The sequence below is a fragment of the Eucalyptus grandis genome, chromosome 3 (genome assembly GCF_016545825.1).
Source record: "Eucalyptus grandis isolate ANBG69807.140 chromosome 3, ASM1654582v1, whole genome shotgun sequence".
Taxonomy (NCBI): domain Eukaryota; kingdom Viridiplantae; phylum Streptophyta; class Magnoliopsida; order Myrtales; family Myrtaceae; genus Eucalyptus; species Eucalyptus grandis.
Window position 1 is genome coordinate 65,073,991 of NC_052614.1, and position 141,902 is coordinate 65,215,892.

The 141,902-nt window shown below is 39.7% G+C and overlaps 9 protein-coding genes, 3 long non-coding RNA genes, 1 other non-coding gene and 1 pseudogene across 43 annotated transcripts in view; 6 read left to right on the forward strand and 8 right to left on the reverse strand.

Moving 5' to 3' along the window:
* The window catches only part of LOC104438269 (protein sym-1), a 3,896-nt gene extending 212 nt beyond the window's left edge, over positions 1 to 3,684 (forward strand). Inside the window, exons 1-3 of the mRNA XM_010051370.3 lie at positions 1 to 3; positions 2,133 to 2,224; positions 2,929 to 3,684. The exon at positions 1 to 3 is cut by the window's left edge and continues 212 nt beyond it. Coding sequence (XP_010049672.2) covers positions 1 to 3; positions 2,133 to 2,224; positions 2,929 to 3,337 — 504 coding nt within the window. The 3' untranslated portion in view covers positions 3,338 to 3,684. The remainder of the gene's footprint in view (positions 4 to 2,132; positions 2,225 to 2,928) is intronic.
* Positions 3,685 to 4,443: 759 nt separating this feature from the next.
* Positions 4,444 to 8,241, forward strand: LOC120285968. The gene is made up of 5 exons (XM_018866877.2): positions 4,444 to 5,026; positions 5,721 to 5,901; positions 6,573 to 7,006; positions 7,635 to 7,703; positions 8,125 to 8,241. Exons 1-5 carry the CDS (start codon positions 4,967 to 4,969, stop codon positions 8,239 to 8,241), a joined length of 861 nt encoding a protein of 286 aa, XP_018722422.2. The 5' UTR covers positions 4,444 to 4,966.
* A 2,978-nt stretch (positions 8,242 to 11,219) lies between these two features.
* On the forward strand, positions 11,220 to 18,177 carry LOC104438271 (subtilisin-like protease SBT6.1). Of its 2 annotated transcripts, XM_010051372.3 has the most exons (10): positions 11,220 to 12,008; positions 12,549 to 12,677; positions 12,831 to 12,983; positions 13,239 to 13,355; positions 13,813 to 13,997; positions 15,093 to 15,356; positions 15,471 to 16,542; positions 17,068 to 17,565; positions 17,678 to 17,738; positions 17,830 to 18,177. In XM_010051372.3, exons 1-10 carry the CDS (start codon positions 11,460 to 11,462, stop codon positions 17,919 to 17,921), a joined length of 3,120 nt encoding a protein of 1,039 aa, XP_010049674.2. In that variant the 5' UTR covers positions 11,220 to 11,459; the 3' UTR covers positions 17,922 to 18,177. The 2 variants fall into 2 exon arrangements, with proteins under 2 accessions (XP_010049674.2, XP_039164127.1); XM_039308193.1 differs by lacking the exon at positions 11,220 to 12,008 and having other exon boundaries at positions 13,229 to 13,355.
* Positions 18,178 to 18,651: 474 nt separating this feature from the next.
* On the reverse strand, positions 18,652 to 22,576 carry LOC104438272 (ras-related protein Rab7). The gene is made up of 7 exons (XM_010051373.3): positions 22,247 to 22,576; positions 21,608 to 21,634; positions 21,404 to 21,503; positions 20,104 to 20,250; positions 19,947 to 20,027; positions 19,506 to 19,651; positions 18,652 to 19,020 (listed from the first exon to the last, which is right to left on the reverse strand). Exons 1-7 carry the CDS (start codon positions 22,297 to 22,299, stop codon positions 18,954 to 18,956), a joined length of 621 nt encoding a protein of 206 aa, XP_010049675.1. The 5' UTR covers positions 22,300 to 22,576; the 3' UTR covers positions 18,652 to 18,953.
* A 2,420-nt stretch (positions 22,577 to 24,996) lies between these two features.
* LOC104440339 (proline-rich receptor-like protein kinase PERK1) lies at positions 24,997 to 29,322 on the reverse strand. The gene is given in 10 exon segments (XM_039310033.1): positions 24,997 to 25,678; positions 25,851 to 26,012; positions 26,164 to 26,311; positions 26,565 to 26,641; positions 26,762 to 26,832; positions 26,944 to 27,030; positions 27,218 to 27,787; positions 28,373 to 28,557; positions 28,559 to 28,852; positions 28,854 to 29,322. Coding segments are annotated over 10 exon segments (1,989 nt in total). The 5' UTR covers positions 28,934 to 29,322; the 3' UTR covers positions 24,997 to 25,363.
* A 7,690-nt stretch (positions 29,323 to 37,012) lies between these two features.
* Positions 37,013 to 39,446, reverse strand: LOC104440340. Its single transcript, XR_001986201.2, has 2 exons — positions 39,296 to 39,446; positions 37,013 to 37,507 (listed from the first exon to the last, which is right to left on the reverse strand). It is a non-coding gene; the product is annotated as an uncharacterized LOC104440340 (transcript).
* Positions 39,447 to 41,067: 1,621 nt separating this feature from the next.
* Positions 41,068 to 42,127, reverse strand: LOC104440344. The gene is made up of 4 exons (XR_005549998.1): positions 41,738 to 42,127; positions 41,461 to 41,547; positions 41,278 to 41,348; positions 41,068 to 41,147 (listed from the first exon to the last, which is right to left on the reverse strand). It is a non-coding gene; the product is annotated as an uncharacterized LOC104440344 (long non-coding RNA).
* Positions 42,128 to 45,978: 3,851 nt separating this feature from the next.
* Positions 45,979 to 49,713, forward strand: LOC104433483 (protein RFT1 homolog). 11 transcript variants are annotated; one of them, XM_039308211.1, is made up of 6 exons: positions 46,522 to 46,816; positions 47,241 to 47,314; positions 48,103 to 48,476; positions 48,650 to 48,801; positions 49,239 to 49,357; positions 49,488 to 49,700. In XM_039308211.1, the coding sequence occupies exons 3-6, from the start codon at positions 48,425 to 48,427 to the stop codon at positions 49,615 to 49,617; spliced, it is 453 nt and encodes a 150-aa protein (XP_039164145.1). In that variant the 5' UTR covers positions 46,522 to 46,816; positions 47,241 to 47,314; positions 48,103 to 48,424; the 3' UTR covers positions 49,618 to 49,700. The 11 variants fall into 11 exon arrangements, 3 of the variants coding, with proteins under 3 accessions (XP_039164145.1, XP_039164143.1, XP_039164144.1); XR_005549071.1 differs by lacking the exons at positions 48,103 to 48,476; positions 48,650 to 48,801 and adding an exon at positions 45,979 to 46,263 and having other exon boundaries at positions 46,654 to 46,816; positions 49,488 to 49,706; XR_005549067.1 differs by lacking the exons at positions 48,103 to 48,476; positions 48,650 to 48,801 and adding an exon at positions 45,979 to 46,268 and having other exon boundaries at positions 46,654 to 46,816; positions 49,488 to 49,701.
* A 331-nt stretch (positions 49,714 to 50,044) lies between these two features.
* LOC120291178 lies at positions 50,045 to 51,177 on the forward strand. Its single transcript, XM_039308212.1, has 2 exons — positions 50,045 to 50,591; positions 50,670 to 51,177. The coding sequence occupies exons 1-2, from the start codon at positions 50,531 to 50,533 to the stop codon at positions 51,119 to 51,121; spliced, it is 513 nt and encodes a 170-aa protein (XP_039164146.1). The 5' UTR covers positions 50,045 to 50,530; the 3' UTR covers positions 51,122 to 51,177.
* A 1,135-nt stretch (positions 51,178 to 52,312) lies between these two features.
* Positions 52,313 to 56,052, reverse strand: LOC104440146 (annotated as a pseudogene).
* Positions 56,053 to 56,074: 22 nt separating this feature from the next.
* LOC108958348 lies at positions 56,075 to 57,395 on the reverse strand. The gene is made up of 3 exons (XR_005549036.1): positions 57,298 to 57,395; positions 56,561 to 56,902; positions 56,075 to 56,274 (listed from the first exon to the last, which is right to left on the reverse strand). It is a non-coding gene; the product is annotated as an uncharacterized LOC108958348 (long non-coding RNA).
* A 12,801-nt stretch (positions 57,396 to 70,196) lies between these two features.
* Positions 70,197 to 80,150, reverse strand: LOC104438273 (proline-rich receptor-like protein kinase PERK1). 16 transcript variants are annotated; one of them, XM_039308715.1, is made up of 14 exons: positions 79,504 to 79,518; positions 78,350 to 78,406; positions 78,181 to 78,235; positions 77,835 to 78,002; positions 77,565 to 77,736; positions 74,422 to 74,994; positions 73,953 to 74,027; positions 73,028 to 73,114; positions 72,854 to 72,924; positions 72,656 to 72,732; positions 72,300 to 72,432; positions 71,980 to 72,138; positions 71,654 to 71,803; positions 70,197 to 70,612 (listed from the first exon to the last, which is right to left on the reverse strand). In XM_039308715.1, exons 5-14 carry the CDS (start codon positions 77,662 to 77,664, stop codon positions 70,544 to 70,546), a joined length of 1,494 nt encoding a protein of 497 aa, XP_039164649.1. In that variant the 5' UTR covers positions 77,665 to 77,736; positions 77,835 to 78,002; positions 78,181 to 78,235; positions 78,350 to 78,406; positions 79,504 to 79,518; the 3' UTR covers positions 70,197 to 70,543. The 16 variants fall into 16 exon arrangements, with proteins under 16 accessions (XP_039164649.1, XP_039164645.1, XP_039164644.1 ...); XM_039308711.1 differs by having other exon boundaries at positions 77,814 to 78,002; XM_039308710.1 differs by lacking the exon at positions 79,504 to 79,518 and adding an exon at positions 78,605 to 78,724 and having other exon boundaries at positions 77,814 to 78,002.
* A 31,666-nt stretch (positions 80,151 to 111,816) lies between these two features.
* LOC104438281 (proline-rich receptor-like protein kinase PERK1) lies at positions 111,817 to 122,420 on the reverse strand. 5 transcript variants are annotated; one of them, XM_039310307.1, is made up of 10 exons: positions 121,855 to 122,420; positions 121,688 to 121,772; positions 121,519 to 121,566; positions 114,003 to 116,009; positions 113,832 to 113,918; positions 113,653 to 113,723; positions 113,458 to 113,534; positions 113,088 to 113,253; positions 112,767 to 112,928; positions 111,817 to 112,605 (listed from the first exon to the last, which is right to left on the reverse strand). In XM_039310307.1, exons 4-10 carry the CDS (start codon positions 114,598 to 114,600, stop codon positions 112,276 to 112,278), a joined length of 1,491 nt encoding a protein of 496 aa, XP_039166241.1. In that variant the 5' UTR covers positions 114,601 to 116,009; positions 121,519 to 121,566; positions 121,688 to 121,772; positions 121,855 to 122,420; the 3' UTR covers positions 111,817 to 112,275. The 5 variants fall into 5 exon arrangements, with proteins under 5 accessions (XP_039166241.1, XP_039166244.1, XP_039166240.1 ...); XM_039310310.1 differs by having other exon boundaries at positions 113,106 to 113,253; positions 114,003 to 116,072; XM_039310306.1 differs by having other exon boundaries at positions 114,003 to 116,072.
* Positions 122,421 to 137,929: 15,509 nt separating this feature from the next.
* On the forward strand, positions 137,930 to 139,835 carry LOC104438280. Its single transcript, XR_005548977.1, has 2 exons — positions 137,930 to 138,212; positions 138,409 to 139,835. It is a non-coding gene; the product is annotated as an uncharacterized LOC104438280 (long non-coding RNA).
* Positions 139,836 to 141,902: the final 2,067 nt, after the last annotated feature.

Sequence of the window (141,902 nt, forward strand, 5' to 3'; positions counted from 1 at the left end):
TCCGTGAGTCTCCCGCCGTCGCCGCTGCCGCCGCCGCCTCCTCCGCCGTCGCGGCGGTCTTCTTCTTCCTTCTTCTTCCTCTTGTTCCGTGTCTTGTTTTCGCTCTCCGATGATGTCGTTATCCTCTCTGTTCGCGTCGTCTCTCCGGCTGGATTTTCGTTCGATTGCGCCTCCGGTGCTTGTCCGCATGCGTTTGCTCTGGTTGGATTTGCCTGGCGCGCGCTCTCCGAGTGCCGCTTCGCCGGAGCGACGGTTCCGCGACTGGTGTCGCGCGGTGCGAAGCGTTGTTTTAGCGGACGTTAGGTCAATGAGATTTGAGCCTGCCGAATCGGCGGATAGGAGCTGTTGAAGAGGTTTTTCTCCGTTCGATGTTCGATGTCCGTTTCTGAATCGCATCTGCTGATTAGAGCTTTTCCGATTATCGTCTGTTTGTGGTGTTGGCAGTGGAGGATTAGTTAGTTAATTTGGCGTCGGCGTGCGTTTTTGTGCAATGGATAGGATGATTTGACTCCAGGGAAATTTTAATCCGTGACTAGTTTTTCTTTCAATGCTGAAACGGACTTTTCCTCTGGATTGTGGCACTGTCTCGACGGATTATTGGAGAAGTCTAAGTTAATATATGGATAATATCAGGTTCCTTTCGGTGTTGGATGTATTCAATTTGAGACGTCAAATTTGCAACCCTATTGAAAGGAACATGTGGGGACGCCTAAGTTTCAGGAGTGGGTTTCGACTCCCACGCCCTACAAGAGCTTGTGGTCTCTCAAATTGAAATAGTAATTGTACTCTTTAAAGTTAAATCTAGGAATCACTGAGAAACTCGAGGATCAGAAGTGTATTAGACCATTTTGGTTCTTTCTTCTATTAAAGAGTTTACCTGCTATAGATGCATGAAAGTGGGAGCTTTCCTTCCCTCCAATGAAGTTCATCCTTACACGACATGATGTAGATGCTACACGAACCTGCTAAGGTAGTTCACTGTGGCAAATGTAGCTTCAGTAGCAGCTAAAAGAATGCAAAATTGGGCTGTAACTGAGAGATGGCATCTTCCATGCCTTATTATGTATAGATCAAGTTCTGACTTTATTTGTTGAACTTTCTTTATCCGATTTGGTTCAGGTAAATCTGGACGTAGAGATATTGTACTTTTTGTTTGGGACCATACTCTTGTCAGACACTATACTGCTGATAAAAATTTTTAGGTCAAGAGATAGTGTTTTTGTTGCTGCGGTATTCTCCTGTTGTTTTGGTCATCAACGACAGCAACCTGGATGTTAAATGACAAATGCAAATTTGACTTGAGATCCTGCAACCTAAAGTTCCAATTAAATCATTTGATCACCCCGTTTCTAGTTTGCTTGGTAGTGAAGAGACTACTGTCTTGTGCTGGAATTAAAAAAAAATAGTTTCAGTGTCTTAACATTCACCGCAAATCTTAACCCATACAATCAAAGTAGATCTTTTCTAGATCCTTTTATTTTCTTTATTATCCCCTTTTAGGAAAGTTTCTTTTAATCACAACCCTGACATGGAGTCAATAAATTTGACCATATAAAGATGTCTAATTAGATGCAGTTATTTCTGAAGGCTGGAGCATCTACTTCTCCATGCACATGGTCCTCCACATGCAGTTTCAGGTTGATGTAATTTCATAAGGCTATTAAGTCAGCTCCAATGCTTGAGATTGTTTGCATTTTACCCCTCCATATGACTGGTAAGCTCAAGCTGCACTTGCAAATCAAAGAAGATCGTCCATTAAAAAAGGAAAAAGAAAAAACTCAACAATTTATCAAATCTCTAGCATTATAGGATAATTAATAAAAGTCCTTCTTGAGCCATCATTTACCAAAATAGATAAGATGTGTTTCTTTTTCTTCCATTTTTGTTGCCTTGCAATCTTTTGCAATGCCAAGGTTATGAATTAATTGGATATCGCTGTTTTAATTACTGATTGAGCACTTCAAGATTTTTGGGGTTCCACAATTGTCTCCTTAGTCTTTGCTGTATACTCTTTCGCTGCTTCTAATGGGCTTAGTTTCAAAGTCTATCTTATGATTATTGTAGCCCCGCTTAGTTTGTTCTGACATATCTTTGTTTGCTGGGAAGACCATAACTGTTGTGTAAATTTACAGGAAGCAGATTCTAAATTCAAAGTTAACTGGAAACGCACAGCTATTACAAGTTTGTTTGGGTTCGGCTTTGTAGGCCCTCTAGGCCATTTTTGGTTAGTCTTTATCATGTCGCTTCTTCTATTAAGCTATTTACCATCCTGTCATTTGCGTTTCCACTTATTGTCTAGGGTTTGGCCTATTTCTATACTGAATACCTGAATCTTCAAACAAATGGACATATGGACATTTTAGGCTGTTTAAACTCGTGGAATTTTGTCATTATGTTCTAAAATCATTTTTTTCTTCCATTTGCCCATAAAGTCAAATAAGTAATTTTTGTTTAACAAAAGACAGGTGAAAATTGCCCTTAGCTTTGTGATACTACCACAGTGTAAGTCTGGAACTTGCAAATTAAGCGTGATGGTCTCGAGAGCAATTGTTCCAAACAAAATGTGGTTCAGGGGGAATTTTGACTCTGTGTTGGGTAGTACTGGATTTGCCATTTATGTATGAAAGATTAATAAGCCATTCAAAGCAGGGAAAAATATTGGTGTGAGGTCATTGCAGATATGGAAGATTACGATTCTCACAGGAGACAAAACTGGACTGTGGTATTCATTAATGGTTGACTTTTTGCGATGAAAGCTAGCTTATCATCACATTTTAATTGCTGTATGATACCTGTGTTTGTTCTTCCAATGGGGGTGGAGATGAACTGAGATGACCAATGAGTCCGTGCATCCACAAAGAAGAATTTTGTACATTATTAAGCAAAGAGGTGGTAATGCCTGCATTTGACAATCTTATTCTCTTCTAGGTATGATGGGCTTGACAAATTTATAAGACTCAGGTTGCAATTTCCACCGAAGTCTGCCAAGTTTGTTGCTGCTAAAGTGGCAATGGATGGGATCATCTTCGGGCCCTTTGACTTGTTTGTTTTCTTCAGTTACATGGGATTTGCCGCTGGTAAAAACGTTGCTCAAGTGAAGGAAGACGTGAAGAGGGACTTTCTCCCGGCCTTGATTTTGGAGGGTGGAGTTTGGCCACTTGTTCAAATCGCCAACTTCCGATACGTCCCGGTCAGATATCAGCTCCTCTATGTCAATATGTTCTGCTTGCTAGATAGCGCTTTCTTGTCATGGCTCGAGCAACAAAAGGACGCTCCTTGGAAGCAGTGGTTCACATCTTTTCACTCCTTGAAGGAAGGAGGAGGTCAGGGCAGATGACGAAAATTCTTCTTCGACTCTTCGGCTGTGCCCGAGTGGGCGATGCAGGTGACTTATACATTTCGCGAGAAAAATAGATCCAGGTTTGTGCATTAGAAAGCTGTCGATGGAGGCGCCATCAATTCAATCTCTCTAGTTCATAGATGCTAATTGGATCTTTGCTTCAGATGCAATATGGAAAAAAAAAAATGGTTTGATTTCCTCCCTCTACAGTTAACGGAATGAAATCATGAATTTTCCATAAGAGCAGGGACTCAGATGAACAATGTTGTATTCATCACTGTAGATCTGCCAAGTGCGGCAGGCGTCCCGGCAATAGCTGCTTTTTCTCCTCCATTTTTTCCCTCCTTTTTATGTTTTTAATTATTTTGTAGGTAATTTACATAAAAAGCTCGTTTTGATGCTCTATAATGAACGCGGCCCGGAGGAATCAGCAGAGATTAAAACGAATATAAGATTTTTTCTTAAATCCACATGATTCGAATTGATTCAAATATGTCCGACGGACAATGTCCGTCGGACATATTGGAATGTTTTGATCTCGCGTTGGGGTTTGTGTTTATCATCTTCTTCGTTCTTCCTTCTTTCTGAACATTCCAATATGTCCTTTCCATAAAGGAAAAACAAACGAACAAAATGCATGGGGTTGTTAAAAAACCCGAAAAGAAAAAGAGAGCACCTAATGCAACTGCAAGCACCTTACTTCATCACCAAGAGAAAGAGATGCCTTCTTCAAATGGAAATTCCTTTTTTTGGTTAACTTCAAATAGAATTTATCTTCTTCAAGCTTGGTCCATCGCCGGCGCTCACGACCACCGCGACCAATTCGCTCACTCGCATCACGTTTTACCGGTCCAGGTCACTACTAGAAGTTCTGACCAAGTTGTGTTAGTTCACGTCCCGTGCTCATCTTGCTAGAGCCATCAACTTGAGAAAATATGACGTGGCGCGCACGAACCACTCAGGTACCGAAACCTGTCCCGAGCGGGACCCCCTGGAAAATGAGAAAAGGGCTGGTATTCGGCTGGCTCGGCTCGGCTCCACCTGCAGAAAAGAAAGGACGGTCAGCGTATTCCCCCCGCTCAAAATTTCTCTCTCTCTCCTCACTTGAATAGGCCGGTTCTCTCTCTCTCCTCGTAAAAGAACCGAGAACGCTCAGAGCCTTCCTCTGTTTCCTTCTCCGCGCATCCCACCTCCTCCGGCTACAGCTACGGCTCCGTCTCCGCCTCCGTCTCCGCCTCCGCCTCCGCCTGCCCAAAAGCCTCGCTGGTCATCTCAGTCTCGTTCCCGAGCGGCACCAGGCTCCCCGCCGCTGACCGGGCGCTGTCCCTGACGCTAGCCCGCTCGGTCGCGAGGGAGATCTCGGCGGACTTGGGAGGGGTCGACGGCGCGGCGAAGAAGGAGAGGCCTGCTGCATTTTCTCTCTCTTCTTTTCAACGGAGCGCGCGCTATTTCTTCCCGCTTCTGCCTCTCTTTCCTCAAGCACTCCTCTCCTCTCTGTCCCGAGTCCTCTCACTCACCCCAAGCGCCCCCCTCCTCTCTGTCTCGAGCCCTCTCACTCACCCTAAGCGCTTCCCTCCTCGCCTCGTTCTTGGTCGATGATGGCGGAGCTCTGCTTGATGGCTTCGCATGGTTGTCCGCCGAGCCTCGTTCTTGGTCAGGAGCAAGGGCGCGAGCAGAGTCGTCAGGGTGAGTCTCGACTTCTCTCGGTTCCTCTCGATTCTGTCCGTCGCGGATTCGAATCGGAACGAACTGGGTTTCGTGCCTAGGGATTGCCGAAGCGCTTTGGATAGCTTCCGTCGGTTGATTCTTGTGCGGTGTTGTCGATTTTGTTCTATTGTCGTGGCAGCTCCGTGCTTGCTGCTTGGCGTTCAGTCTTTGATTGGGTCGTGTGGTGTTTTAGCTCTGTAGCTCGTCGTTAGCTGCGGCTTTTGTGAGTTTCGATGCTGCACTGTGCACGTCGTTGACTGGGCCTCTGATGTGTTGCAGAACTCTGGTTCTCTAGGAGATTCATCTATGTAAGATCTCTTGATCACGAGTTTTTTGTTTTTCACCACTCTTTGTCTAAAAGATTGAAATTTTACAACTCCATCTTGACCTCCGTGGCTTGATGCTCCAAGCTTGGTGATTTCGGGTTTAAAGAGTGCTGCGAAGTTGCAATTAAATTTTGCTTTTCATTGGTGCTTGCACGTTGCGAAGCTTTGTCTTTGTTGATTCTGACCTCCTCAATTGTTTAGGGTGGTTTAGATCTATGTGCAGTGATGTTTGCTAGGGATTTTCTTTTGTTCTATGTTAGATTATAGAAATGGCTAATGTTGGTCAGGTGTCGGTTCCTTGTTATTTTGCATCCTGCATTCTAGAAATCTAATTATGGAAAGTGCAGGATCTTCAGCCAATTTTGCCTGCTGCTAGGACAAGACAAGACATTATAAGATTGGGATCCATGACCCTCAGTCCTAATCAATTCAAGGAGGCAGTGGAACCCCTATATGTACTGTTAGCAGCAAAGCGGTGTGTGCAGATTGATTCTGTGGAGAAAGATCCCGTGATTCTAGATTTGCAAGGTATGCACGTAATACTCAGTTGAAGATATCTCTCTCTTTTATTTTTTATTTTTTTTTAAATCAATTCACGTTATATGTCAGCTTGTCCAAAAGGAGAGACCTTGAAATAAAGTGCTCGCGTTCCTTTTGGGTATAATTTATTTCTCATGTAAATTTGTTAATTACAAGCTTCAAGTCATTGATTTCATTTGATGAAAATCTCACCCTTCATGCCACAGAGATAATGAAATTTTTGGGGCCATTATTATTTATCACCCTTACAGTTTTAAATCATCTTACCACAAAACTACTTAAGAATATGAATTTGTATCCTTTTTTTGCAAGTGCTTGATGGTATAAGCAATTATATTAGGCCACACGAATTTGTAGAATCATACGCTTAATGGAAACTGAAACTAGCAATTTATTCATGGCACTTGCATTTGTATGGTCAGAAAATTCATGGAAACTAAATTTCAACAACAAATGGGGGATTACTGTTGAGGTTGGTAGAACTGGCTAAAGTGCTGAACCATCTATATAGGTTTAGGAGATCACTGAAACCAAGATCTGCTTCTAAAGAAAACAATATAGCTTTTGTAGGGCATGTGTTGCAGTGCTCTTTGCAGTTAAACAGGTTACTTGTCGTGAGAGGGGATGGTCAAGTAGTGGTTTATTTATTATGATTGCAGATGTCCACTCAACTACTGGGCCCCTAGGCACCGGAATTGCCGAACAATCCACCATGCAGAGAGAAGTCCTTGAGTTTAGCATGTCTGGATTGAGTTGTGCTGAAAAGGTTGGACTAGATATGTCTCTAGTATCTGATTTAACGGGTCTTCACTCAGTGGAAACTGACATGCATCGCCTGCCCATCATTCCTTCTCTCGTCTACCCTAACTTTCGATTTTCCACTCAGAGCGCTCTCTCAGATTTTATGGGAGATTTGGTCCGAAATTCAAAAATAACCATTAACTCCGATGGTAGAGTCTTGATCGCAGCTAGTGGGGCTGAGATGAAGGATCTCCTCTCAGTTGTAGCGGAGTTTTACCTATTGAGGAACTTAACTCAAGGGAGAAAGCTTTTGATGCCAGTTCCTTATGACAACAACCACCTCATATGCTTAGTGGGTCATCGCCTTAAACCGTTGTTAAATTGAGTGTATCTGTTTGTAGATGAACACGCAATTGAGAAATGCCGAATTGTTGCCCTGTTATATTTGTGTATGCGCTAGGCCAGTCTTTAGCACTTTATGGAACTGTATATCTACCTCAATAAACTTATTCGCGTCTTAACAGATCTAACTGAGTGAGAACCTTAGTTGTAAGTATAACATGTGGGAAGTAAACACAAAACCACCCCATGTGCATCAACTTAGTTGCTTGACATTAGAGAAGCATGACCCTTGGAAGGAAATTAAGCTTAAAGGCTACAATAAGCAGGTGGGTTGAGCTGACATCTGGCATTTCGCCATACTGCTAGGGATGTTTGTGCTCAGAAATTTGCATGCTTTTGATGAACTTCAAATAGTGTTATTACATGGCTTCTGCCTTATGTATGTGAGAGCCTCTGACCCAAGCGTTATAGAATCTTCGTTCAACAGTATATTAAGTCAATTGTTTCGTTTTATATGTTCCTGTTTATATTCTTCTTCTTATTTATATTACTGCTGCAAATGTGTACTTTTGGAAATAGACTGCTCATATCCTTATGTCACACTAATTTTCTGCATTATGGTTCTTGATCATTTCCAGGAAACTGCAAAAGAGGAGGTAGACAAAATTGTGGTTACTGATGCACCACTTCTCTTTCCTCCTGGACAGATACTTCTTGCATTTTCCTTTTCTTACAGTTCTACTTTTACTTGGTTCATGAGCAAATTTTTAGGCCCGGCAACTTGCTTTCAATTTTTGGATAATTTCCCATTAGGTTTATATACTCTATATGAGGAGTATAGATTTGTTCGAATAAAAAGGAGTTGAACTCATGTCAGATGCTTCAACGTGTTAAATGGGTATCTGGGCAACAGAGAAATATGGTGCAGGAGCAATTTTGTAACCTTTAGAAATGTTGGCTGCAATACCGGTAATAGTGGATGTGTTTGGAAATTATAACTCTTGAGCGCTTCCAAGATCTTGGTCTCTACCTCACTGAATAAATCCTTTAGAATTTCTCCTTAGTTTGATGGTGTAGCTGAACTCCCATGTTATATTCTTAAAGGCTTTTTTATGATTTCTGGTGCAGCTGGCATTGGCGGCTTTGCGTCATGCTAATGAGGTGCATAGAGTTCTGGACTATGAAAGGTTAAAAGCAACTCAATTGTTTTTTTATGAAACCAACAATAAGAATTACTTGCCATAGACATCTCTACATTGGTTTACTTGCCATAAACCAAAAATTAATACCGGCAAATGTTCTGATGGAGCTTGTCTTGAAGATCAATGAAGCTGTTATAACTGGCTTCATCAAATGTTATCCCTCTTAAGACAGCAGAAACAACGTATGGACGGATTTGTGAGGTCTGCAACACATAAATGGTCACTCAAGTAATAAATGATTCCAGCATAGATCAATCTAGACAGATCAATCGTCACATATCGTACCTCTGGTTTTACATGCATCTTAAGCATTGATCCCCTGCTGATGTTACGAAGACTGTATTGAGGTGTCCTCCTCGCTTATTGAATACACGTAGGGCCTGAGCAAGCCCTTCGAGGCAAAGCAAGTCGTATCTATGCATTTCTTAGAGGATACCTTATTATTATAATAGTATAGTCATTTCTACACTACATGCAGGAATTTATCAAGAAGAATAATCATTAATTACCAATACAGACTAAATGATGATAAACCCATCATCTCTTTGAAAAACTTGACTTATAACTAAATAATGAAGTTTCTAGATGACATGATTCAAAATAAAGCCAACAGCATTAAGGAGTCAATATCGCAACCTGCTGACCAAATCTAAAAAGGCTTGTTACGTTTTTTGCCGACGATAATACCTATAAAATTTGGGGATTGACCCATCTAGCATGACAAAATGTTGAACATAAACTAAATTCAAGATCAACCCTTTTAGGACCATTATCATGAACCGGGAATCCCAAGGGTTAGAGTATCAACCCGCTTCCCCATACAACTAGAATTCTTCACAAAGTGGTGAAAAGATGTCCTAACTTGTACCAATCTTTCAAGACTATTAAAAGAAACTATTAACACATAAGTAAGAAAAGCCTCGACGCAACATCACATGGACTACTCAAAAGCTTAGCCTTTTTCAGGTGGTAATGTGTTTATGAAGTCTCTAATTACATGCAATTAGTCCTTCACATTGATCGACCGAAAAGATAACAAAAAACCTTCGGCAACATCATAACATCAAAGAAAAGATCGAACCACACAGCATCTCGATAGCCATTACGAGCAACATGGTCCGCGAAAGACTTTAACCCATCCGAAGTCGGACACTAGCATCTTAAACCCCCGAACCAAAATTTACCCACGACCCGCGAAACAGCTCCAAACCCATCCGAAACACACAACATCTAACCGAATGCCGAATCAACTTTGCAGTCACCTGTTTGCCGGAACTTCGATTTTGTGTAGATGACTTCCTCGTTCTCATCAGTCTCCTCTTCCAGGTGCTTCTCCTTTCTGATGATCGCCTTCTCCGTCGTCTGGCCAGCACAAACAAAGAAGCCCAACCCCTCAGCCTTTAAAAAAGAAAAATCCCCCCCCAAAAAAAAAAAAAAAAAAAAAAAAAAAACCCAGGTCTGATTTGCTCGCGGTGGTTCGCCGGTAGGAAAGAGGGACGGCAGAGAGAGAGGGAGGTCGCGGTCCTCTCGCCAGTCCCGTGCAGTGGTTCGTCGATTGCTCGCGGTCCTCTCGCCGGTCCCGTGCGGTGGTTCGCCGGTCGGAAAGAGGGAGGGCAGAGAGAGAGAGAGAGGGAGGTCGCGGTCCTCTCGCCGGTCCGGTGCGGTAGTTCGTCGGTTGCTGGCGGTGGTTCGCCGGTCGGAAAGAGGGAGGGCACAGAGTGACTGGGAGGTCGCGTCTGTTCGTCGGAGAGAGAAAGAGAGGGAGGGAAGAGTGAGAGAGGAGAGAGAAAAACCCAGCAAATTCGAGTGAAGAGAGAGAAAAAACCCAGCAAATTCGAGTGAAGAGAGAGAAAAAATTTGAGCGGGAGGAATACAATGACCGTCCTTTCTTCGCGGTGGAGCCGAGCCGAGCCGACCAAAATCAGCGCCTTCCTTTTCTAGCGGGTCCCACTCGGGGACACGTGCCGGTATTCATTGGTTCGTGCGCACCAGGTCAGCGGATGACCTGGCGCGCACGAACCACTGAATATTTTCTTCATCAACTTAGCCTCGCTAGTCATCTCACCGCGCCATCGTCACCATCTGCTGTTCAGGTCATTCTCCACCATTCACGCCGCCGCCAGATTTGACGAGGAGCCATCGCCATATCTTGGCTCTAGATCTGAAGGCATGAGCTTGACCTCGTTGTCAGGGCTTGGGGCCCATCAAGCTTCCGGCCATGGGTATGCAGCCGTCCTCGAATCTAGAGGTGAGCTTGAAGACCTACAACTGCGCATATGCACTTGCGGCTTGAGCGCGCTTGGCATGGTGCGGAAGAAAAGAAGAAAAGAAGGTGATGAATAATAAAAATGAAAAGAAAATGAAAAAAAATGCTTTTTAACGAAAAGTCCCTGACAATATGTCGCCCAAATCAGCACGCACGATCCAAGTACTCAGTACTCACTGGCCGAAGAAGATTTGGCCCGTCGGTGAACTAAGCCCTTATTTGTAATTAGATAAATCATTTCAGAATCTTTTTTAAAATACAATCGACTTTGAATCATTTTATGAAAAAATAACGACATTTTGGATGTTTATTTAGAATTTTTAATATTCAACATAATATTTACATATTATAAAGAAATTACATTTAAATAATGGATAAACACACACAAATCAAGTTTGGATTCTAGTCACCGGAAAGATCGTAGGAAAAATGACAATTTCGAGAACACGACACCTAAATCGACATTTTTCTATAAAAAAAAAGGAAAATCGAATTTCTTGTAGAAGATAATAATATTCAAACTCCTCTTCTAATCCTTTTACCGTACGCCTATACAGTGAAATTGCGAATTCAAACTTTCCGTACGTCGATTTGTGGTATATTTTCAACACTCGATGGATTATAGTTCAAAATTCAGTATTTAAAAAAAAAAATACTTGCGTTTAATTATTTATATATTTTTCGTCCCCCCTTGATCGCGATTTCACGAAAAAAAGTTGGAAAAACAGGCTCCCGCCTGTATAATAATAAGCCGTTCGTGGGCAAACCGGATCTCTGCAGAGCGTTCACTATCGGATCGAGAAAAGACGAAACGAAAGTACGACCGGCGGCCGTTTCGGGCGCTAAACCCAACGCGAGCGCAACCGCCTCCGCCGATCGCCGCCGTTTGCCGGAGCTCGAGGAGCCTCCTCCCGATGTCGCGAGCTCCCCGCCGGGCCGATCAGCCTCCGGTGACCCCACCGTCCCCCTGACAACCGCCGCCGCCGCCGCCCGCCATGACCGCTCGTCGAGTCTCTCTACCGCTCGCTCTCCTCGCCGCCCTCCTCGCCGCCTCTCTCCTCCGCTACGTCCCCTCCCCCCGGCCCCCCGAAACCCTAGGCCCGGCCCCGGCCCCGGCCGCGGCCCCGAACCGCACGGGCGCCAACTACATCGTCCGGTTCACCCGCTACGAGCGCGCCGAGGATCACCGATCCTACCTCGAGGCGAGGGTGCGGTCCCCGGGCTGGCGATGGATCGCGAGGCGGAACCCGGCGTCCGCGTACCCGACCGACTTCGGGCTGGTGTCGATCGAGGAAGGGCCGGCGAGGGAGGGTCTGATCGGGGAGATTGGGAGGCTAGGGCTGGTGAAGGACGTGAGCCTGGATTTGAGCTACGGGAGGGGGTTGCTCCGAGAGAGCGGCGAGAGGGTCGGGGCGTTCGTTGACGGGATGAAGCGGCCGGGCAAGATTTTCACGTCCATGTCGTTTAGCGAAGGCGAGGGGGAGTACTACACCACTGCGATTAGCAACTCTTCGATAAGCTGGAGACGGCATCTGTTGACGCCGGTGAGATGCATCAAAACTGCGTTATCGAGGTTTCCGGTTTGCTTAAATCTAATTAAGCGAATGTGGGAGCAAGCGTGGTGTGACGATTATGTGTTTAGCTAACTAAATGCTGTCATTTTAACGACTGATGTCTGCATGTTCGGATTGAATTGTTCACTGGATCTGATAAATATAACTGACGCCGTTGAGATTATGAAGATACTCTATCCTTTTTCCTTCGCTTATTTGGTGTTGACCTGCAGAATTTGGCGTTTGACCATATAGTATCAAAGATTTCTTGTGTGTTTCGGATTGAAAATGGGGAATTTTATGCCTCCATCATTGACAGAATCTTTGTTAATCCCAGTACATTTGCTATCTTATACTTTGTTTCCGGTTTCCATAAATCTATGTTCTGACTTTGGGATATCTGGATTTTTTCTGTTGTGTTTTCAGAGCAGAATATGCATGATAGTTATTCCTGGATGTTCTTTTTGCTTATTCACGTGGCCTTATACCTGTTTTTCTTTTTCTTTCTATTTTAAATTTCTTCTTGTTTAGAGATCTCAAGTCACATCCATGTTTGGAGCCGGCACACTTTGGGAAAAAGGTTATACTGGTAGAAAAGTAAAAATGGCAATATTTGACACCGGTATACGGGCTGGTCATCCACATTTCCGCAATATAAAGGTACTCATTTTGATGGAACTTGTTTTTGGTTGCTAAGCATTAGTTTGTAGAGGTGAAGCGAATGGAACTTTGCAGTGTGCTGAGTGTAAATGTTCGATTTCTTCAGCTCCATCTCTGGTATTGCCACTAACATCAAATTTGGCTGACTATCAGGAGCGCACAAATTGGACCAACGAGGATACCTTGAATGATAATCTTGGACATGGGACATTTGTTGCCGGTGTCATTGCTGGTGTAGATGCAGAGTGCTTAGGATTTGCACCTGATACTGAAATTTATGCTTTTCGTGTGTTCACAGATGCACAGGTAATTCCTTCTTTTGGATCATCCACTGCTAAAATTTTAAGTAAGTTGGTGCACCCATAAATGCTTTGTGGATTACAGCAAAGTGCCAACTTAATAGCATAGCGTTTGGGAACATTAAAGAATTTGATGTCTGGTTTGGCTAGTTGTGGACCACTTTGTTTTATCTGCCCTCACATAGGTATATTGCGGCGTATGTAGTGTACATTTATATGTTATTTGCAAGATGATGATAATTGTGTATTCAGCCTACTGCAGGTATCATACACATCATGGTTTCTGGACGCATTTAACTATGCTATTGCAACAAAAATGGATGTGCTGAATTTGAGCATTGGTGGACCAGATTACCTGGATCTCCCATTTGTGGAGAAGGTAGGCTCTTATTATATGTTGAAAACATTTAATTACTTCGACAGACTGGCAAGATCACTTTTTATGTGGGTTTTTAGAAATTAGAGTAGCCTGGCTAGTCAATATCCTTTGTCTGGATCAACTTGATATTTTTGTTAATAATATTTAGGACTTTTTAGGACTGCTGCTGAAAAAGTTTATTCACTTGTTCTTTGCATGTCCAAACTGCCCTCCCATTTACTTTTTCATGTTTCAAAGGTTGATCAGTCTTGCTTAATTGTTTAGATTTAATTTTCAGAATTCTTTGTAAACCATAAGAGGGTGGATCTCGTCCTATTTCTGCTTTGCAAACATTTCTGCTGTCACGAAAATGAGTTTCTCAGTAGTGTACTCTGTTTAAATTTATTGTCAGATTTCAGCATACTTCCTTGTATATATGGGGTGTAGAATTGGTTATTGACTTAATTCTGTTTTCCAGGTTTGGGAAATAACAGCAAACAACATAATAATGGTTTCAGCAATAGGAAATGATGGACCACTTTATGGCACTTTAAATAACCCAGCTGATCAGAGTGATGTTATTGGTGTTGGTGGTATTGATTACAGCGACCATATAGCCTCATTTTCCTCACGTGGCATGAGTACTTGGGAGATTCCCCATGGGTAATTGATGTTGCTTACTTCAAATTACTTAAGAATTGGTCTACTGTGTTTTTCTATTTGGTTTTGCTTGGACAACTTGATGGGATTAACGAAGGAAAGAATCATGGGAATTGCAATTGGTTACAAAAACTGTTTTGTTTCTCTATTCTTGAGCTGAGTTTGGCATTAGGTCTTTAGTGAGCATAGTTTTCATCATATTTTTCTGTACTGTACTTAACATCTCAAGTCAAATCCTTGTTTGTATGAGTAGTAATCCAACTGTTGCTGCACATGGTTCATGTCATATGCCAGTGATGACATTAATTCATTGAATACCTGTCTGTTAGCTGACTCTTTCTAATATGCTTCTGCCTAAAGAGCTGTTTGGTGACTGAAGAATGATAGGAAGGAAATAAGCTTGTTTTCTTGAGCTCACTGAAACCAATTGTTCTTCTGTTGCATGGCATTATGAGAAACGCTATTAGTGGGGGTTTCTTAACTACTAAGGCAATTTTGATTATCTTGTTGGTGAGTAGGACTCTTTTAGCTTGCGCCTTTTGGTTTTGATTTTTTTTTTTTTTTTTTTTTGTAATCTCTGCAGAAAGCAAGAATTAAAATGTTTTCCATTCCCATATACTTTTTCTTGAAATGTGTTTGGTATGTGAAAATAAAAGTTCTGTACCTGAATGAGAGTTATGAAAATATGTTTAGTTTTGTCCTTTTGTTCATCAGCTCTCCGTTGCAAAATTATGAATTTGATCCTAAAGAGAAGAAAGAGAAGAAACTCTATCAAACTTTGTAGAAGTACAAGCAGATTTGGTTGTCTTTCAGTCAAAACGCTTTCCAAATTTTCACCATTTCATGTCCTGCTCTCACAAAAAAGGAAATAGAAATTCAAAATTCCTATTGGGCTTCATTGTTCATTAGGACTTCTGGGCCTAACAGCAGTTGATGGGAGGCAAAATTGATGAATGTATTGCTTGATTTAGTGCTCCTTTGCAATTAATTGAACGGTTGAAAGTGAAGTTCTGTCCATACTTTCTCAAGAGGTTATATCTCTCTTATACCTTGGCCTTGGCTTGTTCTAGATTTTTAAATGGTTTCATGATTGTGCAGTTATGGTCGAGTAAAGCCTGATGTCGTTGCCTACGGAAGGGAGATCATGGGGTCCAAGATCAGTACTGGCTGTAAAAGCTTATCAGGAACTAGCGTGGCAAGTCCTGTAGTTGCTGGCGTGGTATGCTTACTTGTTAGTGTTATTCCTGAAAGCAAGAGAAGGGAGATTTTAAATCCAGCGAGCATGAAACAAGCACTTGTGGAAGGAGCTGCAAAGCTTTCTGGTCCTAATATGTATGAACAGGGTGCTGGAAGAGTCGCTTTGTAAGTTTTTATAAATACCCAGTATGGCTGTTGAATTTCTTGTGTTAGCTAGAGAATTCCTCTAGCAGTCCTTGTTGCTCTTTACATTATTAGCTCTAATTTGGAGTTTCTCAGGTTAGAATCATATGAAATACTGAAGAGCTACCAACCTCGGGCAAGCATCTTCCCCAGCGTTCTTGATTTTTCAGATTGTCCTTATTCCTGGCCCTTTTGTTGTCAACCTCTCTATGCAGGGGCAATGCCTGTAATTTTTAATGCTACCATTCTAAATGGTATGGGTGTAATTGGCTATGTTGATGGACCACCAACTTGGCATCCTTCAAATGAGGAAGGGAATCTTTTAAGTATTCATTTTTCATATTCCGATGTCATATGGCCTTGGACTGGGTATCTGGCTTTGCACATGCAGATCAAGGAAGAAGGAGCCCAGTATTCTGGAGAGATAGAGGGGAATGTAACCATTAGGGTGTACAGTCCTCCTTCTCAAGATGAGAAGAGTCCTCGAAGTAGCACCTGTGTTCTTCAATTAAGACTGAAAGTGGTTCCAACTCCACCAAGGTCAAAACGTATTCTCTGGGATCAGTTTCATAGTATAAAGTATCCTCCAGGTTACATTCCTAGAGACTCTTTGGATGTTCGCAACGACATTCTCGACTGGCATGGGGATCACCTTCATACAAATTTCCACCTGGTGTTCAACATGTTGCGTGATTCTGGGTACTATGTAGAAACACTTGGCTCACCTCTTACCTGCTTTGACGCTCTCCAGTATGGAACACTTCTGTTGGTGGATCTTGAAGATGAATACTTTGAAGAAGAAATCGAGAAGCTGAGGGGTGATGTAATTAACTCTGGATTGGGGGTGGCTGTGTTTGCAGACTGGTATAATGTGGACACAATGGTGAAGATGAGGTTTTTTGATGATAACACGAGGAGCTGGTGGACGCCAGTAACCGGAGGTGCTAATGTTCCAGCGCTGAATGATCTTTTAGCTCCATTTGGAATTGCTTTTGGAGATAAGATATTGAATGGTGATTTTTCTATGGATGGCGAACAGAGCCGTTATGCATCTGGAACTGATATAGTTAAGTTCCCCAGAGGTGGCTATGTTCACAGCTTTCCTTTCCAAGATAGTTCCGAGAGTGGAGCTACTCAAAATGTACTGTTGTCTGCTGGGATGAGCAAGGTAACGATTGAGCTTTTATTCTTATTCTGTATGTGATATGTATGCCAAGGTTTAGTTTACCTAGTGGAAAGTACCATCAGATGTTCTATATGTCTGTTTACTCTTCCATTGTCATAGACAGTAATCTAATCATTGCAATATTTTCATTAAATGACATTCTACTGCAAAATGTTTTTGTGCTCCTCCGAGTGCTTTTCTTCTTGCCATGTGAAGGAGGAAGTTTTCTATATACAAAATCTTTTTCTGGTTTTGTTCTTGCAAGGAGGAGTAGGAAGTGTTCTGAAACTGAGGCCGTTACTGGAATCCTTAACTTTCATATATAGTTGACTTAGCAAGTGCTCGATGATAATCAGCTTTAACATCTTTCTGTGATGACAATCAGAATGATATTAAATAGTGACCAGCTGTAAGAATAGGTTGAGTTATTATGTGCTTCAAGTTAAAACTGTACTGTATCTCGGAGTTTAAACCTTGGGACATACATGATATGTTTAATCTTATGGAACTTCTGTTAATATATACCAGGCAGACTCCCCAATTCTTGGCCTTGTTGAGGTTGGAGAAGGTCGGGTTGCAGTTTATGGAGACTCCAACTGCTTGGATAGTAGTCACATGGTTACCAATTGCTACTGGCTTTTGAGGAAAATACTGGATTTCACCAGTGGGAACATCAGAGATCCTATGCTTTTCTCACCATCGGTGAAACAGAATAATCCTTTGTACATAGATGACAACCAACTACCTTCTCGCAGAACCGATGTTAATTTTTCAATGTATTCTTCTGTCGTGGAGAAGGAGTTAATCTGCAGGAGTGACTCCAGATTTGAAGTTTGGGGTACAAAGGGCTACAATTTACAGGTTAGAGGAAGAAATAGAAAACTTCCGGGTTATCCAGTTATTGACTTAGGAAGGGGTCTCAATTCCACAGCTGAGGTTTTCCCCAAGACTCATCCCAAGTCGAGAGATAAGAGAAAGGGCGACTCCAGTGGGAATGGGTACTTGGGCCTATTCTATAGAGATGAGGTGAGAAACTTAATTTGTCCTTATATTTCTTTCATCATCATGTTGGTGACTTGGAAAGGTGCTTCAACCATAATCTATTGATGCATCTGATGTCATTATTCGCCCAATGCAGCTTGATATGCCCGTGCTAGTTGCTAGTCATTGGCTTGCTCCTGCAGTGATTGCAGTTGCGGGTGAGTGCAATTAGCTTTGTACATCTAAGTACTGAAAAAAGTACATTATCATACAGTTCTATGTTTAATTGGCTTGTTTCCTGTTTCCCAGGAATCCTCTTATTTTTTAGTTTCTGGAGAATTCGCCAGAAGCGACGTCGACGAAGAAAGGGATCTGGCTCCGTTCGGATGGCAAATCCGTGATAGAAGGATAAAAGTTTTGATAGGATTTCTCTTTGTAGACGCATAAACGAGATCCTTCAGTGTAACAATCATTCATCCCAGAGGAGAGTTCTCTCATAGTAGGAATTAGTTTCTTGAGAAGTACATAGATTTTTTCTTCCGTGCTGTGCGAGGATGCTGATGCTCTTTTGGCAGCACAAATTTTCAGGCAGTAATGAAATATTTGATGCAATTGGAGGTTTGCTCTACTATTGATATGATAGGTTGGTTCTGTGTCGCCAGGGATCCGTGGTGTCGGCCAATTTCTTCTTTCTCCCCCTGCTAATTGTTAATGGCGACGTCAATGTTTGAGTCATTTGGACTCGTCCATAGTTGGTATGTCTGAGAGCGTATATAGGCTCATCTCAAGGTCTCAGTGATCTGAGCTACGTCATGACCTGTGAACAGGTGCGCGCTATCCCGGCTGCAGGAGTCGATAGGTGGGACGGTGATCTAATCCATGTTGTGACCTTGTTTTCTTGTTTTAGTTGTACAAAAAGCAACCAGAACCTGGTATCACGAACCTTTGGCATCAGCTAGGGTCGAGATTTCAGGATCAGAAAATCGGTCAATTCTTCGGCCTGTAACTCATATGTAAACCTTACAACATTTTGCAGGGTCAAAATCACAAAATTGAACGAGGCTTATGTGAGTTTTTAAGTGGGCATAATGCCGGAGGAGAAAGGTAGATTGGAAAAGGAATGATCGCCAGTGAGAGCAAATTTAGTGTACAGCTTGGACATCTGAGTAATCTGAGTAATCAAATTAGAAAGGATTGCATGACCCGTAAGCCTTTGGATTCTAGAGATTATACACAACCAATTTCACAACGCACGATTTTGAAACGATGAAACCACAAATATTGTGCTGAACTGATGAACATTGCTAATGATATACATGGCACTCTCAACAACCGGTAGTGCACTGGCGATTCACAGTCGGCAGAAGTAAAATGATGGCCGTCTTTTGCAAGTCTTTTCTCGAGGGACCAGCAAATTTAAAGTCATATACTCTTCAACATTCACAGCCCGAAGAACGCTGCTGCTGTCCACCAGCCACATCAATAGTATCGGGAAGGTAGCTGCGTCAAAAAGAGAATTCAGGAATAAGCATTATAATTTTGGGAAGGTAGCTGTGTATGTCATGGAACTTCAATGGATGTATGGAATTACGCCATAGAACAGCACATCACGTCTCCAGTAATTTAATCACGCATTATTAATTTGCAAACATATTCTAATGCTCTAGCTGATTTCATATGTTCGCCATCAAATTCATAACGAAAAGGCACTGGCTAATCAAAACATTAAATAAAAATAAAAAAAAATAAATCAAAACCAAGCTGATTCTAAAAGTAACAATGGTGAGAAACTACTCGTTCAGCAGCAATCTGATTCTGGAGATCAACCTCATGAAAAGAGAGACCAGAAAGCATGATAGCTGATTTGACATGCAGCATTCGCTGGATTTTAATAGTCTAGGGTGTCATTTAAGTAAATTGGTTCATTTACAAGAAACTAAATGCGGAAAAAAAGAGACATGGGGACATTTTAGCAATGTACTCACAGTTCTTCTTCAGGCTCATTCTTAAGGGCATTCTTGGCTATACATTGGAAAGCTGCTTCGACATTAAAACCTTCTTTTGCAGAAGTTTCGAAGTAAGAAATGTTTCCCTTTGAGGCACACCATGCTTTCGCTTTCTTCTCAGATACCTGGTTGGTGGAAAGATTGATTCATGGTAAGCGCTAGTTCAAAACAAGTAAAGCTACCACATGAAAGAGGCGGGAAGGTACGCGTGAGACTTTATCTTGCCCCCCCAAAAAAAAAAAAATGAACATGCACGAGGATGTGAATACAAATGACAAATTAAATCTCATAATTTGTTCATTAGTCACCCCAGCAAAAATGTAAATAATCTGCAAGTCACATTTCCTAAGACCTAATTGCATTTTTCTGTCATATCAAATTACATCCATAGACTGTTGGATTAATGAATAGACATCTCACCACTCGACTGTTGCCACCATCAATGTCAATCTTGTTTCCCAACACAACAAATGGGAAGTTCTCAGGGTCAGAAGGGCTGGCCTGGAAACACCAACAGAAGTTATATTATCATATCTTGTACTGCAAACACACAGATGTGGATGTGTTTGATAGGTACCTGAATGAGAAACTCCTCTCTCCAGTGGTTAAGGTTGTCGAACGATTTCATCACGTTCACATCATATACAAGAACACAACAGTCAGCTCCACGGTAAAAGGCAACACCGAGACTTTGGAACCGTTCCTGCCCCGCTGTATCCCATATCTGAATGTATTAACACCATGAGTATCACAAAGAAATGTCCCGCTATACGAGTTGTTATCTTGCCAAACTTTCTATGTAATGAATTTCACTAAAGAATGTGGCTTCCTTAAAACGATTTTTCATATCCACTATATGTTGCCTATCTGCGGAGCTTGCAAAGGTCATCTGACAAGGTACAAACACTATAGATAGGACATGGCAATCAGAGAATTAAAAGTTGGACACTCTCCCTAGTCCTGACTACTCCATGACTACTCCAACTATCAACAAAAAGGTTTTAGAGTCCTGAGAGCCCTCCCCAGTCCTCCAACTTTCATCAAACCAGCTTTAAACAATCGAGAGAGGAATGAGGATACAACAATCACAGAAAGAAAATAGACAAAGCTTTTCCAAGTTCTTGATTATTATACTTATCCAAATTCCACAACTCTCAGAATTCCAACACAGAAACAAATGGCAGGCTTGCAACCACACACTCTAAAAACATGATATTTCCCAAAAGCAGATGATTGTTTCCATTGATAATGGGCATCTATCTACTCGATGGCCAGACTGGCAAATATAAGCCCAACCGCAGGACTAGTTATAATTCATGATTCTAGACATCAAGTTCTCCCAAGAGAATGCCGGTCAGGGCAAACAAATATCATCCTAACAATTCACCTGGCTGAATGGCTTACACAGCTTAGGTTTAGCTTATTTTCAAGACACGTCCTAGGAAACTAAAGCAGGAAAAAGTAAATTTTCAACACCAAGGAATCATTCGACAGACTTACACATGGTCTAGCCAATATCAAAATCAAAGAAAATACAATTATGTCTTTGTCTGTCTGGCGAGTGTAGAAGACATTGAAACTCAGATATACAGTTGCTACAAGTTAAAGAATACATATATTACAGTGCATGATGAATGACACAAATTTGCAAGTACGTATCTGTCAAATAAGAAACTACAAGCCCCAGTGAAACTATGAAACTACATGTCAACATATAGATACAAAGAGAAAGAAATCCATAATTTGATACTATATTTGCAAGTAACCATCGGTCAAATAAGAAACTACAAGCCCTGGTCAAACTATGAAACTATATGTCAACATCTAGATGCAAAGAGAGAGAAATTCCTAATTTGATACTCCACGTCATGGCTCACCTGCAATGTGAAAAGTCTATCCTCAAACTGGACTTCCTTGGTAAGGAAATCTGCCCCGATGGTTGCTTTGTACTGATTACTGAACTTTCGGTTCACATATCTAGAAGTGGAGTGAAAGGGTAACAAAAAGGATTTCAAAAAAACACATGTAAGTACAAGCTGAGATTGAAATAACAAACTGAACCAATCAAAATTCGAGGATACTGATTCATCAAAGATGTCTTTCCAACCCTGCAAAACCAAAACAGACCAAAATTTAAAGAAGTAAAACAAATTAAGAACGATGGATTTGCATGTAACAATGCAACAAGAAACACAGAACAAGCTCTCATCGCTTGCAATGAGTGCAACAATTTTAAGATTCAATAGTTGCCAAGGTTGCAAGTGAAGTATCACAAAACCTAGCAGCGTAAAATCCAATTCTATTCTGATTTGGCATTTGCCCATCTAATCATCTCGCCACTCAAACGCCCTGCAACATCATATTCATCTAGAACAATAACAATAGCTTCAAATGAGGTTCCATTCGCAACAAATCTTTTAGACGGGAATTTAACCTTGTCAAGAGAACAGAATTAGACACGAATTCTCATTAACCTCAAAATTCCAGCAAAATATTTAGTACAAACAAGTTGAGCCCGACAAGTTCAAAACTTTCTAATTTCCCTTTTCCCGATCTTCCTTCTCAAGAATCAGAGCTACATGAACAGGATTTCACATCCCCTCAACCTTCAGATTATCATATCATTAAACCTCCAATTTTCTCGGGTTTCAAACAGAAAACACATAAACACCAACAACAAAAGAAGAAACAAAGAATAAGGGGGTTGATCACCAACATACCCGCTGTCACCAAGGATTATGACCTTGAGAAGCATGCGTCTCCGAGAAGCCATTCTTGCGAATTCGGAGAATCCGTAAGCAACCCTCTCTCTCTTTCTCCCTGGTGATCAATGGGTGCTGCCTCTTTTTTCGGCCAGGGATCAACGGATGTTCAGAGGGCTTCCTTTGGGATTGCGCATGTACAGAAGCTTTTCCAGAAATCTGATTGTCGTTGGACAAAGTTCTATTTTTTATTTAAGGAATCGAAAAATAGGATAGAATGTGCAGCTCAGAGATTCGCTGTTTTCCGGAGCTGTACTCAAATGTTTTCTCAATGGGGACAACATTACGAATTTTCATTATCAATGAGGAAAAAAAACCGACCACAAAGACCAGAAAGAAATGATTGGGCATCAGGCAACTACCGGTCTGTCCATGTACAGGCCAACAGCGAGAAAACAATGGCAAAGGGCCTCAGGGTTCAAAAAAAAAAAAAACTAAAATTGAACAAAATATTTAAAAATATACGACCCTTTAATCTCTTATGCAACTTTATGTTACCTCTAAGTGAAATCCTACATTGAAAAGATCGAAAGGCTCCTCCTTGCAACCTCGTTTTAGTATCAGGCAACTACCGGTCTGGTCCATGTACAGGTCAGCAGCGAGAAAACAATGGCAATGGCAAGGACCTCAGGGTTCAAAAAAAAAAAAAAAACGCCAAAAATGAACAAAACATTTAAAAACATATGACCCCCTTTAATCTCTTACGCAACTTTATGTTATCTCTAAGTGAAATCCTACATTGAAAAGATTGAAAGGCTCCTCCTTGCAATCTTATTTTAGCATCAGGCAACTACTAGTCTAATCCATAAAAATATAGGTCAGCAGCAAGAAAACAATAGCAATGGCAAGGACCTTAGGGTTCAAAAAAAAAAAACAATAGCAATGGCAAGGACCTTAGGGTTCAAAAAAAAAAAAAACCGCCAAAAATGAACAAAACATTTAAAAACATATGACCCTTTAATCTCTTACGCAACTTTATGTTACCTCTAAGTGAAATCCTACATTGAAAAGATCGAAAGGCTCCTCCTTGCAACCTCGTTTTAGCATCTTGTTTAGCGTTTAGGTGATTTAGGCTTCAATTGACTTTAGGGTTTTGGAGATGGACATTTTTTTAGAAAGAAAATGATGTTTTCATAAATTAGAAATATAAGGATAAATGGTGTGAAGAAGCAAATGGATCTCTGAAGTTTAAACTCGAATACGTTATTGGTATTATCAAATGTAAAGATACATAATAGCTCATTGGTAAAACATGAGATATGTGAATTGTATTTTCCCCCTAATACTATCGATTCAATGGCTAACTTAGTATAATCAATGAACTATATTGGCCGTTTAACATGCATCTCGATCAACATAAAATTCGAATCCTAAAACTCTAGTTTTTTACGGGCCAAACTTCCTCACGTCTCTGTGCAAAGTAACAGAGTCGTTACAAAAGTCGATGTTTTCTTCCTTCTAAAAGTGTTAATTAACGACTTTATTATTATATGTATAATTGATTACTTTATTACCTGCATCACTTTTGACTTATACATCACGCGTTGAAAAATGCCGCATTTTTCGGAAGGAAAGAAGAGACAACATCATAAATCTCCTTAGCAAAGTCGCTATTCTAGAGAGGGCTCTGCATATATAAGTCACTGTCATTGCTGCATTGTCTAAATTTGATCTTTCCTTGGAGTCATGAATATCATAATGCCTTCACACCCGTTTCATACCCACCGATAACTGCTCAATTTATCAAGAGGATAGGAGCGTAATTTCACCTCCTCTAAAACAAGAAACACAAGATGTGAACTTTTCTTAGGCCAACGGCTATATTTTCTTCTTTTTCCTTATTTTAAGGTTTTCTTCGTGTCCTTCATTTGTCTCTTTCCTTGTAAATCAAAGAAGACCTGGCCCAAGATTTTGGACAAAAGGTAGTGAGGTCTAACAAGCCACCAAATGCCAATCTACAAATCATTATCATAGATTTGTTTTTCTCTTGAGCCATGTGCATGGACATTATAAAAAGAATAGTGAGCTGGCCATCTTCTCCTCCAGCCAATGAAGCCTACCATTTTGTACCCTTCAAATGATTCCAAATCATCTTGCACAGAACCACCCTTTTGACCCTAACGGATAGGGTGCTTGCTTTTTCTCTATGGCATATTTGGGTTTGTGGGTCACTTGCCCGTTAAAAAACTCAATTCCAAAAGGAAAAATTTTGTTCAGCTCCTGATGTTCACTCTTGATTTGAAAGGAACCTCCGAATACAGTCCTAATCACAAACGAAGGAACAATTATATCAACAAACAATTATATCAACATCGAAGTCCAGGAAGCAACAGAAGCCATCACTCCAGGAAGCAACAGAAGCCATCACCATCACGACGCGTTAATCGAAAATGCTGAAAATTTCCAAACCCGATGCTACCAAACCACAACTCATTTTAGTGCTTCATCACCATGAATCACTTCAACCAACCACAAGCAAAAAGGGCAACATGGATATAAAACCAATTACAACAGATATGGTGGCAAGTCTTTCATAATGGTGAAAGCTTGTCAACTCCAAATAGCACCTGCCCATCTACCCCAACAACCAATTCTACATAAGTTTCTTTTTCTGTTGGCACAAGACAGAGAAAGCAAAGAAACAACTTTGGTTATCGATCAATGACAGCTATGGCACCATCATTCCCACTCAGAAGACAACCCCAAGGAAAAAAATTCTGACAGCTTGGTGTACATTTATTTAAATCCCCTCACAAGACCAGATTCTTAAAAACTTCAAAAACAATGCAAGCAACTTCTGTTTCACTCTAGCATAAAATAATACAAAACGATAACACTTCGACCCAAAAGGAATCATCGATTACTTACACGGAAAAATCAAAGAATCAGCCAGCCAATCTGTCATTCTTTTATATTCTCGATTGCTAGTTACATTGTAAAAGCTGTCAAATTCAAATTGAGAAGACGGGAAAAAACTATGTCAATACTTGAAAATCACATGCCTGTCTTGCAATCCCGGGTGGAGCATTAAAAAAATTGAGTGGTAGAAACTATACAAGGCTGCGAAACATGAGCTCAAGGGCCTCCCCTGAAACCTCGACTGTCTTTCTTCATCCTTCCCATCTCCATTTCTCTGGTTGTTTGGCGGCTAGGATTCTCGCTGCTCGAGCCAGAAGGGTACACGCCATATTCGCTAGTAGGTTCGCTGTACTCACTGCTGCCATATTCTTGGCTAGCTAATGCCATCTTCCTGAACTTTTTGAGGTCTTCGTTGTATTGGCTGGTGTCGTAGTCTGAGCTCCCGTAGGAACTATAGAGGCCACTGTGCCCTGGTCTGATTCCTTCATTAAGGTCAGAGAGAGATACATCCCCTTCGAGGGCTCGAACAATCTGCTCAATTTTTCACAAGCCGATTGATTGTCAGAATTCCTATTTCAATATACCATTACAGATCTTATATGAGCTTGATATGAGTCCATGACAAAAAGAATTGTCATTAGCCATGAATGTAGCAACTGGAATCTATGAAAGAAAGATTAGGCTCCGGGTACTGAAATATTACCTGACTCATTCTTGGTCGACGCCGTGCTGAATGACGCACACAAGCAGCAGCGCAGGCCACCATTCGAGCCATCTCATTGTGGTTATAATTGTTCTGCAGACTAGGATCAACAAGAGAGTCGAAGTTTCCATCTTCCAGAGCTCGTGTGAGCTGAGGCCTTGCCTGTAAATCGTAACAATGATTCTATTTCAATCTTGCAATGTCGATGACTAAAAACATAAGATTTCGAATACGATCCGAGACCCCGGAAAAAAGTGAGGGTTTTGTAGGTAGCGTGGGATATGGTTGTGAACATGAGAATTGCATGACTTACCCAATCAACCAGACTATCATCCATAAAAGTATGTGTCTGGTCCACGGGTTTGCGACCAGTAATCAATTCTAGGAGCATGACCCCATAGGAGAAAACGTCTGATTTTTCTGTTAGTTTCCCACTCGAGGCGTATTCCGGAGCAAGATACCTACAAGTAAGAAGCATGTGAGCAGTGACAAAGATGATAAATATACGCACACTTTAATGCATTGCAAGCCATTAACATATTTCAACTAGAGACAAGCTATAGAAGTAACTAGAAAACTGTGCTTCAATGAAGCAAAAGATGAATTACCAAGCAATTGGTCATTTTACAAACATGCTGAGACATCTAAGACAGACCAAGCAATTAGCTCATATCCCAATCCTTTGAATCAAAATATGAACAGCGCAAATCTTACCCAAAAGTGCCCATCACCCTAGTAGACACATGAGTATTTGTTTCAGAAGTAAATTTTGCAAGTCCAAAATCTGCAACCTGAGAGCAAAAAAGCATTCAAAATCCAAAAGGGTTCAATCTACTTGCTCTGAAATTTAATCAATTGTGTACAGAACTATCAACGCCAACTCTAAATTTATCGAATAAGTTTGTTTTTACCTTTGCCTCAAACTTGAAATCCAGAAGTATGTTGGCTGCCTTGATATCACGATGTATGATCTTAGGATGACCTGCACAACAAATTTTTCACATGTATATAAGAGTAAATCCCTAGCATTCACAGTTTTAAACAACTATTGATTCAATGAGGATAAAAAGGCAAAAGTTTATCTAAAACTTACAATCCTCATGAATATATGCCAGTCCTTTGGCAGACCCCAAAGCAATTCTCAGTCTAGTTGGCCAATCCATGGTCGGCCGTCCCTTTCCTGCAACAACCATTGTCCATCAGAATCCTTTCCATTAAAAGAACAAAGCACCAAGTTCTCTAGTTAAATTTTCCCCTTCTTTTTTCACATAAACCCCAAATGCTAACTCAAATACCGAAAGAAACAATAAAGAAAGAGGGTGCGACATATGCTCACAACATAAATTGGATTAAAAATCCAAACTCACCATGTAAGTGGAACTCCAAGGTGTTGTTAGGCACAAACTCATACACAAGCATGCGCTGGGCTCCGACCATGCAGTATCCAACCAAAGACACGAGATGCTTGTGATGAACTCGGCTGATTATTTCAACTTCAGCCTGAAACTCACGCTCTCCCTGTCCACTTCCAGCCTTCAGTTGCTTCACCGCTACTTCTTTCCCGTTGGGAAGGACCCCGCGGTGCACATACCCAAAACCACCTTGTCCGAGTAGATTTGCATCTGAGAAGCCATTAGTCGCCATAGCTAGTTCCTCATAAGTAAACGTGCTTTTGGAGAAACCAAGAGACATGCCAGGGGATGGAGGAGGATATGCCTGATCCGGCCCTGAATAGTTGGAGCCAGAGCCTCCACTGCTGTTCATAAGCGGAGGTGGAGGCGGCGGAGGTGTCGGACTAGGACCACGACCAGGTGAATGAGGCGGGCGTGAAAAGACTGCTGGAGGAGGAGTAGGCTTCGGCATCATGGTGACGACATGGTCAGCAGGTGGTGGAGCATTTTGTTGCCAATTTCTCGGCGGGCCGCCATAAGGATCAACTGGTGATTGGCAAAAATAACTACAGATTCAGCCAATGCACTAAAACTCCCACTTCATGCGACGCTAGACTTGAATGCCATCCAACAGATCGCATCGCCACATCCTTACTTAATATTTCGACGACATCGCTCAGGGGCAATCAAATTCACACAGGGGCCTCTTCTACTTGATGGTTTTGTTCTTCGATACAAGACAAAAACATCACATGCAAGGAAGATAGAGATCGAACCTAATGGTAAAGACAAACATTTTCCGTCCGTCGATCAGTCGGCTACCTCAATAAAAATCAACCAAGCATTCGACGAGGAATATGCATTCTAAGCAGTCACATTGATCGAATACCGCATTCGAATGCCTAAGTCAAACATCGGGTGACCTCTCTTGAGTTCTGGTGAATAAATCCTAGCTGAACTGAGAATAATGACATTCTCAAGCGAAATTTCACAGATCTGGGTCCAATCCACAGCCACCAAATTACTAAAATGCTCAATATCTAACGCATAGTAACGAATTTCGTTAAGGGAAAAAGGAGTCTGAACACCTCCACCCCTTAAAGAAGGCGGATAAAGGAAAAAAGATGTCACCTTTGGGACCATGCGGAGGTGGAGGGGGCACATAATACTCATCGTCACGGTCTCTTCTCCTCTTCTTCTTGCAGCATATAAACAGCAAGGTCAGCACCGCCAGCAACGCCACTCCACCAATGGCGATCCCCACCACGAGCCCCGTCGATATGGAGGACCCGGACGGAGGGGAGGGCGAGCCAGGGGGAGGACGGCGGGGGCGGGCTCTTGGTCGTCGTCGTCGGCGGCGGAGGACTCTTAGCAGTCGGAGGGGAGGGCGTGCCCGGGGAGGACGGCGGGGGCGGGGGGGACGCGGAGGCGCCGGGCGGGGGGGGACCCGGTAGTGGCCGGCGGGGGAGACGGAGTGGTGGTGGGGGCGAGGTGGAGGGCGTGGTCGGCGGCGGGGGGGGCGTCGCCGGGGGCGGCGAGGAGGGGGTCACCGGGGGCGGCGGGGAGGGGGTCGCCGGCGGCGGGGCGGCGGGCGGCGGGGTCGCGGGGTCGCGGGGGAGGGGCGGAGGGGGTCGCTGGCGGGGGCGCGGTGGTCGGCGGGGGCGGAGGGGATGCCGGAGCCGGGGCCGACATCGCTCGGCCGAATGGGTATGGGAATGCCGACAAGAGAAAGGAAGGCCAGAAAGAGAAGAGAGGGATGAGGAGCTGCTTTCTGAGGGAAAACGCAAAGTGGGTTTCGCTTGCTTCGCTCCCCCAACCTTCGCTTTATCTCTCTCTCTCTGTGTCCCTCTCTGTCTTCCCCTGTCTCCGTCCCGCACGGTTCAATCAAAGCCTGCTCTTTTTCAAAGACCCAGAGAGAGAAACTAGAGAGAGAGAGAGACTCTGGAGAGAGGAATTAGAGAGAGAAAGTGGAGAGAGAGAGAGAGGAGGGCAGTGGTGGTGGTGGCTTTTGAATGGATTCTTGCTGCATTCACATACATCGCCCCATGCGAGAACAGAGAGATGAGGAAGGAGAAGACGACAAGAGAGAGAGAGAGAGAATGAGGAGTGATGTCCAGTGGGGACATTTGAAGTGGTGGTTGGGGGGCCCCACCGGGGGGCCGACCCCCCCCGCGTAATTACCCACGATTTACGCGTCGTACGCGCTCCTCCCAAATTCATTAATTAATTTCATTTCCTTTTTCTTTTCTTCTTTTTTTTGGGCCTTTGATTTGTTTCCTTTCGATGCCTCCTTCCCTTCCGCCTCCTCCTCCTCCTCCTCCTCGATTTGTGTGTGAACCGGGCCGGCTTGTTCTTCCCCCAAAAAACATAAAAAAATTAATAAATTTAAGGTATGACGATGTCGCAACGCTAGAAGCTGGCGACCAGATGAATCCGCACCTCCGACCCATTTCCGTAATTTCACATCGGTCGGGATATTTTTCCTTTTTTTCCTACCAAAGAGACCTTCAATAATTCGATGCAAACGCGAGTGGTAAAGGTAGTGATTTTGAGATATTTCTTGCGAAGGGATGGAAATCGTGCTTGCTCATTCGGAAGGCTCCGATTGTGAACGTACCCAAAAAAGGTAGAGAATGGCGGAGAGATCGCGAGAGGGATAACCGAAATTTCGTTCCCAAATAAAAAAGCTACCCATTTCTGTAATTTTACACCGGTCGGGAAATTTCTTTCTCTACCAAAGAGGCATTCAATTCGATGCGGACGTGCAATAAAGATACCGATTTGAGATTTTTTTTTTTTTGCGAGGGGGACAGAAATTGTGCTTCGTCGTGCGGAGTCCGATTATGAAAGTACCCAAAAAAAAAAAAAAAAAAAAGGGAGAATGGCGGATAGATTTGAGGAGATTTGACATTTCGTTCCCAAATGGAAAAGCTGGCAATGCTTCCTTAATTAGTTGGCTGGAGGAATTGACCGGAGATCCTTTCCATATTCACTGCGCCACCCTCCTAATTATCGATAATACCCGAAATGGCCCTGGGAAATTAAGAGAAGAGTGAAATGGACGACGGGCGACTTCGGTTCGGTGCTGCAATTCGGCAATCGCTTTCTTCCCAACTCGACACGCCTTTCGGTTGGTGGGGGGCTTTTGGGCTAATTTTTCTTGCCCGAAATTGGAGAGATTCCAGTCTCTCTCTCTCTCTCTTTCGATCTTCAATCACGCCAACCGATTTCGGCATGTGATCCGTGCGATCAGAGCTATTCCTCCGGGAAATCCGCAAGAATAAAGCACGACCCATTTGGCGATATTTTCTTCCTTTCTCGGTCTTTTATTTTACCTCGTTCCCAACACGTCAGGACATTTTGGGCGTGCTCCGTGCCGGCTCCGGCGGGGACCGGTTCGGTTCTCCGACGAGGAATTTGGAGAACCCAGAATTGACCGGCCTTGTATCGGTTCCGAAGGGGTAGAGCCTGTTCATAATCAAACCCGGCAAGTCTCTTGATTGGTAACTTTTGCTGAGAACATGGATGTCGAGCATTCCAACCCAAAAGCAAGCCATCATGGCGTCGCATTTGATAACTTTGCAACATAGCGCATATGATAGAGCAATAAAAAGTAGTCCGGTTCCATGATCAACCCTAATTACTACGCTCTCGTGGGGTAAAATGTAGATTCCGGATCAGATCACACCTAATTACAAGCAATTACAATCCAAAATCAGGAAACGGAAGTACCTCGGGGACCTGAATTCTATAGCCTGCAAATTAAGTAAAGATCAGCAGGTACCCTAAATCTCTAATTAATTCGGGTTCTGATGCAGCAGCAGGTCAGATTAGGTGGTTCTCTGATTTTTTTAATTTTTTTCTTTCCTCCAATCTTATTCAATGTTGACGATAGCGGTTACTCCAAGTAAAAGGCAAAAACAGCTGGAAACAAACGAGTGACAATATGTCCACAAAAGATGCGGCCGCTTTCCTCCCCTAAATTATGGCAAAGTCCTCCAACTTGCTTATTATTTTATTAGAAAACTAAATAACATGCAAAGTATATTAATATTATCCAAATTAGATGTGTTAATTTTTTTTTACCAAGAAATTTTTTTGACGGTGTCATGCAAGCACCGAATTCGTTAGGAGAGATAATCTTACTTTAGTTCTCTTGCGTGTGAACAAGGGTCTAATTGAAATATTTTAAGATAATTAAGTATTAGTTTGAGAAAGATGCCGTCTTTATAGATATGATTGGGTATTTGGTTACCTAAGATATTTTTTTAGAGATATTTAAGTATTAGTTAATAACCTGTTTCGAGTCAACTCCATTGTTTAGCGCGTAATCCTTTGTGTAGATATCAAAACACACTACTTTGCATGAAATTTACAATTTGGAATATTGTTTTAATTTGCGTGGCATGTTGACCATCTAAAAATATTTAAAAGAAATGTATCTACTTTTTCAAACCAAAACATTCACTTTTTGTTAAAACACAATTGTAATCTTCATTCTATCAGCATGTTACGTATCAAAATGTGTATATGTTGGGATGCAATAGAGCCTTTTTAGATAGCAACGTTTCAAAAGTATTACAAAATTCAATTGGCATCTTCCTAAAAATATTGTGCTATCATGTCTTATTCCAATTACAAGATGTTTAGAACCTCTTATGTTGTAAATTAATAGTCGACAAAAGTTAACCTCAACCTACTTTTTATTTCCCTCTTACGAAGCAGTTAAACATGACAATTCCAGATGTGCTTTGCAAGGAAGAAGGCTTTGATCAAAAGAAAAAACAGCAGGAGACAAAATAAACCCTTTTTTCTTAAATAAAAGAAAAAGCTATCGAAATTCTCCAATTTATTTATTTTCCGGGCAGTTCTGCCATAGTAAATTATCAAAAGACAAGAATGCCCTCTGGTCTATTTCCCAGCATCCTGAGAAGACTGCTTCAACCGTAACCAGTGCAGGCACATTCTTTTTGAAGTCAAACTTCCCTCCTTGGTCAACCGGCTGGCCGATATTAATTATCTAAATTTCAGTGGAAAACAACTTTTTTCTCAGTTAATAGGAAAAGGGGGATTTTTTTTTTTGGTAACCAGAAAACGTCTGCATTATTTTTGCATGTCGCCGCATGGAAATTATAATAACTATAAAGACAGTATTGCCCATGTTGGCAAAATATATATATTAACGTTAAAAAAATAGAGAGAGAATAAATAGAAATGAGAAAATGAGAAAAGAAAAAACGGGGAAAGCATTATTCAAACGTGTGGAAAAGCTGCAGGCTGGTCTGACTTTGGCTGAGGTGGGGACCGCGGGAAGCTTGCACATGGCCATTGCTATTCTTATATTCTCTCTCGTAATTAGAGGCATGACATTCGCTGTTTTGGCTGAATATTTTTTTTTAAAAGGCAAAAGAATAATAATATTTAAAAAAGGAAAAAAATCGATTCTAGATTAGTTCAATCCAGCGATATGTTTCAGCGTATTAGCAAAGAGAAGAGGCCCCCGGAAAACGCCAAAAGCAAAAGGTGAAATTAATTTTGATATATTTTATCAAAATGACATTAGCAATTCAATATTTTTGAAGTTATCCTTTGACCGTTCTGTTAACATGCATTGATGGATACCATAAGCCATCCCCCTAAACTCTTTTCCAAAATCACTTTCAAGATTAAGGTTTTTGTCGCCTAGGTGTTTCGCCTTTTCAGGTGCTTGGTGAACCGTGGACAAAGCCAATCGCACATACGTCAATACTTGTTTTTGAATTATGAATTAGTGTCACTAACCAGTAACCATATACTTTTAATCCATCTCGCGGACATTTACAACTCTTATTTCCGATGTTGGACCGATCCGCTCCTTCGTATATCATTCATGAAAAAGAGAATGCATCGGGATCGCTTAGTGCCATCCTCTCCTTCGCCTTTTGAATTTATAATCTTATGAATATGTACTCAAAGCCTGCCGATTGGTAGCTTAATTTCAAGCTACCGTTTCACAGATTAAGAAGTAGTTAATTACCCCCATTGCTCTTTGAGCTAATATCTTGCCATTTCAAATCCCAAAACTCAAAGCAGCTACCCAAATTGCTTTACGAAATCCAAACATACCTGTGTTGTCTTCCAATGAGATGACTCGATTTCCACGAGCGAAAGCCCCGGTCCGTTCTTCGCCAGTCACATATACCGATTTGGGTAATCAAGACACATGGGCTTTTGAGCAAAAAGAGCAGTTCGTTCTGACCAGCAGATGGGCTCAAGCCCAATTTTACTTTTTTGCGATTTAAAGCTCAAATTTGGGCGGTTTATTGCGATACTAGGGGCTAGAAAAAAGGACAAAAAACAAGGCCCATATAACTGGCTTTAGCCACGTAGTAATTAGTCCAAGACATGTCTTGTTAGGATGTCATGGAGAGTTATGGCTTAGATAGTATTGGAACGAGGCTCGTTATGCCATGTTCGCTCGCTATAACCATGTTCGTCTCCCGTCGTAACTCTCTCGTTGTATGTACTCCTTCGATTCATTTGAGGACTTTGGGGAGTGATTTCACCATAGAGAGCCCTAAGCTTGCATATTGCTTATGAATACACGTCTTGTCGTCCAACTGATTTTGGTAGCAGAACACTCCTCACTTGCGATTTCGAATTGAGCATGCTAGAGACCGCTGCCCGTCCTATCATAGTCTCTCTACTTTGTTCTGCTTATACTTATTGTTCACGCGCAATACTAATAACCTTCTATTAGTATGAGTCTTAGTATGAGAAACTACATGTGAATCCACCAAGGGGTTTGTTTGGTTTGTCTTTTCCTATAAATTTTGGGCTTTCTAAAGTCCTTTGACAAAAAAATTAGGACAATTGGTTAATTGCTTTTGTATCACTTTGGGAAAATGTCAATATTTGCAAAGCTAAAAGCTTAAGACAAGTCCCAACCAAAAACTACAACTCCAAAATGCAGCGTTTTTGGAAAATATTTTTCAAAAGTCATTTTCCAGAAAAATGTCATTATTTTCTTGTGTTCGTTTGAAACCTAAAAATAAAGTGGAAAATATCTTTTGTTGTTTGGTAAGGAAAATATTTTCCTTTACTTATTTTTTTGAATAATTTTATTTTTTTAAATCCAATTTTAAATATATTTTAAAAATCGATTTTCTTTTTTAAATCGATTTTTTAATTATTTTTTATTTTATTTTTTTTATCTTCTTATTCTCTTTGGCTATTCGTTGGCCACGTGACGGCCAGCGATCGGCCGAAAGGCCAACTTTTGCTAGCTCGCCGATCCGGCGAGCGACGAGCGATCGGCAAGCCCGAGCTCGCCGGCCTTGGCCTTGCTAAAGGCTCACGCTTGCTAGAGATCGACGAGTGCTAGGGTTTGAGTGCAAGTGCGAGGACCTCAAGCTCGAGGCCGAGGCTCGCATTCGCCGTTGGTTCGCTAATCAGTGAGCAACAAGCTCGAGCTTGCCTCAACGAGCCCTAAGCTTACCACTCGCTAGAGATTGGTGAGCCACACAAGACCCGTGAGGCAACACCGCCGCAAGCCTCAAGCTCGCTTGTGGCCGGTCCAATCGTGGCTATGTCGATGACCAGCCAAGAAGAAGGTGGAAAAAAAAAGAAAAAAGAAAAAGAATTTAAAATTCAAATTATTAAAAAAGAAAACAAGAAAGAATGGGGCTAATAGGTTATGAGAGGAGAGAGTGAGTAAGGAAAATGTTTTCCCCAATTTAAAAAGTGAAAATATTTTCTCTTCTTTTATAAGACTTTTTTTTTCTTTTGTGGAAAACGATTTTCCACACCTAGTTCATTTTCCATGAAACGAACACAAAATCCAAAAATATTTTCCCATAAATTATTTTTCACAAAACGAGTAGACCCTAATATTCAACATTTTTGGAAGACAACTTCAAGGTTAATGAACTTTTTTTCTTCCAATATTGCCCCAATAATATTTTTATATTCTAGTCTTGCCCTCACTCACGACTATTCGTGTTATCCAACCACTGAAGTTTCGGTTGTTGGACGTAATCTTTATTTTTATTTGTATGCTACGTATCAAATTGCGTTTACCTTGTTATGAAAAGGAATTTTTAAGTAACTAAGTTCTAGACATATTATGAATTTATTGGTCGTAGGAAATATTGTACAATCATATTTTATCTCAATTACAAGAAGCTAAGATTTGCGATCGACAAATTAATGAAGCAGTCGAACAAGACATTTACATACGTGCTTTTGCAAGGAGGAAGGCTTTTGATCATAAGAACCAAGAAAAGGAGAAAAAGCGAAAACCTATTTATCCTTTTCAAAGCAAAGAAAAAAAAAAAAGCTATTGAAATTCTTAAATGACATATATTTTCCCTGTACTTCTACTACAGTAATTATTAAAAAACAAGAATGCCCTCTATTCTATTTCCAAGCATCTTGTGAGGACTGCTTCAACGACATACCTAAGTCTTAGTGTAGGGCACATTCGGCAATCAAATGAAGGCAGGTAACTTCTTTAGAAGTCAAATTTCTCCTCCTTGGAATGGTTTATTGGTCAATTTTGCAAGGCCGAAATTAATTAATTAAAATTTAGGGCGAAATGATTTTTTTCACCATTAACAAAGCAAATTGTAGGGAACATGGAGCACTTCAATTGATTGTAAGGGGTTCTAAAAGAATGCAATGTGAGCATATGTTACTCACGATCAAATGTTGAATTTGAACAAACAAATAACTTACTAATACTATGTGCAGCTCAAGAAGTTACATTATATCCACCGTGTCCTATCATCCAATAATGGTTATCTATAAGAAGTAACAAATCTGCAAATATCAACTCCACTACATGACGGTTCCATGCCGGTGTCAAGGACTCTGTCGATTGGTGAAGATTTCTTGTTGATAACGTATGACTAATGATAACTCTACTGATAAATTGTTAATTCTCTTCCAATTGTCAATTAATTTATTCAATGACGTTCCCGTTTTCACCAAATTTGATCCTCAATGATTTAGTCCATCACCTGTCTATAATAACATTACCATTGAATTCCACCGCCCCTCACGCTTTGCCTGAAAGAATCCAAGGAATTTGCCCCCGTCCGACCCAAATTTCACATTATTCACCGTTCAACGGAAGTAGGGCCACAAAGAAGAGGCACATTGAAGGACACAATGAGACCGTAAAAGTAAATGCGAGGTAAAAGAAATTACATGGTTCGCATTTCATTTTTTCGGGGTGGACACCTCTACATTCGGAGATCGATCGACATAAACGAAGCGAAAGTATTTCGGCGTCCTTAATTCGACTGTGCTTTATTTCTCCTTGCATATTACCTTAGAGTCTAGACCAACCTTTTTTGTATATTGATTATCTCAAGTGAGGGTGGAGATTTATGTCATTTGGCAGAGTAGTAATGAAACGTACTACGATGAAAAAGAATTCCGCCGTCCGAATGTCCGAAGAGAGAACGAATTTCACTTGCCTTCTTGACCCCCATCTAATTTTATAAAGAGGCTAACTCTAAAAGTACCAGAAAGAGGCAGATTTCGAAATTTCATTACCAAATAAAGCTTGCAATGATACCTAATAAGGTTGGCAAACCCATTTATGGACTCATGTTTGCTTAAATGGGTCGTTAATAGGCCATGCAAATTGACCAGAGATCCTTCATTTATCCATAAAAATGCCGTCTAGTCTAGAATAAGGTTGTCCCTCCTAATCATCAAAGAATATTATCACCCTTCAATTTAACTGAACTTCAAAAGATAATATTTTGTCAAACGCTCTTGGTGTTTAGTCTTGACTTCAAAAAAACCTTCACGTGCAATCGCCATCACAAAATCGACCAACATCAAACATCTAAGATCAGCACACGACCAAAGACGTCAGCGCATTGATCGACTACGATTTCACCCGATGCTACCAAACTTTAAAAATAATCTTTGGGTCCTGACATGAATCACTTCAACCTACCGCAAACAATAGTAGCATCTGTCCATCCACTCCAAATAAACTTAAATCCCAAATAACCAAATTATCGAAGTCAATGCTTGAAAATCAAATGCCTGTCTTGCCATACACGGTGAAGCGTTAAAACAAGGAGGTTCAAGAGCATCCGCAGAAACTTGACTGTCTCTTAAATCCTTCCCACCTCCAGATCTTGGGTTGTAGGGCGGCTAGGACCCGCGCTTCTAGGCTGGCGCCGAAGTGGAGGCTACACGGCCAGGGTCTCTTCCCGCCTTACGGATGAGACAATCTTCGACAATATCTTCGAGGTCTCGAACAATCTGCTCAATTTTTTCAAAAGTTGATCTTCAGAGTTCTTATATTCCATGAAGCACCAACACTCTTGTAGAACCTTTATATTGTGTTGAGTAAATGTTCGACATTTTCCGACACTTTTCGACACACGATCAACACATGTCGAAAATCTAACATCCAGTTAATTCTCTCAATATTCTCTAACACTTGAGTCTGGAATTCCGACGTACGAGCTTGAAATTTCGACACATAATTTTGATACGCACGAGAACAATTATAAATTTTTTCAGTAAATGATGGGTCAATATATATATATATATAGGTAAAAATAATAAAAAGAGGAAAAAAACTAGTCTTTCTCTTCTCTACCGACTCTCACTTTTCATGACACACAATTCATCCCTAAGTCTATTTTTTTACCTCTTCTCTTCTGGTATGCTTTGACACACAATTCTAAAAATGTGGATTGCTTTTTTTTTCTCTCTTCTAAGTTTTATGGATTATCGGAATGGAGTTTAATGAATGATATTAGCAAATGGTGGATTAATATTTTTATTATAAATTCATGCTATAGTTTTTTTAGAGAAAATTCTAAAAAAATGCCCTAAGTGCCTTCATTTTTCAAATAAGGGTTGAAGTAATTATACTTGTTTTAAATAAGGACCTAATCAAGAATATTTTTGTCATTTTCCTTTTTTTCTTTCCTTTTTTTTTGTTCTTCTTTGTTTGAGGTCGACTCGCAAAGGTTGGGCGAGGTCACCTCTTTTGATTCGGCGAGGCCACCATCACAGCCGTTAGTGAGGTCGGCCCTTGCCGGCTGTAGGTAAAGGCCGACGAGGGCTTGTGAGCCCTTGCTCGTAGCCAGCGAGGGCTCAACAGCCCTCGCCAGATTTGGTAAGGTTTGGCTTGAAAACCTTTGCTCGCAGCTAGCGAGGGCTTGACAACCCTCGTTTGGCGTCGGCGATGGGTGTCGAACCCTCGCCCACAGCAAGCGAGGCCGTTGATCCCTAGTTGGTTGCGGGTGCCCTCATCGGCCACGAGCGAGGCCACCCTCCCTCACCAAATTTGGTAAGGGTCGGCCTTGCACGGGGCCGACGACGGCCGACCTTGCTGATGGCCGCGAGGGGTGACTTGGCCTCTCCCCCAAGGCGAGGGTTGTCTCGCCCAAGTGAGCCTGTCCCTCACCTATGCCTAACAAGCAACCTCACCCAACCCTCTGTGGGCATCCCAGCCACCAGCGAAGAAGGAAGAAGAACCAAAAAAAAAGAAAGAAAAAAGGAAAATGACGAAAATGTCCACCCTTATTCAAAACAAGTATAACCATTTCATGCTCTTATTTGAGAAAATAATAGTGCTTGGAGTTCTGTTTGGGAATTTTTCCATTTATTATTATTTATTTATTTGTTGATTTGATTAATTAATTATAAAAATGATAATTTATCATGTATATAAAAAATATACATATAATATACAACGTGACGGAATTCTCTATTTTTTTAGAAATGACGTGTCAATGTGTCGTGTCATAGCACACATCGAGTGTCACGTGTCAGCACTATTTAACGCTATTTCCAAATAACCTCAACAGATGTTAAATGAACTAGACATGAGTCAGTGAACAAAAAGAACCGTCATTAGTCATGAATGTAGCAACCGGCCTGCATCTATTTAACACTATTTCCAAATAACCTCAACCGATGTTAAATGAACTAGACATGAGTCAGTGAACAAAAAGAACCGTCATTAGTCATGAATGTAGCAACTGGCCTGCATCTATTAAAGAAAAGTTAAGCTCCGGGTACTAAAAATATTACCTTACTCATCTTCGGTCGGTTCTCCTTCTTTTCATCCACACAAGCCAAAGCCAACTTCACCACGCGATCTATCTCAGGAAGCTCCTGTTTCCGCAGCTCGTCATCGGCAAGAGTTTCGAAGTTTTGATCTTTCTCACATTTTCCGAACTTAGACCTCACCTGTAATGACCATATAACAATGACTCTATCTCAATATTGCACTTGGATTATAAAAAAACCACCTATAAATTCGAATGCCCTCCAGGACCCAAGAAAAAAATGCGGGTGTAATAGGTAGCTTGGACTATAATTGTGAACATGACAATTGCATGACTTGCGCATCTACCCATCCAAGCAGACCCATTAGATGCGCTTTATTATCCGTAGGTTCGCGACCAGTGATCAACTCCCAGAGCACCACCCCGAAAGAATAAGGGTGCGCATGGATTTATTTCTGTGCTTTTTTTGTTCACGGGAACGAAACAAAAAAAAAAGTGTTTTTCCTTCGGGAACAATTTTTGAACAAAAGAACGCGTTTGGTAACGTTTGGTCCGGAATAAAAAATGAACGAAACACGTTTGGTTAAATTTTATTATTTTTTTGTTTCTTTTAATTTTTAAACATTTTTTATTATTTTTATTTTTTCCTTTCTTTTTATTTTTCTTTTTTTTCGGCTTGGTCACCGCCTCCGCGACCGGCCGACGGGGCTGGCAGCCTCGCCCACCACGGCGAGGCTCGCCGCCCACGGCGAGGCCGAGCCTGCCGTGGTTGGCGAGGCTCGGCCTCGCCTTGGCCGGGCGAGCTCGGGCTCGCCCCATCCGGCGAGGCCGAGCGTCGCCCGGCCCCTGGCGAGGCTCGGGCTCGCCGGATCTGGCGAGCTCGAGCTCGCCCGCCATGGCGAGGCTCGGGCTCGCCGGATCTGGCGAGCCCGAGCTCGCCCGGCCCAAGGCGAGCTCGGCCTCGCCGGCGCGGGCAACGCCGAGCCTCGCCTTGGGCCCCAGCGGGCGAGCTCGGGCTCGCCCGGATCCGGCGAGCCCGAGCCCGCCATGGTCAGGCGAGCTCGAGCTCGCCAGATCCGGCGAGCCCGAGCCTCGCGGGGCAGCGGCCGCCAGCGTCGCCCGGCCAAGGCGAGGCTCGGCCTCGCCCGCGCCCAGCGACGCCGAGCTCGGCCGGGGCCGGCGACGCTCGGCCTCGCCGGATGCAGGCGAGGCCGAGCCTCGGCGGCGGTCGCCGGCCATGGCCGAGGCCGGCGACCGGCCAAAGAAAAAAATAAGAAAAAAAGAAGAAAAGAAGAAGAGAAGAAGAAGAGAGAGAAGAGTCGTTTTTGTTCTTTTGTTTCTTCGAAGTGTTTCTTTTCCGAAGAAACAACTTTTTTGTTTCTTTTTCTGTTCCTAATTCGTTCCGAAACAAAAAAACAAAAGAAACAAAACGCAACCAAACGCGTTTACTGTTCCTTTTTTTGTTCCCTAGCACACTTTCCGTACAAAAGTGTGCCGGAAACGTTCTTAAACGTTTCCATGCACGCCCTAACTGTCTGATTTTTCTGATAGTTGCCCACCCGAGACGTACTCGGCGCAAAATACCTACAAGGAAAAACGTAATTTGAATTTCAACAAACTTGAACAGTAACATATTTGAACTAGTCAAGCTACACAAGTACCTAAAAGGCTGTGCTTTAACAAATGAAGCACAAGATGAACTAGCGAACAATGGCTCATTTTACAAATATTTGGAAACATCTAAGACATATTAATAGCCAGCTCACATCTCAGTCCTCCAAATGGAGCAAATCTTACCCAAAGGTGCCCCACGGCTGGGTAGTCACATGACTCCTTGATTCAGGAATACATTTTGCAAGTCCAAAATCCGCAATCTGAGAGAGAAAAGCATTCAGAATTCAGAATTCAGAAGGGGTATTAATCTACTTGCTCCAAGAGTTAAACCAATTGAAGTTGGAAATATCAATGCAGACTCATAAATTTATCCAATAAGTTTGTTTTTACCTTTGCCTCGAAATTACCGTCCAAAAGTATGTTAGTTGCCTTGATATCGCGATGTATGATCTGAGGATGACCTGCACAAGGAATGTTTTTCCCATGTATACAAGAGCGAGGCTCAAGGATTCACAGTTTTAATCAACTATTGATTAAATAAATAGAAAAGGCAAAAGTACATCGGAAACCTACAACCCTCGTGAAGATACGCTAGTCCTTTGGCAGATCCCAAAGCAATTTTCAGTCTTTCTGGCCAATTTAGGTCCCGTCGTCCGGCTCCTGAAACGATCACTTTCCATGAGAATCCTTTCCATTAAACGCACAAAGCACCAAGTTCCCCGATTAGTCGTCCCTTACTTTTTTCACATACCCCAAATGCAAGTCGGATACCCAAATAAGACTGATAGAGAAAGAGAGGGGGCAACATATAAGCGCGCAGCATAAATTGGTACTGAAAATTCGAACTCACCATGACCATGTAAGTGGAATTTCAAGGTGTTGTTGGGCACATACTCATACACCACGATTTGCTGGCCCCCTCTATGCAGTATCCAACCAAAGACACGACATGCTTGTGATGGGCTCGGCTTAATTTTTCAACCTCAGTCTCGAACTCCTGTCCGCCACCCCTCGTCAGTTGCTTCACTGCCACCTCTTCCCCGGTGGGAAGGGTACCCTTGTACACATTCGCAGAACCACCTTCTCCGAGTGGACTCGAGAAGTCTTTAGTGAAACTTTTTACTTCTTGAAAAGTGAAAATGCGCTTGCCGGCACTCCGAGGAGCGCTGGCCGTTGAAGCGTTAGGCGGCGCTGTTTCACGCTGCCTGTTCTGAGACGGCGCTGTTTCACGCTGCCTGTTCTGAGACGGCGCTGTTTCACGCTGCCTGCTCTGAGTCGGAGCGCCGGCGGTTGAAGCGTTAGGCGGCGGTGTTTCACGCTGCCTGTTCTGAGACGGCGGTGTTTCACGCTGCCTGTTCTGAGTCGGCGGTGTTTCACGCTGCCTGTTTTTATTCCCGCAAAATATGAACAGCACCACCGCCGCGACCGCACCAACGCATAAACCCCCCATGAGCCCGCTCAACAAGGTGGAACGACACGAAGGAGATGCCGGCGAAGGGGGCATAGGGGACCTGGAAGAAGCTGGCGGCACAGGAGATGCCATGGTGGTGGTGGGCGTCAGCGCGGCAGTGTTGTTGGTCGCTGCTGTCGGAGAGGACGGTCAGGAGCCCGGGCTGGGAATTAGAAAGCCTAATGGACGGAGATATCGTACGTTTGGGGAGAGCGCGTTGCCTAAAGACCCGGCAGTCGAGCAATTTCCTAGTTTCTTCAATTTCTTGAATTATGGATTTAATCATCTTGGCATGCAGTACGTCCTCAATATTCAGATTATACGCATGATTTACATGTTATTTGTTTGTTTCTTTCTTTCTTTATAGATGGTAAGATACAAATCAGCGACGAAATGGGGAGTGATCGGCATGCAGAGTGAGAGAGAGAAGTGGGGTCGAGCTAATGAGATAATCACAAAATTAGGGCCTGTTTGGCAAATTTTGTTTCTGTTACCCGGAACAAAAATTTCGTTCTTTTATTCCGGGGAACAAAAAGAAGAAAAAACGCATTTGGTAAAAATTTTGTTCTGGGAACAAAAAAATCTATTTTTTGTTCTCATGATTTTTGTTCTCGAAAACAGATTTGGAACGGAAACAAGAAATAGAAAAAAAGTTGTTTCTTGTTTTTGGAAATAATTCTGATAAACACACCACCGCCTATGGTGGCGTTGCTGGCTCGGGCTCTCTCCCTCTCACGAAAAGGAGGAATTTGAATCTCAGAGGCGTCGTTAGGGATTCTTACACGTGATGTCGAGGTGGTGGGTCCTCCACTAGCTTCACTCCAAGGTTTGCTCGTCAGTCGGTTGTATGGCGTTCCTTGGATTACCAAAAAAAAAAACAAAACAAAAATAGTTTCGATAAACAATTTTTCTTTCTCCTCTTTTTTCTTCTATTTCTTTTCTTCTTCTTCTTCTTCTTCCTTTTGCTAGTCGCCGGCCTTGGCCATGGCCGCCGTGGCCGACGACCGGCCACAAAGAGAAAGAAGGAAAAAAAAAAAGAAATAAGAAATAAGAAAAAAAGGAAAAATATAATAAAAATATTGAAAAATTAAAAGAAACAACGAAATTATACGAGTTTACAAACGCATTTCTATTCTTGGAATAGAAATTTTTTTTTTGCAATCGCGTGTTCTTATATGTAGAAATTGTTTTCGAGAACAGAAACAAAGAAAAACTATTTTTGTTCAAAAATTGTTCCCCAAATAAAACGTTACAAACGCGCCCTTACTTTCTTCAGTCGGCACCGGGTTGGATTCAAGGTAGCAACGGTGATCCTCGATGCTCATCCGGTCCGAGGAAAGCTCTAGGATTCACAGTTTTAATCAACTACCGATTCAATAAAGATGAGAGGCAGATCCTAGAGTAATTTTCAGTCTAGATGGCCAGTCTAGGGTCGGTCCTCCCTCATTTTCCATCAGAATCCTTTCCATTAGAAGGACAAAGCGCCTAGTTCTCTAATTAAATTTTTTTTTTTCTGTTTTCACATAACCCCAAATGCTAATTTGGATACCGAAATAAGACGTCAAAGGAAAGCAACTTTGATTTGATTTAAAAGACGTATGAAAAAATCACACTTGTAAAGAAGATTTGCTATTTTTGTTAGGGAAAAAAGGGCCGAAATCCTTCGCCATCGAGACAGATGTAAACCCAAATTCTCATGAAGAAATGTTCGATTTATATTTTCATTCCGAGGAATGTGATGGGAGCTGGTCATGCAAAAGATGAGGCTCGTCCAGATCTACCATTTTGGCAGGCCTCTATGTACGGTCTACGTAGACTTATTTACAAGATTACTGATTCAAATTTCTTACTATTTTATTATTTTATTGTTAACCTACTCAAGAATTATCTAATAAATAACTTAATTCGAAATTAAGGAATGGATAAACATTACAAATGATTAATTGATCTCTTTTTCCACATCTCTCACTCTATGCTTTTGTTAATATCGTCTATAATGATTGATGAATTAATAACTATCGATTGAACTTATTCTTTCATTTGACTCGATATTTTTACTTATCTTCGTATATTGGACATAAACAATATGGATTGAGATTTAAATCCTTCCCATTAGGGGTAAATCGGCATCTTTAACTTAAATTTCTCTATGTAGATCATACCTTTTTTTTTATTATTTATTTAATCATAGCTAGTTGTCTCCCCCTCTATCACTAGTGGGGTTGCGCAACCTTAACAACAGATTTGGCTCACTGGCAATTGAATCTATCGAGAAAGTGGTTGCCCAAGGCAGCCAAAAGAAGAGGGGGCGACATAAAAAGTCATATTGAAAATTCAAAAGTGGTTGACAAAGGCAGCCAAAAGAAGAGGAGGCGACATAAAAAGTCGTATTGAAAATTCAAAAGTGGTTGCCAAAGGCAGCCAAAAGAGGTAGGAGTGGGGAAAAGGTGAAGAGACTCTAGTTAACGGAAGAGCTAAATTATATCTTTATATAGTAGATTAGGACTTTGCTAGTGTTTCTTGAAAAGTAAATTTTCAAATAATTTATAATTATTTATTATTTAATTTTTTTTATAATTTAAAATAGATTAATATTATCATAATACATTAGAGGATATAATCCAATCATTTTTTAGTTGTTTATATTTTTAGATGAGCCGAGAGTGGTGTCGCGAAATTTCACAAATCAATACACTATTAAATGAAAAGCCCGTGAATTGAACTAGTGGTCGGAGTTTGGGCTTTGTGTGGACCACAATTGAGCTGTAGACCCCACTATTCGTGGTTTGGTGAGAAAATATTGGGTGGTCCGGGACCTCCACGTCAGCGTGGTCCCCGGCCACTCACGAGGTGCCATGTGGAGGGGTGGGCCCCACTTGGTGTCCTCTTCGATTTTCTCTTGCTCCTCGACGCAGCACTCCTCTCTCTCTCCCAAATAACTCTCAGCGGCTGGTGGCTCGGCTCGGCTGGCAAAAGAAAGCACGGGTCAATGGATAATAATTGCGCAACACTCCCGCTTAAAATTTCTCTCTCCTCACTTGAATATTTTCTGGGCGCTTTCTCTCTCTCTCCTCGCGGACGAGCTGCACTTCCTCTGTTTCCTTCTCAACGCATCCCACCCCCTCCGCCTCCGCCTCCCCAAAAAGCCTCGTCGGTCCGTCGCCTCCTCCAAGAGCCCCGCCAGTCGCAGCTAGTTCCCAACCCCCTTCGCTACTTCGCCTCGGACTGTTTCCAACGCCGAGATCGAGCGTAAGGTTTGTGCTCGCGTTGGTCTCTAGGCAACTTCTGGGCCTCCGTCCGATTGCCTCCCTCCGACGAACTAGTCATCAACTCCGACTCCGAGCCGCCGTCGCCGCCACCAATGGCGTCCTCCGTCTCTGGCATCTACTCGTCCAACCCCCTCCCTTAGGCCGAAGACGCCGCCGGCCTCCGCCGCGAAGCCATCGGCCTTCGGCAGGAGGGAGGCGGCCTCGGTCTCGTTCCCGAGCGACGCCAGGCTCCCCCGCCGTCGACCTGGTGTTGTCCCCGTCGCTGGCCCGATCGGTTGCGAGGGAGATCTCGGTGGACACAGGCGGGGGGCGACGGCGCGGCGAAGAAGGAAAGGCGTGGGCTAGAGGGTTGGAGAAGGATTCCTGCTCGCTGTGGACGAGGTACGTGGACTGGCGAGCTAGGGCTTTTCCTTGGATGTGAGCCGAATCGGGTTCACGGACGAGTTCGTGGAGAAGATGGAGCTTCGGTTCCAGGCCGCGTTCAAGGCGATGGAGGAGCTGGAGAAGGGCGCGATTGCGAACCCGGCCTGGGCGAGGGCCACATGGTCGGGCACTACTGGTTGAGGAAGTCGGAACTCGCGCCGGTCCGGTTCCTGAAGGCGCAGATTGAGAGCACGCTCGACGCCGTCTGCAATTTCACTGCCGACGTGGTTAGCGGTGAGGTCAGTTCGTGAATTCCGGTCGTTGTTGCTCTCCATGTGGTATAAGAGTCTGTAGTTCCCTGTTTTTTTTTTTTTCTGGGAATCTGCTGTCGTAGATGCCTGTGTCAGTTTTCTGGTAAATGCCAGCATTGTCTTAGTAGCTCGAGGAAAGGGATAAATTGAATTGGTTTCTGGTTGAAGAGATGGAGAGATCGTTTACGTATGACCATGTATGGAAATTTCCGACTCTGAGACGCTGTAATTTCAAAATTTTCTTCAGGTTTTCCGATTAATGTCAGCATGAAATTCGGTTTTTGATCGTTGGTTTTCTTTTAGTGTGCTTAGCTGATTGCATCGGACACGGACGGATTGATTGACTTGATTATGTTTGATGCTTAATTTGCAGATTAAGCCCCCTCCTACTTCTCCCGTGGATCGCTTTACTCAAGTACTTTCAGTTGTTCAGCTCTTGGGCCACGGTTTGTTGCAGAGGCATTGGCTCCCGATAATCCTCCATTGAATTGTTAAAGACCGGAGTGTCCATCCTCCTCTCGCAATCTACCCTTTAGGTATTTAGCTTCATGGAATCTGCTGCTCTTTTAACGTTGTATACCTTCATCGATCTATCCATTTAAGTTGTCGGTCGATGCACATTACACCATTGATAGTGGAGGTGAGCACGGCCCTTTTTCATTCAGTTGGGCACCGAACCAAACAAACTGCATTAATACGGTTTACCAAACCAAACCACACTATGTTCTTTTTGGTAACTTTTACTCCATCCTATTTTTCAATGCAAGCTGAGCTGCTCACTTCCTTCGGTTTTATTGGCAAATTGTGCAGCAAGCCAGACTCTGTTTTTCTGCTTAGCGCATTCCTTCCCCCTCAACAAAAAAGAGTCCCTCTAAAATCTATGGCATGGAAAAATATGTGCACTATTTGGTGGTTTAAATCAGCACCTAACCTAGCTTTTCACCGTATGTCATTTTTTAGTCTTTATTAGGAAGCAGCCTTGCAGGAGTTGGTATTGCTCTATGCTGAAGAAGTGGACGAAACTGATGTTCAAGGTGAATCTGAGTTCAAATCATTGGATGTATCTAAATCCCTATTTGAGCTTTGCTGTAAAATTCTTTTTGATATCTGACATTACCATGTTTTTCGATTATTTAATTTTTCCACATGAATCGATGAGCTCTAAACTTCTAGAATTGAATTCACTGCATTTTTTTTGCAATTGATTAAGATATCTTTCCTCACAAAGTATCATTTCGTATCATGGACACGGCATGTAGAAGATCTACTCTCATCATGTCTATGCTCTCAGCATGTTCTGAAGGAACTTCTTTTATACTTCTCTGATTTATTTCTTCCTTCAATGAAGTAGTTTAGAGTTTAATAAAGAAAGTGATCTATCTAATTTACTTCCATTCACATCATCTACAGCTTCATGGTTAATTGCCAGAATCAAAATTTGCTACTTGTTTTATCGTATTTCAAGTAACTTCAATGGTTAATTGTAATAATAATAGAAAAACTTTCATGGTTAATCACATTTTAAATAAAGCGAGGTACAGAGGATGTATATCCACTGGATAAGAAGACCTTAAATCCCAGTACTCATTTCAAATCGTTAAGTTGCTCAACATTTGACGCTCATAATAATCTTTTAGTATCAGGGAAAGGTGTTGAGAGATGAGAATATGAGCCCCAAATCTAATATTTGATACTCCTGATAATTGCTTAGTTGTAGGTGGCTTATGGACACATAAAAGAGTTACATATTGCTCTACGACTTCAATACTGGCTTCTTGTTGACTACATATTATTTTTTGTCATCTAATATTCGTGAAATTAGTTGGAGAGCTTGGATTAGCGGTGCACAGCAAGTCCAGTTCAAGCCAAGAACCGGGTAGAGCCATCCTGATGAAGTCCGGTTCCAGGTCAATTATAAAAAAAAAAATTGGTCCACTTCTTAATAATGAAATCGTAGAGTCGGCCTTTTTCTGGTTTGGCTCCCGGTTCTTATACTAAAACCATCTATTGGACCTTGAAACCGACCAACCAAGGTGGTTCTAGGCTCGAACCAATCCAGAACCCATTTCACCTTATTTTAAAAAAATGTAATAGCAAGTTGCAACTGAGAGGGATTGGAAGCCGAGACCTCAAGTATCCGGTGTATGCATAACACCACTAAGCTCACAAGAGTTTGCTTGACGACAGCTATAAATGGTAATTTGTTGTCCTTATCAGACTTTTGGCTCCACATGATTTGTTCCAATCAGATCATATCAGCGAGATGCTTTTTCAGAAGTATTTGTTCTAATCTTCAGTTTTCTTTTCGTCTTATGTACTTTTCTGACGCTTTAAACAATTCTTGCCATGACAATAGCATTGCCATGCAGGTTTTGGATGTATGTTGGAACTCTTGGCTGAGCCTTTCTATATCCTCTCCCAGAACCTGCTTCTGCTTAAATTACGGCTATTGGTGGAGACAGCAGCAACATTCTTACGTTGCTTAACAATGTGTATACTCATAGTTAAGCAAACTAACATGATAATTGGCTACTGGTTATGAAAACTCTTGTGCAAATAAAAGATATCTAACTTGCTGTTGGGCTGGTTGCTTCTGCTTGTTATGCTATTTAGTATACTTCAGTTTGTGAATTCGTGTGTCTTCTGCCTATCCTACATCTACATTGGGGATAGTTGGTCCAAACCATTAAATTTTGAGATGCTTTGTTGTCGAAATACTTCATCCGATCAATAACTTTAATGAGCAGTTATTTATGTATCACATTCTGGTTTGATCAACTCTGCAATATAGGAATCAAATAGGGAGGTTGATCCAAATTTAAGTTCTGCCTTTTTCCTTTGGGTTTAGCAAATGGTAATGTGGATTTCAGAATGTGAACATAACTGTGGATTCTCAGTATATCACAATAATTGTTGCTCGTCCTTTACTCAAAGGAGCTCTTTTAATTGATTCTGCAGGAAAAGGGGATTGTATTTGCATTGTCACAAGTTGCATATGGAGCTTGCTTCTTCTTTGGTTACTGGGGTTTTTACCTTTTCTCAAGTTCATTCAAGAGTTCTGATCTTTTTCCTTTCAGGTATCAATCTATTTATGTCCATGTTACTCTCATATCGGATGCAACTTTTTGCCTTCATATATCCTGCTTTGCTCCTCTTCTGTGTTCTTATGCTGTGAGGATGATTTAGCTGGTAGTTATGCTTATGCAGAGTAGGCGGTAAGGCACACCTTGATGGCCAGCTTGCCAATACGTCCATGATATTCACTTTTCAGTCCTTCCGCAAGTTGATTCTTCAAGAAGGAGAAAAGATGGTTCGTGTATGGTTTGATACACCATAGAATCAAGCTGTATATGGGCTAGTAGACAAACTAGGTAAGGCCTTTAGTACAATGTTCTTGTGTATAGTTAGTAACCTTTCTATGCACTTGGATGTTATGTAAATGGTCGTTCTCTAATTGCATGAATTGGTCGTTCTCTAATTGCATGAATTGGTCATTGAACTTGCTTTTTCCTGTGCTTTATATTTGAGAATACTTTAGTTGTTGATTTGAATGACTACCAGGGAGCCTTGTGGTGAGGTTGGTGTTCCTTCCCTTTGAAGGCTGGTGTTCCTTCCCTTTGAAGAAAGTTCGTATACAGCATTCGCAAGGTCTGCATCAGGTTTATTTCTCTTTTCACTTTGTTTGTCCTTTTTCATTAGATGTAAAGATATCTATCTTATGTTGGTTCCATTTTTCTTTGTATAGCCATGACACCTTTTATTTTATCTAAATTGCCTTCTCTTATGCTGTTAGGGCTGGAAACTTTAGAATAAGAGTGCACCTGATGGTGTTAAATATTGACCAAGGGATTATGATGGTGATCTAATGGTTATTTCTTTGATATGCTGAAGAACTCTGTTGTGCTGAAGAGCAACTTCATGGATCCACTTTTAACCATGCTCCTTTAATGGAAAGGCCAACTAAATAAATCCCTTTATGTTTTTCTTCTCAGTGTAAGTTTTTTGCTGCTAATTCAATTGATGAAAGGGATGCCAATGCTAATTCAGTTGATGAAAGAGAAGTTGTGACTGCTCCTCCGCCCCCACCAGATCCTGAGCTGCCGCCCACTGTATCTGCAATAGCTCAATCAGTGAGACTGTTATATGGGGAAGATAAGCCTACCATTCCTCCTTTTGTGATAGTAGGCCCTCCTCCTTCTCGACCTAAGGATGCAAGACTCATTCTTAAAAAGAGAAAGAAGTCAGAGCAAATGCGGCCCATCCAGGCAAAAGTCCAGGAGAACAGGCAACTCCCTCCGCGGAATTTCTTAGGTGATGATGCTGCTTCAAGTTCTATCCCTCTGGTCCCTAAGCTTAATGCATTTCCACCATTAGTGGCCACAATGCCAGGTCCTGCTCAGAAAGAGGCTCCACTTAACACATCAACTTCAGCGATGCGTCAACCTTCTTGGGAGAAAATGAATGCAGAACTGTCCCCATCATCTGAAGTACTTCAGTTGGTTGCGTCGAGCATTGGTCCGGGTCAGCAGCTTGCCCTTTTTCTGCCCGCGAAAAGCTTAGATGTCCCTAGAAGTGATGTATCCTCAATGAAACACAGTCTTGACCTTACACGCAATTCTGAACTAAATCATGCTGGAGGCAAGGAGCAATCACATCCTGTTGATGGGCTTGCAGCATATCCCCAGAAGTTAGCCAGCCTGAAAATGGGAATTCTTTCAGTAAGACTTGGTCGGTTGTTTCTTGGACTGATCATCTTGATGCAGAAAAAGTCTCGTCTGAGGAGACTGTTTTGGGTCATCCCGAGAGTGAAACTGATCTGTAAATTCAAGGCAGGGGAGTGACAATCTATGGAAATCACAATTCTTTCATAGGATTGGAAGCGTTAGGGTACTTTGCAGATGGTGGCATAAATTCTTTTCTTGTAGACTTCGAGCAGTGATGGTGAGCAATGAATCCGCAAAGATAGGGACGATTAGCCAAATTAGGACACCCTTGTGTAAAGCTTTTGTTATAGAAAATGAGATTATAGTGTTAGTCAATGTACATTCGTCTTACTCAAATGTTGTAGGTGCTAGATTAGCATAAAGATGAGTAAGTGCAGGCAATTAACCAAAGTAAGGTTGTTGAGTGGCTCTGTCCAATACATCACCCTTAGATCAAGTCTAACTGGTGCATATACCTTTCTTTCTTCACTCGCCTTGTTCTATCTCCCCAAGCTTTTAGAAGGTTCTTATGTATGAGACTAAAAGCTTGTATCATATATATTGTATCGTCAAAATGTCACAAATTTTCTATGTCGATAAGGGTTTGTTTTCAAGTTGTAGTGTGATGAATTTTTTGCATAATGAGCAGTATTAGCAACCATGAAAAGCCATTGTTAAAACTCTGCCAAGCTTTCAGGAGGACAAAGGGGAAACGCGCATATAGTTTAACTGATTTGTGCATCATTTCTTATAGATTCATATTAATCAAAATCAGGACTATGAGACTGTAGAGTGTAGAGTTTTATCTCTTCAGGCATAGAAACATACTTGGTGAAATTGAGTTTTACTATGATGACCAATCAAAGGAAGGAATGGGTATGAAAACTACTAATGAGATTGCTGAATTGAGAGCTTAAAGGACCAAAGTGAATGGACTTATAACTTATTAAACCAACATCTTGTTAGAGTGTAACAATGCTGCGTCTTCTCACCCACATCATCATGCGAAATCGAAGCAGTGTATTTTGTATGATATTGGTATTCTGTAGTCAAGGACCAAAAAGAACTCGAACATAGCATTTCGATGTTTGAATAACAAAGTTTTCAAGATATCTTCCAACAATATAAAGAGTGAGAATTAAGAACCACCATATTCTTTATAACAAGAATTAAAAATTCAAGATTGTTTTGATTTCCAAAACTAACGGAAATTTCCAAACAACAAAGTTGGTCATAGGTAGATTTACCCGGTGAAAATGGCGCGACAAGCACCAGCATGTTAGGCATGAGAAAAATAAGGACTAGGGGAGAGAGGGAGTAGCATTTATACCGGCTACTATAACTATCTCATATTCATGTGGTCCAATTCTCTCTACACTTAATATGCACAGCTCAGTACATCCTCCCATAGGATGGCACACCCCTCAAGCATATAGTATCTTCTCTTATACAGAATATGCATCCCACTAGCTAACTCAGGTTATATGCCTCTCACTAGCTTAGTCACATAACTGAGACCTACTTCACAACCGAGCAGCACAGCATCTAGTTTCTCTGGACACAGAAAATCCATGAAAACAGCAAGGTTGTGTATGGATTTAGCCAGCTTTCTTCTGAATCACACGTGCTATAACGTTCGAGACTCCACCGGCCTTCTTTTTTCTTGTTTTCTTCTCAAACGACAGTTCCATCTTTGATTGTTGCGTTTTTCAGTATGACTGTTATCCCTGACCTGATGTAGAATCCTTCTTCTAGTCTATCTGCTTCTTGAACATCCTGTAAATCGAAGGATCACATCCAGTCATAAATTCGGATGGAATTGAAGTATCAGGATTGCAAAAGGCAATACTTACATCGGTGTTGTGAATAACCACATTTTTTCCTATCCGGGCATTCTTGTCAATTATGCAGTTCCTTGCGAAAGGAAAAGCAAGGGAATTTGTCAGTGGAAGGATTGCGAACTATTCTATTAACAAGTCATCGATTCAGAATTTCCTGTAGACATGCCTATTCAAAGAATGAATAATTACCTGATTTTAGCATTTTGTCCGACCCCAATAGGAACCTTCCCTTGTGCCAGAAGAGATGCGATTTCAGCTTCAGTCTGATAGTAATTTGCACCCATCATGACGGTATCCTGCAAATTCAAACGTGTCCCAAAAATCAGCACCCATTAAAGTATGTTGCCATTGCTACAGAAATTGGCACACGAACTAACCCCAGTATTGTGAACTTTTAGCAAATTTGGAATGTCTACTGATGACTTGCTTACTACATTAGCTTGACAAAGGAAATTAGTGTCTATAAAAAACGACACATAAAAAGACCATCAAATAATCAAAAGACTTGTATTAGAAGCATCCTGACTTGTTCTAAGTCCACTATACCTTCATCTTGAGGAAATACAACCAATAGATAAAGATATAGCAATTCAAAAATATCACTGTACACCAGAGTTATATGAACAAATTGAATGGCATCATTTGCCCCTGTTAAATCTGGTCCACCACCTCAAAATGTTCTGATGGGATCTATTAACCCAAAAAGTTGAAAGCTGAAAATGTCAACATTCCAACCAAATCATCCAAGAATCTGAAAATTAATTTTCTCAAGCAATCACCATTATGATCTTCAAAAGGTCAAAGAATGTATACGAAAGCAGCACACCTTAAACTCAACATCATAGTCTAGACGCAAGCGCACACCAACAATGGAGTGTTCAATGCTACATTCTTACAAGAAGCAACCGTGAGAGATTATTGCATCTACAATCTGCAGAAACAGTTCAAATAAGAGATTGTTTAGACCATTACAAAAACAGAGACTTATTGTGTTGACAAGCTTACCCTGCATTTATCAACTTTACTGGGGGGTAAGAATCTTGGAGACGTGTAGAAAGGTGTTTGCGGATCATAAAATTCGAACTTTGGAGGCTGCATTACAGGAAATTAACCCACTATTAGAAAAGCCACTGTCTCCTCAAAGGACAAACAGTATCGCTTTATGAAAGCCAAAGTTTGAACTCGAAGCTTCTATGATTTTTCTGAGAACGTGATTGAGATGAGGCCACAGATTGACAAAGAAATTGTAGCCAAAAAGATCTAAAGAGTAAGTATTTTTCCAGCCCTAAGGTTAAGCCATCATATCAAGTGATTAACGACTATAGAAGGTGATGACTGAATTAGCAGATGACATTGACATCTCCAATTTTGAGTTATCGAGCAGAAGATGCAATACCACACACACCTGCTCTGTTAGGGCCAAATTAGTGTCAAAGAATGACTTGATTGTTCCAATGTCCTCCCAGTAGTCATTAAATAGATATGCCTGACAAATCAATGCATCCAGATAAGTCAGCATTTCTGTTAAGGTAGCTTGCAAGTACAAGTTACATATAAACACACATCTCTAATGAAGGGGAGAGAGAGACAGAGAGAGACAGAGAGAAAGCCCGCAGCTTAGTCTATGTTAAAGAAAAGGTCCTGACCTGGACATTATGCTTTGCAACAGCGGGCGGAATTATTTCAGAGCGAAAATCATTGCATGAGGGGTAGCTCCATCTCAGAAGCTTTAGTAACACGACAGTTTTAAATACATAAATGCCCATTGAGGCAATGTATGGCAAGTTCACTGCATCTTGCTTTGATAGCCCAAGAAGAGTACTGTCGACTTGCTGTGGGCAGAGGTTTGTGCAGGAGACGAGAATCCAAATAAGATTAGTAACTAGTTGATGTATTACATGATGTGCAGAGATGATGTCTGCTAAGGAAACAACCAAAGCAGTCATGTCAAATGATAGGAAGTGTTTATTGCATTAATGATACCATTGCTTTCAGCTCATTGCCCTTCGGTTTTCCAGCAAATTGGATAATCTGTCCAGTTCTGTCAATCTTCATCAGTCCATAACCCGAAGCATGACTGCAGCAACAAAAACCAGAAAGGGTTAGTTGCAAAACTCATCAATGGCTCTAAATTTAGTGCAACTGAAAACGGACGTAAGAAACAATATAATCACAAAAATTTGGTTCTTCCCAACCATAAGTGGAATGTCAAGGAGAACTGAGCTTTATATGCTCTTAAATCTTTTAAGGCAATATATTTAACCACAATAAGAACCTGTCATCCATTGGGACACATGAAACCGTGATATCGGCATTTGTATCAATATGCTTATGCAATCAAGCCACAACTGGTCAGTTTAAACTCACAAACATATTAGATGAAAGAGTTTACGATGAAATCTTCGAAGTACCTGCACAAAATTCATGTAATTCATCCGGTACAAGTGGTCACCAGACAAAATCGAGATATTCTCCACATTCTTGTTCTTGGCATCCTACGGAAATAATTTGAAACCAACATTCAACTTCCAGAGAAACTCCAAAAAACTTTGCACAAGTAATTGCCAAAACCCTAAGCACTCGCCTCAAAGACCCATATGAATTGCCTAACAGTATCAGCAGTCCCCTGGAACACCTTTTTCCAGCTTCACCTGGAGTTTGAGTTGCTGCAAGGACCTATATGTGTTACCAAATTTTTTTCATATTAACTTCAGTCGTTTCTTGAGTTAAGTCATCAGGAATCCAAAATAATAAATCGGAAAAAATTATACCTCCACAAATCCATCACCAAAACTAACGCCATTATCAAAGTTGTATGTCCCGGAAAGGTGGCGATTGAGGGAAAAGGAATTAAACTGCGTTAAGATGAATATTTTTCTGATACTACCGTTAATGCAATTGCTCATTGGGATATCAATCAACCGGTAGCATCCTCCTATAGGAACCTGCAGATTTTAAAAAAACCACATAATTGATTATATAGTTGAGAGAGTGCTATGTGGGTAAACAATGGGCATATACAAATAATCACTGACCGCTGGCTTGGCCCTTCTGCTAGTAAGTGGAAACAATCATGTTCCAGCACCTGGGTCTGCTCTTGGAGTTTCCAACATTGGAGCTTGAAGAGTTTGAAATCACAGTTCAAGAAAGTAACAAGTAACCCACATTAGGGAACAGCATATTGGGATCAAAAGTAAATCTCAGATAAGAGGATAGAGGGGAGAGCATCTTCAACTGAGAACTTCCCCATTTTTAGACAACTAAATTATCTCAATCAAGTACGATAAGACAAATGACAGCAATTAACACATCGAACTCAAGGCAAGACCCCTCAAATAGCTATGAACTACCTTGAGAGGAGGATCAAGGCACTCAATATGAAAGGTCTGGGGAGCTATCACAACATAACAAGTTGCCTCCAAGATCACAAATAATGCCTTCATAGTAATACTGCAAGACAAAATGTTACAAAAACCACCAGTCAAAGAACAATAGATGGTCCTCAAAAAGTCCTCAACATCGAAATGATACGAATCCTCAAGACATCTAATTGACACAAAAGATGATAAAATTTTATCCTGTAGACAAAATTTTGCCTATGGTCACTGTTATGATTCAACAAGGATTTTGTGTAAAAATAAAGGAAAACTAGAAGGTGCCTCACAACTTAAGAAACAGCATAGTTACGAATAAACAGAAGTGGCTTGTGATGCCAAAGCAATTAACAATATATTACCCCATCAATTCCTTTCTTCTTCGATGAATACCAATCCGAAGAAATTTCAGATTTTAGCTTGATCCTGGCAGAAGTCGTAGTCTCTGGGACCTCCAAGGCTACTGAATTCTATTCTTTATCATATTTCTGAGTGTTAGGACTGTTCTTAAGTACTCGGGACAAAAGCCTCGAGCTACAGCTTGCCATGTAAGCTCGAGACTGAAAAACTTCTACGAACTCCATAATTTAACAGCTGATTCATCTCAATCCAAGAGCAAATAATACAAGGGATATCTATGAGCTCAAGACAAGGGATGAGCGAGAGAGAAAGTGATCCACGGGAGAAGTAGGAGGGGGCTTAATCTGCAAATTAAGCATCAAACATAATCAAGTCAATCAATCCGTCCGTGTCCGATGCAATCAGCTAAGCACACTAAAAGAAAACCAACGATCAAAAACCGAATTTCATGCTAACATTAATCGGAAAACCTGAAGAAAATTTTGAAATTACCGCGTCTCAGAGTCAGAAATTTCCATACATGGTCATACGTAAACGAGCTCTCCATCTCTTCAACCAGAAACCAATTCAATTTATCCCTTTCCTCAAGCTACTAAGACAATGCTGGCATTTACCAGAAAACTGACACAGGCATCTACAACAGCAGATTCCCAGGAAACAAAAAAAAAAAAAGAACGCAGGGAACTACAGACTCTTATACCACATGGAGAGCAACAACGATCGGAATTCACGAACTGACCTCACCGCTAACCACGTCGGCAGTGAAATTGCAGACGGCGTCGAGCGTGCTCTCAATCTGCGCCTTCAGGAACCGGACCGGCGCGAGTTCCGACTTCCTTAACCAGTAGTGCCCGACCATGCGGCCCTCGCCTAGGCTGGGTTCGCGATCGCGCCCTTCTCCAACTCCTCCATCGCCTTGAACGCGGCCTGGAACCGAAGCTCCATCTTCTCCACGAACTCGTCCGTGAACCCGATTCGGCTCACATCCAAGGAAAAGCCCTAGCTCGCCAGTCCACGTACCTCGTCCACAGCGAGCGGGAATCCTTCTCCAGCCCTCTAGCCCGCGCCTCTCCTTCTTCGCCGCGCCGTCGGCCCTGCCCAGGTCCACCGAGATCTCCCTCGCAACCGATCGGGCCAGCGACAGGGACAGCACCCGGTCGACGGCGGGGGAGCCTGGCGTCGCTCGGGAACGAGACCGAGGCCACCTCCCTCCTGCCGGAGGCCGACGGCTTCGCGGCGGAGGCCGGCGGCGTCTTCGGCCTGAGGGAGGGGGAGGACGAGTAGATGCCAGAGACGGAGGACGCCATCGGCGGCGGCGACGGCGGCTCGGAGTCGGAGTTGATGACGAGTTCGTCGGAGGGAGGCAATCGGACGGAGGCCCAGAAGTTGCCTAGAGACGAACGCGAGCACAAACCTTACGCTCGATCTCGGCGTTGGAAACAGTCCGAGGCGAAGTAGCGAAGGGGGTCGGGAACCAGCTGCGACTGGCGGGGCTCTTGGAGGAGGCGACGGACCGGCGAGGCTTTTTGGGGAGGCGGAGGCGGAGGGGGTGGGATGCGCTGAGAAGGAAACAGAGGAAGTGCAGCTCGTCTGCGAGGAGAGAGAGAGAGAGTCCCAGAAAATATTCAAGTGAGGAGAGAGAAATTTTAAGCGGGAGTGTTGCGCATTTATTATCCATTGACCCGTCCTTTCTTCTGCCAGCCGAGCCGAGCCACCAGCCGCCGAGAGTTATTTGGGAGAGAGAGAGGAGCGCTGCGTCGAGGAGCAAGAGAAAATCGAAGAGGACACCAAGTGGGGCCCATCTCTCCACATGGCACCTCGTGAGTGGCCGGGGACCACGCTGACGTGGTGGTCCCGGACCACCCAATATTTTCTCGTGGTTTAGTATTGTGATCTAACATTCTCTCAGAGAATATAGAATAATTTGGCCCATTCAGTGGACGACACGTGGCGCTCCTTTCTCTCCATTCAAACTCCTTTGCATCCCCTTTCTCGCTCTTTTTCTCGACGATCCCCGATCGTTTGACCCACACGCACGAGAAAAGAGCCGACGTAATTTTTTTCTTTTTCCTCGACAGGATTGGTCTTCCCTGTGACCTTTTCGTTCGTTCACTTAAAATAAAAAGGCAGATCGGCAAGGCCCTAAAAAAGGGTATTTGTGATTTGATTTGATCTTGATCGATTGATGAATTAATGAAGGGACGGACCGACCGAAGGAGAGATTTTTACGGATTGATTGAGCCCTATTTGGTCAAGGGAGAACATGTACAAATCAGTGGGGATGGAGGCGGCGAAGAAGAGTTGTTGTCACAGCAGAAAGTAGAAGGCGACGCCGCAATAATTGGAGAGAGAGAGAGAGAGAGGGGGGGGGCCTATGGGACCCATACAACGTGCTTAGTCATTTGAAGTTGTGCATGATAAAATTTCTGGAACTGTAACCTGAATGGCCCGACCTTTGCTGTTTTGACTGAATAAAAGAAAAGCAAAAGATAATAATAATAACAAATAATAATAAAAGAAAATTTTGATTCTAGATTAGCTCAACCCTCAGCGTCTCAATGAAGGGCCCCAGGAAAAAAGCCAAAAGCAAGAGGAAAAATAATTTTGATATTCAAACAATTCAATATTTTAGAGAGCAAAAATCACTGAAAACTCTAGGTCATATTTACCTCATTTTTTTTTTTTGTTTATCCCTGATACATTTACATCAACAAATTCTATGACACGAAAAACCTTAAATTTATATTCGTATGACATATTTACCTCAAAATTTAAGTTAATAATCTAAGGAAAATATGTCATACAAGTATAAATTTTGGGATATTTTGTCTCACAATTAAAATTTAAGGTAAATGTGTTGTAATTGGTATCATAATGAGACATGAAGAAAACAAGAAAAAATAATAAAAAGAAGGAAAATATGATGTCACGTCACCCACAAAAGCCTTAGAAAGTGGATGCAAATTGGGAATTCTGTGATTTATTTCCCAATTTTACGCAAAAAGATAAGCAATTTCCTTATGTTAGGAGTCTTGGATATTATCCTATTTTGAGAGCTCGGGAGGACGGCTAGGTTTTAGTTTTAGATTTTTTTTTTCTTGTTCTTGGAGTTTTTCAAATATTTTGAAAAAAAAAACCTAAAAGTAGTGACAATTTTTTTGTTATTTAATTCAAGATGCTAAGTTTAATTCATATCTCTTTTTTTCTTCTATTATATTCTATTTTTCTTTTGTTAGAGCTTAGTGTAACCTAATTATAATGATATGAATTTCATGCTTTCATGTTCTGCAAGTAATTTCATTTACGTGAGTTATATATTATTGTATTTAATGCTTTTAAGCAAGTAATCACCATATGAATAATCTGACATGTATTTTTAAGATCGAAAAGCGATAATACGCAATTACTCATTATAATAGATAACTCCAAATTAAATGTGGATAGAAGTATATAATATTATTTGCTTGGCTTTTAATGATAAGGTGGTCCAAAATATCCATTGTAAATTGGGAATACTAACATATTTTAATGCACTTACATTTATTTAAATTCATGTAGATATATTATGGATTAATAAACCGAATAGGTTTGATGTAGTTAGAGATATGATAGTAAATATATTAGGAAATTTTGCTATCACATGTTTGATAATGTTCGCGTATGCTTAATGATTTGAAATTCATATCTAGTAGTTATAACAAAATCGGATTTTTAACATATTTGTTTGATTGTTTAACTATATTTAGTTTTGAAATTTTGCTTCTAAGATTGTCAATTTTAATACATTCTCAATTCTATTTTGATTAACCACTGGGGTTTACTCAATGGCCACCCTTCCAACATGGGTTGGGGTGGGGATGAATTAATTTCAGGAGTGGACTTCAACTCCCACGCCTTGCAAGGAGGCAGGGCAAAGGCAGGACAAAAGTCTGAGAGTGAGAGTTAGAATGGGAATAGTTTAGGACCGACCAAAAAAAAAAATCTATTTTGATTAATCAAATATATTTTAGGATAAGTCCATTTTTAATATTTAACTAGTTTGTTAATCATTAATCTCTATGGGACGATATCAATTTCTCATCATTTTATTTGTTCAACAAGCGAATTGACATGTTCATTTACATTTAGAATTTAACAAAAATAAAGCCATTCGACGAATTAATTTCAGGAGTGGGTTTTGACTCCCACGCCTTGCAATGAGGTAGGGCAAAAGCTTGAAAGTGAGAGTTAGAATAAGAATAGTTTATGACCGACCAAAAAAATAAATTATTTTGATTAATAAGATATATTTTAGGATAAGTCCATTTTTAATATTTAACTAGTTTGTTAATCATTAATCTCTATGGGACGATATCATTTCTCATCATTTATTTGTTCGACAAGCGAATTGACATGTTCATTTACATTTAGAATTTAATAAAAATAAAGTCATTCGACAAATTAATTTCAGGAGTGGGTTTTGACTTCCACGCCTTGCAAGGAGGTATGGCAAAAGCCTGAAAGTGAGAGTTAGAATAGGAATAGTTTATGACCGACTAAAAAAAAAAAAAAAAAATCTATTTTGATTAATCGATATATTTTAGGATAAGTCCATTTTTAATATTTAACTAGTTTGTTAATCATTAATCTCCGTGGGACGATATCATTTCTCATCATTTTATTTGTTCAACAAGCAAATTGACATGTTCATTTACATTTAGAATTTAACAAAAATAAAGCCATTCGACGAATTAATTTCGGGAGTGGGTTTCGACTTCCACACCGCAGGAGGCAGGGCAAAAGCCTGAAAGTGAGAGTTAGAATAGGAATAGTTTATGACCGACCAAAAAAAAATTAGATATATTTTAGGATAAGTCCATTTTTAATATTTAATTAGTTTGTAATCATTAATCTCTATGGGACGATATCATTTCTCATCATTTTATTTGTTCGACAAGCAAATTGACATGTTCATTTACATTTAGAATTTAACAAAAATAAAGCCATTCCCCTAAAATGCTTTTCATCAAGGGGTTTTGCCATTTTGCGCGTTTTGTGCATTGTGTTGCTGGGAGCACGCAAAGAAACGTCGCCAATCGTACTTGCACGAAATACTTTCACGAGCAAATACTTTATAATGGATCGGTCTCTCCAATGGCATGCCTTAAAATAAGGGAAAAAGTCACTACAATTCTCAAACTTTATCTATTGTAATACATTTATTCTGAACTTTATCTGTAACATAAAAAATCACAAATTATACCAATTGTGAGATATTTATCATAAATTTTTTTGTTACATAAAAAAATTTTCAACAAAAATAACATCAATCTTTATATCACTAAGTTATTTGAATATCATGTCAATACTATTTGCTTTCCAATGTCTAAGTAGGCTAATTTTTAACGGAGCTTATTGATAGCAAGGTCAAGTTCATTGCCCATTATTAACTCTCTAGTTGTACATCCTACCTTGATTCATTTCAGGACTTTTGGGAGCGATTTTGCTACCATCGAGAACTCTAAGCTTGCATATTGCCTCCAAATACCACCCGTCCTCCAATTGCTGCCAACAACAGAGCATTGACCTGAGACATGGTATCAAGTATGCTGAATACGGTTGCTTGTCCCATCATACCCTCTCAGCTTCATTCTGCCTTATTCCTCATGGACAACACTAATAACCTTCCCTTCGTACGATAAATCACATGTGAACCCACCAAGGAGAGCATTTGGTTTATCTTTCCTCATGTACAACACTAATAACCTTTCCTTGATACGAGAAATCACATGTGAACCCACTAAGGAGTGCATTTGGTTTATGTTTCCTTAGGGACTTTGGACCCTCAATGTCTCTTGAGAAAAAGTAATAACATTTGGTTAACTATTTATTTTTTATTTTGGGGATCATTTTAAAGAAATGCAAGTACTAAGCTGAAAGCCTAAGGAAAATCTCCACTAGCCACCTTCGGGCACTTTCAGAAGGCAGCTTTTAAGGTTACTGATTTTTTTCTTCCAAAATTGCTCCCCACTAACACTTATATATTCTAGTCCCGCCCTAGCTTGTGACTAGTCATCTTGTCCGACTGTTGAAGTTCTACTACGCTTAGGTCTCTACTGAAGGCCACTGTGCTTGGGTCTTCGCCCAGTTCATCTCGGCAATCACGCTTGCTCTTGACTATTCGGTGAGATCTCGAGGTCACGCATCGCTCATGGTCGAGAGTCGATTGTTGCCGATGGTCAAGCGTTCATGCGACCCCGGCATAGCTGCACCTAGGTTGCTTGATCTCAAAGCCCTCTCTTGGGCTCGCAACAGCCCTTTGAGCCTTTGATCGAGCCCTTGGATATGATGAACAGTAGTTCCTTTTATTTTTCCCTTTTCTTTAAGAAAAAAACTTTTAAGTTATTTTGCCAAAAACTACACCAAAAATCACTAACCAAAGAAAATACAGCTTCGGCCAAAGATCTTTGAAGAAATGAAGGTCAATCAAAGCAGCTTAGCTCCTTTAGACCTATCACATGGCATGGGCGCCGGAGTTTGCAGGGACTGCTCTCTTATCTTCACGCTTCCTTTCCGACTCATTCCAATTGAGCTTATTCACTGTATGCAACCTTCCAAATTCGCTTTTTATTTCCAAATCCATTAATGTCATTCCATAACAGTCTCGTCTAGTTTTTTCTGTTTTTTAATAATTTCCCGTAATTTGTGCTTGGGAGAAGGCGGAAAGAGTCTTTGACGTTTAATAACAGAGCTTAGATCTGATTAGTACCTAAACTTCCTCCTTCCAAGACCCTTTGCCCCAATTTTTTTTTTTTATCATGAACACAGAAACAAATCTCTGTCGATGGCTACTCCCCCATCAATCAAATCTTGAAACTTTGAAAAACTTCCTTCTTTTACTCCACGCAACTGTGAACTTGCCAAGATTCCTCCCTCAAGTAATCATAAGATAATAGCTATACGAAGCATCTAGACGGCCTCTTGCGCAGCTTTGAGGAACCCTATTTGCATGCAGCTGTCGCCATCCATGGCGACTCCCCTACCCGTTCCCTTGTCCATGTTGGCGTCTCGAGAGGAGAAAGAATATTTGAAAAATCGACAAAATGAGGAGTTTGCTGTCGTGTTCGATAACTTTTTGTGTTGGGTCGGCATCGCAATCCAGTGCTGATGACCATCAAACCACCTTCCCCGCTATTTCATAGGCAAAGTGTGTTGGTCCACATCACAGTTAAGTTATTGACTAGGGTCGCTAACGACATGCTTTTAAGTAGGGGTGAGTAGCGGTCTAGGGTCAACCCTGAACGGACCCTGGACCGGCCCAACCTTGCCGGTCCTAGTCCAGTTCCCAAGGGGACTAGGTCGGTCCTTGGTCCTGAAATTTTAGAACCAACACTTTGTATGAGTTGGTCCTCGGTCCTAAGAGTTTTTGGTCGATCCAATCTTGAACCAACTCTCTATATTATATTATATTATATTATATTATATTATTTATAATTCGTTTATGTATTCAAACCTAAGTAAAATGTCTGTTATATTATATTATATCGAGATGTTCTACCAATAGCACTAATAGTAGTTTCAATTTAAAAAATTTGTTAAGTATTAATTACGTGTCGTTTGTTTTGTTTTCAAGTGTTTAGAAGTTCAAGTGAATTAACAAGATGTGAAGTTATATATTCATGGTTTATATTAAGTATTTTGAACTTTTTATGGTTTAATTGTATTTTACTAATGAATTTCAGTTGTACTTTGCTTTTCAATTTATGTCAAATGGTAGAAGTTTTTGAAGAGTAGAGTAGTATTGTAATTACTACGGTGATTTGCTAGTCAAGTGGTGTGAAGCTCATTTTTTGGTTGAGTGGATTCTACAGGATCGAATGTAGGAAAACACTTTTGTATATGGTGTTATGAATATTAAAGATAGATAATTACAAGAACTTTCCATCTTGTCCCATATCTCGATGAACGGTTAGCAGGTACGAAATTTCTATTATTGTGTCGTCTTAAATTTGCTAAATATGTATTGGTATTTATAGTTTAGTTGCATAATGCCGCATTGTCGATGGATGTGTAATTTGAATTTGTAGGTTTGCTTTTTTAGGGAGTATAAAAAATAATACGAAAAAAATTATCGATCAGTCCCGGGTTGACCCTGGAACCAGACTGACCCAATGGATGGATCCGGTCCTTGGTCCCAAGTTCAATAGGGTCGGTCATCGGTCCTAAAAATTGAGGACCGACACTATATGGGTTGGTCCTAAGATTAGGGGGTGGCCCGGATCTTGATCACCTCTACTTTTAAGCCATCGCACAGACTTTTACCTTTCTCATTTTCCAATATTGAACTAGTCCCCTCCTTTCCATATCGTTCCTGCAAGAGAAAATGTGTCAGATATTACTTTTATAGTGTTTGCCAAAATCTCACGTGTATGTGGTGCTCCTCTTCATCTTAGGATTTAGACCTTTTGAATTCATAATCTTATGTACATATACTCAAAGCTTGCTTATCGGTAGCTCGAAAATTAAGCTACTGTTTCACAGGTTAAGAAGTAGTTGATTACCCCTATGGCTCTTTGAGCTCAAATCCTACTATTTCGAATCCTACAACTCAAAGCGGCTACCCAAATTGCTTGCTAAATCCAAACATACCTGTGCTGTCTTCCAATGATAAGACTCCATTTTCACGAGCCAAAGCCCCGATCTTTTCTTCGCCAGCTACATTGACCAATTTGAGTGATCAACTCACCTGGACCTTCGGACCATGTTGGGTTCATTAGCAGCACGAATTAAGCAAAATCGGCCAGAAGATGTGTTCAATCCCAATTTTACTTTTTCCTATTTAAGGCCCAAGTTAGGGTGGTTAATTTCTTTGAATTAGATGTGTTAAATTCTTTTGACCAAAAAAGAAAAGAAAAGGTTAACAGTAATATACAGCACCGAATTGGTAAGGATAAATAACCTTGCTTAGTTCTCTTGCATATGACCTGGGTCTAATTGAATATTTTAACATATTTAAGTATTAGTTTGAGAAAGACATGATCTTTAGAGATATGATTGGGCATTTGGTTATTGTTGCAACCCTTCCGAATGGGAGTTGAGGGAATACGGGATTAGTGGAAATGTCGAGTTGAGGGCCAGTGATTCTCAATCGCCAAGGGTTCTCCCAAATCATTGGCCAATTCATTTTAATTCAATTAACTTATAAGAATTTGAGAAAATTGTTCAAAAAGTCAAAAATCTATTGACTTCGATACCTTTTAATTTCGCCAATAGAGTTTCTAAGCCTTTATTTTTTTTTTTTTGCCAATTGAGTCAAGCCATCCAATTTTGACCATAAATCATTGATATAAACGCCGGTCGTCTTACATGGCACACCGACTCTGACGTGAACAATTTTTAAAAATGTTTTAATGTCTTTTTAATTATTTATTAATTTTCATTTTCTCATTTTCTCCTTTTCTTTTCTTTTCCCTTTCTCCCTCTCGCTAGGCCTCATCAATATAAAATTTTGCTAATTGAGTCCTCATTTAGAATTCTCATGGAAAATTGTTCAAAAAATCTCAATGTTATGGCACTTTATCAATTTAGTCTTAAAACTTTCAATTTTTCCAATTAAATCATAAAAATTTTCACTTTTTGTTAATTGAATTCATTTGGCCAATTTTGCCTATATAGGGCAAGCATGGGTTGTCCCTCACCCAAGGTTGACGACCTCTGTTGGCCATTGATGAGGCCTGGTGGTGGCCGGTGTAGGGAGAAAGGGAAAAGAAAGGAAAGAAGAGAAAAGGGATAAAAAAAAAAAAAAAAAAGGATAAAAAGGAAAGAAGGAAATATAGGAAAAGAAAAAATTAAAAATATATTGAAAAAAATATTAAAATATTATTTAAAATTGTCTCGTTAGCGCTTTGATTGTCCTACATAGCACGGCTGGCATTCATGTCGGTGATTTTTAGTCAAAATTGATTGGATGAACTCAATTGGCAAAAAGTGCAATAGGTCTAAAAAAAATTTGGACAAATTTTACTATTTTTTTCGGCTAATTTTCCCATCATTTTTTTTGTATTTTTTTTTAAAAAATTTGGCAAGAAAAGGAAAAGAGATTGCTCTGGCAATCCAATTTGTAGCTCAACAGAATGATCCAGTTCACTTTTGGAACAATTGCTCTAATTTCACAAGACCAATCTGCCCGATGCTTACCTACACGCAAAGCTCCATCAGCGACATGCTGTTCCACATCGCGACGAATCGGTACCTCATGATTGTCCCGACCTCATCAAACCTCGAGTAATGACTCTTCTAGTGGAAGCCATTTCGCCTGAGATCCGAAACTGTAGTTCTTGGCAAATGCTTGATCTCGAAGGGAATGGAGTTACTTGGAAGGTTTCTTCATCCGTAGGCGAATTCGGAGGTTTGGGAGATTTTGCCTCTTGAAGGTAATCCGTCCTCGAGTTCAGCTCCTGCAAGTATCAGTAATCCCATGGGGACTTGAAGCTTTGAATTTGAGAAGCAATAGCTTCATTGCCACTCGAGCTCAAAGGTTTGGTGAGTTTGCAAGGCGTTGCTTTGCAAGAGAGCATGTTATGGGGCGATGTCCCTGAAGGGGTTTAGTAGTCCGGTTCGCTAATTGTACACAGTTCAAGAGAAGATGATGGATTCTCAGTTCGTCTATAACCACATTACATTAGAGCTACGGCGGCATTCATAACTTCTGCTGGCGTTTGCTTACCCCCTCGAAGATGTTAATCATTTCCTACTCACCACCTTTGTTCAATCCTCGTCTGAGCCATCGCTATCGCCGAAGCGCAACGTGCTGGTCGCCTCACGGACACCGTCACTGAATCGTTGTGCCAAATCCACCGAGACTTCGCTGGAGTGTCGCTGAGTAACCGTTGGTCTTTGTCCCGTCACCATGAATTGCCATAGCACAAACCAGGTTGTTTCTTCCTGATTAAACTCTAGTATTAAATTTTAGATTCATTCTAGATTTTGCCTCGTGATCTATGCTCTGTTTTGCTGCCTTCTTATGTGTTGTCTTACTGGATCATCGCCGAGTCCATTGCCGTGAACGAGATTGATCGTTTCTTTTGGTCCAGTAAGTCTGCCCATCGTGCTTGCCACTCACTATCCAGCTCGTGAAAGGACAAGCGTTATTCTCCCCTTCAGCTTCGGCTTTTCATACGACGTGTGTAGGAGAAAGGAGACAGTAGGTGACGATTCCATTATTAAACATGTCAGGATGAGCAAATTTCAACTTGGTCGATGGGGATCCTATTGGCTTTGGTGGGGCGACGAGAGCGAGTTGTGGATCGATTCCTGCAATCGAGCTTGAGACTGGTGGCAGCAAAGCGAAAAGAGCTTCGTCTATGGAGGTTGTGCTTGCTGGAGAGAAGATTGACTCCATAACTACAGTCCCTGTAACCGAAATCCGGAGCTAAAGCAATTGAGTGCGGTATTTGTGAATTTGAGGTGATGGGGCTGGACTGCGTTAAGCCCAAGCGGAACGAATGTGGCCGGACTCCATAGGTGGATCTTTCATTCATCATTATTCTTCTTTTTATACTCTATTCTATATTATTTATTAATAAATTAAATACATATCCAATTATCAGTAAAGATTCAAGTGTCAACAAGTGATTAACAAGACTCAAATAATTTATCTCAAATCAATTCTCATGTTTATTGTGTTACCCTATATCTGCATATCAAAATACACTACTTCACGATAAATTTGCAGTTTGGATAAGTTGTTCCCTTTTGTGTCATGTCTTAACAATTTGAAATGCTATAGCAAAGTGTATAAAAGAATTTCAATCAAAGGAAAATATTACTGTACTTTTGGCGGGCATGTTGAAAAAGGTTGTAATCTTTTATTTTTATATGTATGTTACATATCAAATTGTGTTTACCTTGCTATGAAAAGGAATCTTTTAGGTAGTTAAGCTCCAAACATATTATGAATTTACAGTTAGTAGGAAATATCGTACAATCATATTTTTCTCATTTACAAGATGCTAAGATTTCTGATCAACAAATTAATGAAGCAGTCGAGCATGACATTTGCATACGTGCGTTTGCAAGGAGGAAGGCTTTGATCATAAGAACCAAGAGAAGGTGAAAAAGCAAAAATCCATTTATCCTTAAAAAAAAAAAAAAAAAAAAGGCTATTGAAATTCTTTAATGATATATATTTTCTAGGTAGTTCTACTACAGTAATTATTAAGAGACAAGAATGCCCTCTATTTTATTTCCAAGCATCTTGAGAGGATTACTTCAACGACATACCTAGGTCCTAGCTTATTCAACAATCAAATGAAGTCAGGTAGCTTCTTTAGAAGTCGAACTTCTCCTCCTTGGAATGGTTCATTAGTCAATGTCGCAAGGCCGAATTAATTAAAATTTAGGGGAAAATGATTTTTTTCACCATTAATAAGACAAAAGGCACCTTTATTTTGTAACTAGGAAACGTATTCATTATTTTTGCATGTCCCCGTATCAAATAATGACGATGATGATGATGATAAAAGAAGGTTCCAAATTAGCAGCTTTATAGCAAAGAGCCAAAGTAAAAAGGGACCAAGCAAATTGTGGAGAACATGGAGCTCTTCAACTGATTATGAGGGGTTCTAAAAGAATGCAATGTGAGCAGATGTAACCCACGATCGATTCTTGAATTTGAATGAACAAATAACTTATTAAAACTATTTGCGGCTCAAGAAGTTACATTATATGCACTGTCTTCTATCATCCAATAATGGCTATCCATAAAAAGTTACAAATCTACAAACATTGACTCCACCACATGGCGGTTCCATGTTGGTGTCAAGGACCCTATCAATTGGTGAAGATTTCTCGTTGATAACATGTATCTAATGATAACTCTACTAGCGAATTGTTGATTCCCTTCAAGTCGTTGATTAATTGACATTTCTAGTTCTCACCAAATTTATTCTCATTGATTGAGTCATCACCTATCAATAATGACATTGTGATTGAGTTACTTCGCTAATTGCCCTTTGCCTTAAAAATTCTAAGGAATTTGCCACCCCTAACCCAAATTTCACATTATTCACCGTTCAGTGGAAGTAGGGCCACAGAAGAGGCACATTGAAGGACACAATGAGAATGTAAAGTAAATGTGAGCTAAAAGAAATTACATGATTTTTATAACATTTTTTGGGATGGACACCTCTAAATTCGAAGCGACCATCATTCGACATATACGAAGTGAAAGTATTTCGGGATCGTTAATTCGAATGTGCTTTATTTCTTGATGCATATTACCTTAGACCGACCTTTTCTGTATATTGATTATATCGAGTGAGGGTGGAGATTTATATTATTCGGGAGAGTAGGTAATGAAACTTATGTTCTTCTCAAAATACTATTACGATGAGAAAGAATTCCCCCGTCCGAACGTCCGCAGAGAGAACGAAGGTCACATGCCTTCTTGACCCTATCTAATTCTATAGGGAGGCTAATTCTGAAAATACCAGAAAGAGGCAGATTTGGCTATTTAATTACCAAATAAGGCTTGCAATGATTCCTAATAAGGTTGGCAACGAATTGACCAGAGATCCTTCATATATACCGTTCAGACCCTCCTAATCATCAAAGAATATTATCACCCTTCAATTTAACTAAACTTCAAAAGATAATATCTTGTTAAACGCTCTTGATGTTTATTCTTGACTTCCAAGAAAACTTCACATGCAGTCGCCCTCACAAAATGAACGAACATCAACGTCTAAGTTCAGCATACGACCAAGGAAGTCAAGCGCATTGATCAACTACGATTTTTACGATGTTGGGTCGCGAAAGTACTCCAAAATAAACTTAAATCCCAAATAACCAAATTCTCAACTTCGACAAGGCCATGGCACAAAAATATTCCCAAATAAACTTATCCCAAATAACCAAATTCTCGACGTAAATGCTTGAAAATATCCACGGTGAAGTGTATAAACAAGGAGGTTCAAGAGCCTCCGCTGAAAATCTTGACTGTCTCTCTACATCCTTCCCATCTCCAGATCTTGGGCTATAGGGCGGCTAAGGCCCGCGCTGCTCGAGCCAGGCTGTTTAGGGGTGAGCATAGTCCGGGTTGGTCCAAGCCACCTCTTAACCCTAGGACTAACCCGTACAGTGTCGGTCCTCAATTTTTAGGACCGAGAACCGACCCTATTGAGCCTGGGATCAAGGACCGGACCAGCCCAATGGATTCGGTCCGGTTCCAGGGTCAACCTGGGACCGATCGAGAATTTTTTTCGTCTTATTTTTTATGTTCCCTAAAAAAGCAAACCTACAAATTCAAATTACACATCCATCGACAATGCGGCATTGTGCAACTAAACTATAAATACCAATACATATTTAGCAAATTTAAGATGACACAATAATAGAAATTTCGTACCTGCTAACCGTTCATCGAGATATGGGACAAGATGGAAAGTTCTTGTAATCATCTATCTTTAATATTCATAACACCATATGTAAAAACGTTTTCCTGCATTCGATCTACAATCATGTAGAGTCCACTCAACCAAAAAATTAGCTTCACACCACTTGACTAGCAAATTACCGTAGCAACTGCAATACTACTCTACTCTTCAAAAACTTCTACCATTTGACACAAATTGAAAAGCAAAGTGTAGCTGAAATTCATTAGTAAAATACAATGAAACCATAAAAAGTTCAAAATACTTAATATAAACCATGAATATATAACTTCACATCTTGTTAATTCATTTGAACTTCTAAACACTTGAAAACAAAACAAACAACACATAATTAATACTCAACAAAAGTTTTAAATTGAAATTACTATTAGTGCTATTGGTAGAACATCTCAATATAATATAATATAATATAACAGACATTTTACTTAAGTTTGAATATATAAAAAAATTATAAACAATATAATATAATATACAGGGTTGGTCTAAGGTTGGACCGACCCAAAACTCTTAGGACCGAGGACCAATCTGTACAGTGTTGGTCCTGGAATTTCAAGACCAAGGACCAACCCAGTCCCTTTGGGAACTGGACCAGGACCGGTAGGGTTGGGCCGGTCTAGGGTCGGTCCAGGGTCGACCCTAGACCACTGCTCACCCCTAAAGCTGCTGCCGTGTTCTGGCATCTTTTTGGACTTTTCGAGGCCTTGACCACAGTCTGAGCAATCCCCGCCCCCGGGTTTGGCGGTTTCCCGGCCCACATTTCATCCCACCAATAAGGTCAGAAAGAGGCAGATCTCCTTCGAGGGCTCGAACAATCTGCTCAATTTTTTCAAAAGCCGATTGTCACAATTCCTATTTCCAATAACCTCGCATATCTTAAATGGGCTAGACATAGAGTCAGTGAACAAAAAGAACCGTCTTTAGCCATGAATGTAGCAAGTGGCATAAATCTATTAAAGAAAAGATTAAGCTCCAGATACTAAATATATTACCTTACTCATCTTCGGTCGACACTCCCCCGAAGGAAGCACACAAGCGGCAGCGCATCGGACCATACGAGCCATCTCAACGCGGTCGTAATTCTGCAGCCCAGGATCAACAAGAGAGTCGAATTTTCCATCTTCCAGATATCGTGTGAGCTGAGGCCTCACCTGTAATGAACATAACAATGACTCTATCCCAATATTGCACTTGGATGATTAAAAAAAACCACGTATAAATTCGAATCCCCTCCAGGACCCAAGAAAAAAAAAATGAGGGAGTAATAGGTAGCTTGGGCTATTATTGTGAACACAAGAATTGCACGACTTACCGAATTAACCAGACTAACGCCCATATTCATAGCCCTGCGACCAGTAATCAACTCCAAGAGCACGACCCCGAAAGAGAAAACGTCCGATTTTTCTGTTGAATTCCCACTCGAAAGGTATTCTGGATCAAGGTACCTCCAAAGAAGAACATAGACTGTGCTTCAACATATTTGAACAGAGACATATTTGGGCTAGTCAAGCAAAAGAAGTACCTAAAAGGCTGTGCTTCAACAAATGAAGCACAAGGAACGAGGGAGCAATGGCTCATTTTACAAACACTTGGAAACATCTAAGGCAGATTAATAACAAGCTCACATTTCAGTCCTCCGAATCAAAATACTAATGGAGCAAATCTTACCCAATGGTGCCCTTCACATTGTTAGACACATGACTATTTGCATCAGGAGTAAATTTTGCGAGTCCAAAATCCGCAATCTGAGAGAGAAAAGCATTCAGAATTCATAGGGGGTGCAATCTACTTGCTCTAACAGTTAGCCAACTGAAGTCGGAAATATCAATGCTGACTTTTAATTTCATCCAAAAAGTTTGCTTATACCTTTGCCTTGAATTCAAGGTCCACAAGTATGTTAGCTGCCTTGATATCCCGATGTATGATGATAGGATCACCTGCACAAGGAATGTTTCCCACATATACAAGAGCTCTGATTCACAGTCTTAATTAACTATTGATTCAATAAAGATGAAAGGCAAAAGTACATCTGAAACTTACAACCCTCATGAAGATATGCTAGTCCTTCGGCAGCCCCCAAAGCTATTTTCAGTCTACTTGGCCAATTAAGGGTCGGTTGTTCCTCTCCTGCAACGATCACTTTCCATCAGAATCCTTTCCATTAAACGCACAAAGCGCCAAGTTCTCTGATTTAGGGCATCCAAGTCCCATCTAGGTTCACCTGGAACCCATCAGTCAAAACCAGCTCCTTGATTTTTGGAACCTAAATCCTACCTTGCTGCCCTGAAACCTACCCAGTCGATCAATTCAAGTCTACCCGGCTAGGGGTGAGCATATTGGATCGACTGAACCGGGAACCACCTAGACCGGACCAGCCGGTTTGGTCTAGCTCCCAGGGGCATCAATCCAGTTTTTGGTTCCATAAAAACAGAACCGGTGATTTTCGGTCTAGTTCCTAATTCCAAAGGGAACTAAGAACCAGACCAATTATTTTTTTTACATTTTATATATATAATATATATATATATATTTTAAATTAGCAATAAACTCTAAAATAACAACTATAGAAAAGTTATAGTTTTTTTTAAAAAAAAATTAATGGTATGGTTGGTTCCTTAGTCCCAAAAATTGGGAACCGGTTCGATTCTTGGTTCCTAGGTGGAATCGGACTGGACAAGAAACCAATCACCCTAATACCCGAACTAGGAACCAATCACCTCTATTACTCGGCAACTGGTTTTTTTTTTTTTTTTCATTTGGTTCTTCCTTTTCTATTGTTTTATTTTTAGTTAAACAAAATAAAAGTAAATGCAACATAAATCTCCATTGATCTCCATTTGCAATAATGATGATCTATAAAAGATGAACACGTACCACCACCCTCAGTGGCGCAGCTGGCTTGGGCTCTCTCCCCCTCACGAAGAAGAGAAGTTCGAATCCCAGAGGCATCGTTAGAGATTCTTACCTGGAGTACTGTAGTCGTGGGTCTTGGACTCGCTCTCCCAGGGTTTGCTAGCTAGCTGTTGGCTTACGGGATTTCCTGTGTTACCATAAAAAAAAAATATATATATATATATGAACACGTAAAATAAAATAAATGATAAAAAGTTCAAAACAAATAACATAAAACATAAATCATAAAACTTCATCAATTCCTGATTTGATTGACTCTTACTGGAGAATTGAGCCACATAGTACCGATTTCACTTTTGTTTTTTAGCCGAAAACCAAATGGTAACTGAAAAAATCAGGACCTGGACCGGTTACTGTAGCCCATCCGGTTCGATTCCTAGTTCTATTCTAGATCCATGTCACCCCTATTCTGATTAGTTGTCCTTTCTCTTTTCACATGACCCTCAGCGCTAAGACTGATAAGAAAGAGGGGGCAGTATGTAAGATCGTGGCGTGAATTGGTACTGAAAATCCAAACTCACCATGTAAGTGGAACGCCAAGGTTTTGTTAGGCACCAACTCGTACACGAGGATGCGCTCGGACCCGGTTGTGCAGTATCCAACCAAAGACACGACATGCTTGTGATGGACTCGGCTTATTATTTCAACCTCAGTTAGAAACTCACGTTCTCCCTGGACGCTCCCTACCTTCAGTCGCTTCACTGCTACATCTTTTCCGGTCGAAAGGACTCCGCGGTACACGTGCCCAAAACTACCTTCTCCAAGTAGATTTGCCCCTGAGAAGCCATTAGTCGACTTCTCTAAAGCGTCAAAAGGGAAATGGGACCCGCTGACACCGAGATCATTGCTAGAGGATGTGGAGCAAAGCCGCCATCCCTTTTTCTTGAAACGTATTAACAGCAAGCCCACCCCCACCACGACCGCCACCCCCACCCGCACCACGACCGCCTCTGCCGATATGGTGCGCGGAGGGGACCCGGAAGAAGCTGACGGTAGAGGAAATGCCGAGGTGGTGGTGGCGGCCAGAGGCGGCACAGTGGTGTTGGTCCCTGCCGGTGAAGACAGCGAGGAGACCGGAAGTGGAGTTGACATTGCTGTCGAGAAAAAAAAAAAATTGGCTGAAACGGGGAAACAGATACTCATAAAGAGAGAGAGAGAATGCGTGAGAGAGTTGAAAGATATAATCAGCGGGAGAGAGCAATATGCTCACGTAGAAATCTATGGTTAGTCATGTAGACACTAATATGCTCACGACAGAATTAAATAAAGATCAGCGAAAAGTACCCAGCGAAAGTTCAATTAATTTGGGTTCTGAGTTATCAAAGATTACAATGATTAGGTGGTCCGTAATCTCTCTTAATCGACAATTCTGGGATATTTTAGTATTAGTTTGACAAAGATGCAACCATTAAAGATAAAGCTCGAATTCGGTCACTTTTTTTCTGTTTTTCCAGCTAGTGGGAAACATCTGAAAGTGAACCTACTTTGTAAGCTCGACACATAAGTCGATAGCATGCCTCACTTCAACTCTAGTGTTTAGCGCCAAATCCTATACATTCTCCAGAGGAAGAGTCAACCCTCGGGATGTTGCTACTAAAATGTGTCCATATTGCCATGAAATAGTCTTTGATAGCTATGCTTCAAAAATATTATAGATTATTATAGGATCCCTTCCTATCTCAATTACAAGATCTCAGAAGCCCGTCGTTAATGTTCTAAATGACAAAACTTACCGCTAGGCTTTTTCTTTTTCCCCATTCTATAAAGCAGTCGAACTCGATACTTTATCCCTCGTGTGTGGTTGGTTAGCGCGGATTCTCAAATTTTGAAGCGTTGTCGTCTTTAACTAAAGATTTGCACGGGCCTCGAAAGACGGTGCTTGCCAGCGTTCCTCATTTTCTATTCCGACCAAAAGAAAAAATAGAATTCCGCAGCTATACACTATTTATCTAATGTTGCTCTCGGACTGTAATCTCGACAGATTTACCAGACAAATCCTCTCACTCTCTTTACATTTAGGAATCGAAGACTCGCTCACCTCTTCGGACCGTGCATAAAACGACCCAAAACGTTCCATGGTCAACTCTAAAACTGGAATGGAACTGGCCGGTTCATTTCCAGATCAATTGATTCGGTTCTCGGTTTCCAAAAATCAAAAACCAACATGGACATGATAGGTTTTAGGTTCTTAGTTTGGAATCTACCCACCTGAAAGCCTTAACCCAAATTAGACCGCTCTCTTTCACGTTCCTTCTGTTCTTATTGCTAATTGCCCATTTTAACGTCGATTAGCATCCTTATTGACATGATAACCCATATTGAGTTAATGTCGTCGTGAAATTTTGCAACCCCTCATAGACTAATGTCCTCCAGACACATCAATCAAACATGGATTCCCACCTAACAAGACCATGTCCGTCTCCCGTTACAACTTTCTCATTGTAAACACTCCCTCGTGTTACTTCTTTAGGCTATTTTGGGGGAGTGATTTTGCCGTTGAGACCTCCAAGCTTGCATACTGCCTACAGACACTCTCATCCTTCAACCACTACAAACAACCTAACACCATTCGCCTGCGATTTCGCATCAAGTGCGCTAAATTCGGCTGCTCTTCCAATCATGGCCTCTCTACTTCAGTCGGCTCATTGTGATCGCTCGTGGGCAACGCTAATAATAGTACAAATAATAATTGCAAAGATTTCGCGTGTGAATTCCATTGGATCCTCTAGCCTATCACATGGCAAATGGCACCAGAGCTTGCTAGGACTGCTCGCTTATTCTCTCACTTCCTTTCCAACTAAGTCCAATCGACCTTAATTATCATATTCAAGACTTGGAATTCCATCAAAACTCAGTGCAAATCCTTTTACCCATCACATTCGTCGATTCAATTCTTTTAGAAATTTTAATTGGCTATCATGTATATTTATCTACCTCAACTCCTTATCTATCAAGGAGGTGGCAAGAGTTTTTGAAACAGAGCTTAAATTTGATTTATACCTAAATATTTTCCTCCCAAGATTAACTCGTTACCCCCTACTTTCTCGCATTAATAAAAATAAATATTTTTCCATGGCTACTCTCATTAAACAAATCACCGAAACCCTAGCAGACTTCCTAGAGCTTTCCTCGAATAGTAAAAAGCAAGCAAGTGTACATAAGCCAAAAAGCAAGTGTACACAAGCCAAATTTTCTCCGTCAAGAATTCATAAAATACTAATTCCGTTGCACAAAAGTCCAGTTGCATGTGGGCGACACCAACCGCGGGGACTCATAGTCCATTGCACAAAAGTCCAATAATCAAATTAAAATCAGCATATTCCAAGGAAAGAGCAAAGAAAACCTACCCATAATTTCTTCTACGCCTCCAATTAACCTTAAAAATGAGTGCATGCCACAACTTTCGTTTTCAAAGCAAAAGCCAAGATTTATGTCTTTATTTTAGGTTCCACAGGACGTTTTCCTCTGGGTCTTTCCTTAGCCTTTCAATATTGACAACAAGAAGCGATCGATGTTTAGACAGGTGTGATCTTAGGAGGGCTGGTTCTAGTCTCCCTTTGTCATTCGGTGCATGCATACCTTTCTTCGTTCGGTCCATAATAAATAGATACGTATATGAACTCATACTACAATAAGATAATTTAATAACTGAGTTGTCACGCACCTTGTCTCGGTTCTTCAACACGGCATGCAAGACGGATATCGCGTCCGTTTTGGCGGCGAAGCCAGTCAGTCGAAAGAGGCCCTTCGACTGCTGCGGGCATATTATAATTGCAGCCCCACTTATGATGCCGACGATTGTCGAGTGCGTCAAGAAGTCCACAACAAACCCCAGTCTGCTCATATAGATTTAATAGAGAAAGATGAGACAAGTTTGTTTGCTAATCAATGAATCAAAGGAGAAAATTTGTACCTTAGGAACCCTAAGACTGACCGGAAGATTCCGGTGACAATAGTGGCTGTGAAGATCAAGTTGAGATACAATTTGCGGTCAGTGTCTGGCGACACTTTCTCTTGAATGGACGCAGCAAGAAGCAGTGAAGCTGCAGCCACGGTCCAGATCGCTACGTGCTTTGAGCTCCCGAAGATACAAGGCTCGAATCTGTTATAAGCCAAATATCTCAAGTCAAAGCATGAAGATTTGTTAAAAAAATATATATGGTATATTCATTATACTTTCAAATGCATGAATGCGATAGTCGCTCTCAGAGTTAACCAATTGAGGTCCAAAACATCGAGGCGGACTCTTTTTAAGTATATATCAAATATGTTTGTTTTACCTTGGGCTCGAATTCGAAGCCACAAGTAAATTAGCTCCCTTGATATTAGGATGACCTGCACTGGGAACGTTTCTCATGTATAATACAAGAGGAAAGCTCTAGGATTCACAGTTGTAGTCAATTATTGATTCAATAAAAGACGAAAGGCAAAAGTAAATTCTAAACTTACATTCCTCATAAGCGTGTGCTAGTCCTTCGGGTCCTGAGAACGAAAGAAAAACAGCTCCTGAAAAAAAGAGAGGGAGGAAAAAGGTGAAGGCTCTGACCAATGGGACAAGGGTAACGTGCGAATACAGGAATCTCGTTACTCCTTATGCATTTTCACTCGTCCACCTATATAAGATGTTCGCTGATTAACAATGTCGACGTCAGATATGTATCCAATCATATCTACCTATAAGTTAACCCGTGTTCAGTCTATCACCTCAACCAAGCAGCAAAACCCTTCCCCCCAACTCAGGATCCGGAGGCTGTGATGGGAGATCGTCGTGCAAAGATGCAACCGTCTAGATCTTTCATTTTGGCAGGGGGCTCTATATACGTTCTACATAGACGTAATTTAAAAAAAGAAATAGTGAATATAAACAATATGGATTGAGATTTAGATCCTTTCCATTCAGAAGTAAATCGGCATCTTTTATTTACTTTCGCTGAGTAGATCATAACTAAGGGTGCCCATATATTCAAAGGCCACAACCACTTTAACTCGTTGACCACACAGGATATTTAAGCAGACACATCGACGGAAATTCCAAGTTTCACAATCCCCAATCTCTCTCGCCATGCAAATACCAACAGCCAGCCACTGCCGCTTGGCACCGCTGTCATCAATGTCGGCGCTGTTCTTGTCCTCTCTCACCGGTGGCGGGGTCGGACGACCTTAGGGCCATAGCTGGATCTGGCATAGCAGCGAGAGCATTTCCAGAACTTAGAATATGCTAACCTAACTTAGAAAATGCTAACCTGTGTTGGGCTAAGTGCCTTATAGTATTTGCCTCGACCTCTCTTTAAAGATATAAAAATAAATATCCCGGGGAACGAAAAATGGGTGATTTGGAAAAATTCTTCCGAAATGTTTTCGTCGCCTGAAGAAATCTATGCCTAACTATTTCCATAAGAAAATGAAGGAAAAAAAATTCCATTTATTTAAACTTTTAAAGCTATTATTTTTTCGGAAAATCTTTTCCAAACCGCTGGTTTCCATCTAAACACCAAACATTAGAACCCCAAAAAGTGGCTTCCGGCAAAGTGGTTGCCGAACGGAGGCAGAGAAAGAGTATGGCAAAGGGGTTGCCAAAGGCAGAGGGAGGCCAACATGCTCACCATGTATGTGGAAGTCCAAGGTGTTGTTAGGCACCAACTCGTGCGTGAAGTATCCAAACCAAAGACACGGCATACTGGTGATGAACTCGGCTTCATTATTTCAACCCCAGTCAGGAACTCACGCTCTCCCTGTCCGCTCCCCCACCTTCAGTCGCTTCGCTGCCACCACCTCTTCTTTCCCGGTGGTAAGGTCTCCGCGGTTTACGCGCCCATAACCCCCTTCTTCTCCGAGCAGATTTACCTCTGAGAAGCCGCCGCTGGGAACCTCTGAAAAAGGCCTTGCCGTTGCCGAAAGAATGGCTCAGGATGAAGTGCCCATTGACTGAAGTATTGATGCCGGGCAGTGCGCGGCGCTTGGCAAGAGACGGTGCGAGGCACGCATAACCCGAGGCTCTCCCTTTGCCGATCACATACAGGAACCTTGAGAGAGAAAGAACCCTTCTTTCTTTTTCTTTTATACTGGAAATGGAAAATGAGAGGGTGACCAGCCCCCGCAAGTTTTCTCACGGAATCCGAAATCCTTTCTTGAGAAGAAGAGATCTCTTCTTTCCTTTACATCGAATATCACCAGATCACCTCTCCCAAGAAGACGTAGAAGAAGAGGTGGAAGAGGCGAAGAAGACAAGGCCCATGGGAAACTTGGTAAGATCACAATGGTTGATTAAAACTTGATAACGACAGCACTAGTGGCTTGATAAAGTGGCTACTAGCGCTGTCAAGCCACTAGCGCTGTCGTTATCAAGCCTAATCAACCATTGTCTAAATCTCAATCAACTATTGTCCATCAATTATTGTCCATGATTTAGACAATAGTTGATTGAGACTTGATAACGTTAGGGTAACGCTATTGCTATCAACCATTGTCCTGGTGGTCCCACTTGTCAATATCATGATAATATTAAAAATAAAATCTGTCAATTCAATATTGTCCTGGTGGTCCCACTGGGACCAGACATGGAGAAAATGCTGTCTACGTTTCACGCTCCAACATGGAAAATAAGAAAGCAACAAAAACACGACACGTGCCGGTGTGGTCCCACTCCATCAGGCTATGAGAAAATATTCAGTAGTTTGACTGACGTGGCGCACACAAACCACTCACATACCGACACCTGTCTCGAGTGGGACCCCTCGAAAATGAGTAAAGGGCTCATTTTCAGCCGGCTCGGCTCGGCTCCTGCAGAAAAAAGGACGGTAAGCGATTCCTCCCGCTCAAAATTTTTCTCTCCTCACTTGAATGGGCGGGTTCTCTCTCTCCTCGTAAAATAACCAAAAATGCTCAGAGCCTTCCTCTGTTTCTTCTCTGCGCATCCCACCTCTCTCCTCCTCTGCCTCCGACTCTCCGCCTGTCCAAAAGCCTCGCTCATTTGCCTCTGGCATCTCGGTCTCGTTCCCAAGCGGCACCAGGCTCGCCACCGCTAACCGGGCATTATCCATGACGTTGGCCTGCTCGGAACAATTCAATATTTTAGAGAGCAAAAATCACTGAAAACTCTAAGTCATATTTGTCTCTATTTTTTTTCATTTGCACCTGATACATTTATATCAAAAAATTCTATGACATAAAAAACTATAAACTTTGAGATTAAATATGTCGCATAAGCATAAGGTTGGAGTTTTTAGCTTTATAAAAAAAATCTAAGGTAATAATGTCATACAAGTATAAATTTTGAGATTTTTTATCTCACGGTTAAAATTTAAGGTAAATGTGTTGTAATTGGCATAGTTTAGATCTTTTTGTGACTTTTTTTTTCTCTATTTTGGAAGTTCACTTTTGATGGCTCTATTAACATGTTGCTAACCTATACCAAGTTATAGTTATTTGATCTATTTTAGGCAATAAATAATATAATTTTTATAAGAAAATATTTGGATTTCCCCTCTATTTACTCATGCATCATAATAGACATAGAGAAAATAATTTTAAAAAGGAAAAAAAAAAAAAAAAAGACGCCGCCCACAAAAGCCTTAGAAGGTGGATGTAAATCGGGAATTCTTTTATTTATTCCCCAATTTTATGCAAAAAAAAAAAAAAAAAATGAGCAATTTCCGTACGTTAGGAGTTTTGGATATTATCCTATTTTGAGAGCCTAGGGGGGACGGCTAGGTTTGACTTTTAGATTGTTTTTTCATTGTTCTTAGAGTTTTTCAAGTAATTTGAAAAAAAAAACAAAAAGCAATGACAAAATACTTATTATTTGATTCAAGATGTTGGGTCTATTTCATATTTTCATGTTTTCTTCTATTATGTTATAATTTTCTTTTATTAAGGTTACGATGTAGTTTCATTATAATGATATGAATTTTAGGCTTTTGTGCTCTATAAGTAATTTCATTTATGTGAATTATATATTACTGTGCTTAATACTTTTAAGTGAGCAACCGCCATTTTTTTTTTTTTGGTCAAAGTAACCACCTTTTAAATGATATAATATGTATGTTCGAGACTAAAAGCGATGATGTGTGATTATTCATTATAATATATAACCATAAATTAAATATGGATAGAGGTATACCATATTATTCATGTGGCTTTCGATGATAAGGTAATCCAAAATATTTATTATAAACTTGAAATATTAACATATTTTAGTGCACTTATGTTTAATTAAATTCATATAGAGATATTATGGATTAATAAATTGGGTAGGTTTGATATATTTAGAGATGGGATAATAAATAAATAAGGAAGTTTTGCTATCACATATTTAATGTTCTGAAATTTTGCTTATAAGATTGTTAATTTTAATATATTCTCAATTCTATTTTGATATACTAGGTAAATTTTAGGATAAGTCCACTTTAATATTTAATTGGTTTATTAATCATCAATATTTATGAGATGATATTATTTATCATCATCATAATATTTTTTCTAACAAGTGAATTGATATGTTCATTTGCATCTAGAATTTAACAATAAAGCCATTCACTAAAATGCTTTTCATCAAGGGGTTTTGTCATTTTCGTGCGTTTTGTGCATTGTGTTGTTGGAAGCATGCAAGGAAACATAGCCAACTGTGTTCGCATAAAATACTTTCATAGGTAAATACCTTCTCATGGATCGGTCTCTCCGACAACATGCTTTAAACTAAGGGAAAAAGTCACTAAAATTCTCAAATTTTACCCATTATAATACATTTATTCTAAATTTTATTTGTAATATAAAAATCATAAATTATGTCAACCGAGACACATTTATCATATTTTTTTTTTTACATAAGAAAATATTTTTCAACAAAAATAACGTTAATTTTTATATCACTAAGTTATTTGAACATCATGTCAATGCCGTTCGTTTTTGATGTCCAAGTAGGCATATTTTTAACAAAGCTCATTGATGGAACTTTGACGGATGGGTGAATGTGTCACACAAGAACACATTTGAGATTTATTGTGTTAGAGTAAATGTGTTATAGTGGGCATAATTTGGAATTTTTTGAGGATTTTGGCCTTTAACTAATGTGAGAACATTTTGTGTTATCGTTGTTAGACGTAAGCCAGAATCTCGTCCTTCTATCTAGACAGAGGATGTGTCAGTTTCATAGGGTTTGCCCAAAATCTTACGTGCATGTGATCCTCTTCGCCCTATGATTCAGACCTTCTGAATCCTGTGATTTACTCAAAGGCCACTGATCAAATCTTTTACTTCGCATATCAATAAATAGCTACCTCCATTGCTCTTCGAGCTCAAATCCCAAAACCCAAAGCGGGCTCCCACAATTGCTTTCTGAAATCCGACCGTATTTGTGCTGTCTTCCATTTCCATTTCCAAAGCCCCGATTTGTTTTTCTTCAGTCACGTAGAACAATTTGGGTAATCAGGTCACATGGGCTACTGAGGAAAAATGAACATTCGGACCTTGTTGAGTTCAATGACAACACGAATTGAGCAAAATCGGCCAGAAGATGTGCTCAAGCCCAATTTCACCTTTTGCGATTTAAGGCCCAGATTAGGTTGGTTTCACGATGCTTTGGGCTAGAAAAAGGACAAAAAAGGCGGCTTACATAACTAGCTATAGCCACTTAATAAGAGCACGAATGATAACTATTATACTTCAGAAATTAATTTTTTTCAGTATTTCTATTTTTTGGATATGTTTTTGAGTAAAAATATACGTTTAATAACAATATAAAATTTCTGTTCCTAGAGTAGAAATTCGTTTGTAACAACAAAAAATTTCTCATTCTTAAGCGGCGGCAACAAGTTGTCAATTGACTAGTAATGAGAGCAAACGATAAAAGAGTTTATCTTTAACATTTCTATTACAAAAATAAAGAAGTGAAAAATTTTTACTTCTTATTTCTATTTCAAATTTCTTTTTGGATTAAAAAATTATCCTAGAAAAAAATTTTATTCCAAACTTGTTATCGATATCAGAAAAATAATTTTGGTAGGAAATAATATTGTTATCATGCGCATTCTATATAATCTTAAACTTGTCACGAAGAGTTTAAGCTTGATAGTATGAGAATGAGATTTGTATCTAACCCTTTTTTCTATCAAGGCTTTCAAGTCACTTAGGGCCTGCATGGTTGTGTTCTTTTTTTTTTTTTTTTATGAACAAAAATTCAATTTTTTTGTTCCCGAAAAAAAAAAAAGAAACATGTTTGTTTGCGTTTCTATTCCAAATCCATTTTTTTGTTCCCGAACAAAATTGGAATAGAAACAAGAAAAAAAAAAAAACTTATTTCTTGTTTCGAACAATTTTTAAGAACAAATTTTCTCTCTCCTATTCTTTTCTTCTCTTTTTTTTCTTCTTCTTTTTTCTTTGGCCGGTCGCCAGCCTCGGCCATGACCGGCGACCGGCCGTTGAGGGCCGACGATGCCATTGAGGGCTGGCGACCTCACCAGAGCGTCGCCGGCGCGAGCAAGGCTCGGCCTCGCCTTGGCTAGGCAAGCTCAGCCTCACCGGATCTAGGAGAGCCCGAGCTCGCCCAACCACTAGCCTCGCCGAGCCACCACCAGGCGATCGGTGGCTGGGCGAGCCCGAGCTCGGCCTCACCGTGGTTGGGGCGAGGCCGCCCTGCCCTTGGATCGGTCGGGTCTGGCCATGGCCGAGGCCGCGACCGCCAAAAGAAGAAAAATAAAAAAAAATAAAATAAAAGTATTAAAAAATTAAAAGAAACAAAAAAAAGAACACAAATTTACCAAACGTGTTTCGGTTCTTTTTTTTTTATTTATTCCTGATACAAGTTTACCAAACGCGTCTTTACGATCAAAATTGTTCCCCGAATAGAAATAGTTTTTTCTATTTCTATTTCCTGAACAATTTTTTTTTAACAGAAACACAAACAAACGCACCTTTAGTATTCTCACGACACGTTAACTTGTGTTATTCATGTCATCATGATACTTCACAGTCTATTATGGACCAATGTCTCCATGACAAATCAATCAAGTATTTTCATCCATCATGGATTCCCCCACAGCAAGATCAAGTTCATTACCCGTTATAACTCTGTTGTTATACATCCTTCCTCGATTCATTTAGGGACTTTTGGGAGTGATTTTGCAGCCATTGAGAGCTCTAAGCTTGCGTATTGCCTCCAACTCCAATTACTATCCTATCCTCCAATTTCTGCCAACAGCAGAGCACCAACCTGAGATATAACATCAAGTATGCTGAATACGGCTGCTTGTCCCATCATACCCTCTCAACTTTATTCTGCTTATTCTTATTCCTCATGTACAAAACTAATAACCTTCCCTTGGTACGAGAAATCACATGTGAACCCACCAAAGAATGCATTTGGTTTATCTTTCTTATTCCTCAAAGTCCCTTAAGAAAAATTAGGAAATTTAGGGATTTTTTTTTTTTTTTGGGGACCATTTTGGGGAAATGCAAGCAAGCTAAAAGTCTAAGGAAAATCCCCACTTGCCGCCTTTGGGCACCTTCAGAAGGCAGCTTTTAAGGTTAATGAACTTTTTTCTTTCTAAATTGCCCCCACTAATATTTGTATATTCTAGTCTTGCCCTAGCTTGTGACTGTTCATCTTGTCTGACTGTTGAAGTTCTACTACGCTTAGGTCTCCACTGAAGGTCGCCGTGCTTGGCTCTTTGCCTAGTTCATCTTCTTGGACATCAAGCTCGCTCATGACTATTAGGTGAGATCTTGAGGTCACGCATTGCTCATGGTCGAGAGTTGACGGTTGCCGATGGTCAAGCGTTGATGTGACCCCGGCATAGCTGCACCTAGGTTGCTTGATCTCGAAGCCCTCTCCTGGGCTTGCAACAGCCCTCCGAGCCTTTGCTTGAGCCCTTGAAGATGATGAACAGTAGTTCCTTTTATTCTTCCCTTTTCTCTGAGAAAAAAACTTTCAAGTTATTTTGCCAAAAACAACACCAAAAATCACTAACCAAGGAAAACACAGCTTCAGCCAAAGATCTTTGAAGAAATGAAGGTCAATCAAAGCAGCTTAGCTCCTTTAGACTTATCACCTATGTAGCACCGACACGGACACGCGACACGCGACACGACACGACAAGACACGACACGACACGACATGACACGACACGACACGCAGATACGTCATTTCTTAAAAATAGAGAATTTCGACACGTTCCGACACATTATATATTAAATATATATTTTATATATAAATACATAAATAAATAACAATAAAATAGCCTAGAATTAATTTACACGAAAAATAATAAATAATATCATTCATTATTTTAATTTGTTACAATAATACACAAAACTTAGAGGAAAAAATTGTTTAAAAAAAAAATGCTGAAATGATATTTTTAAATTTATTTATTTATCATATATAGCATTTTTTTTATTACTTCTTTCATAGTAAAATACTTTTTAAAAAATAAAACAATTCTAAAAAAAAAACTGAAAAAAAAATATATATACCCCGTGCATGTATATTATAGCAATTTTATTACTTCTTTTATTACTTCTTTTGTGTATATTTATATTTTGACCCCTCAAGTATTAGAAATTTTTAAAATTGACCCCGTGCGTGTTGGAATCACGTGTTGGAATTCTGGACTCGCGTGTCGGAGAGAGTTGACCACGTGTTGGATTTTTCGACAATCGTTGACCGTGTGTCGGAGCGTGTCGAGACGTGTCGGAGTGTCGGACACGACACGAAAGCTTCTGGAGAGTGTCTGTGCTACATAGCCTATCACATGGCATGGGGCGCCCGAGTTGCTGCTACTGCTCTCTTATCTTCACACTTCCTTTCCGACTCAGTCCAATTGAGCTTATTCACTAAATGAAACCTTCCAAATTCGCTTTTTATTTCCAAATCCATTAATGTCATTCCATAACAGTCTCATCTTGTTTTTTTTTTTTTTTAATAATTTCCCGTAATTTGTGCTTGGGAGAAGGTAGAAAGAGTTTTTGACATTTAATAACAGAGCTTAGATCTTATTAGTACCTAAACTTCCCCCTTCCAAGACCCTTTGCCCTGATTTTTTTTTATCATGAACACAGAAACAAATCTCCGTCGATGGCTACTCCCCCATCAATCAAATCTTGAAACTTTGACAAACTTCCTTCTTTTACTCCACACAATTGTGAATGTTAAAATATGTCTCGAGTTTGAATCCAATGTGAAATTCCGAATAATCTGGATTGGATATGTTGTAGACGTTCGAAATTAAGCAAAGAATATCCGAAGATCAACTTCCCAAAATTAGAATCTGCGTTGGAGAGTTTGGTTGCTAAAATAGGAAAGTCCAACTTTGACTAGGACTTAGATTTTGTTTAAAATATACAAATATATGTTTTGGATAGGAAACAAAACCCTATGAGAAGTTGGCAAAGAACTAAGAGTTTCACTTACATATATATATAGACTTGTGGCCATGGATGGAATAGGGTTGGTCGTGAAGAATTGGTCATGAAGCGTCGTCTCGTCGTCAAGTGCTTGGGAGGGATTTTATTTGTCATTCTTATTCGTGAATTACATCCAAGAAGATTTAGTGTTTGTAGCCAATTAAATCTTGTGGTAAGATTTGCGTGTAATTTTTTCTTGAGATTGAGAGATTTTTTCTTGAGGAATTTCGGGGCTAAACATTGCATGCATTGTTGGGTGTAATTAGGACTTGGGAAACACAGAGAGAGAGTTTGAGTGACTCGAGTGTGTATTACTTGATCTATAGTGAAATTGGCTGCTGCTCTCCCCGTGGACATAGGTCTTTACGACTGAACCACGTAAATCTGGTGTTCGATTTATTTTTTTCTTCTGTTTGTATTATTGTTCGATCATTCGCTTTATCGCAACAGTGAACTTGCCAAGATTCCTCCCTCAAGTAATCATAAGATAATAGCTCTATGAAGCATCTAGACAACCTCTTGCGCAGCTTTGAGGAACCCTATTTGCATGCAGCTGCACCTGCCCATTGCCTTGTCCATATTGGCGTCTCAAGAGGAGAAAGAACATTTGAAAAATTGACGAGATGAGGAATTTGTTGTCATATTCGAGTGACTTTTTGTGTTGGGTCCGCATCGCAATCCAATGCCGATCACCTTCAAACAACCTTCCCTGCTATTTCAAAGGCAAAGTGTTCTGGTCCACATCGCAGTTAAGTTATTGACTAGGGTCGCTAACGACATGCTTTTAAGCCATCGCACAGACTTTTACCTTTCTCATTTTCCAATACTGAACTAGTCCCCTCCTTTCTATATCGTTCTTGCAAGAGAAAATGAGTGGATATTACTTTTATAGTGTTCGCCAAAATGTCATGTGCATGTGGTCCTCCTCTTTCATATTATGATTTAGACCTTTTGAATTCGTAATCTTATGTACACATACTTAAAGCTTGCCTATCAGTAGCTCGAAAATTAAGCTACTATTTCACAAGTTAAGAAGTAGTTGATTACCCATATTGCTCTTTGAGCTCAAATCCTACATTTCAAATCCTACAACTCAAAGCGGCTACCCAAATTGCTTTGCGAATACCAAACATACCTGCGTTGTCTTTCAATGATAAGACTCCATTTTCACAAGCCAAAGCCCCGATCTTTTCTTCGCCAGCTACATTGACCAGTTTGAGTGATCAAGTCAAAATCCGAGACTTCGCTAGAGCGTTGCCGAGTAATTGTTGTTCTTTTGTCCCATTGCCATGCATTGCAATAGCACAAGACCGGGTTGTTCCTTCCTGACTAAACTCTAGTGTTAGATTTTAGATTCATTCTAGATTTTGCCACTTGATCTATGCTCTATTTTTGTTGCTGTCTTACTGGATCATCACAAAGTCTATTACCGCGAATGAGATTGATCGTTTCTTTTGGTCCAGTAAGTCTGCCCATCGCGCCCGGCCACCCATCCAGCTTGTACGGGTCATCTTCTCTTTCTGCTGTCTGGGGTAGCCATTGTAAGAGTTTTCCTAATGTAGACTATATTAATTGATATTGTAATTTACTGTTTTTACGGTTACCGTAAAATAGGATTGGTCTAAGGTGAGATAAAAGGTTTCTTAATTAGTCTAATATAGGCTGGCTAGCGCGGACCGAGTTAAGCTTGGTCCGTAATGAGGGAGATTGGCTGGAAACTCTATAAATAGTGCTCAAGTCTCTCCTCTAATTCTAATGCCTAAGGGGCGTTTACCTAACGCTAATCGTGAGGGGGGGCTGTCTCATTGAGCTAGTGATACGGAGGGCAATAGAGGAGAATGACTTGATGCGTGGATCCTCTTGATATATGTGGATAATCCCTTTTTTGCTTCCGCTTTATGTTCGATGGATCTCAAAACAGGTGCGTTAATCTTTCTACTCAATTATGCATGTTCTTGTTCTGGTTATGGAGATCTTGGGGTTGCGCAATTTGCGTTCAACATGTGGTATCAGAGCAACTGTAATTCTAGAACTTGAACGCATAAAGTTTTTGCCCTAATTTGTGATTTTCGAGATTTTTGTTCAATAAAAATAAAATTAAATCACAAATTTGGACTGGGCTCGACGAGACAAGCAAGACAGTCAGCGGTGCGTCGCCGGAGGAGGCCGCACGCGCCCCCACGCGCAGCCACGTATCACCTGGGCGTCGAACGTGCGCCGCGCATGAGCTCCACGCGCCGCGCACTCAGGCGGCGCGTGTGGGTTCGGCGCGTGGAGACTCCATTCGGCGCGTGGATGGTGGCATTAGGTTCGTATGATCATCCTCTACATCGTGATGTATTTATTTTATATTTTTTATTATTTTATGGATGTGAAAATACATACAAAGCCCTAAATACGTGTATTTTTAATGTATTTTTGCGTTTTTTTCTTATATTTTCTGTGATTTTGGAAATATAAGTGTTGAGTTATAGGTATGTTATCACATAAACATTATAATGGTGTGATTCATTAATAAAAATTAAACTTTATTGTGAACTAAAGCTGGCTTAATGAGATACAATCATTATGGGATAATATTTTAACTATGTATTGAGGTCATGAGAAACAATAAAAGTTATGGAACTTTTGTGGCTCAAGCATAGTTATTTATATGCATCTTGATGTATTTTTTATTTCTTTTGATAACCTTTGAATGATGGACATCTTAAGAACTCGTGACCAAATTGAGTATATTAATTATCACATCTTTGAATGTGGGTAATGTATGTCAGTTAAGTTATTGCATATTTTACCTAAATTCATCTGGTCACTTGTTAATGTCTATCAAGTTGAGCATTGGTTTATGGTTAAGAAGCATGACAAAATTTACGCAGAACAATAATATCTATTGTTATAAGATTAGATATTTGATTATGTGTTTTAACTCAAAATATAGGCCACTAGTTGATGTAATGATAATTTGTTATTTAAAAAAATTGGCTAATTAATCAGCTATTGGCATTGGAGTCATGTTTTGCCTTATAAAACTCATGATCAATAGTTGATTAGCTATTAAGCTTGTCAATCTAAATACTCTATGTTGCTATTGAGGTTAATTTATGAGGGATCCTTTGGATCGGCATTCTTTTTATGTTATTTTGGTTATCAGTAATCGGGGTGCACAAGAGATGTTTTATTCTATATTATGAGAAGTTTCTTGTGTTACTATGATCGGTGATCTCATTGAAGTCTGACTTTCAGGTTCGTTATATATAGATATATGATTATTTTTATAAAGTAATATAATTAGCATGATATGTGATTTTGGTGATATGATGCCCCTATCACTGAAGTTAAAATCACATGTATATGGTGTATGTGAGAAGTAAAGTTTATATCCCTGGTATGAGAGAATTTCAAGGATTCGATTGAGTAGTGACCGCCAAAGTGGCACGCTTGATTGGGTTTGAGAAATTTTGGTCTCGTATAATTATTAAGATGTCTCCTGGTCTAATGCGTAGTCATACTCCCAAAGGAGGTGATTGTGTATTAGTTCATGGAGGGATACATGATGGTGTGGTGGAGGAGTGATTGGTTCTAGTGATTCATATGCCAAAAAGTGATGAATTCACAAAGAATTAGAATATATTCTCAAAACCGCTATTATGTGGGAAGTATACAATTGCATATCATGTATTCTTCCCAAAGGTGATTATATGATTATGCGTGTAACTCTCTGGATGTGTACTTGTACGCCAAGTTACACGGTGCTCACACGATGCTAATTATATATATTACTTGTTTTTCAGTCACCTTTTATGTAATTAATAACTTCATTATTAGTGAGATTTTTACTGTTTCAAATTTTAAGTTATGGACATTTGATTTGTTGCTTGAGAAAAGAGCAATAGAATTTTGTTTACTATCCATGAAGCATTATGCACTGCTATAAGATGATGGAAGCCTTAATTGCTTGAAATTATGTCTTGTCTGATATAGAAATTAGGACATATCTGCAAAGATTGTATTTAAGTCCTAATGACATATACATCTCGTGTATAGTTAAAATGTTATTTCAAAAGTTTTCTATTTAAGGAAAATGACCATGATAAAGAATAAACTTGTCAAAAATTAGTCTTGAAGGTTGTCAAGCCTAATAGTAGCGGTAAGTATTTTGGCAAGTATGACCATACTTAATTGTTTAAAAGGTTATTTGTCAAATACTTAGTAGATTCTTGGGTGGTAACTTAATTACTATACCTGAAAATCCTGACAAAAAGATTTGGCCGAAAGGCATAAATGCACCATATTGAACATGGTGATGAGTATGATTAGTAAGACTAATTTATCTTGTTTTTTGTGGACTAATATTTTGAAAGTAACATTTTCACATACAAAAATAATTTCATAAACTTCTTTTGAGTTATAGACTGGATATAAATTACTTGAATCATATGAAATTTAGAGGTCTCATGCAAAAGTGACGTTATCTAATCCAATATTAAGTGCGTTGGAATTCAGATCCACTCGGAATTATTTTGTATCTTATCTATATTGTTAAAGGGTTATTGATTTTATGAACCTAAAGAAGGTGCAAGAATTATGGAATCACATACTCTAAAATTTCTAAAGATTGACGTAATTGTAGAGGATAGCTGCTTTCAGATTATTAAAGATAATAGTATGATGGAGGTTATTGTGTTTTTTGTCTTTACCTATACAGATAATTATGGAATCTCCTGTACCATAAACTAAACTTATTGAGGTTCAAGATACTATTCTTGATATAGTTTATAATGAAATTCTTAAACCTCTCAAGTGCAAAATGAAGTGGTTGCAGCTTTATTAAAGAGATTTTTTAGGGAAAGACGATCAGTTATACCATCAGACTATATAGTCTATTTATGAGAGCATGATTACAATATCCACTATATGGTTGATGTAATGGCATATTTATAAATGTCGTTTCTTATTCTTAATCAAGTATGTGATTAGATGCCATAAAAGGCGGTATACAATCTATGAAACATCATAGTATTTGGAAACTAACTTATTTGCCTAAATATCACAAGTTCATTAGTTGCATATTGGCGTACAAAATTAAAAAGATTTCAAAGGAAAATTGTGGAGTTTAAAACTAAACTTGTAGCTAAAGTTTTCACTCTGAAAGAGGGGTAGATAGTTAATAGTGAAGAAATAAATATTTCTTTCTAGTATTTTTAAAGATTCTTTAAAAGTGAACGTGTCAATAATAATTTATTTTGATATAGAGTTACGCCAAATAGATACAAAATCTATATTGTGCAATTAGAGGATTTTGCAACAGATTTTTCAAGTAAACTTGTGTGTAGACTGAAAAGTCTTATTCATAGTTTTAAGCAAGTTTATAAACAATATTATTAAAGTTTTATAGTTTTATTATTTTGTTCAATTGGAAACAAAGTAATTTAATATACTACAAGGTTAGTGGGAGGAAATTTATTTTTCTCATACTCTATGTACATAACATTTTTGCTTAAAAGTTGTGACCTTGAGACATCTTATGTCATTTGTACTGAGATCTGTAAGAATTGTTTTTGTCATATTATATTAGATTTTCTTGGAGGACATTTGCTAATTGTATATTGGAAATATTCAATATACATTATTGCAAGCCAGGAATTGCTCCTAATGTTAAGAGTGATGGACTGAATCTATCACATTGTCCTTATTTTGATATTAAAAAAAATCTAATTAAATGGTGTACCTTGTGTCATTGCACTTAAAAGTATAATATATGTTCGAATTTGCACTAGACTAAATATTGTCTTTGTGACGAGACTTCTAGACAGATATCAGTCAAACCCAAGACGTGATCACTGGGTTGCTGCCAAGAAGGTTTTGAGGTACTTAAAAGGACAAGAAATTATACGTTAATTTACAGACATGTTTAATTCTTGCAGTTAGTAGGGTATTTAGATGTAAATTTTGTTGTCTGTTATGATGACAAGAGATCAATAACATAATATATATTTATGTTAGCAGGAAGTGTAGTAAATAAATTTCTATGTCATCTTCTACTATGTAAGCAGTACTAGTAACATTCTTTTAGGTTGTTACTTGGGCTATTAGGCTCCGGAACCTCATTAAAGAGTTGATCGTTTTTAATTTTATGAATTGACCCATACGGTTGTATTGAAATAACAAATTTGTAATATTATTTATTTACTACAGATATCTCAAAGGGTCTAAATATATGGTGGTTAAAAATTTTTATCATAAAAAAACGATACAGAAATGTGATGTTATAATATAACATATTTCCACAGATGATATAGTTGCAGATCCACTAATTAAAGGCCTATGCCCATGTGTATTTGAGTGACATGTCATTAGGATGGGCCTAGGAGCATCATGAGATGCTGTTGTTTAGTGTGAGCTATTTTAGCTTTACTCTAATAAAGGTTTCATATATGTTCGTTACACTTTGTAACGTTTGATATGTATCAACTTTTGCATTCAATAAAATATTTTTGAATGTGTTGTTATTATGTTGAATACATATTGATAAAATCTCAAGGGATTATGTAAACCTTGAGTGAAAGCTAGGGGCATCCGGGCATCCGGTTATTAGCCTTGTGCATATGTCTTGTGATACATAAAGAAAGGTTAACCGTAAGAACAAGATATATGTGGGTTCATTGGAATCATAAAGCATTCTCTAGTGGCACAAGTTTTTGTGATGCCTAAAGTTAAGAGAATGGTGACTGACAAATGAGATCTCTCTATGAGAGATGTTATCCATTTGCCACACTACCATATTGAATCCATATCAATAAAGTTGAGAACATTCTTGACCATGGAAGGCTCTGTGTGTATACATGCAGTTACCTTCATGATTCGGTGTTTAAGACTTTATGGGATATGATTGACTATTAAGAATTATCTACGGACCAATGTGCGCACATAAGGTACGATTTCAATTAATATAGTCCAAGTGGGAGAATATAAGAGTTTTCCTAATGCGGACTACATTAATTGATATTGTAATTTATTGTTTTTACGGCTACCGTAAAACATGGTTGGTCTAAGGTGAGATAGAAGGTTTCTTAATTAGTCTAATACGGGCTGGCTAGTGTGGGCCGAGTTGAGCTTGGCCCGTAATGAGGGGGACTGGCTAGAAACTCTATAAATAGTGCTCAAGTCTCTCCTCTAACCATAATTCTCACATGTATCCTTACCTAAGGGGCGTTTACCTAACGCTAATCGTGGGGGGGCCGCCTCATTGAGCCAGCGATACGAAGGGCAATAGAAGAGAAGAACTTGATGCATGGATCCCCTTGATATATGTGGGTAATCCCTTTTTCTGTTTCCACTTTATGTTCGATGGATCCCAAAACAGGTACGTTAATCTTTCTACTCAATTATGCATGTTCTTATTCTGGTTATGGAGATCTTGGGGTTGCGCAATTTGCGTTCAACAGCCATTCCATTGCTGTTCGTTCGAATCCATTTTCTTCTAGAGCACAGAGGATGCCCCTGGAACATAGGCTAAACTACGAGGAAGATCAATCACTTACACCTTGGAGCTGGACGGTTTGTCAATCAATCTAGCTGTGGTATTGATCAGAAATAAATCCAGATGTTTTCTCATATGTAGGTGATTCTCCTATGAAGCCATGTACAATGAGGAATCCATTATTGAACATGTTTGGATGACTGAATTTTGACATGGTTGATCAAGATCCTATCGGCTTTGGTGGCGCCATGAGAGCGAGTACGATTTCCTGCTATTGAGCTTGAGACTGTGGCAGTGGCGAAGCGAAGAGAGCGTGTGTCCGTTGAATCAAGATGGCAGAGCAACAGATGGAACAAATGTGGCCTTACTCCATAGATGGATCTTTCATTGATCATTATTGTTTTATTGTTTTTTGTTTTTCTATCCTCTATTCTATACTTGTAATTTTTTTTAATGCGTATTTGATTATTCTATAAAAATTCATGTGTCAACAAGTAATTTGTGATCTCTAAAACTGCATTTGGCAATCATAATAAAATTAATGATATGATAAAATTTATATTATCCTGCGTTTCGTACCTATTTAAGATAGGATAAAGTCAGATATAAAAAAGATATAGACCTGACTAAATTCTCCAATGGGAATATAGGAGAAAGATGGATGGAATATCTAATATCCATAATAGGATAATTATTTTTTTGAATAACAAACTTCTTAAATTAATAAAATTAAAATTATGTTTCAATATAAATGATATTTGAATTATGATATAAGAAATTCATAATAACAAATAATAACAAATTTTTAACTTAATCTTATTTTTATTTATATATTCGAATTTAATTCTATCTCATAATATAAATTCGATATATAAATATAAACATTTATTACATATTTGAGGTGTTTTAGGTATATCGGTACATTTTACTATTTAATAAAATTTTATTAGAGAATGATGGAAGGGGAAAAAAGAAAAAAAAATTTTAAAAAGAAAATAAATGTAAAGTATGCAAAAGTGTCATGAAGAATTTTCACCATTTTCATTTGTGAACTTTTACATTTATTTACAATGATATATTATCTATACTAAATAATATACATGATATGATATAAATATATTTAACTCTATTAATGCAATTCACTAAACAATAGATATGATATAGCAAAATCTACTTATCCTATCCAATCCAGTCCAATCTTAGTTAAAAATCAAAGATGACCAAATATAACTAGAGAGATATGGAGCCCTATTAGATTTAGGTCAAGTTTTGAGAGTTTTACTCTTTTGAACTAAATTTAGATAAAGATCCCATAGCTTCTTATAGGTGTTTGATATGTTTCCTATCAACATTTTGATGTTGGCATCTTTGCATGGCAATGGTGATAATGATGCAGAATCTAGATGGGCACCATAAGCCATTGCAGATGCAGTGGGAGATCTTGGCATGTGCTCATCACTGAATCTAATATGGTGTCAGATTTGTTCTTTAGGAATGATAGTGTATTTCTAATTACAGATTATGATTTATAATTTGCTTTTTAGATTTTTTTTTTGTGGTTATTTAGAATTTGCTAAGCTTGAAAGTCTTCTAAGTACTTCTCAAATATCATTTGGATATATAAATGACATTTTTTTAGCAAAAAAAAAAAACGAACAAGTAATTGGTTAATAGCTTGTTTAGAGTCAACTCTCATTAGTGCATAGTTGTTCTTGAACAATTTGAAACACTATAACAAATGTATAAATATTTTCAAGTCAAAGTAAAAAAAGTTACTTTATTTTTCATGGACACATTAAAAATGGTTGTAATCTGTAGTTCTGTATGTACTTTACGTATCAAAATGTGTCTACTTTGCTATAAGAAAGTAATCTTTTAGGTAGCCAAGCTTCAAATATATTCTAAATTCATAGTTCGTATGAAGTATCGTACAGTCATATGTTATTCTCATTTACAAGATGTTTAGGAGCCTACATTACAAATTTGTAATTGACAAATTGATAAAGTAGTCAACTATGACATTTACATACGTGCTTTTTCAAGGAGGAAAGGCTATGATCATGAGAAATAAGAGAAGTGTTAGAGGAATAGTAACAACCTAAACAATATCGAATTAGCGCATCGGAACAAAATAATCTTATATCTTGTACAAACCTAATAGAAAATGATATAGTAGAGTAAAATAAATACTAAACATGCAAACACAATGCGATTTTTTACGTAGAAAACCTCCTCAATGTGAGGAGATAAAAAATCACGGGACTAAAGTCCACCAAAAAATCTTCACTATCAATAAAACTGGATGAACAAAATCATCCTCTAGTAAATACTAGAGGTAAATAGTTGTAAAGACTTCAAGAATATTGTTCTTGGGAAATATGCATGAATTTCACAATAGATCAAGGATAAATCTCACTAAAAACACAAATTTTGTTAAATCCATGAAAAACCTAATGTAATGAGCTTCAATCAAAAATCAAAACATTAGGATTTGAGAAGAGTGTGCCACGAACATTTTGGACAAAATTTCAGCTCAATCAAACCACAATTGTAAATCAGATATTACAACCCATATTTTCTTCTCTCTCTCTCTCTCTCTCTCTGCTAGGAGCTTTCTCTTTCTCTCTTGTCACCGCGTCTCAACTAATGTTTTTTGCGACTATCATATAAAAGATAATAAGAAAACCCATTTTTTTTTTTTAAGTCATAAGGGCTTAAGTCCTTTGGACTTGTAATTCATTAGACTTTCTTTACATGGGAGTGAACCCAGCCAACAAGAAGGAATAAAAAAAGAACCCATTTATTTTTCCAAAGCCAAAAATGGCTATTGAAATCTTTGATTGTATATTTTATATCGAGAGTTTTACTATAGTAAATTATTAAAAGATAAAAATGCCCTCTAGTCTATTTCCAAGCATGTTGAGAAGACGGCTTCCACTGTGTACCTAGGTCCGAGCGTAGAGCACATTTAGCAATCATTGAAGGCGGGGCAACTTTTTTGGAAGTCAAAGTTCTCGCCTTGGAATGGTTCATTGGTCAATTTTGGTGGCCGAAATTGATTAATTAAAATTTAGGGGGAAATGATTTTTTTCAACATTTTAAAAAGGGCACTTTTTATTTTGTAAGCAAGAAACATTTGCACCATTTTTGCATGTCCCGTGTTGAAAGGCCAAAGTCATCAAAAACTTTAAATCATTTTCACCATGATACATTTACTCTCAAATTTTTTTTATGACACAAAAAATTCTAAACTTATACATTGTGTGATACAGGTGCCCTTCGTCAAGGCTTCGTCAATAATACTGTTAAAAATTTACCTACTTGGATGTCGAAAAGCAAACGATATTGACATTGATGACACGTGACTTAAGTGAAATAAAAATGATTGGTTGAAAATCCATTTGATGAAATCTTAATGGATGGTAAATGTATTGCATATGTATAAATTTAGGGCTTTTTTTATGTCACATATTTTTTGGGAAAAATGTCATAGTGGACATAATTTAGGATTTTTGACGTCACAAAAGAAGGTTTAGGGTAAATTTGTCATCATTGGCATAAACAGTAGCTTTTTCCCTAATGATTAATATCGCAAAAAACTTCAAACCGGTACAACTGTAATGAGTTTACCTTAAACTAAATTTTTGATTACCAAAAAATCCTAAACTGATATATCTATGATAAATTTATCTTTTGTTAGGCTCTATTAAATTTTACTATCAAATTGACAAGTTAGATGATACGTGACAATATGAGATTTAATCATCCATTTGTCATATATGTATCGGTTTGTGATTTCTTGCGATATTAATTTAATTTAACAGAAACTAAAGGAGGGTATACATATGTATCCGTTTGGAGTTTTTGATAGATTTGTTACAAGTATATAAATTTGATATTGTTTATAGTAAAAAAATTATTTTATGTGAATTTGTCACAAATATATCAGTTTAGGATTTTTTAAGGTATTAATCCTAATAATAAAGAGAGTATTACCAATGTTGGCAAAATATACATATTTTGATGTTTAAAAAAGAGAGAATAAATAGAATTGAGAAATGAGTAAAAAAAGTAGAGAGAATATACTCAAACATTTAAAAAAGATGCAAGCGATCACTGTGACTACGGCGAAGGTGGAATCCTCGAGTAGTGCACCTGGCCATTGTACTCGCCCTGTGTCTCTCCTAATTAAAGGCTCGACATTTTCTGACAGTGGCAAGAAAGGCTTACCAATTCGACCAACAAAAGAAAGAAAGAAAGATTGGCCTACCAATATATTTTCATTCATTACAAGCAAAATAATAATAATAATAAAAGGAGATTCTAGAGTAACTCAATCCAATGGTATGTTTTAAGAGAAAGCATTTAGTAGTCACGGACGTGATACACGTAAACATTTAGCAAAGAGCCCAGAAAAAGCCAAAAGCGAAGGAAAAATAATTTCAATATATTTAATCAGATGACATTAATAATTCAATATCTTAAAAAGAGCTCTTGACCGTCGGTGTGGGTGTGGATTGGTCTTTCAAGCGTAGTAAATGCAAGCATTACAATTTCAACAGAAACGAAAATAGGATAAACTTTCATCATAAAGAATATTCTATATTTATTAAGCATATTTTTTTTGTGGACGACATTTATTGTCGAACAACTGTCATATGACTTGGCTACATTATATGCTACCAGCAAATGCGGAGAGTAACCCAAATTAAATCACCGAAAAACAAGGTAGCGCGACGGCTGCCTCAACTCCTTAATTTCTAACGGCGATATTCAAATTAGGGTTGAAGCAAACAATGGACCGAAGAAAGGAGAGGAACTCATGACAGTGCCGAGCGTCGACCGGTGAGACCAAACCGGAAGATTGCATCGCAGAAGGCGAGATCAGTAATTCTAAGGAGGGGAGGCCACTAAGGCCGTGATCGAGACGAAGCGGGGACAGAGCAACTCGGAGAAGCTACTCCCGCGGATTGACCTCGTACCAAAAACTCCCTAACAATGAGTAAATCAAAATTCCAGATAATAAATTCCCCTTAATCCTTAGATACAAGTTGTCTCGCACGCCCACGGCATGCACGGCACATGCATAGCACAAGGAAATGTTGGTCATTAGTGAATGTTATTCATGCCGCTATAATGTTCGTCTCGTTGTGCTGACCGTGGGAACTTGCACGACAACGCTCGCACATAAACAACATTGGAGATTTATCACTAGATCAATCTATTAACATGCATTGATGGAGACCAAAACAATCCCCTCTAAACTCTTTGATATATTTAATCAAAATGACATTAGCAATTCAATGTTTTTGAAGTTATCATTTGACCGTTCTGTTAACATGCACAAACGGATACTAAGCAATCCCCCTAAACTCTTTTCGAAAATCACTTTAAGATTAAGGTTTTTCTCACCAAAGTTTTTCACCTTTTCGGGGGCTTGGTGCATCATGTTTGTTTACGATGACCCATGGGAAAACAAAGCCGATCGCATGTACACGGATATCTTTTATCATGAGTTTTCAATCAGCTTTGCTAACAATATGCTTTTAAGTCATCACGTGGAGTTTTACGTTTCTTATTTCCTGAGGTTGAATCAATCCTCTTCTTTATATATCCGTTCGTGCTAGCTCAAGCTAGGGTGTCCCTCACCTAAGCTGGCAACCTCTATCGGCCATCAATGAGGCCTAGTGATGGTCAGCATAAGGAGAAAGGGAAAAGGAAAGAAGAAAAAATATAAAAGAAGAGAAAAGGAAAAAAAATTTAAAAAAGGAATGAAAAGAGAAGAAAAGATAAATAAAAAAAGGAAAAATAAAAAGATTGATAAGAAATTTTAAAAAATTAAAATATTTTTAAAAATCATCCTCGTTCTAAGTAGCACGATTTGCTATTCACATTAATAATTTCCGGCCAAAATTGGATAGATAGATTCAATTGGTAAACTTGTTGCACTTTAATATAGCATCATTTGTGAAATAATATGGATACAGAGATTACCAAGTGGACGGACCAATATTTACTTGGATAGATAGATTCACTTGGTCCATCCACTTGGTAATCTCTATATCCATATTATTTCACAAATGATGCTATATTAAATTGGATAGATAGATTCACTTGGTCCGTCCACTTGGTAATCTCTGTATCCATATTATTTCACAAATAATTTTTGTTATAACTCAATATTCTCATTCAGATGAAGATAATGAAATAGTCAATTATTTGTTTATTTATTTATTTATTTATTTTGGTCGAAGTCAATTGTTTATTTGATTCCCATGAAATTAAGGACTTTCTCAATTTTATGCAAAAACTAGTAATGGATTGGGTCATTGGAAAAGTGGTAGGTTGTCAATAAAAGTATTTGGCACCCTTTCAAATACTTCACAACATTTAGTGCTGCATTGGTAAAAAAAAAAAAAAATTCAAATGATTACTTGTCACACATTTATTCCAAAAAAAAATTGTGAAACCAAAAAAATCCCAAACTACGCCGATTATAATACATTTACCCTTCATTAAACTTCTGTCCAAAATCAACCTTTAAAAGCTGATGTGGATCAGACGTGGCACTTCGAGGGACAAATGGCCCTTATGTTGTGCCATGCAAGCGTGACATTGGAAAAAGAAAAAGAAAAAGAAAAAGTTTTCACTGTTCATCGTCTTTGCTGCGAGGAAGAATAGTACTTTCTTGTCTAGAAAATGAAGCTTCAAGAAAGTCGAACTTGAGCTGCCGCCATGGCCTCGCCGGCTCGAAGCTTGGCTTGTCAGAACCCAACCTTTGAAGCTCGCGGGTGGTAGCAAGCCGCCATAGCCAAGCTTCAATGCTTACGGCCGTCATGGCTGCTCTTCGCTCGAAGTTTGGTCGAGGGTTTCACCTCGACCTTCGAAGCTCACGAGTAGTCGCAAGCCGCCAAGGCCAAGCTTCGAAGCAGCTTGAAGGTCGAGCTTCGAAAGTCGCAGGTGGTTGCAAGCCGCCATGGCCAAGCTTCGAAGCTCACGGTCGCCATGACCGCTCTAGCTTGAACCTCGACCTCAACCTTCGAAGCTCGCGGGTAGTTGCAAGCCGCCAAGGCCAAAGCTTTAAAGCAGCTTGGAGGTCAAGCTTCGAATCTTGCGAGCGGTCACAACCCTCGTGGCCAAGCTCTGAAGCTCGCCACCGCCATGACCGCTCTATCTCGAAGTCGAAGCTTGTCTTGAGGTTCTGATCTCGACCTTCGAAGCTCGCGGGTGGTCGCAAGCGGCCTATGACAAGCTTCGAAGCACGCGGCCGCCATGGCCGCTCGAGCTCGAAGCTTGGCTTGGTCTGACCTCGATCTTCGAAACTCGTGGATGGTGGGGCAAGCGCCGACGAGCGCTGCCAGAGGTCCAGGTAGCAGTAGGCAACAAAGCAAGAGTGCCAAAGAAGTTTGGCCTAGTGATTGAAGACGATGACCGCGATGAACAGTACTTCGCGATGTACTAGAGAAGACGATAAACAATATTTTTTGCATTTTCTTTTTCTTTTTCCAATGTAACGCTTGTGTGGCGCCACATCAAAGCCATTTGTCTAAAAGTGTCATGCCAGATCCACATTAGCTTTTTATCGGTAATTTTGAACGAAAGTCTCTCAAAGGATAAATGTGCCACAATGTCCATAGTTTGAAGTTTTTTATGTTACAAAAAGGTTTGAAATAAATATATCACAATGGCCATAGTTTGAGAATCTTGGTAGTTTTGGTGCATTTGTCACGGGCCAAAAGAAGGACGACCCGAGAGGTTCTCGGAGTCGACCCCGACTCGTCCGTGGTAAACTTCCCGTGCTCGCTCAGATTCCCAACGAGCCTTCTCCCCGAAGTTTCTAGAAGACTCTAGCTTCATTAATGTCGGTAGCTAGTAGTTAAACATTTATGTCTAGTGGTTGGCACTTATGCCGGTAATTGAGGCGGTGCGATTTCGTCTGCCGATAGAATTCTAGATCAATGGTTGTAATCCGAGACCCTCGACTATAAAAAGGGGTGTTCTCCTTCATTTGTAATCATCCAACAAAATCCACTACTTCCGTAATACAAAGCTTCTATCTTTCCAGAGCTCTTATATCTAGATTCTTTCTCTCTCTACGATCCGGGTAAGCGAGCGAGTAAGCGTTCGATCGAGCAAGGCTTGGCTTAGGTGCTTCGGCGATCCAATCCGATCTTAAAGTGCCCGAGTCGCCGCACGGTCACAATCCCAACTGATCGGCCTGTGACAAGTGGTATTAGAGCTAAAGAGAGATCCGTTTCCAAGAGATTGAAGAGCGCCAACTGTTCGAGAGAATGTCAAGCCAAGAAGCGACTATAGTTGAAGAGGCCGGGCAAGTCAAAGAGACCCGCAGCTGATCAAAGAAGAGGGAGACCTCGATGGATGCTACGGCTACGTTTGATGAGAAGATTGGGAAGAGCCGGAGTGCCGTGCTCGATCTCATGGAAGGTCTTGACAACGTGTGAGACCGAATCATGGAGGTTGAGGGCTCGCTCCGTGAAGACTTCACGACCGGCATCAACCAGGCTACGGCTCCGTTGTTCGACAAGGATGAAGCTCTTGAAGCATTGATCGATGGTTTGAACGAGCGTGTCCAAGTGATCGAAGAGGTAAGCCCGTGTAGGGAAGAGGTCGAAGTCATGAAGGCGGAGATCCAAGAGCTCAAGACCGAGCTCGCCCTATGCAAGTTAAGCATCACAAACGGTGCAGTGCCTACTCAAACGGTGCCCAAAATTGAGGTGCCAAAACCCAAGGAGTTCAAAGGCAACCGATCTGCCCAAGAGGTGGACAACTTCGTGTAGAGCATGGAGCAATACTTCGACGCCGTCAACATCCGAGACGAGTCGATCAAGGTACGAACTGCGTCCATGTTCCTTACTGATACGGCAATGCTATCGTGGCGAAATGGATGCGATGAGGTTAGACGCGGCGTTGATCCCATGGTCACATGGGACGACTTCGTGAGAGAGTTCCGTGACTACTTTTTCCCCAAGTTTGCTCAACAAGAAGCTCGTAGCATGCTCCATTGCCTCGAGCAAAGAGGCGCGATCCGAGAGTACGTGAAGGAGTTCACGGAGCTTAAACTCCAAATTCGCAACCTAAGCGAAAAGGAGGCTTTCGGAGCGTTCATGGATGGATTGAAGCCATGGGCACAACTCGAGTTGAAACGGCGGGACGTGAGTAGTCTTGCACGTGCGCTAAGCATGGCCGAGTCTCTCGTCGACCTCACCAAGGTTGAGCCAAGAAACAACCGAGCAAGAGACTGGAGGTCAGATCGACCCGAAGACGACACGAGAAGCACTCCCCGAGGCACACATGATCAAGGCGGTCGAGCCAAAACATGGGGAGAAGGGACTTCTAAGCCGTCCTTCCAAAGGGGTCGACCGCCGACGGACTACGCGAGTAAGTTCGATCAACCTCCGCCCTCTCCTTGCTTTATTTGCAAAGATCCGCACTGGATCCAAAAGTGCCCGAAGAGGGGACAAATCAACGCACTCCTAGCCATCAATGAGGTGGAGGAGGGGCCCAAAGAAGAAAGGCGACAAATCCAACTTGGAGGCGTGAAGACAATAAACTCCGTCCGAGCTCAATCACCGCCCAAAGGAATCACACAAAACACTGACATGTTCTTTGTCGAAGTCGAAGTGTGTGGCCGAACGCTTTATGCTTTGGTCGACACCGGTGCATCGAACATGTTCATGTCGACCGAGGTTGTAAAGGCCTTGAAGCTTCGTGTGGAGCCAACTGGGAACACCTTCAAGCCGATCAACTAGGATGGTCTCCATGGCGCAAGGTCGACTCCCAACGTGGACGTCCAAATCGGTGGTTGGAAAGGCAAGCTGTCATTTGAGGTAATTCCTCTTGACGATTACAACATCATCTTGGGATTATAATTTGTCCATAGCATGGGAGCCATGATCGACATGAGGACCAAGTGCATCTTGATCCCCGACTCCAAATCCCCGTCGATGATCCCTATGATCAAAGGGGTAATCGATACAAAGACCATCGCGACGATCCGACGCTTCGACAAAAGCTTGAAGGTCGTGAAGCGCATGGAGAAGCCGAAAGTAGAGTTGGATCTGACTCCAACGCACGCCATGCCCATCCAAGTACTCTTCCCCAAGGTCGAGTGCTCACCGCGTGCTCCTCCCAAGCCAAAGATGGAGCCGCGTGACAAGTCTGAGTTCATCATCAAAGGTTGTGGTCCTTTGTATGTGAGCATCCGTACCAAGCAATATCGAAGGAAGAGAGCTCGTGCCAAAGCAAGGAAGGCTGCTCGTCGAGCTGAGAGCGACGAGGACATCGCTCGATTGAGTGGGGGAGAATGTCACAAGCCGAAAGAAGGACAACCCGAGAGGTTCCCCGGAGTCGACCCTGACTCGTCCGTGGTAAACTTCCTGTGCTCACTCGGATTCCCAACAAGCCTTCTCCCCGAAGTTTCTAGAAGACTCTAGCTTCATTAATGTCGGTAGCTAGTAGTTAAACAATTATGTCTAGTGGTTGGCACTTATGCCGGTAGTTGAGACAGTGCGATCTCGTCCGCCGATAGAATTCTAGATCAATGGTTGTAATCCGAGGCCCTCGACTATAAAAAGGGGTGTCCTCCTTCATTTGTAATCATCCAACAAAATCCACTACTTCCGCAATACAAAACTTCTATCTTTCTAAAGCTCTTCTCTCTAGATTCTTTCTCTCTCTACGATCTTGGTAAGCGAGCGAGTGAGCGTTCGATCGAGCAAGGCTTGGCTTAGGTGCTTTGGCGATCTAATCCGATCCTAAAGTGCCCGAGTCGCCGCGCGGTCACGATCCCAACCGATCGGCCCCTGACACATTCATATACGGCTATTTCAGGTTGTACATAAATTGATTGAGTATTCGAACAACATAACATATATCAGGTCTAATTATAGTGAGATAAATCAACTCTCCACGAGTCTTTGATGTCATCCTTAAACACTGGATCCTCATTAGATGATGTTAAACCGAGATCATATTCATGCATTGTTAATTTAGCATTTTGCTCAATTGGTAGGGCAGTTGGCTTGCATCCTAATACTCTTGCCTTCGAAACAATATCTAAAACAATTTTTTGCTAACCGAGACAAATCCTTCTTTTAGACCGAGCTATTTCAATCCTAAGAAAATATCTTCAATATGAAAAGCAAAATGCAAATATTCTTTGAATTTTCCAATGGCAAAATCGTCATTTCTCATAACAAGAATGTCACCAACATATATCAACAGATACATTGATAAAGTACCTTTAGTCCAAGTAAATAGGCCATAATCATGTTTGGAATGTTGGAAACCCACATTTGCGAGTGTAGTGATAAATTTTGCATACCATTGCTAAAATGCTTGCTTCAATCCATATAGAGATTTATAGAGAGGACATCCCCGAGACTCTCCCTGTTTCTGTAATTCATGCGGAAGTTCTATATTTTCTTTGTTGAGATCATCTTGGAGAAAAGCATTATTGACCTCCATTTGATGTAATTGCCAATCATGAAGTGTAGCAATAGATAAGAAAGAATGAACAATAACCTCTTTGGTAATAAGTGAAAAAGTCACATGATAGTCAAAACCTTCCCTTTGAGTAAATCCTTTGGGAACCAAGCAAGCCTTGTAATGTTCAACGGAGCCATCTACCTTGTACTTGATTTTATATATCCATTTGCAACTAATTGGTTTTTGATGAAAGGTAGATTGACAATATCCCAATTGTGATTCTCAATGAGAGGCATTTAATTCGGCTTCCATGGCATGTTGTCATCGTGGGTCATGTGTTGCTTCATCATAAGATGACAGTCCCTATTCCTTTGATATGCGACTAATACAATACATGTTTTTGGTGATAGTCAATTAAAAGAAACGTAAGAACAAACAGAATAACGTGCACTTGCAGAGTTCAAGGTCGGAACTAGAGAGCGAGAATCATCACGGCACGAATGTTAAGATCCTACTGAAGATGCACGTATCGCTGATGAAGTAGGCAAATCATCTTTGTCAGATGATGATGTTGGCGATCCAATATCTCAATTCAAAGAATTTGAATTGGCTGGCATAGATGATATAGAGTCGGTTACAATGAAAGCATATTGGGAACCTGCAAATAAATCATCTTTTGATAAAAATTAATTACTATTTGATGTTAGCACAGGTGATTGAGATGAAGATGTCATTTCTTGGAATGGAAATATATCTTCATGAAAAATGATGTCTCAACTGACAGAGAAACGCCATGTAAATATCCGCATGACTTTGTAACCCTTTTGCAAGTGTGGATACCCCATAAAGGTACAACGAATTGCGCGAGGATCCATTTTATTCCAAGGGCCCATGTTCATGGAATAACATAAGCAATCAAAAACTCTTAGGTGGTTGATCTATGGTTTCTTTTTGAAAAGCATCTCAAATGAAGTCCGTCCTTCAAGAATTCAAATTGGTGTGGATTAATTAAATGGGTTGTTGTGACCACACAATCACCCCATAATTCTTTAGGAATAAATGCCTGGTATTTGAGTGTTCGAGCTACTTCTAGGAGATATCGATGTGGGGGAGTGTAGGTGCAAGAGCTTTCATGGAGAATCCCATGGAAGGTAGGAAAGAGGTGCATACATTAGTGAAAAATTCGCACCCATTGTCTGTATGAATTTTTTGGACAAATTTATCAAAATGACTTTTAGCCAAGGAGAAGAAATTCAATAGGCTGGAAAAAGTTTGACTTTTTGACTGTATAAGAAAAACCTAAATAGCATGAGTATAATCATCTACCACAGGAAGAAACAAACGTGACCCATTATGATGTATATATATTCATATATGGAATGCACTAGTAGCCCAATATTTACTACTTGCATGCTCGTGACTATTTGGCTGATGGACAAATGGAACACTTAGGATGACAGAAACGAGTACTATGAGCCGATCGTTGTTGGGAAATAATAATTTTACTACTAGTGGTAGCATTACAAAAAAAAATCCTATTATTCAATAAGGATAAATCAAGATCATTAGGAAAATTGATCCAATACAATCCTTGTATGACACTACCTAAGCTCATCATTTTGTCAGTCAAATGGTCCTAAAAGAAGCAATTTTTGGAGTTGAATATGGCATGAAAAAAATTGTCCTCACATATCTTGGAAACAGATATGAGGTTGAATTCAAATTTAAAAATATAAAGAACATTCTTAAGGATAATATATGGACTAACTTATACGGTGCGAATTTTGGTGACATCATCTGGAAGCCGCACAAACATGAAACAATGGGGTTTCTTGTGGGCATTGGAAAATAATAGATCATTGCATATTATGTGGTCACTAGCACCTAAATCAATTATTCATGCATCAACCGAAATCAAATTCCTCTTTCAGAATTAAGTATCTAAAAAACTTGCAGTCTTATCGATAGTCTCCAATTGACTTAGAGCTCTCATAATAATTTGACATTGAACTTGTGTAATTGTCCGACATGCCCTTTTTGTCCATAGCACTGAAATCTGATAAACAAAATATTTTTTGTCCCTTTTTTCTTTATCATTGGGTTTTCTGTGCAGTTTGCAACATGTATTAATAGTATGGTATTTATGTTTGCAATATTTGTAATATTTACCCTTTCGTGGATTTTGACCACCTCCTTTATGTGATGATGTGGCTTGATGTAAGCCATTGGATTCAGCCGGTTGTGTGGACAAATGCTAGCTGTCAGATCTCTCCAAATAATATGGGTTCGAAACTCCTTAGGGTTTCTTTCTTCAACCGAGCGAGAGGTAGACGCTGCTCAGTGAGCGCCACTTGGTGAGCTCCGTGAAAATCGAGCGCCTGCTGCCTGTCTCGTAGGAGTAGCGTGGGCAGACTCGAGGACTTGCTGCGTCGGTCTTGCCGGAGTGGTAAGCGTGATGCTGTCTCCTACCCGAATGTAACTACCGTGGCCAAGCGTTGGTTTTCATCTTGGATGGCCAGCTAATATATTCGCAAGCAACGGCACCAACTCCATGGTGAGAATCTATGATCGAAAATGTGAGTAACTTTCATTCAAAATCAATAAAAATCTCATGGCATTCTATTTATCCTTCATCCCTTGGTATTGTTTGGGTATGAATTTGGGTCCCCCAAGTTGATCCTCAGCTGCCTCAAGCTCATTCAATAGGGCCAAAAGTCGATTGAAGTAAGCAATAACGGAGAAATTCCCTTGCTTCAATTTCAACAAGGCATGGGATAGTGAGAAAAGCTTGGCATAGTCAAGTTTGCCATACATCTCGCAGATGTTATCCCACATGACTTTTGAATCTTTGGTCAGGGGAAGTTTGACAGCAATCGGAGGACTTTGGCAATTTTCGATCCACGAATGCACAAGTAGGTTGCATCTGCGCCCATGTCGTTTCCGTCAAGGAAGCCATCTTTTTTCTTTGTCACCAAGGCTCGCTGGAAGTCCCAAGCACGTAATGTAGTTGTCCAGTCCGGTGAGTTATAGGTTGATGATCTTTAGTTTAGGTCCGTCAGTCGGCAACATGTGCAATGGGTCGCCGAGCTCTAGGCGGCCACTTGTGATTGGAAGTGCAAAGAGCCCGAATCCGGGTTAGAATCCCGAGTAGGCATTCATCCTCGAACTCGTCGAATTCGGATCTGGTCTCTAACCCGGAGATGTCCTGCCCGATCCACCTAGGACGAATGGAGTTGGCCCAAAGGAGTTGGCCCACCTACTTTGGGCCTACCTCCGAGTCCTGAAGCTGCTTCTCCTCCGAGTAGGAAATGTTAGGCCGAGGGCTAACTTGGCCTGGCTGCCCATTGGCCTGGAAACGGAAACCAGTGGACCTGTGGCCACTAGACCTGACCGAAATGCTGAATAGAAACAGGAGCCGAGATGACTGGATGCTTAGCAAGAGGTTGTTCCCCTTGGATCGGATCGATTTGTTCGGAGATCTGATTTCGTGGTGAGTTTTCACCGGAACTTGTACTTTGATTCTGATTTTTAGCATGGTATTGTTAATTATATTCCTACCAAAATGCTGAATTTGTTTTGCAAATGAAGGGCTGCAACTACAAATCAGAAACTAAAGATGAAGGCAATTCCAGAAATTCTTTTGCAGAAAGTAGGCTAGGAAGGGAGGTTCTGATATCATGACAGAAAATGAAAAGAATTGGAGAGAATTGTAGTTGTATTGCTTAGTCTTTTGTACATGTATTACACACCTATTTATATTACAAGAAAGACTTAATTATCTGAATATCTAATCTTACAGATTGACTGAATTAATTAACCCGTAATTAGATTAATCAAATTTAAATCATATCTTCAGCATAGTTTTTTTTTTTTTCATTTTTTAATTCTCTATTTAATACTTATTTATTTTTAAAAATTAAATACATATTCGATTAATTTGTAAAGATTCAAGTGTCAACAAGTGATTTCTTGATGACCTGTCTCAAGTCTACTCTCATGCTTAGCGCATAGCCTTATATCTGGATATCAAAATATGCTATTTCACAAGAAATTAGTGGTTTGGAGTAGTTGTTTGCTTTTGCGTCAGACATCAACAATTTGAAACACTATAACAAATGTATAAAAAATTTCACATCAAAGGGACAAAATTATACCGTACTTTCCGCAGACACATTAAAGATAGTCGTAATCTTTATTTTTATCCATATGTTGAAAAGGAATCTTCTAGGTAGCTAACCTTCAAACATATTATAAATTCACGGTTGACATTATCGTACAATTGTGTCTTATCTCATTTACAATATGGTTTAGAAGCCCTACATACAAATTTGCAATTGACAAATTTATAAAGTAGTCGAACGTGACATTTGTATATGTGCTTTGCAAGGAAGAAGGCTTTGATAAAGAGAAACAAGAGAAGAAGAAAAAGGAAAACCCGATTTATTTATTTTTGAAGAAAAAAAGCACATTTTAATGTTCTACTATAGTAGATTATTAAAAGACAAGAATGCCCTCTTGTCTATCTCCAAGGATCTTCAGAAGACCGACTCAACCATATATACCTAGGTCCTAGTGGAGTCACATTCAGCAATGAAAGAGAGTAGTACCCACGTTGGCAAGATATGCACATTTTAATGCTAAAAAAAAGAGAATAAAATAGAATTAAGAAAATGAGAAAAGAAAAAGGAGAGGAAATGTTCCAGCGTCTGACAACGGCTGCTAGAGGTCGGGCGGGACTTTGGTGTAGGGTGGGGTGGAGCCCACGAGTTGTGAACATGGCCAGTGCGCACTCTCTCCCTGTCCCCATCCATGTCCCCCATGCACTCTGTGGTTGCGCCAGGACAACAGATGCCGCCAAATGTTATATCTTCTTCCCCCGAGGAAGGCAATCCCACAATGAAAGCCTCAGCGGCTGCCGTCCGCCAACCAACATTCGATGCATGGAAAGGCAGAAGAGCCAATTTTCATATGCATGCATGGAAACTGTCGCAGACTTTTTGGAGCTAAAACTATCAAATTAAATGGTTGGGAATTCCACAGCAACCCGCTCTCGGCCTCTCAAAGATTCCAAGGAATTTGCCACCCTCCCACCCAATTTCCATAGTATCAACCGTTCAGCAAAAATTGGGCGACGAATGAGAGGCATATCGAAGGGCACAATAATGAGATTGTAAAGTAATTGCAAGCTAAAAAGAAATTACATTGTTCGTGTGGCAACTTTAGGGGTGGTCACCTCTAAATTCGGAGTGAACATCGTTCAACATACATGGGAGAGAGAATTTCCTATTCAAAGTAGGCGACGTAACTCATGTCCTATTCAAAGTACTTTCACGATGAAAGAGAATTTCCACCACCCTCCCCTCCCCAATATCCGAACGCCCAAAGTGAAAAAATTCACGTGTCTTCTTGACTCTGTCCAATTTAATTGGAAGGCTACTTCTAAAAGCACCAGAAAAAAGGCGGATTGTCAGATGATTACATGCATCGCATGCATGATTCCAAACGTGGGTGGCAACGAATCGACCCGGGATAAATCCTCCATATTTACTGCCCAACCCTCCTTATCATGAAGAAAACAATACCCCTTCAATTGAAGTAAATTCCAAAAGGGAACATTTTGTAGAAACACTCTTGATGTTTATTCTTGACTTCGAACAAACCTTCACTTACAAGGGCCATCACAAATTGAACGGACATCAACATCTAAGATCAGCACACGACAGAAGACCTCGACACATTGATTGAAGTGCACGAAAAACCTAAAAGCTTCACATTGCGAGAGTACCAAACCATACAACTTATCTATATGTTCCACCATGGACCACTTCAACCTACCACAAACAACAGGGACACAAGACCAACTACACCAGATACATTGGCAGGTCTGTCTTATTAGTGAGAGCTTGCAACTCCAAGTAGCATCTGCCTATCTAACTATAATATAGATTTAAATACCCCACAACCACATTCTCGACGTCACTGCTTGAAAATGATGTATGCCTCTCTTGCCATCCGCGGTGACATATAAAAACGAGGAGGATTAGAAACTTTACGAGACCATGACACGTGAGCTCAACAGCCTACGATGAAACCTCGACTCTCTCTCTATTTTTCCCATCTCCAGATCTCGGGTCGTTCGGCGGCTAGAACCCACGCTGCTCAAGCCAGAAGGATGCAAGGCATATTCACTTGCTGTAGATTCGCTGTAATGGCTACTGCCGTATTCTTGGGTAGCTAATGGCATCCTTTGGGAGTTTCCGAGGTCTTGGCTGGTGCCGTTGTCAGACCTTCGCCAGAAACGGTAGAGGATACTCAGCCTGGATCTAATCCCATCATTCAGTTCAGAAAGCCGTAGATCTCCTTCGAGGGCTCGAACGACCTGCTCCATTTTTTCAAAAGCTGATTGTCAAGAGTTCCTATTTCTAGATAACTAACGGATCTCAAATGCAGTAGACATGAGTCGGTGAACAAAAAGAACCGCCGTTAGTCATGAATGTAGCAAGCGCATGAAAGATTAAGCTCCAGGTACTAAAATATTACCTCACTCATCTTTGGTCGGCGCCTTGCTGACTGATGCACGCAAGCAGCAGCGCATGCCACCATACAAGCCATCTCATTGTCGTCATAATTGTTCTGCAGCCTATGATCAACAAGAGAATCGAAGTTTCCATCTTTCAGAGCTTGTGTGAGCTGAGGCCTCGCCTGTGATGACCATAGCAATGATTTTATTTCAATATTGCATTTGGATGATAACAACCCGCCAATAAATTCAAGTCCCCTCAAGCACCCAAGGAAAAAGAAAAAGAAGGTCAAAGAGGTAGCTTGGACTATAATTGTGAACACGAGAATTGCAGGACTTACCCATTCAACCAGATTAACCCATTCAACCAGACCATCAGCCATGGAATTACATGTTGAAAACACAGGTTTGCGACCAGTAATCAACTCCAAGAGCACGACCCCAAAAGAGAAAACATCCGATTTTTCTGTCGGTATCCCATCCGAGGAGTGTTCTGGAGCAATATAACTACAAGGAAGAACATAAACTGTGCTTCAACATATTTGAACTAGTTGAGCTAAAGAAGTACCTAAAAACTGTGCTTTAACAAATGAAGCACAAGGTGAACTAGCAACGGCTCATCTTACAAACATTTGGAAACATCTAGGACAGATTAATGACCAGCTCACATCCCAGTCCTCCGAATCAAAATACAAACAGAGTAAATCTTACCCAAAGGTGCCCATCAGCCTGGAGGACACATGACGATTTGATTCAGAAGTAAATCTTGCAAGTCCAAAATCTGCAATCTGAGAGAGAAAAGCATTCAGAACTTAGAGGGGCTGCAATCTACTTGCTCTGAGAGTTAACCAACTGAAGTCAGAAACATCAATTTCGACTCAAATTTATCAACAAGTTTGTGTTTACCTTCACCTCAAAGTCAAAGTCCATAAGTATGTTAGCTGCCTTGATATCACGATGTATGATCTTAGGATCACCTGCGCAACAAATGTTTTATCATGTAAACAAGGGCAGAGCTCTAGGATTCACATTTTTAATCAAAGGATTCAGTAAAGATGAACGGCAATAGTACATCTGAAACTTACAATCCGCATGAAGATATGCTACTCCTTTGGCAGACCCCAAAGCAATTTTCAGTCTAGTTGGCCAATCTAGGGTCGGTTGTCCCTCTCCTGCAAGGATCACTTTCCATCAGAAATCATTTTTCATGAAATGCACACTCACAGCATCAATTGGTACTGAAAATCCAAACTCACCGTGTAAATGTAGATGTAAGGTGTTGTTAGCCACCAACTCATACACGAGGATGAGCTCGGACCTGGTTATGCAGTATCCAACCAAAGACACAATATGCCTGTGATGAACTTGGCTTAGTATTTCAACCTCAGCCCAAAATTGACTCTCTCCCTGTCTGCTCCCCACCCTCCATCGCTTCACTGCTACAACTCTTCCATTGGGAAGGACTCCACGGTACACACGCCCAAAACCACCTTCTGCGAGTAGATTTGCCTCCGAGAAGCCACTGGTGAACTCCTCGACTTGGTCAAGAGTAAAATTGCACGTGGCAGAACTGAGAGGAATGCTAGGGGATGCAGAGCAAAGCGGCCTTCTCCTTTTGCATCTCCTAATCTTGCAATATATAAGCAGCAAGCATATTGCCACCAGCACCAGGACCAGCAACACCACCAGCACCACCTTTCGCTCCCTCGATATGGTGGACCAAGACCAAGGAGATGTGGACCCGGAAGAAGCTGCCGGTAAAGGAGATGCCAGGGTGATGGTTGCCAGTAGTGGCCTGGCGGTGTTGCTTGCTGCGAGCAGAGATGGTGAGGAGCTTGGAAGTGGGGTAGACATTTCTTTCGATGAAAGGATTGAATGCAATGCAGATACTTAGAGACTGAGTGAGAGTAAAGGGAGTGCGCGAGGAAGAAGAAATGGTGAATGGCTCTTATAAGTGGACGGACGGTAAATATTACAGCATGCGGTTAGAGAGAGGGGGGGAACGTTGGCATTTGGTGATGTAAAAAATAAAAAATAAAAATAGACCACACCCCTCATCATGACTTGGAGATTTTGGTGACTTTGTGAATTTTGATTCCACTTAAACTCAAGAGTCTCCTACCATAAAAGTGGCCTCGTTCTCTAAAAAATTCCTAGGTCTACTTTCAATTCTGCACCAAACTATTTCTTGTCTTGAAAAAAATCTTAAAACTTTAAGCTCCTGAATTTTGTTGTCTAAAAAAATTATCAATTTCAATCTATTTTCAAATCTACCCCATTGTCCACTCCCAACTTGACGTAACATTTCCACATTGATAACAATCTATATCCACAAGGCAACATCATAAATTATCTTCAAAATGAAATTGTTCTAGGATATGAAAATTAATGTACGACTAACAACGATTTTTTGACAGGGGGCTGATGGAAGCGGATTTAGGACTAGAGTAGAATTGATGATTTTTATCCTGAATAGAAGCAATTCGCGGTAAATTTGGACTAGACCTAAAGTTAATGGTTTTTTCCTTTTTTTTGAAAAAGAAAATTTCAGGTCAGATTTGGACTAATCTAATGTTTGGGATTTTTTTTTTCCAGACAAAAAAAAAAAATGTTTGGAACAAAATTGGAATTAGACCTAAAGTTTATGATTTTTCAGAAATGAGGGCCTTAAATTAAGTAAAGATCAGCGTATAATACTATGAAATTTTAATTAATTTGGGTTATGATGCATCATGTCAAGATTAGGTTTGTTCTCTCATCTTCTTTTTTATTGTTATTTTTTCCCCTCCAATCTTTTATTCAATCTTGATATAAAGCTGTTACTACTCCCAAATAAAAGGCAAAACAGCTAGAAACAGGCAAGCAAGCAACAATCCCACCAGAAAACAAAAAAAGAAAAGAAAGGGGGAGCGACAACATCAACAAAGATGCGGACACACTCCCCTAAAATACCGCATGCTCCGTCCTGCTTCATACTTCATAGAAGCCAAATAAGCGGTGATGTCATGGTCATTCATACACATGTTATTTTCTTAGAAAAAAAAGGGGGGGGGTTGGGTTAACGATGATATATATCGAATTTGTTGGAAGAAATAATCTAACTTTAATTCTCTTGCATGAACATGAGTCTTAATTGACAACTCTGGGACATTTAAGTAATGCTTTGACAAAGATGCAAGCTTTAAAGGTAAGCTTGGGCATTTACTTACTGTTTTGCTTTTCCAAATAACAGAATACTTCTTCAAGTGGGCCTCCTTCGTAAGCTGTAGGCCATAACAAGTCAGTGGCGCACGTGTCAAGTCGACTCTCATTTTTTTTCCCCAATTCTATGAAGTAGAAGAACGTGATACATTAGCCCTCGTGTGAGGTTCGTGGGGATTCTCAAATTTAGAAGCAGGTGTCTTTAATTTAGGAAAAGATTCGCAGGTAGCTCATAAGACAGTGCCCGACGGCTTTTCCAAATATTTTCAAACCAATAGAAACATGGCTGTTTAAAATGATAAGTCCCCAACTATATACTATTTATCCAATGTTGTTCTCGGACCTATAATCTCGACAGACTTAGAAGACAAATCCCCTCGTCCTTGATATTTAGGAATCGAAGACTCATAGTACTTTCTTTTGAAAAAAATGGAAAAAAGAGAGAGAGAGCTCCTTAACTTCACTTTTTTTGGACCGTCCATAAAACAACTCAAATGTTTTTTGGTCAACCCCAAAACCGGTGTAAAACCAACCGGTTAGTTTCTAGATCAGGTTTAGGGTCGAACGGTGAGATCCTCTGTTCCAAAAACCAGAAACCGACTCTAATAGGATAGCTTTCGGGTTCTTACTTTGAAAGCTATCTATCCTGAAACCGATTAATCCAAATTGGAACACTCTTTTTTCCCCCTTCCTTTCTTACTGCTAGTTTTATCCATTTTCATTTCAATTAGCATCCTTATGAGTTTGTCCTCATCAAACGTTGCAACCTCTCATCAACTAACGTCTCTTCTAGACACATCAATTGGATTCCCATGCAGCAAGACCATGTCCACCTCCCGTTATTACTTTCTCAGTGTATATACTCCCTCGAGTTGTTCCTTTAGGTATTTTTGGGAGTGCTTTTGCCATTGAGAGCTCTGAGCTTGCATATTGCCTACAGATATCTCTCATCCTCCTAACTACTTCAAACACCCTAACATCACTCATCTTGATTTGGCATCGAGTACACTAAATTCGGCTGTTCATCCTATCATAACCTTTCTACTTCATTCCAATTATTGTGAGTGCTCATGCACAACACTATTTACCCTCCTTTAGTATACAAGTTCACGTATGTACCCCACTACGTCCTCTGCGCCTATCATATGGCAAATGGCACCAGAGCTTTGCTACGGCTGCTCGCTTAATGTCTCAGTTCCTTTCCGACTCAATACAAATGACATTCATTACTATATGCAACACTTTCTAATTCCATCAAAACCTAGTGCAAATCTTTCTATACATGATATTCATCGATTCAATTTTCCAAATTTTTAATTGGCTATCAATCTATCTCATTCTTTACTGATCTCATTTTTTTTCTTTCACGTAAGAGTCTTTGAGGTCTAATAACAGAGCTTGAAGTTGATTTATACCTGAATTTTTTTCCTTCGAAGATTAACTCTTTACCCCCATATTTTCTCACATTTACAAAAACAAATCTTTCTCCATGGCTACTCTCTCATTAAACAAATCATGGAACCCTAGCAAACTTCCTTATTTACTTCACACAAAATGTGACCCATCCCTCTTCTTGAATAGCGAGTTGAGCAAGCCAAGATTCCTGCCTCCAGAAATCATGAAACGCTAGTTCTACGGAGCATCTAGATGGCCTCTTGCATAGTTCTCAGGAGCCTCACGAGCGTCAATCCATTGCACAAAAGCACAACAATCCTTTTAAATCAGCACTTTCCAAGAAAAGAGAATAAAACAAACCCATAATTTCTTGTATGCTTCCAATTAACATAAGAAAGAGTATAAATTCTAGCTTTAGCTTTCGAAGCACAACCCAAGATTTTATCAATGTGTAATTTACATGTAATATAGAGTATTTCTATAATTATGTTTCTATCTACATCCTTATTGTGACTAGTCACTTGTGTGAATATATATTATGCAACTTAAATTGGGGTCGAACCGCCAAAAACACTTTTGTCATCATATTCCCTCTTCCTCTAAACATGAACATGGTATCATGGTTGTTCAAAGCCCTTATTGACTCTAAACATCAACATTGATTTTGAACCACCAAAATTTGAGGATACCTCACTATGTTGACCACTTAGCCTCGTGGTGGTTCGAAGCCCTTCGTTCCCTCATACACATGGGGAGATATTCTCGAATCTAGGGCCTCATCTTACTTGTCATATAATGAAGCCCGGCACACCACACTACCAAGTCGACAAAGATTCAACCATGCCTTCATTGCCACTAATCTATCGAACTCCTCAAATCTCTCAATTGGTGAGACCTTTGATCCAATGTAATATCTTGACAGCAAAGTGAAACTAGTGATATTGGTAAAATCCTTAAATCTAGACCCTTTTTATGATTTGACAAATGTCTTGATTGATGGTGGTCACTTATTGCCTATTAAACAAGTTGGTAAATCCCTTTTAAATGCCGGTTCTCAATCTATCTCCCATCTATCATGTTCCTAATCTTACTAGCAATCGCTTTAGTCACCAATTTTGCCGTAAAAATTCTTGTGCCATTGATTTTAATGGTTCATCAATGTCTTTAAAGGACCAACGTACCGAGAGAGTATTCCTCCAAGCCGATTTTTCTCATGGTCTTTATTCAATTTCCAACTCAATAATGTCATCTCACTTGCATCCCATCATGTCTTTCTCTGCTTCACTCATTCATTGGGTTTTCGATCGTTTATTTGGATTCAAATTCAATTACTCGTTCTTTTGGGTTTTTGAGGGCAATTTATCATTTTCTTCCCTACCTCATTTTGTGCCATGTGTATATCTTGGGTATGCGTCACATCACAAGAGCTACCATTGCCCTAATCCACCATTTGGTTGTGTTTTTATCAATCATCATATTTGATTTGAGAAAGAGAATTTTCCTTTTCAAAAAAATCCTCGAACTCCTAATCCCATAACCCACTGTTCAAGATCAACCCACTTTTTCCCCCCTCCAATCAATCCATTCTTCCTTCTACCTCCTTTGGCCCTCAAGTTTCTCATCCGCCGCCTCCTCCTTTAGCCCAACCTCCCAATCCACCTCTCTCCTCTTCTTGGCTTATCCAACATGCTTTTAATTCTATTTTGCCTCCACCGGCCCTCCTTTCGAACCCACTCACCATGTGTCCCGACTCTTCTCCTGACCAAGTTCCTCCACAACATACTTGCAAGTCCCCTCTATAACTCTATCCAACTCATCCACTTCCGTTTCTTCTCTTTTGGCCTATCTCTTGTAAATTCGTGCCAAATTTGAAATTTCTAAATTCAGAAAAAATTTTAATCTCTTAATTCTTTTCATGGAGAGGCATCAACTCGCTACTCTAAGACCCATTATCAACCTATGTTGAAAAGCGGCCATGGCTGATGAATTTAATGCCTCAAGTCACCAACCACATGTGGAATCTTGTACCATATGATCGTTTTTAGAATTTAGTCAATTATATTTGGGTTTTTAAGGTCAAGGAAAATTTTGATGGAGCTGTAAAACACTTCAAAGCTCCCCTCGTTACAAAAGGACTTAAGCAAGAGGCCGGACCAAACTATGACAAGAGATTCCAACCTCCCAGCTTTTCCTCATCCTAAGTTCCCGAATTATAGGTGCCATCTCCGATAGCAATCTATGGTTTAAAACAAGCTCCACATGGATGGTTTCATTGCTTCAATAGCTATTTATTATTTTTGAGTTTCAAGGTGAGGAAGGCCAATCCTTCATTATTCATCTACGCTTCTTCTCAAGGAGGTCGGTATCTTCTGCTTCATGCTAATGATATCGTTGTCACCATTGATACCCTTTAGTATTACGATTTTTTATTATTTGACTCTCATAGGAACTTGTCATGAATGATCTTGGACCGCTTCACTGTTTTCTTGGCATTAAGGCTCCTCACCACTCTTAACAATACGCTTTTATCTCATTGCGCAAGTTTGGCCTTGTTAAAATCAAGTCTTTACCTACTCCTCTAGCCTTGAAAACTCTATTGTCCACAAATGATAGTAAGGTTCTCACTTCTCAATGTTCTATCGACAATTGGTTGGGGATTTATGGTGTGTCCGTGAATAGACTAAATAATAGTTTTGTTGTAAAAATTGATTAGTCAATTCATGCATCAACCAAAATTACCTCATCTTCAAGCCGTCAAACATATATATATAGATCTTTAGCTAGCACATCCACCCATGGATTACTCGTCGAGTGGTGTCGTTCCACTTCATTCACCGTTTTATGCAGATGCAGACTAGGCTGGATGCTCCAATACTCGACAATCCACCTTAGGTTTTCATATTTTCCTAAGCACCAATCTTGTTTCCCGGTGTGCCAAGAAGCAACCCACTAAGGCCCTTTCTAGTACAGAGCTGAATATCGTGCTATCGTGCGCTGTGTTGCTGATATTATTTAGATTTGTTATTTACTTTGTGAGTTTGGAGTCCTTTTTAATCCTCTCACCATTTATTGTGACATCTCTACCACCTATCTCGCTCTCAATCCCATGTTTCATGCTCACACAAAACACATTGAGTTGGATCATCACCTTGTTCAAGAGAAGGTTTCTTCCGGCGATCTCCGTGTTCATTATGTGCCAACAAAGCATCAGTTGGCAAACATCTTTACTAAGGGACTACCTACCTCGCTCCATGCGCTATTGAGAACCCATCTCTCAAATTGTTACACCTGCTTCAGATTGAGGAGACTCTAAATGTGTAATTTAAATGTATTATGGGGTATTTTTGTAATTATGTTTCTACCTGTATTCTTATTCTAATTAGTCTCTCGTATAAATACATATCATATAACTCTGGTTGAAATTGAGCTACTATAAACATTGTCATCATATTCCCTCGATTTTAAACATCAACAAAATCCATCTCATTTTAGCTTTCCACAAGACATTTTCCTTTTCATCTTCCTTTAGCTTTTCTATATTGACAACAAGAAGCGACCAATGTTTAAATATTTGTTCTCATAAGAGGTTTTGTTCTAGTCACACTTTATCATTTGGTGCATGTAATATCTTTCTTTGCTCGGTCCACAACTATATTCGTATGATCTCATCTAATAGTACCTTAGGTGCTAATGAAACTATTTTAGTGAATCTCTTGCATTTTATTTCATGTCTTTTTGTTCCCCATTGTTTTCATCTAGGTTCTCATCAACGAAATGTTTTGATGCATCGTCCGTAGTAAACATCCTTAAAACCCAAGCAAAGCAAATAAATAGAGATAATTTAATTGGTGGTACAATGCTTGAATCTACAATTAGTCAATATTGTAAGTCAAAACATGAATATTTGTTAAAAACAATATTAATACCACAAAAAACTCCAAATCACACTTACTATAACATAAATACCCAAACGGTGGACATAATTTAGGACTTATCAACCCTTCTAACAATGGTAGAGTTATTAATACATTTAAATGTGTGAGTGCGACACTTGCTGTTGAGAATTAACCAATTGAAGTCAGAATTATCAATGCCGACAGTTAAGTTCATCAAAGTACGTTAAAGACTGTCACACAATCATTTTTCTTTATCAAATAAGTTTGTTTTTAACTTTACCTCAAATTCTAAGTCCACAAATATCGCCATGTATGACCTTACGATGACCTGTACAAGGAACGTTTGATCATGTATACAAGGGCAAAGCTCTAGGATTCTTTTTTTATTTTATTTTTAAAATCAAGTATTGATTCAATGAAGATTAAAGGCAAAATACATCGAAACTTACAATCCTCATGAAGATACGCTACTCCTTTGGCAAAGCATAAAGCAATTTTCAGTCTAGTCGGCCAACCTAGGGTTTCATCCCTCTCCTGCAAGGATCAGTTTCCATCAAAATGCTTTCCATTATACGCACACTCACAGCATAAATCGGTACTGAAAATCCGAACTCACCGTGTAAATGTAACTTTAAGGCGTCGTTAGGCACCAACTCGTACACGAGGATGCGCTCGGGCCCGGCTATGCAGTATCCACCCAAAGACACGACATGCTTGTGATGAACTCGGCATATTATTTCAACCTCAGTGAGAAACTCACGCTCTCCCTGTCCGCTCCCCACCTTCAGTCGCTTCACTGCTACATCTCTTCCGGTGGCAAGGACTCTGCGGTACACGCGCCCAAAACCACCTTCTCCGACTAGACTTGCCTCTGAGAAGCCATCGGTGAACTCCTGTACTTTTTTTTGGTCGAAAACTCCTGTACTTGGCCGAAACAAGATTGAATGAAACGCAGAAAACGCTTAATGGAACGGTGCCTCTCGGAGACCAAGAAAGAGGTTGAGGAAAAGGTCAAGGCTCTGACCAAGGGGAAGGCGGTTACTTGGTTCTAAGGATCTCGGGATCTCGTGATTATGGGCTTAAAACCAAAGATCGGAGCAAAACAAAACAGATAAAAGAAGAGGATCGCAGTGCCGGAAGGAAAATGAAGAGGCCGGAGAAGTAAGGGCTCCAGAGAGTTCGCGCTGGAACCCACTCGGTGGAGCCTTTAAAGAAAAAAGGGAAACAATAAATCAAATAATAAAAAAGGAAACAGAAAAGATACTTCAACGTCGTTAATATAAAATATTTGTACATTCGTTGTGAAAACAACAGTTTAAATCGCAAAACAAATCTAGGATTTTGTTGGAGATATGATTTGTGCGTTGAAGATATTAAATCAATCGAGATTATATGGAACCAATCTAGGATTTAGATTGATTAGATGAATCAATTAACAATTCAGATTAATTCTTTGTTTTTGCAATATTTCCTTTTATTATTCACAATATGTAATATACACACATGTAAATAATGCATATCAGATCATGAGTACAAAGAATTTTCATCGAACCATTGTGTCAAAGACAACACACATATCTACTAAGCAAGTGAATATACATAAGCCCTAACTCGAGGGGAGTGTTAGAGATATAATTTGTGCATTGAAGATATATTGAATTAACCTGAGATTTAGATTGAATACCTAAATTAATTAATGATTGATCTTGATTATGTATCTTTGTATTATTGTAATATAAATAAATGTAAAGAGTGCATATTGAATCAATTTAGAGAAAATATAAAGAAATTCGTCAAATCCTCTTCTTTTTAACTTCGTGTCAAATATTAACTGCATCTCCACTATAAAAACATTTTTTTACATTTGTAGCGTGAAAGGAAAATATTTATCATTTAAAAAATGAATACAATTTTGTGAAAATCAGAAACTCAATCACCATTCTTTTACATTTGTAGCGTGAAAGGAAAATATTTATCATTTAAAAAATGAATACAATTTTGTGAAAATCAAAAACTCAACCACCTATCGATAAATGGTGCTTGAGACATGGCAATCCAAATTAACTCCAAAATCAAAGTAGTGAACATCTTGTGTCTAACCAAAACTGAAACTTATTTAAAAATTCTAATATTGTGTGAATAAATTTTTGACCTCACTCATTTTTTCGTACAACACCATTTTTCACAATTCTAGCCAACTCTCGAATTTTTCACTTTTTCGGTAATACTTTAAAATCTCATTAAATTTTAATTGGTGAAAATGTTTTCACAAGCACGCTATAAAAAATTGAGTTTTACATTTAAGTAGCTATTTTTTTTTTTTTGTTGGGGGGGTCATACATTTAAGTAGTTATTTCAAAGTGTTAAGAAGTTCACAAATATCAAGTATATTTCCTTCTTGTTGGTTTCATATTTTCGGGAAAAGATTAATATTGTCCAATATTTTAGAATTTTTGTCAAGATTTTTTTTTTTACTGAATTATTTTCATGTTGTATTCCAGTTGCCGATTCCTTTTGAATCGCCATTTGTGGTCAACAAAGCATAGCAATTCACAGGAATTTAACGGTGCCGTTACCGTAGCAAAATTCGAAAACCGATGAGCGCGAGGGATGTTTAGTGGGGACAATCAATTGAAGTAGTGATTTGGGGATAATTAAGCAGGTGAGCTGTACCTCCACTTAGGAATCCCCACTTTACAATAAAATATTCACTGATTTCAAACCTTCACTCATATCCACTTAATAACCAAAAACATGTCCATTTCATCGTCACTACAGCTGAGTGAAATTAAGTAAAAAACTGAATTTTTTTTCTCTCTTTGGCTCTCCTTCTTCCGCATCCAATCACCGGCGCCGATCCAGGCCACGGGTGAGCCAGGTACCAACCAAGTTTCTCGGACTGAAAAATTATTGGTCACAAAATAGCCCGTGCACCGCTTGGTAAGCCAAGAACATTAGGGCAGCCTTCCTCCTACAATTATTGCTAAAAACAGCGTGGCAAATATTATCCTCGTACTGAATTATACTACACCAAACTCGGCTCAAGTATCTGGTCCTTCAAGCAAGATACACAAAACGCTTTGGCACAGCAACTAATTTCGACTTACCGTTGCCTAATTGAAAGGCAATGTCAACTCCTGACCAATTTGTTTCAAAGCTCCTTATAATTTTAATTGTTCTGTCCTAAAACTCATAACACAAATGTCTTGATTCTACTCCTATAAACCAATTGTATCATCACTTATGAATTCTTCACTCTTCATTGTGATAACACCAAACTCAACTCACAAGAGTACTAAAGTATGGGAGAACTCAGTCATTAACATTCTTGCTCACTCAATCCTATGATGCCCTTATTGCAAGCTATCATGTCACTTCCCTACATTCCCCAACCATCAATGACCCTCCCTCGAGACTTAAGTGAATGGTCAACCCTTACCGTATAAAAACTACCACTCATAACACAAATGTCTTGATTCTACTCCTATAAACCAATTGTATCATCACTTATGAATTCTTCACTCTTCATTGTGATAACACCAAACTCAACTCACAAGAGTACTAAAGTATGGGAGAACTCAGTCATTAACATTCTTGCTCACTCAATCCTATGATGCCCTTATTGCAAGCTATCATGTCACTTCCCTACATTCCCCAACCATCAATGACCCTCCCTCGAGACTTAAGTGAATGGTCAACCCTTACCGTATAAAAACTACCACTACACTCCATTAGTGACTTCCCCCTATCACGGCCATTTGCAAATATTTGGTCACTTGTACTCTCCTTGACAACTGTGACATTAAGAGCCAATTGTGGACCCTCGGTAGCACCTTGTTTTGCATATTAGGCCTCCTCTAATCTCAACAAACCAATAGAGGTTTCTCCCCTCATTGGAAACATGGTAACAGGACCTTCTCTTGAGATTTTCCAATTGATTCAAAAATGTTTTCCCTATTCTACGAGCTATTCAGTTCCTTTATATGCCCCCACTCCCATCCCATAGGTTAGACGAAAGTTGCACCTTGTCCGAGTCCACTTAACCCAATCATCACTCCCTACCCTCACAAGACCGGGTAAATCACCCGCCTACTAGTGGGATCCTTGTATCCAATACAATTTGTTATGGCCCAACAAATTCTCAATCCTAGAATAGTTCGTGCGATGCTTGGTGAGCCAAAAACACTAAACCAGCCTTCCTTCTATTGTTATTCCTATAAACAGTGCGGCAAAATAGCATTCTCGTATCGAATTGTATCACACCCAACTTAATTCGGGCCACATAGATTACTTCAGTACAACAATTGATTTTGGTCTACCATAGCATTATCAAGAGATCGATATTAACTCCTAACCAATTTGTGCATGAGAGGCCAAACCCAATTTCAAAGTTTTTTAGAGTTATAGTCATTCTATTCTAAAACTCCTAACACAAACACTTTGATATCATTCCTATGAACCATTTTTATTGTCACTTTTGCATCACGTATTCTTCACCCTGATGACGCCAAAGTCCGCTCACAAGGGTTTTTGAGTATAAGAGAACGTAGTCTGTGCTATGGGACCAACGGAGTCAGCAAACAAGGACAAGATGTTGAGTGTCCATGCCATGGGTGTCCTTGTGGCTCGCTAAATCTACGAGAAAAAGCCATCCTTTTATATCCAAACAAAGAAGATGCACAAATAGATCTAAGATGAAAATCTCTCCTTTGCCAAGCTTGATCCTCGTCGCTCACCGAATCTGCTAGAAAGAGCCATCTCCTTTGAGCTGAACAAAAAAGATGCACGGTAGATCTAATTATAAAGCCATCTTCTTTGCCAAATGAAGAAACACATAGCAAATTTGGAGATGACAACCGTAAGATTTTATAGAACCATCATCAACCGTTCAAAAAGCTAAGCTGAAGATGACAACTATAAGATTTTGTAAAACTATCACCAACCGTTCTAAAAATTTAAGCTATCAAAGGAATGCGTGGTTTTATATGTAATTACTTTAACACTTCCCTCATGCTTAATCTTTTTTTTTTTTTTTGTTATTTGCCTATTATTAAGAATGGAAATTTAATTAAGGAGATAAATGGGGCCTAAAAAATTTTGAATTAAGGATCTTCAACTTTGATATTATATAAGATTTTGTAGAATCATTGCCAACTATTCTAAAAATTTAAACTGTTAAATGAATGTATGGTTTTATTAATTACTATAACAACAACCATCTTCCTTGCCAGACCATAAGTATACTAGAAAATGTCATATGCTCTGCCTTTGATCGACCATGGACGGTGGCTTGAGCCAAACATCTCGGGCCCATCACTCCTTCATGGCTGTTATCACCTTCATTGGCATTATTGTTGTCGATGCAAGCACGGAAGGCTCGGCTTAGACACGCAGAACGCAACGTCGATGACTCCATTGGTGACTGTGGCAAGTGGAGGTGTCACCACTCCAGCAAACAGCTTCCATGGCCAAATGCGTGTTTAATTACTTCCACGCAATTGGACACTTGTTAAATTATAAGTGGATGTGAATTTATAATATACCACATCAGCAGTTGATGTGATGATTTAAAATCACTAATTCTAAATATTATTATTTTTATAAGATTAATATCATGAAAAATCCCAAACAAGTACACCTATAATCTCAAACTAATTTTTTTATTACCAAAAATCCTAAATTAGTACATATATAACAAATTTACCCTTCACAAATTTGCATTAAATTTTATGATTAAATTGTTAAGTTAGATAATGTGCGGCAGTTTAGGGTTTCTTATTGTCAAAATATTAATTTTGAGTAAATTTATCATAGGTATTTTAGTTTGAGATTTTTTGTTATCAAAAATTAACTTTTAATAAATTTGTTACAGGTATTTCGGTTTAAAATTTTTTTCGTGATAGTAACCATTTTTTTCTTATAATTGGGGCACGCTTGTTCTTCTTTTCTATTTCTTTAGTATTCGTAATTTTTAGTATTTTTTGGCTTGTGTAAATGGAGAGTTTTGTCTGACCCCAAAAAAAAGAAAGAATGGGGACTGTCGAAAGTTAGGGTTCTGAAGGTTGCCATAATTTTTGGTGTTACGTGCGCAACACGGTCGACCTTATGATTGAACTGCACCGCTATCCACTCCGATCATTTTCCAAAACTCTCCAAATTTCATAGTGAAAAAGGATTCCTCGTCCAAGTACCATAGCTGAAGAAAAAATGAAAGCACGTGCCTACCAGACTGTCCGATCCGTCTAGCAGTTATTTGGTATGCATAAAGACGGTATGTTAGATGACATGCTAATGGATGGCAGATATGGGCAAAACAGCTGGAAACAAAGGAGTGACCATGTGTCCACAAAAGACGAGGACAGTTCCCCCCCTAAATTATGGCTACTTCTCCAACTTTCTTCATATTTTATTAAAGCTAAGTAACATGCGAAGTTCCGTCCAAAAAAAAAAAAAAAAAGTAACATGGAAGTATATTATTATTTGAACTAGATGTGTTAGTTTTGACCAAAAAAATCGTTAACGGTGATACACAGAACCGAATTCATTAGGAGAAATAATTTTATTTAATACTCTTTTGTATAAATAGACATATCAAAATGAATTTTAAACTCATATATGATTCATTTAAATTTTAAAACATAAACAAGTCACTTCGATTTTAAAAAGCCCATCTTAAATGGGTTTTAATTAGTTGAGTTTAGAACTCATTTTTAACCCACTAAGCTCGCACACGCTCTCTTTAAAAAAATATATTTAAAAATGTAAAATCATAAATTCTTTTTTTTTCTTTTATTCCTTTATTCTTCCTTCTTCCATCTTCCTCGCTCGTGGCTAGCCACATGATGGGCAACAACCGGTTGAAGAGGGATGGGCTCGCTAAAGTTCGACATTAGCGAGGCTTGAGCTTGCCGATTTGGTGAGGTCGAGACCTAGCCGACATTTGGCAGGTTCTAGCCTAGCCAATATGGCATGACTAAAGCTCATCTATGGCCAGTCACATATTATTGCCATGGTTGGCGATGGGCTGAAGAAGGAGGAAAAAGGAAAAAATAATAATTAAAAATAAAAATAAAATAAATAAAAATGAGTGTATGAAAGAAAGTCAAATGAGATTTTCCTTACCAAATGGCGGAAAATGTTTTCTAATTTGTTCTTAGATTTCAAACAAAAACCCGAAAATATTGTTATTTTTCTATAAAATGACTTTCTAAAAACATTTAATAAAACAAATCCTCAATTTAAAAAAATATATAAAAATTGTCCACTAGATTTTTATTACATGAAAGTATTTTAGTAATATCATTTTAAAAAAATCATAAGAAACAAGCTTTTCTAGATTTGGTTAAATGAATCAAATCACTTGTGGGTTAAAAAAATTGTATTACGATATTTGACCCGAACCCAACTAACTCACCCATTTTACAGGTCTACGCATGAACAAGGGTCTAATTGAAAATTTTAAGATATTTAAGCAATAGTTTGAAAAAGATGCAATTTTTAGAGATGTGCTCGGGTATTTAGTTGCCTAAAAAAATTCGGTATATTTGTTAGAAATATTAAAGTATCAATTAATAACCCATCTCAAGTCCACTCTCGTGTTTAGTGTTTAATTCTATATTTGGATATGAAAATACACCACATGAAACTTGCTGCACGAAATGTTGTTTAATTCTTCTATTAAAAAATTGTTCTCATAATAGAAATAGTAAAATTAAGAACAATTTTTAAATAGAAACATTATCAAAAGCGTCTTTAGTCATTTAATTACACTTAAAAAATCTATGAACATTCTCAAACTGAAAAAATAAAATTACTTCATCTTCCATAAACACATAAAAAGCAATTGTAATCTTAATTCTATCCATACATTACCTATCAAAATGTGTCTATGTTGGTACGAAATAGTCTTTTAGATAGCAATGCTTTGAAAATATTAAAATATTTAATTGACATTTTCTTAGAAAATATTATGCTATCATATTTTATCCCAATCACAAGATGTTTAGAACCCCCATATCATAAATTTATAGTCGACAAAAGTTACCGTTAACCTATTTTATTCCCTTTCACGAAGCCGTTGAACGTGACATTTCCAATCGACCAAAAAAACGTGACATTTCCATATGCGCTTTGCAAGGAAGAAGGCTTTGATCAAAATTAAAACAGTAGGAGAAAAAAGAAACCGTAATTACTTTAAAGGAAAAAAGCTAGTGAAATTCTTCAATCATAAATTCTCCTATGATAAATTACCAAAAATAATGATGCCCTCTAGTCTATTCCCAAGCATCTTGAGGAGACTGCTTCAGCGATATGCCTAGGGAAGGTACACTCAGCAATCAAGGAAGGCAGGTAACCGCCTTGGAACTCAAAACTTCTCCGCGTTAGAGTAGTTCATCGGTTAATTGACGGGCTGATGTTGGTTAATTTAAATGTATGAAAAATAATATTTTTTTCTCCAATTAAAAATAGGGCACTTTATTTTCTAACCAGGATACATTGCATCACCTTTGCACGTTGCCGGGTCGAACATTAAAGTTAATATTATGAAAACTTTTAATTAATACATTTATGATAAATTCATTTTAAAGTAATTTTTAGACCACCAAAAATACTAATTTGATATACTTTTGACAAATTTATCCAAAATAAATACGTTTATGATAAATTTATTTTCTATTATTTTTTGTTAAATTTTATTATCAAATTATAGAGTCGGATGACACATGACAATTGATTGACATATTAATTTAAAATTTTATTTTCCATTTGTCACCATTGTACTAATTTTGTATTTTTATGATATTAATCTGATTTAATTGAATGCATATCCATAATAAATGTAATAATTTGAGGTTTTTAATAGTTAAAAAATAAATTTGAAGTAAATTTATCATAAATCTATCATTTGGGATAAATTGAAATTGATCGGAATGTATTAACTTTCAATTTTTCGTGATTTGTCGTAGGTAAATTAATTTGAATTTTTCATTATAAATGTTGGCAAGATATACATACTTTAATGTTTAAAGAAAGAGAGGATAGATGGAATTGAGAAATGAGAAAAGAAAACAGAGAAAAATATTCAAACGTACGAAAGAGCTGCAGACTATGCTGTTATTGCAATCTCTCTCTCGTAATTTTAAGAGGATGACATGACGTTGGTTCTTCGTTAAAAAATTAATAATAATGATAATAAAAAAAAGGAGATTCTAGATTAACTCCATCCAGTGTATGTTGCACCTTTTAGCAAAGGTAGACTCGGGAAAAGCCAAAAAGCAGAAGTACAATAATTCTGATATTTGAGAAGTTGGAACCGAAACGAAAGTGGGAGGTTCTCGAGAACGGAGGGAGGGAGGGAGGGAGGGAGAAGGAGAGAGCGAAGCGACGAGGCGAAGAGGCGGTCCCACTCGCCTCCCCCACCAGAGAAAATATTTTTCCCGACTCTCTGTCTGTATGTCTCTGTCGGGCCGTCCAATCAAAGTGGGGTTCTCTGAGAGCGGGGCAGAGGCAGAGAGACACGTCCAATCAAAGTGTCCACAGATCACGGGACGACAGGGACAAAAACAGTTGATGGGAAAGAACAATGAAATCAGATTTGAGATCTTTTTGAAAAATTATTTGTCCCGCAAATAATGGCGCCTAACATCCTCGACCAGATAGCAATTCTGAAAGTGATATAGTTATAATTTTGAAAAGAAAATTCAACAAGACTTCATGACGAATACTTATCTTTAAACAGTGACGAGCTTTTGGAAAATGTTGCCAAATGAGTGGAGGTATATTTTCAAAACTTACGTTGAAAAAACATAAAAGAAAAATTAGAAATTAAATAGATAATAAGTAAAAGGAAATCGTAACTCATTTATGAATAATCATATCATTTCGAGAAGACGATATAATTAATTTTATAATTTTAAATCCAAATTTTTTAATAAAAAATAATTATTATTGATTAGAGTCAAATTTTGATTTACATGCGCATTCACATTTTTTTTTTCGGCGCAGGGTAACATAACCTTTAGGGTAAAAACCTTTTTAATTTATTTTACAGACGGTATCAAATCAATGGTCCCACTTGTCAACATCAACAGTGATGTTCAACAGTACTTTTGAAAATCAAATGCGAACGTGAACAGGGATGTTCAGGTTGATGTGTGAACATCAACTTACATCAACTCGAACATCGCAAGTGGGATAACTGACGGTGGTCGGTGGTACTGGTCCTACTGGGGGTGGTTCTACCATTCGATCACGTGCCCGCGAGTGTGGAAAAATTAGCGTGCATGTGGTTGGCGACAATCTAGAAGCCGTCCACCTCGTGATCGAATTCCACCGCTACTCCCTCCTCAGTCCTCGCCTCAAAGGCAAAAAAATTGAATACGCACTTCCGAACCATTCTCGTATTTTTTCATCGGTCAGGGCATTTTTTTCAGAAGAAAATCTTAATTTAGAACAAATATGTCGTGAGGGCATCAACTTGAGCTAAATTTTTTGTGAAAAAAAATACGCATGCTAATTTGGCAGGTTAATTGTAAAAGTAAAAACAAAAAAAAAAAGGGAGATGTCCTACTAAGATCATGGGGAGTTCGAATTTAACATTTCACTCCCAAATAAAAGCTGGCAATGATTCCTTGATAAAGTGGCGAGGAATTGACCAGAAACCCCTTTCATATTTACCGCACCACCCTCTTAATCATCTAAAATATTGAAATGACCTGCGAAAGGAATAAGAAAGTACGACTAAGGTTCTGTCACCACAGTGTTTCCCTTGTCCGCGTGCTTGGAGCATCGTGTTGACAATGACACATGGAGAAACAATGCCAATTGAATGTTGACAGATATTGTTTCACGAATTATTGATTAACATCGCCAACGATGCTCTCTTAACCCACCGTACAAACTTTTCCGTTTCTTATTTCCTGATGTTGAACCAATCCTCTCCTTTGTGTGTTGTCTATGCATGAGTAAATGTGTTGATATTGCTTTTACAGTGTTTATCGAAATCTTATGTATATGCAGTCCTCCTCTTCTTCTTATGATTTAGACCTTTTGAATTTGTAATCTTATGAATTTGTACTGAAAAACTGCTAATCCATTGCTTGAAAATTAAGCCACAGTTTTACAGGTTAAGATGTAGTGAGCTATCCCTATTGCTCTATGAGCTCAAATGCGGCCATTTCGAATCCTAAAACTCAAAGCGGCTTACCCAAATTGCTTTACAAAATCCAGGCATACTTGCTGTCTTCCCATGATAGGACTCCATTTCCACGAGCCGAAGACCCATCTGTTCTTCGCCAGTCACATTGACCAATTTGGGTAATCAAGTCACATGGGCTACCGAGCAAAAAGGAACATTCGGGCCATGTTGGGTGAACTAAGCAAAATCGACCAGACGATGTGCCCAAGCCCAAATTCGCTATTTAAGGCCCAAATTAGGGTGGTTTTACGATACTATGGGCTAGAAAAAGGACAAGAACGGTGGCCCATGTAACTTGCTATTGCCAGCTGGTAACTAATCAAAGACATGTCTTATCAGGATGTCATGGACAGTCTTGGCTTTGATAGTGTTGAACGAGGCTCGTTAAACAAGGTCTGACCAATCTCCTAACCCTTCGGTTTCATGTCAATTAGCATCCTTGCAGCACAATAACTTATGCTGAGTTCATGTCGCTGTGATATGTTATAATCTATTATTGATCAATATGCCTCACGACACATCAATTATGGATTTCCACGTAACAAGACATGCTCATCTCTCATTGGAACTCTCTCATTATATGTCCTCCTCAATTCATTCGAGGACTTTTGGGAGTGATTTTGCCATCGAGAGTTCCTTTAAGCTTGCATATTGCCTACAAGTACATCTCGTCCCTCCAACTACTTCCCACAATAGAACACTACTTGCTTGCGATTTGGTATCAAGTATGCTAAAGATTATTGCTTGTCCTATCATATAGGGATGAGCGATTTTAGATTATATCCAAATTTTATATGCAATTTACTTGTTGAAATAGGTTTATCATTTTTGTAAATTAAAACTTACCTTACATATCCCGCTAGGACCTACCCTCTCTAAGTTCTAGGGTATACATGGGAACTGAATAATTTCCTTTTTTTTTGTTTCATTTTTACTTAAGCCTAATTTGTTTTTTTTTTTTTAAACTTAGACACAATAAAAGGATTGAAGTTACCTAGTTTTCTAGACCATTTTAAGTGCGCCACAACCAAATGAGGACTCATGGCTCTATCCAGTTGTTGATAGTCCATAACTTTCCCTTGACTTCAACAAATCAATTCAAGTTTAAATAGCAAAAATATATTTGTAAATCGGAGGTAGCAATTTTAAATTACATCCAAATTCTACCTGAAATCTAGAAGCTACCTTTTGGAACAAGTCCCCATTTATTAGAACTTGGAACTTACTTTGCATATTTTAAAACCTGGAATGGATCTGCATAGGTTCGGTTCTTCTGTTCCAGGTTGTACTTTGGAACCATGCTCATCCCTATAATCATAGTCTCTCTACTTCATTCAACTTATTCTTATTGCTCACTTGCAACACTAATAACCTTCCCTCGACGTGAGAAATTACTTGCGAAGTCACCGGGGATGCATTTGGTTTACCCTCCAAATGGATTTTGAGCTCTCTAAAATCTCTTGAAAAAAAGTTAGGACGTTTGAGCAAATCTTTTTTTGTACCACTTTAGAGAAATGTCAACATTGGTAAAGCTAAATCCTCAAAATAGGTCCTCATATACTTTGGGCTTTTAACATTTTCGAAAGACAGCTTCCAAGGTCGATAAACTTTTTTTTCCTTCCAAAGTTGCCTCAACTGGTATTTTCATATTCTTGTCTTACCCTCGCTCGTGACTGTTCTTCTCCGATCGTTGAAGTTCTGAGCTTTCTGCGCTTGGGTCCCTGCCAAAGGTCACGACGCCTGGGTTTTTGCTTAGTTCATCATCTCTAATGTCACCCTCGCTCGCGATTGTTAGGTGAGATCTGAAGGTTGAGCGTTGATGATGGTCGAGCGTTGCCGATGGTCAAGAGTCAACGGTCAAGCGTCGAGGCGACTCTTAGGATCACGCAATGGTCGACTTTTGTCAAGTGTCATCGCATGAGGCAACCACTTACGGTAATGTGACCCTGGCGTTGCTGTGCCTAGGTAGTGTGACGTTCAAACCCTCTCCTGGGCTCACTGTGGCCCTATGAGCCCTCGCCTAAGCCCTTCAAGACAATGAAGAGTTGCTCCCCTTGTTTTTCATTTTATTTTTTAACTTTATGGCCACCTTGCAAAAATTCACACAAAAAGTCAAAGCAAATACACCTTGAGCCAAAGATCTTTGGAAAAAAAAGGTCACTTCCCCAAACTCAACCAAATGCAGTCTAGTGATCTTCTACTTATGTCACTTGGCATGTGGCACCCGACCTTATGAGGATTGCCCGCTTGTCCTCACTTCTTATCTGATTCGGTCCAATCTATATACTACATTTGTAGATTTGCATTTTTCTTTCATGTAACTATCGATCAATCTCATTCCATAATAGTCTTGTCTTGCTGTTCTTCCCTTGAGAGGAGGCAGTAACAGTCTTTGACGTTTAATAATAGAGCTTAAATCTGAATACCTAAACTCTTTCGTCCCAAGAATTATCCCTCTGCCCCCATTTTTTTATCTGGAATACGGTGACAATTCTTTGTCGATGGCTACTCTCCCATCAAACAAATCTTGATAATTTGACAAACTTCCTTCTTTACTCCACACAAGTATGAACATGCCAAGATTCTTCCCTCTAGAAATCATAAGATAATAGCTCTACGAAGCATCTAGACTGCCTCTTGCGCAGCTCCAGGAATCCTATTTGCATGCAGGAGTCACCAGCCATGGTGACTCATGCCGGTTGCCTTGTCCATCTTGGTGTTTCTAGAAGCGAAATAACATTTGAAAAATCGACAAATTGAGGACTTTGGTGCCAGTGTTTTGAGAAAAGACCACGAAAAATCCCAAAATTTGCTCAAAGTGAGACATTTACCCCATCAAGGATTAAGGGCATTTTTGTCTTTTTTTTTTTCCTTTTTCTTTTTTTTTTTTTCTTTTTTTCTTCTTCTTCCCTCTGCCGGCTAGCCATGGCCAGTGGAGGGAAGCCGGCGTCGGGCGAGGGTCGCCCTTGCCTGGGTTGGCTAGGGCCACCCTCGCTTGACGCCAGCCAGGGCATCCCTCGCTTGACACCGGCTAGGGCATCCCTCACAGCCCTCGCCGGCGTCGGGTGAGGGGTGCCCTTGCCAGCTCTAGCGAGGGTCATCCTCGCCCGTTGTTGGCGAGGGGTGCCCTTGCCAGTCCTCGCCTGCTTCGGGCGAGGACAGCCCTCGCTAGATATGGGGAGGGCACCCCTCTCTCGAGCCGACGAGCACCCGGGCGAGGGGATGCCCTCGCCGGATGCGGCTTCCCTCTCGCCAGCCCATGGCCGACGAGGGAAGAAGAAGAAAAAGAAAAAAATTTAAAAGTAAAAAGACCCAAATGCCCTATAATTTTGGGGTAAATGTGTCATACGATAAAGTTCGGGATTTTTTGTGTTACAAAAAAAAGTTTGGGGTAAATGTGTCATGGTTGGCAAAGTTCGAGTTTTTCACGTCACAAAAAAAAAAAAATTGAGTAAATCTGTCACTTTGAACAAAGTCTAGAGTTTTTCGTGATTTTTTCCCTTGTGTTTTTAATTTTTTGCGTTGGGTCAGCATCGCAATCCACGCCGATCACCATTAATCAGTTTATGCCCGTTCCAGAGGCGTGTGTTGGCCACACGCCCACCTTCCTCGCTTTCTTAGAGGCAAAGTGGCTTTTCTCCTCCAAGAAGCCCCCTCCAAAAAAAAAAAAAAAAAAGGAAGGATGATCACCTCTTTCTAGGTGAGAAGGATGATGCACCCTGATTCAAAGACAATGTTAAAAGTGAACGCTAACTAGGAAAAAGTTAAAAGAAACTCTCACTTCGAATTTAAAAGTCGGAATAGAAATTTTTTGGACTTGTATAATATACCAATTTATAGACTAAGCAAAAAACGTAGATATCTACTCACTATTTCAAGGGCCTATTTTATCTTATCCTGAATGCATTGCATCTGTGAAATATAGACAAGATGAATGGCTCTTTCATTGGTCGGAGCTTTGCATTTGACTTTGGAACTTCCATATGCATGGCGTCTTTGCGAGGGAGCATATTCCAATTACAAAGCGATTGGATTTCCTAAATCGAGCAATGACATGGATTTTAGATTTTTACATTTTATAAATATGCCTAATTGTTCGCTCCATGATTGTACACGTGGTGTAGCTAATGATCATGTATTACCGATCACTTTATAGCCAATTTAACATCCAACATATTTCAATCTTGATTAATCTTCTCTTATGTATGATTGATGGAAAAGTGATTTATCTATCAGTCACAAGCCGACATGGTCCAATTGACCAATCACATTATTCACGCAATTTGTTTGTCATGCTGCATAGTGTTTTAATTTAAAGATCACTTGCTTTGAATTGGGTTATTACACTATGTTGTTATCACGCACGGTAACTATGAGATGAAATACCTTTTTTGTGATTGATGGATGGTGAATCATTTCTAATATACTCTTAAAATCCATTGATCTTCATCGATGAAAGTGCGATTATGACTGTTCTCTTGCCCCCGCATAAAGGGAGCATTCATCCTCCGGTAGTTTTAGAGGACTGAACATACATAACGTCTAGGATTCTAAGGCATCTAATGATTTTCAGCTTAATAATTAGAGGTCACTCGTTCAAATGTCACCAACCCTGTGCCAATTGCTTTGAGTTGAAACAAATTTTTACATGCCAAAAGGCATGAATTCAACCGATTTGTAATTTTTTGGAAGATGTTCCTTGAATCTCTAGTAGCTAGACCTCTATAATTGTGCCCTTGAATTATCAAATGAAAAAAATATATAGATTTGATTGTTATTACACACTTCTTAAGCGAGGAAGACATAGACACTTATTATGCGTTTAGTAACATAACCTGCTCCAATAAATAATTTTTTTTTCAGAAATAATCTTATTCTATTTCTATTCCCCGGAATAATTTTGAGTAAAAAACATATTTGGTAATTATACAAAAATTTTATTCTTGGAATAGAAAAATAATAAAAATATGTTTGATACGATCATAAGCTTTTTTTTTATAATGTAGGATTTCTTTTTTATTTTTTAATAATTTTTTTATATTTTTTTTCTCTCTTCTTCTTCTTGCTCCTTCTCTAGCCAGCAGTGGCAGGCAGCCAACAACTGGCAAGGAAGAAGAATAAAAGAAAAAAAGAAAAAAAAATGGTTTATTTCTAGAAATTATTCCTAAGAATAAGAAGTTATTTTTTCTACTTCTTGTTTTTGTTCCAAATTTATTCCTACTACTTTTCTATTTTTGGAAAATAGAAAAATTAGTTGACGCTATCAAATAGATTTTTGTTATTTTTTTTATATTTTATTTCAGAGAATAAAATAACAAAAAATTAGCAAGTTAGCATGAAGAGCTTTACTAGTCTTTTGTAGTTTGTCTTCTTGCATTCTTGTCTAGACCCCTTGCATTTCCTAGTCCAAAAGGAGGATCAGGACAAAATAATTAATGTATAAAAAGCTAAGACCTATTCTCTCTCATATGGACATTTTCCCCACATGCTCTCTTCGGGAAAACTCGCGGTATTCCCTGAACCAACCCAAGCTCAACCCTTCCCCATTTCAACCTTCACTCATGCAGGATTCACTCAAAACACTTGTATGATCCTCTTGTTCCCGTGTCAAACCCTGTTTTTTTCTGAACAGGATCTCGCGAGCCCCAAGAAAACAGTCCGTCTCCAAGAACGTAGAGCGGCAGTGGAAGGCGGTGGTCGCCGGAAGCCTCGCCTGAACAGATATGCTCTGGGTGGTGCCGTCTTGGCCTCCACCAACTCTATTTTGCTGGGCTATGGTGAGTTCTTAGCACAAACTGTTTCCATTATATTACTTTCTGTATGTACATAATGTCTTGATCCCGCCCCAAAAAGAGAGAAATAAGGTCCATGGTAGGATTAAGTGGTGTATTTAGATTAGTCTACCACCTGTTTGATGGAAAGCAAAGCCATGGTTCAACTTGATGCTGAATTTGCGTAAATAAATGTGTACAGATATTAGGGTGATGAATGGGGCGGTGCTATTCATCAGAGAGAGCCTCATGATCACACCAACCCAGGTTGAGATCCTGTTGGGTTCGCTCGATGTGGTCTTGCTGATTGGATCTCTCGCCTCTGGCCGGACCTCCGATTGGATCGGCTGGTGATACACGATAGTCCTTGCAGCCTTCACGTTCCTAATTGGTGCACTTCTGATGGGTCTTGCTCCATCCTTCATCTTCCTAATGGCTGGGAGGGTGGTCGCAGGGATTGGTGTCGGGTATGTCCTCTTGATCGCCCCAGTCTACGCTGCCGAGATCTCTCCAGCAATGACCCAGGGATTCCTGTCTTCGTTGCCCGAAGTCTTTATCAATGTTGGGATTTTACTTGGGTATGTATCCAACTATGCCTTACAGGCCTACCAGTTGATATAAGTTGGAGGCTCATGCTTGGGTTAGGCGGAGTGCCGGCAATCACGATCAGGGCAGGCGTGATGATGATACCTGAGTCACCGAGGTGGCTGGTGATGGAGGGCAGATTCGAAGAAGCAGAGAGGGTGCTGATCAAGACATCAGAAGATGAGGTAGTAGTTGAATTGAGGCTAAATCAAATGAAGACCAACATAGGGGTTGATCGATCCACGGGCCTGCTTTGGCCCGATGGCACGGGCAGGGCTTTGGAAGGAGGTCCTCTGGAGGCGCATCCGCCAGATTCTCATAGCAGCCATTGGACTTAAATTCTTCATGCAGGCGTTAGGAATGCCGCCGCCGTGTACTTTAGTCCAGAAGTCTTCCAAGATGCTGGGATTAGCAATAACCAACAGCTTTTAGGGGTGACTATCGTGATGGGGGCTTGCCAAGACATTCTTTGCCGTTGCTTCGGCTCTTTTCTCGGACCATTTTGGGAGGAGGCCTCTCTTGAAGCTGGGCTCGGCTAGAATGGCAGTCTCCACAGCAGGTCTGGGCCTGGGCTTGAAGTTCCTCAAGCGATCCGGGAGCAAGCCGACGCGGGCCATCATGCAGTCGTGGAGTCTGTCTGTGCGGACATCTCGTTCTTTTCAATAGGGCTCGGGCCCATCACATGGTTCTACTCGTTCGAGATACTCCCGACGAGGCTGCGGGCCCAAGGCATGAGCCTGGCCATAGCGGTGAACCAGGTGGTGAGCAGGGAGGTGGCAATGTCGTTTTTCAGCATTTCGAGAGAGATAACGTTTGGGGGCATGTTCTTTTTGCTTGCAGGAATCATGAGTTGGCGACTATTTTTTTTTTCTTTCTTGCCTGAGACCAAGGGCAAGAGCTTGGAAGAGACTTGGGCTCTCTTTGAGAATGAAGACCCTGCAAGCTCACAAAATTGAGATTGATCAAGCGTAGCTTTTCATGTAAGAAGCTCCTTGGGCTTGGTTTTGCAGCTATAAATGTGAATGGAATATACTCCGGCGTTCACTTTAGTGCAATTGACAATTTGAGTGGCCAAAAAAATTCTTCGTGGCATTAATTTAATATAAACGGTCCAACGTGACTATCCGATAAAGTGAAGTCTGCAAAGTGCAAAATAAGAAACAAACAGTGCTGTTTCACAATTGTTTGCAAATTCGTTATATTTTTCAAACCTAAATTCCTCATTTTTTTCCCCTCTCTCCTCCATCTTCTGTTACCGCCGACCTCTATCCTAGGCCCCGTAGAGCTGCCATCATCGTCGATCTCTTGCCTGGTAGGCAAAGAACCTGAGTGTTGCTGGTTTTCCGTGTTGGGAACCAGTTTCTCTCTATGCGAAATGCACAAAGGCTTGCCAGTGAGAAACTTCGGTTTTGGTTGGTTCTTTCCAGTTTTGGCCAACAAATTTTACGCTTCGTTCAATTCCCAAAAATACTTTTTGAAAAATATTTATTTTAGGAAAATGAGTTAATGGAAAATGTTTTCTTGATCGACGAAAAATTATGTATTAATTCAAGAAAATGATTTTCTTTTTGAAAAAGTCATAAAATATTTTTCAAAATATGATTAGGTTTTGGCGTTTGGACCTGAAACTCAATGTTTGAACATGAGAACTCCAACGTTGATTTCAAGTCTCCAACGCCTGAACTCGATCCATCAAGGCAAGGCTTGGGTCCATTAAGGTTAGGACTAGGTTTCGACATCAGGGCATAAGTCTATCGGGATTGAACCTACATCCATTGAGGCCAGGCTTGGGACCCTGGTGCCTATGCCCAAGTCCATTTAGGTTGAGCCTGAACTTCGATTGCTTGTGCCCTATGCCTCGGCACCCGAGTGCATGTCCACAAAGGTCAAGCTCAGGCCCCGACACTTGAGCTCTAGTCCCTAGCACTTAGGCTCCGGTCCACAAAGATCGTGTGTGAGTTGCCAACACTGAGTGCGTCCTTGATTAATGAAATTTTTTTAATAAATATATTTTTAAAATCAAAATTTCAATTATTTTCATTTTTAAAATTTTGAAATTTTAACTAATTTTTTACCAATTTTTTTTTATAAAAAAATAGAATTTTTAGTTATTTTATTCTTTAAAAATCAATTTTAATTTCTTTTCTATTCTTTCTTTTCTTTTTGCTTCTTCCTTGGCCAATTGTCAAGCCATGGCAACCGATCGCCGATTGACCACAAGTGAGGGACAAGCTCGGCCCGATCCGCAAGGTCAATGCTATTAGGAAAATCCCTTATGATGTTTTGAAAATGACAAAATAGATTAAATGCTACTAACGTGTTTAATAATTGAGTAACAGACTATGTAGACGATATAACGTGTAAAGGATATTGTTAAAGATTATACTTATAAAAGTCAGAAGATTGGAGGAACATATTAAACTTACGTCAAGATTGTAAAGTCTAATTTAGACGGAAGACACTCAGGTTTTACATACATACAGAACAAGAGACTTTACATATAGATATAATAATTAGAATGATAGAATGTGATCCAGAATGTGACAAGTTCAGAACGAGACAACTTGACAAAATGTGACACAAGTTCAAAACGTATAACAGCTAGTGATCTGGTTTGAATTATATATTAAGATAGATTTTATTTACTCAATCTAATTGATTGACAATTGAATCCTGAAGACAATAACTTTTTAATGAAAAATTTCTATTTATGGAAACCAAGTTTTTATTTATATGGGCGATCAGAATCAACTAGGGTTTCTATCTTTATCACTCAATAGTTATTAAATCTTCTTGATACAGATCTGTCTAACGGCCAGTTTGGAAGTGGATGAGTATTTGAGAAGACCAAGGATCGAGGAGTAAGTAAGAGATGAAGTATAGAATTTAGAATTTAAAAGTTTGAGCGAACTTCGATCATACACTTGTTTTTCATAAGTTCAAATGTTTGTGATTGTGAGAAAAATACTCAAAGAGTGACTTAGTGAGATAGTGTGATCTATCACTAAGTGTTTGCATTCAAAGTTATAATCTCTTATTGATTATATAGTGAAATCCAGCCAATAGGCTATCAACATGGGAAAGTGGACGTAAGCTTGATCTAAGTTGAAT

Bases quoted from the DNA above. Each gene is read 5' to 3' on its own strand.
- LOC120285968 (XM_018866877.2), top strand. From the start codon at position 4,967: ATGGTTGTCCGCCGAGCCTCGTTCTTGGTCAGGAGCAAGGGCGCGAGC. The intron at 5,027-5,720 runs GTGAGTCTCGAC...TGGAAAGTGCAG, and splicing joins GCGCGAGCAGAGTCGTCAGG to GATCTTCAGCCAATTTTGCC. The intron at 7,704-8,124 runs ATACTTCTTGCA...TTTCTGGTGCAG, and splicing joins TTCTCTTTCCTCCTGGACAG to CTGGCATTGGCGGCTTTGCG.
- LOC104438271 (XM_010051372.3), top strand. From the start codon at position 11,460: ATGACCGCTCGTCGAGTCTCTCTACCGCTCGCTCTCCTCGCCGCCCTC. The intron at 12,009-12,548 runs GTGAGATGCATC...CTTCTTGTTTAG, and splicing joins GACGGCATCTGTTGACGCCG to AGATCTCAAGTCACATCCAT. The intron at 12,678-12,830 runs GTACTCATTTTG...GCTGACTATCAG, and splicing joins CACATTTCCGCAATATAAAG to GAGCGCACAAATTGGACCAA.
- LOC104438272 (XM_010051373.3), bottom strand. From the start codon at position 22,299: ATGGCTTCTCGGAGACGCATGCTTCTCAAGGTCATAATCCTTGGTGAC. The intron at 20,251-21,403 runs GTGAGCCATGAC...TAATACATTCAG, and splicing joins ATAGACTTTTCACATTGCAG to ATATGGGATACAGCGGGGCA. The intron at 19,652-19,946 runs GTGAGATGTCTA...TCCACCAACCAG, and splicing joins ATGGTGGCAACAGTCGAGTG to GTATCTGAGAAGAAAGCGAA.
- LOC104433483 (XM_039308209.1), top strand. From the start codon at position 46,894: ATGCACATTACACCATTGATAGTGGAGGTGAGCACGGCCCTTTTTCAT. The intron at 47,315-48,649 runs GTGAATCTGAGT...ATTGCCATGCAG, and splicing joins GGACGAAACTGATGTTCAAG to GTTTTGGATGTATGTTGGAA. The intron at 48,802-49,238 runs ATAATTGGCTAC...TTGATTCTGCAG, and splicing joins TAGTTAAGCAAACTAACATG to GAAAAGGGGATTGTATTTGC.
- LOC120291178 (XM_039308212.1), top strand. From the start codon at position 50,531: ATGCGGCCCATCCAGGCAAAAGTCCAGGAGAACAGGCAACTCCCTCCG. The intron at 50,592-50,669 runs GTGATGATGCTG...CCACAATGCCAG, and splicing joins CCCTCCGCGGAATTTCTTAG to GTCCTGCTCAGAAAGAGGCT.
- LOC104438273 (XM_039308704.1), bottom strand. From the start codon at position 79,599: ATGAAGCCGAGTTCATCACCAGTATGCCGTGTCTTTGGTTTGGATACT. The intron at 74,995-77,564 runs GTGCGTGACAAC...TTTTCTCGACAG, and splicing joins TGTTGAAGAACCGAGACAAG to CAATGTCAACTCCACTTCCG. The intron at 74,028-74,421 runs GTGAGTTTGGAT...ATGGTAACACAG, and splicing joins CTTGGCGTTCCACTTACATG to GAAATCCCGTAAGCCAACAG.
- LOC104438281 (XM_039310308.1), bottom strand. From the start codon at position 114,600: ATGTCTACCCCACTTCCAAGCTCCTCACCATCTCTGCTCGCAGCAAGC. The intron at 113,724-113,831 runs GTAAGTTTCAGA...TTTGTTGCGCAG, and splicing joins AGCATATCTTCATGCGGATT to GTGATCCTAAGATCATACAT. The intron at 113,254-113,457 runs GTAAGATTTACT...TCTTCCTTGTAG, and splicing joins AGGCTGATGGGCACCTTTGG to TTATATTGCTCCAGAACACT.